Source organism: Elaeis guineensis, chromosome 6 (genome assembly GCF_000442705.2).
Source record: "Elaeis guineensis isolate ETL-2024a chromosome 6, EG11, whole genome shotgun sequence".
Lineage (NCBI taxonomy): Eukaryota > Viridiplantae > Streptophyta > Magnoliopsida > Arecales > Arecaceae > Elaeis > Elaeis guineensis.
In genome coordinates this window covers 6811350-6955528 of record NC_025998.2, presented here as the reverse complement: position 1 = coordinate 6955528, position 144179 = coordinate 6811350, and the positions used below count along the sequence as shown (strand labels likewise).

At 38.2% G+C, this 144179-nt stretch overlaps 8 protein-coding genes and 1 long non-coding RNA gene across 14 annotated transcripts; 2 read left to right on the top strand and 7 right to left on the bottom strand.

Annotated features, from left to right (window-relative positions):
• Positions 1-1018: 1018 nt before the first annotated feature.
• LOC105047464 (HVA22-like protein f) lies at positions 1019-2580 on the bottom strand. The gene is made up of 5 exons (XM_010926391.4): positions 2485-2580; positions 2022-2048; positions 1803-1925; positions 1455-1701; positions 1019-1290 (listed from the first exon to the last, which is right to left on the bottom strand). The coding sequence occupies exons 1-5, from the start codon at positions 2529-2531 to the stop codon at positions 1264-1266; spliced, it is 471 nt and encodes a 156-aa protein (XP_010924693.2). The 5' UTR covers positions 2532-2580; the 3' UTR covers positions 1019-1263.
• A 5330-nt stretch (positions 2581-7910) lies between these two features.
• LOC140858430 (uncharacterized) lies at positions 7911-12784 on the top strand. Its single transcript, XR_012142004.1, has 3 exons — positions 7911-8186; positions 8335-8369; positions 8458-12784. It is a non-coding gene; the product is annotated as an uncharacterized lncRNA (long non-coding RNA).
• LOC105047465 (uncharacterized) lies at positions 9470-19040 on the bottom strand. Its single transcript, XM_010926392.4, is given in 5 exon segments — positions 9470-9996; positions 9999-10916; positions 10919-12539; positions 18103-18688; positions 18770-19040. Coding segments are annotated over 5 exon segments (3684 nt in total). The 5' UTR covers positions 18802-19040.
• Positions 19041-29594: 10554 nt separating this feature from the next.
• On the bottom strand, positions 29595-44659 carry LOC105047466 (serine/threonine-protein kinase 12). 5 transcript variants are annotated; one of them, XM_019851492.3, is made up of 13 exons: positions 44512-44659; positions 43956-44344; positions 43017-43091; positions 42792-42887; positions 39148-39233; positions 38893-39013; positions 36644-36723; positions 36401-36463; positions 36140-36258; positions 35031-35116; positions 32093-32214; positions 31243-31354; positions 29595-30095 (listed from the first exon to the last, which is right to left on the bottom strand). In XM_019851492.3, the coding sequence occupies exons 2-13, from the start codon at positions 44289-44291 to the stop codon at positions 29988-29990; spliced, it is 1404 nt and encodes a 467-aa protein (XP_019707051.1). In that variant the 5' UTR covers positions 44292-44344; positions 44512-44659; the 3' UTR covers positions 29595-29987. The 5 variants fall into 5 exon arrangements, 4 of the variants coding, with proteins under 4 accessions (XP_019707051.1, XP_010924696.1, XP_073115134.1 ...); XM_010926394.3 differs by having other exon boundaries at positions 44483-44656; XR_003801179.2 differs by having other exon boundaries at positions 30068-30095; positions 32093-32177; positions 44483-44659.
• A 5248-nt stretch (positions 44660-49907) lies between these two features.
• Positions 49908-56491, top strand: LOC105047467 (probable NADH kinase). Its single transcript, XM_010926397.3, has 5 exons — positions 49908-50138; positions 54942-55187; positions 55394-55474; positions 55649-55800; positions 55882-56491. The coding sequence occupies exons 1-5, from the start codon at positions 50022-50024 to the stop codon at positions 56246-56248; spliced, it is 963 nt and encodes a 320-aa protein (XP_010924699.1). The 5' UTR covers positions 49908-50021; the 3' UTR covers positions 56249-56491.
• A 16854-nt stretch (positions 56492-73345) lies between these two features.
• LOC105047783 (protein NRT1/ PTR FAMILY 4.5-like) lies at positions 73346-79267 on the bottom strand. Its single transcript, XM_073260023.1, has 7 exons — positions 79259-79267; positions 78439-78498; positions 78269-78365; positions 77810-78027; positions 76986-77429; positions 76610-76737; positions 73346-74343 (listed from the first exon to the last, which is right to left on the bottom strand). The coding sequence occupies exons 1-7, from the start codon at positions 79265-79267 to the stop codon at positions 73476-73478; spliced, it is 1824 nt and encodes a 607-aa protein (XP_073116124.1). The 3' UTR covers positions 73346-73475.
• Positions 79268-84343: 5076 nt separating this feature from the next.
• LOC140858455 (uncharacterized) lies at positions 84344-85155 on the bottom strand. The gene is made up of 3 exons (XM_073259148.1): positions 84877-85155; positions 84492-84791; positions 84344-84407 (listed from the first exon to the last, which is right to left on the bottom strand). Exons 1-3 carry the CDS (start codon positions 84993-84995, stop codon positions 84344-84346), a joined length of 483 nt encoding a protein of 160 aa, XP_073115249.1. The 5' UTR covers positions 84996-85155.
• A 13427-nt stretch (positions 85156-98582) lies between these two features.
• Positions 98583-109610, bottom strand: LOC105047468 (MACPF domain-containing protein CAD1). Its single transcript, XM_010926398.4, is given in 8 exon segments — positions 98583-99415; positions 101260-101423; positions 101589-101772; positions 103362-103439; positions 103535-103674; positions 103677-103726; positions 104026-104264; positions 109097-109610. Coding segments are annotated over 8 exon segments (1788 nt in total). The 5' UTR covers positions 109418-109610; the 3' UTR covers positions 98583-98803.
• Positions 109611-110698: 1088 nt separating this feature from the next.
• Positions 110699-116775, bottom strand: LOC105047470 (transcription elongation factor 1 homolog). Of its 2 annotated transcripts, none has more exons than XM_010926399.2 (5): positions 116641-116775; positions 112868-113001; positions 111975-112045; positions 111029-111050; positions 110699-110929 (listed from the first exon to the last, which is right to left on the bottom strand). In XM_010926399.2, exons 2-5 carry the CDS (start codon positions 112978-112980, stop codon positions 110869-110871), a joined length of 267 nt encoding a protein of 88 aa, XP_010924701.1. In that variant the 5' UTR covers positions 112981-113001; positions 116641-116775; the 3' UTR covers positions 110699-110868. The 2 variants fall into 2 exon arrangements, with proteins under 2 accessions (XP_010924701.1, XP_010924702.1); XM_010926400.4 differs by having other exon boundaries at positions 112868-113013; positions 116641-116756.
• Positions 116776-144179: the final 27404 nt, after the last annotated feature.

Sequence of the window (144179 nt, the reverse complement as noted above, 5' to 3'; positions counted from 1 at the left end):
TTGGTTTGAAACCAGGGAGACAGCCTAAAGTATGTGGTGAAATTACTCTTTTTAAACAAATTAGTGCGTAATATATATTATCACTTTTTATTAAGAATATTATTATAAAATATGTATTATAGAGTGGTATTGATAAACTATATTTTTAATATTGTAATTATAAGTATTAACCTATATATGTATGCTATCTCCCCATATAAGCATGTGCTAAATGAGCTAATTATCAATATCATATTACTTTTTATTCTATCAATATTTAAATAATATTATCATCATATATAATGCAAATCAATCATGCTCTTGTTGAATAAAATAATATTACCTGAGAATTAATTAGTTTTAGCACCTAATTAATATATATAAATTAATATTTATCATAAAATTAAAGAAATAATGTATTCCTTAAAATATAATATTATTTTATTATTAATATCCATATTACTATTTAAATAATATTGGTTTTCAATATCTAAAATACGTCTAGTTATTTTCAATAATCAAATAAGGAACTTAAAAAAATAATTATTAAAATCATTGTTAATTATATTAAATGTTATTTAATTATTCATGTTGAAGTATATTATTTATTTGATAACAAAAATTATCACCCAGTATTCCTAATCATGAAACATAGTACAAAATTTGAACAGTATGCTATCTTCTTTGTGCAGCATGTGTTGATTGATTCATTAATAAACCTAAGTGCCAATTAATTTTCCCCTCGTATTTCCAAGGAAACTAGATTTACAGCCTTTCTGTGTCCCCTTGAAGCATAATGTTGCATTTTGCTCTCATTAGTTTTGTTTTCAAGAACAGCTTGCTCTTTCTCCCTCATTTTTCTCCAGAGGGGATCCAACAAACAAGGGAATAAATTCTGAGAGGGATTCCGCAGCTACCATTCCTGAAAGGAAGGTCGCCCGAGAAACCAACACCAGAATAAGCAATCATCAAGTGTGGCATCAGGAATTTTCAGAAAAACGAGCTTACAACTGCCAAGGAAGTTAATATATAAGTTTGAACATCTTTTTTAAATCTTTATTGATAAGAATATATCAGAAAAAACAACCTGACCAACATGTCCTAATGCACAATCACAACCTCAGACCTTACTTACAGATTCTTAAACTAGCCATTCATTACAACTGGTTGTTTTGACACCCTAGAGTTTCATCATACCATGGTAGCTTCACCATACATAACAGTATTCTCTTATGTTGACAACAGAAAGTTGAAGTGGGAGAACCTCCTTTCCAATCATCTTGTTCAGCGTTTCTTGGCCTCGTTTTCGGCCTGCAGCATTTGAAATTTAATAAGAAATCCTATAATTTATTAACGAACATGCGCTCTAGATAACCAAATCAAAATGAGAAAAATACAACCACAGCAACAAGAAAAAGCTTGTCGCTGATGCTTTCAGGTTGAAAAGCATTGCACGCTAGGGATCTCCTACTTACTGCTTTGACAACCCTTTGGAAAGCTTCTGGTCCATATTTATCGATGTATCGCTCCACTGGCTTTCTGGAATCGAGGCTCAACATCTGCAGCATTCTCCTCTGGTCTTCTGGGTACCTTGATCCCGCATAATTCCCAATCTTGACATAACTTCTCACAAAATTTTCATAGATGTAGGCAGCTCCATTGAAGATTGGTAGCACCAACCAGAGGCAGAACACAAGCTTCATGTAAGGCCAAAGTGGGAACCTGTAACATAATGGTTACGAAAACCAAATGATTTCATGTTTTTCTTCTTAAATTTGTGAAATAACTAACTGCAACATGAAGAATTGTTTATATCAAGTCACCATTGGAGAACATTCCAGCAAGTGAGTTCGAAAAGGGTGATTAGCGAATACAGCATCCAATATGTCAGCCATTGTTGGTCATCTAACGAAGAAGGGCTCTCAATTGCACGCATTGATGCATATCTGATCACCAAATCGTGTAAGACTTCATAAAAATTTGATTAGTGTTACATCTTTAGAAAGGATTTCTGACAGATGCTGGGGTCATGGAACACTTACAGAGGATACAGCAGCATCACCCCTGCGCTGATTTGAAACACACAAACGAACCATCAGCTTCAATATTAAATAAACATGTAGATTGTAGATTTTTGCATGTAAAAAAAAAAAAATCTCAAACAACATCAAAGAAACAGAAAGTAGCTTCAAAAAATGTAAAAAGCTAGCTGACCGCTGCATTAATTAATTATAAAAATATTTCAATAAAGAGAGAATCATTTAAGGTAGTAAGAGTATTAATTTTGAATTATGCTGATTTAATTGATCTAGATTTTCTGGAACTTTTGGAACCTTATATACTACTGATGGTATTTTGCCCATCTTCTCTCCAAAAAAGGGAACTTTTGTTATAAAGGCTCATACTTGATGTCAGCATTTAATTAGCTACTGTATGTTATTTGCATCAATGGTTCTGTCGGGTATTTGCTGTTTATGTTGCGAACTATGTGCTGAATTGTCTTACCCAATGAGTGTATCAAGATGCCAGATGATGGTTCCTAAAAGTCCCATGAAATTTGACCCTTGGGCACTCCACGAACAAGGTGAGCAGCAAATCTTGAAAGGCTGAGAACTAGGATCCCAGAGGGAGATTGGTGGCCTTTTTAAAGGAATGTGCAGGGAATGAAACAAGTAAAGCATTCTTACGAGTATTGCTCAAAGTCTTCTTTCCCCCCTTGTCAAGAAAGGAGGGATAAAGAAACTAGTTCGGAAGGAAGAGAAGGATAAAAAAAACCACGATGCTTTCTGCATCAACTTGGCATATGTGTTGATGGTGTACCGTGGAACATAACGGAATATTATGTTCCTGGTGGCAAGTCTAGATTCCACTCGTTGCAAAAGCACAGAACCCTGCCACTTTTTCTTATTGCGACAACATTACAATGCTCTCTCTCTCTCTCTCTCCGTGCAATGCACTCTGCAAACCTGAAATTATATATTTTCTGAAAGAGTTCTCTCAAGAACGGTGGCAGTTTTTTGTTTGACCCATGATAATGTCTTTTGAGTAAAGGGTTCTCTCAGAACCGGGTAGGAACAAAGTTTTGTTGTTTAGATTTTAATTCCGAACTGGGTTTGGGTAATATGTAGGTCAAATAGATGATACTAACTACAGGCTGTTATCCAACCTAAGATCAACCTAAACTAGTGTTTTGCCGCTCGTAATATTTATTCTTTTTTTTTTTTTTTTTTTGTTCTTTTTCAGCAAATGAGCATAATTTATGGTGTCACCTCAATCAATAATTTGGTTGAGGTGGGCGAGATCTAGGTTGACTAAATTCTATCCAGGTCAGTTTAAGACATTTGATGTTGTTCGATATTCGGAGTCTATCTAGAGTTGGACTTGAGAGACATATATAATTTCAAGTTATTTTCCTGAAGAACCCTAGGTCTGATATTTTGCCATCCCCAACATGAAAAAAGGTTTTTTTTTTTCCTCGCTTTCAGCCCGTCCCAGCACTGCTTTTTTTTTTTTTTCCGCCTTATTCCTCTTCTATATTATTTCTACTCTCGCCGTCAAATTTAGTGTTAGCATTTGTTTAGTGCATGCATTAACGGCAGTTGCAACGTATGGATTGGAAACGCGCAAGAATCATGAGAAATGACACCATCAAATCTTATTGATTTGATGGTTTAGAATTTAGACATTGTATCCCAAGTGAATTATAATCATTATAACAGCCATTTCAAAAGTAATTATTTTAATATAGAACAAAAGTTATTATAACGGCACAGCATAAGGTTTGACAGTTTGTGGGATAATAACAGCTATTGTTATAACAGTGACGACTTTAGGGCGGAATTGCCGTATGAAATTGAGCATAATTTTCAAAAAAATACCCACTTTTTTTCGACAAGAATCCATTGTAACAGCAAATCTTGCTCGGAGCTGCTTAAGTTGAATATTAATTCTCGTCAAATAACATGTATATCTATCTATACAATGCAGAATCCAAAAATTGGTTTCCATTTAGTTGCTCCCAGCAAGATAGAATTACTGCATTCCTGTTAGCTATGGTTGTGGGGAGGCTCGATAGGCTAGTAGCCTAGCCCAATTGGGGGCAAGCTTAGATAGATGGCTTCTCCCCGTTCTCTAGCCCACTAAAACCTACCGGCTTATTTGAAAAAAGAATAAAAATAAAAAAAGCAACTCTGTCATGATATATACAACATAATGGGCATTCACCAATAAAGCAAAAAAAAAAGGAAAAAAAAGGACCAAAATTCTCTCTCTCTCTCTCCTCTCTCTCTCTGTGGCTACTAATCGCTGTGGTATAATGTCTCCGTCAGTCTCTACTGCGGTTTATAACAGTGTATTACGGCAAAGGTAATGGTTTTTTTGAGTTCCCCCTCGTCAGGTCGCTTGAAATATTTTGTATTCAAATAACCATTAGAACATCAATAAATTATCAACATCGTTTCCCACCCAATCAGCCATTATGACTTTGTCTGCCGCTGTTGTGATGGTTATTTTGCTTATATGTGGTCAATGTCGCGTTTCCCCAGAACCACCATAGAAGCTCTTGTAAGCTTATGATGGCAATTGTCAAAAACCGTTCCTTCAACTGAAATCAATTACAGCTTGTTTGTTATATCATGGTATTGATTAAATTTGTGAATGTGCAAGTTGCAACAACGAAGATTTGTATGGAGGAGAATACTAAGCTTCTAACAGTCAGACAACTAAATTTAACACTTTCTATCAAAAACAAAAAACTAAATTTAACACTCATGACTGTCCTTCAAACTCAAAAGTGCCATATAATCAAAACATGTAATGCGATTCATTTCTCAAATTGTGTTCACCAATGCCACTGAGACGGTAGTCCAATGGAGTGGACCTTTTCTTCCATCCAAGTGATCCAAATTCAAAACGCGGAAGTACGGATTAAATGTCAAGGTGGAATGACCCGGAAGGACTTCTCCTGGGGCCTAGGCATAGGGGATGGAAGAGATATCTGATCCTCTGGCTCTCGATGATGTTGGGATGACATACTCACTTATTGGGTTGATCCGAATATCAACCCATTTGGTGGAAGATGGACTTCATTCTAACTTAGTCCCAAATCAAACATTCTCCAGCAGAATGGGGATCTTTATGGTCACGTCCATAGGAGGTACTACGCTGGACGCCTTCATCCTTTTTTCTACCAAGAAAAAAAGTGTTCACCAATAAATAAAAAATAATGACATAACTGCACACCTTGCATTGTACGTTAAATTAAGGCAAAATGGTAATTGATCTCAAGAGCAAGTTGTAGAACAGTATGATGCCTCTTTCTAATCTGCTATTTGTAGGTGTAAAAGCATACATCGGAGTCTCTACGGACTTATTTGGTTGACGGAAAGTGAACAAGGGAAGAGACAGCTCCTAAGACGTAGAGAGGGGATCTCTTATTTGATTAGAGTTTCAAGAGAAAAGAGAGTAAAAAAAAGTTCTTCTCACGAAAAGTCACTTCTCATATTTCATAAAAAATAGAAATCCATGGAGGGAGTTGATTTTGGTACTTCTTATGGATGAAAAGTGGTGGTACTTTTTTCTTTCCCAAAATATTTTTTCAAAATCTGCGGCTAAAATTTTGCAAAATATCAATGAATGATCAGAATGAAATATTAAATAGTAATATAATATATATTAATATTATTCTTATATTTATATGATATAATATTAATATTAATATTATAATATTTATTATATTTTAATATTATTTTAATATTTATACTAATATAATATTTTTATTAATATTAATATAATATAATATTAATATATTAATATTTATATTAATATAATATTATATGAAATATTATATTATATCTATATTAATAAATTTATTATATTAAAATATTAATATATATTAGTATTAATATAATAAATTATTATAGTCTAATATTATATTATAATATATTAATATTATATTTATAATATAAATATAATATTAATATTTATATAAAGTTTAGAAGCAAAAAAGTATAGTTTTATATCTACTAAGGATATAATAGGTATTTTATATAATTTTTTTAGGAAAATGGATACCCAACTAAATATAGACTACTGTGTAATAAATATTTTTTCATGATTAATCAAATATGTCAAAATCATATTCTCAAAAAATAATTTCGTGGGAAGTTACTATTCAAAAAGAAAAATTTTTCTTATGAACCAAACAAGTCATACTTATCATGTGTTATATATGGTCCCACGGCTTGAGCCTTCGTTGAGTCACCTACGGGTGTGCCAGAAATTACTGATTATAATTGTTCTAAAATGTGGATCATGTTGGTTTTAGAAAAAATTGAAAACTCAAAATTTCCTCCATCTATTTTCAACAAAACCTCTAGTTTTCATGAAGTTTAATCTATATTGAAAAAAATAAAAATAAAAAAAAAATTATTTTGAAGACCCTTCTCTTGGACCTATGAATATGCATGCGTGGTTCGGCCCACATGCTCGCGATCACGCGCGCCGGCATCTGTGGCGGGGCCTATATTTTATTTCTTCGATCTTTATTTTTTCTATTTTTCAAATATTATATTTTGTCCATTGAGATTGGTTAAGTTGTTTCCATCTGTTTTGCGATTGGTTAAGTTATTTCTGAATGTTTTACAATCGATTAAGTTGTTTCCATCTATTTTGTAATTTATTAAGTTTTTTCTGTCTGTTTAGACTGGATGATTATGAAATTATCGATAGACTAGCTAGTCTATAGGCCTAGGATTGTTCATAATTTAGTTTCAGATCGAAAACCGATCTGAATCGAACCGAAACCGAACTGAATATAGTTTGGTTCGTTTTTTAATTTTTATTTTCAAAAATTTTGATTTTCAATTCTGTTAAAAATCAAAAAATTTAAAAATCGAATCAAAAATCGAAATCATAATTTAAATTTATCTTGTTTACTATATTGAGAACTTGTTGGTTTCGTAGATGGATGATTGGATATTTAGATTTGATCTATGATTATAATTTGCTTGATACTTGATTACTTGTTTGTATTATAGATGATGTAGTTTTTGATATATTATATTTTATTTATTATTGATTGATTATTTATCAATTATCAATATATCGTTACTTATTAACTGTTGATTTTTAATGTAAGAAATTATCAATCAACAAATATAATAGATCTTGAATTTAATTAAATATAATATAACAAACTAACAATGAATGCACAATAATTATTTAAATATATTATATCAAAAATAGATAATTAAAAATAAAAAAAAATATAAAAAAATTGAATAACCAAACCGAACTGAACCGAAAATCTCGGTTCAGTTTCGGTTCGATTCCTCTTATATTCAAGTCGATTTTTGATTTTTATTTTTTTATTATTCAATTTTTGGGTTAGATCAATGAAAATCGAATGAACAGTCCTATATGGGCCTATAAAATGGTCCTGTGGTAAAGAGATTTACATGCAGAAAAAATACTCGCTCCTTTCTCTCTTCTAATCTCGTTTTTTCTTCCTTGCCAGTGTTTTCTTCTTTAAAATTTTTTTTGATCCTTTGAACGTTCATCTGCTGGGTCGAAGATCTGTAATCCTCTCTACGATCGTGTCCGCAGGAGAGGTTTCTGATTGTATCTTGAGATAAATTTTGCAAATCTAATACCGCATGAAGATCGAAAATCATCTTGGGACAGTACACTGCATATTTCCGATCGTAAGCTTTAAATTAATTTATATTAATTTTATATTTATTTTAAATTAATTTAATATTAATATTTATTTGCTAGTTTAATTAGGTTGCTGTCGATTATTACGGGAAACAAAGTTCCTAATGAATCATGAATCATTTAATAAAAAATTATTATATAATATAATAAAAAATTATTATTATTTGTAGATAATGTGATAGTTTCTCGTTACTGAATGATCCAAGCCAAAAAGGTCCCAACATCCGCGCGAGCAAAGACTTGCCTCCCCGAGCAAAGAAAACCGGGGCGTTTTTCCCCTATTTCGCGAACCGCGGCGCCCTTACCTCATCTCCTCGCATCCCCTGTTTTCCCTACGCCCTCCCTTCCTCTCTTTCACCGCCCCATTCCCTCATCCCACCGTTGGTCGCTCACTTGCTCACTCTTGTTCTTCTGTTTCTTGATCACCGGTAGTGGTCATATCAGTTTCTTTCTCTTCTATCTTCCTTCCGTGCTTGTGTGGATATTATTCGGTAAGAGGTCGTCTCTCATCTCTTCTTGTTTTCCTCTTCCTCTTCACCCCTATCTCTCTCTTTCCACTATGAATCGCTCCCTTGTTGGTCCCTATGGACAACCATCTTCTCTCATCCTTTATACGTATTCATCTCTTCCTCTCTACAGGTGGACATGGCGAACTCCGGATGCTCTGCTGTTAGGCGAGTTCTGCCCTTTGTGACATGTATTTTCTTCCCTTCTCACTCACCCTCCTCTTCCTTTTAATAATCTCTTCTCTTGCTGTTTCAGCTAATCCTCGAGGAGCCAATACTGTGCCATCACCTATCTCTCGCTTCAGAGAGAAAAACGAGGTAAGTTTAATAGTCGGACGTTAGTTAGTTTAGAAATTGTGATTCTCAAAATTTAGAAATTATTTTAAAATATCAGTGTGCTACTGATTCAATACATGTGTGTGATTTTGGATTATTAGATTTTAAAAAATTTCAGTGACATGATTAGATTTATCTAGGTACTGGCATTTGCGAGGTAAGAATGTAGCTGGTTTACAAAACTAACATTATTTATAGCAAAAACATGGTTATACATCAAACATGAAATAATTACTTAAAACCACCCATCAAATAATATAAGCAACAAAACAGATATATGAATAAGGCTATATACAATGTTTATCATGTGGATAACATGAATAAGCTCACGCTTGGTATTTGCGTGGAATGATTTCATGGTTAAACAGCATAACCACAATAAACATTAAAACATAAAAAAAAAAAGAAAATAATAATGCACTTGGAGTGACAGAGGAAGAAGAAAAATCATGACTTTGTAAGTTCCATACTTGAATAAATATAGCATGAGTAATTTATAAAACAAATTCAAAATAAGCTGGCATTGTACTCTCAGACAAAAAAAAAAAATCAAGACTTTAACAGGAAGATAACAAATGCCAAGACCATAGCATACTACTATATCAGATTCAAAACAAGGAGACTGTATTCTAGAAAGAAAATCTAAATAACCTGATCATAGCTTGAGGATCAAATTGTTACAGCAGTAGAAGCTTTGGAAAATCCAAAAATAAGCAGCCAAATAATGTAACATTATATACACCTGCTTGTATAGAGCTGCAACCATGTAATGCTTTCCTTCCAGACCAGAAACCAATTTCATCTTGTTAAGATCAAAGATGAACCATCACTGAAATTAGAAGTATTCACGTGATGTGAAGCCATTTAAGTGGAAGATAAGCAACAGAACAAATCATTTCTTAAACCTTCCGTAATAAGGTTGTGCATGCCCGCTAGAACCTGTAAATCATTGCTGATTTCTGAGAAACTGGAGCTTTACTGGAACTAGTCCCAACTGCAAGAGGTACGGTTGAATGAATTGGTCTAGAATTATCCTTTTCCATATTTTGACTTGGCTTTAGTATATGCTTTGCTCCTGAACTTAATTTGACAGGTCCTGATCTTGTCCCAACAGCATAGTTTAAAGAATTAGAGCCAGAAGAAATCATTAACACATTTTTTTGGTTGCTCATTACTGGAAGACCAACATCAATGATTTTATTAGCCAAAGCTGACATTTCTGCTGATATGGCATCATCTGATGAACAATCATTCAACTGTTCACTCCTTGGGCCTGCTGGAGCAGAGTTGTCTTGTATTGTTAAATGAGGCTTTTTCGCTGAACTCATGAATCCATCAGCTTTAGCTGCAGCCCTTTTGTTACTTCTGTTAGTCTGTTCTAGACTTTTGATATATGTAAGCTGGGATTTTTTTCCATCCTTATCTTCAATCTTGTTTCTAAAATTGACATTGCCTGACAAGTGGATTTGCTTGCTGGATAGGATGGGATAAATGAAGAATGTACCAATGAAGAAGAGCCACAGGTGTGAAAAGAACTGGTATTATAAACAGGAAAAGTTACAATTGATGTGGGATATGTAGAAGGAAGAAGAGGGAGCTTACTTCCAGATGTTGTGCAGGGGTGATGAATAGCAATAGGATCAGAACAAATGGGCAAGGAAGATTTATTGCTCTTCTTGTGCTGTTCTGCATTTAGCAGCCACCGTGGACAGCAAAGCGAAGATTGAGTGGATGATGATTCAACAAAATTCCCACAATTCTGACTTAAAAATGCTGGATGGGAAGTTGATGTAGCACTAAAAGAAAAGCTCTGTCTATGCTTGCAGTGTGTAGACATCAGCAGCATGTGCTGAATATTTTGAGGATGGGCTGCCATGAATGGTATTTGATGCCCCACTTCAATGTGCTCAGTTACAGAATCTACTGCAGGGTTGAGTGTCTTATTTAGCATTGTCTGAGAAGGATGTGGATAGCTAAAAGGATTCAGCTTGGTAGCAAAATTTCCGATGGTGAATGGAAGGCCATTTCTTGATATCCACTGCTCTGGGCAATCATAATGCATATGATCAAAGTTTGGTTCAAGTGCTGAACTGCAATAAATGCTTGATGAAGCTCCTATTGGTTGTATAAATCTTGATGCCTCAGATACCGGCTGTTCGAAGCACCCCTGTTGAAGCCTCTGCCTTGGAAGTGATGTTTCAGACAGTCTAAAAGAGGAGCTGTTTTCAGTTATGATTTCCTTGTCTATCCAAATCTTTGTGTCATCAAAACTGCATTCCTCAATTCTTCTGCCGACTGTAACATTTTTACCCATCAAACGCATTGTTGGTTGGTTAGCAGGCTGAACCCCATGGTCCAAATTCCCCTCTGCTTGAAAATTTCCCTGTTGTTCCAATTACAAGCTTGGTGACAAGATTCCCTGCACCCATAACAAGAAACTTTCGTTGAATTTGGGCCATGATGAAAATGTTGGTCTTTGTTCCTCACTGATACACGGTTTTGAACTTCCATCCTTTCAAAACCATGCGACTGCATAATCCCTAGCCCAGAAGTTACAGGCATGCTTGCAGGATTGTCTTTCTGTTCCGGGTACCATCTTAACCCATCTTTCATGTACAATAATGCAGCAGGAAACTTTCCCCTCATATTTATAGGATTCAAGTTACTTCTTGGCTCAACAAGATCAGAAATTGGGAAGCTATGGGAGGAACCAAGTATTGTGTTTTGCTCCTTAAATAAATTCCTAAGACCAAGCTTACCACTAGAATGCAGCTTAATGAGTTCTCCTTGGGAATTAAGAGGCAGGCCAATGAAATTCTCATCGCTATACTTGTCCCTGCAGGTGGACATCTGATCTGACATTTGCCTTGTTTCGCCTGATCTTTTTAATCCAACTGAAGTGCTCATGCTACTTCTTAAATCTTTACGAGTGAGATGGCACGTAGGTTGAATCTCTGAAACACATCTATCAACATCAATCCTAGGCCCTAGTGATAAATGTGGTTGTCTCTCCTTTGCTTCAACACTCATTACTGAACAGGTTGCCAGAGGCTGTGAAATTAGATTCCTGGTTACGGTCAGTGAACTCATTGCTTCAGATCTTGAAACACCACTTTCAACGGAAGTAGGCAGACTTCTTCTGGAATCAGATATCCTAAAAGTTCTGTCATCTGAACGAATTCCTTCACCAGAACTTGACCCTTCTTTACCATGAGAATTCAGAACTTGTTGACTGCTTGAACACAGGAGACTAGAAGAAAAAACTGAGGTACCAGAGTTTAAATAATTTGAATTACTGGAGCTCTGTATTGCACTATTTACATTTACAGCTTCATCCAAGGAGGATATATCGGGACAGGCCCTGTTATTGGGATTGATAAACTCATGGGGGGCAGCATGACTGTGTGCATTACTCAACTGTCGATTGTCACTCCCAGCTGTTACCTCTGCACCACTTGTCACAGCATCTTTCTCACAGTCATTCACCACGTGAGATCCCTTACTCAGAGATGAAAGTTTGTCACCTTTGCTTAAATCATCCCTAGATGATGCTTCAGCCAAGACATCTGAAAATATTTTACAAAGGCTTTGCAATTGAGGCAGCTCCATAGGCGAAAAGCTCTTGTCATGTCCAATTATGTCATCCTTGCCAGAAAATGTGACATGCTTTTCTGACACACGAGAAGGCTTAAAAGGATTTTCGCCATGTGCATCAACAATCAGACTTGACTTTTTGATGGAAGAGGCTTTCGAGCGATTCTTGAGGATGCCATGAACTGGCAATACCTTTGCTACCTCCTCCTGGTTTTTTAATAGCAACTTGGAATTTTGGATTAATTTGTGATTTTGCTTCTTCAGTAAACTTCTCACTGTTGATGGTTTCTTCTTTCTGACTTCAGCAGCATCCCTCAGAGCCTTTCTGAGCCTTTTCTTACTCACTGAATCATGAAGTAACTGAGAAATATCATGTGAATATGATGTTTTGGGCCTATAATTTTTCCCCTGGAACAAAAAGAGGCAGCCATACTCCCAAGTCAGGAAACAAAAGAAGCCAGTAATATTTCCTCTTTAAAGAGATGATGCAATCAAGCAACGTGAATCAAGTCAGTATTCCTCTCTCCCTAATGAGAATGTAATCAGCAACAATATTATTCAGTTATGTATCTTTTTGCTCAAAGCTTTTCCCCTGTTTCTTTTAACCTTATAGAATAGTAATGAATATACCATGATTCTTGGCATGTATGTCATGATTATCTTTTCACAAGATCTTGTCCCTTTCTATTTGGCATCATGTCAGCTCATTATGGTCTAGAAACTTTACTGCTTCTGGTCCAAACATATGTATACCTTTATTGTTAAACTACCAACTTTCAATTGCACCCTCCCCCACTGCAGGTCCGTGGCATATATTTGATTGAGTCATCTCACATGGGGGTGGGGTACACACATTTAGGATATTAAGAAAGGAAATAACACTTGATTTTATATCCCCCTACTATGAAGGTCTATTCCGGCACCATAGGCATCATTTCTTCATCACAAATTTTTGGCTCCATTTAATTCCCATCACACAGATAAGAAGTCAGAGTTGTTGGCGGATGTGGATTAATGTGTCAACTATCAAGGAAATTGTCCCTCCCATGAAGAGGATTAGTACCTTTATTTTATAAATATCTCTACGTGCAAAGGTCTTCCCTTAAAACTACAGTCTATACAAGAAAATATTAGTATATTTAGTTTTTGTGTTATTAAATCTGCTTCAGGTTTTATCCATACACCAATAATATGATGTCTTAACCGTTAGGTATGACTGTTCAAGGATCCACTCAGTTTGGCGACAACACAAGATTTTAATGCCTATTAGTGAACAAAAGCCCTCTCATACATTGAGAGACATTCCGCAAGTCACATGCATGGACTTGAAATATAATTGTGCAAACATAGAAACTATCATCACAAATGAGCCTATAAATGAATTTTTTTCAAAAAAAACATGATGAGGATGATATAAATGATAAGAGCAAACGAAGAAAAACAAACAAAGCATATGTACTGCTCTAGGACAACTCTAGGACGAGGGGTGGCAATGGGTGGGTTCAGTTTGGATTCACATTAGATGAAGAACGGGTCTGGACAAAAACACTTTTAACCCAAGCCCAACCCATCTATATTTGTGCGAAAACACAACCAGTATCCAGCCCGCCAACACAAGAACGATTTAATTTGTCAATTGTTTACCGAGAAACTCTTAGTGCACCACGGGCGGTGCACGGCCCGCGGTGATTGGCTCGGGCATGGAGCCGGGCGAAAAAAAAAAGAAATTTTCCATGCTGCTTCCCGACCTCATGCTCGAGTCAATCACCGCGGGTGGTGCGGCTCAGCCGAATTTCTCTTATTTACCTTGAAAATGAAGCAAAAATAGGGCCGAGAAGAGAGGGTCTAGTGGGTGACGTTCTACAGTGAGAGAGACTGAGAGAGAAATGAGGGGAAAAATCAACATGGAGATGCATGTAGAAGAACATGAATAAATCTTAAACATGATGTCACTTTCTCTTCAGTATACTGTAGTGTTATTTTTAACCATTAATTGCATGGCTTTCCTAAATACCCGAACTAAGCTTTGATTAGCTCACGGCCCACCACGCTATTACCTCCATCATATGGGACTAGGGATAGTTTAAATATTATCCATTCCAATGATTTCATCAGTACTCTAGCTAGGAGATTTTAGTGATCACGTTGAGAACATAGACAAGACATGGAAGTCGTCCATTGTCATCTTTCTTTGGTGCAACAAATGGTAAGTTACATATAAAGCTAATGATTAGCATGAAGCACGGCCTATTATGCATGGGGTGAAAATTTAAGTCAAAAATATCGAATTAGTTTGAAGATAAATATCATTGTTTGTATCACTATGAACCCATCCTGATCAAAAATATCGATTTAAGGCCGAGCAAAATCTGGTAGGAATAACCTAACTCTAACCCTATTTGGTGATCCAGACCAATTCAATGCAACCTTAGCATTTATACTTCTCATTAATGTGTTTTAAATGCACCTAGTATGCACGTAAGAATACATAATACCATAATCATATATACATAGTCTATATGCACACCTTATCTATTGTCAAATATAAGCAATCTATAATGCACATTGAGCACCAGATATATAATTATGGATGTATTAAAACTAAATTGTTTTGGTCCACTCTAGATTTGTTAAGTATGACATAAGTGGCCCATTTGTGTCTTTGTTAAGATAACAAGTTAAAGTGAAACCAAAATATTTAACCAAACTAGCCTATTCTTCTATTAGACATTTTTTGACTTGGTGAGCTATTACCCCATTTACACAATAAACAAGTTAATCTAAAAAGCCCTCAAATATATAATTTTTTATGGAAATAGAAAAATAGCTTCTCAATTACAATTTAATGGCTTAATCCAAACGAATAATGCCTTCCATTTAGCCCAGAATGATCTGCTTGATTCGGAGCCAAACAAGTTCAAATCAACGTCATGTCTGATCCTTTTAGTGTTTAACAGTCTATAGTGACATAAGCAATTCTGTGTCGTAATAAATATTCTCCATATATTTGTAAGCATGTAATATAAAGTGCTTATAGATCAGAATCAGGCATATAAACTAATATATTTATATGTAAATCTTAGGCCGTGCACACTAGACCAAAAAATAAAAAGTTTAAACTAACCCGACAATTTTTTTGGGTTAGATTGCTGTTAGATAAATGTAAGGCCTGAAAAATTTAAATTTTAGGAAATAAGTCAAATATATCAATTCTTTAAAAAGATACAATAGAAGAACTTGATATTGGCATTTTACAAAGAAATCCTAAAATATATGTGCTGGCTAGAGGATATGATAACAATTATTCATACAACCCAGACGATATTTGATCCAAACTGGACCAGATCAAATTCAATACGTACAGGAGCAGCCTAACTCGATGCAACCTTAAAACTAACATGACTAGTAAAAATAAAATTATATATGATAGTTGTTCGTGCATATAATAAGAATTAACGAGAATATGCCAACATGTAGCATAAAAATTTCAAATTAGCAGATTAGTTATTCAATCTATCTACTTGAGAATATATAATAAAAAACAGTTTTAGTTAAATGCAAAAAGATATGTATAGTTAGAATAAAATATATAAGCTTACAAATATGTTGCATAATAAATGCATTATGGTTTAAAAGATTAAATATATCTAGCCTTTAGATTACATATAGCATATACTCCATTTAGCTGAGAATAAGTATGCTTGTCTTTTAATAGTTGCATCCTCTTGACAGGAAGGTGTAAAAGAAAAATGTCAGGATTATAAAAGGCTTTTTTTTGTTTTTTTTTTTTTTTTAATTGCTTCCTGCCGGCCTTGCAGCACAAGCACAGATGCAACTTTAGAATTCAGATTCTTGGATCAGTTTATTATGAGAACTAGTTAATTATTTCCTTCAAGTTACGTAGTGTCCAAATTTATCAATAATTGCCCAAAGCATGTCAACTTCCTAAAAACTAATAATGAGGATTAGTTTTACTTTGTACAAAGATGGAACTTTTCTGATTTATTATCTATCAGTTTAACTTGATAATGAGGATTAGTTTTCATCAATTAGGTCTTTGATCAAGAAAACAGCACAGTAAATTATAGTAAATATATGGAAATGGTAAATAACTTTCCAAACAGCTTAACATGCGCTTTAAGCATCAAAATGTGATGATTAATCACTTCAATGAAATGACACATTCATGACATTCATCAATTGAGAATCTTACCCAACTCTTTTCTTTTTAAATATCTACTTTGTTAATATTATGGATGTGATTTGGATATTGTTGTTTTAGGTTTTTCAAGAGATCTCAAAATTCTCATATTCTTAAGTATGTAGAACTAGCTGTGATATGCGTATGTATGTAGGTCAGGAATATTACCATTATATATCTGAATGGTCGATATTGTTGGATTGAATGCTCATTTCAGTAACCGGACTACCATAAAATCTTATCTATAAATACATCTCTTCTCTTCCATTTCAAATATGTATCTCTCTATTTCTTTTCTTAAAAAGTCTTTTCCATTTCTCTCTTATCTTCTTTGCAAAAGAGTCTTCTATTTTTCTCTTTCATTTTTCTGCAACAAATCACCACATCTTCATTCTTAAGATAAAGGGCAGCCAGAAACAATTTAATCAAAACTTTGTAATTAGAAGCGGGTTCGTACAAAACTACTACTCTAGTTGAATTCTGAAGGATGGATATGTTGGGACCCTTCACACCAAGTCATTAATTCCGAAAAACTTGAAATCTACCTTAAAATACAGTGCCGTCCGCATGCCTCTATAGTTAATTTTTTTTACTCAATTATTTCTATTTATTTATTTTCATTTACTTATTTGTTTGTGATTATTTATATTTATTATAAGATTTTGCGTCCATTATCTTAAAATTCCAACATGTAATATTTCAAAGCTTGGCCACAACAAAAACGCATCGAGAGAAAAGCAATGATTAACTTCATGTCCTTCCCAAACAAAGGTTAGTAATATGAATGCATCTTACAAATGCCTCCATTCATCACCGGAAACATATAGTCCAAGTAATGGGCATTTCATAATTGTACAAACGACAAGTGATCATCACAAACTCACTAGAAAGCAAAGCTCAGGCAAATGATGCGAAGGAGAAAAAAATCAAAGTGCAAAGAAATTTGTAAATTATTATTTAAAAAGCATATATGTGAAAAGGACACCTCAGTGGCAGTCAAAAAGCCAAAGAGAAAAAAGCAAAAAAAAAAAAAAAAAAAAAAAAAAAAAAGGAAACCTAAGCGAGGAAAAAAAAAAAATCTTAGCGAATAATGGAACAATATAATTTCTGACTGAAATAGAGTTCAAAATCTTTTCATTCAACTCTTCTTCAGTGTATCATTAAAATCACAAAAAGGATGACGAATGACGGGTTAACATGCTCATCATCAAATATTGGATTCACAAGAAAGAAAGCAACAACGGCAAAATAAATTCTCACAAGTAGTGACTTCTTATCTAAAATCTAATCGCTCAACGAACAAAAGCCCCAACCGGAATTACATGGCAAAGCGTCCTTGTATAATCTCTTTTACCCATGAAATATAGGTAGATAGGGCCACTGAAGCACTGATTGATTGCTTATACCTACGATCTAAAGTTTTTTTTTTTTGGATGGAACCATCAATAAATAGTAAAAAAGTGGGACACTCCATCTAATGCTCTCCTGAATCTTCTCTAATTCACCATTCAGTTTCTCCTATTAGCTCCCAACAAACTTAAGAACATTCCATTCACAGTTACCCATCAATATTCTTCAGATAAAAGCATTCTGAATAAATTAATTTACCTAGTTAAGTCATGACTAACAGCAGAAGAAAAAAAAAAAAAGAAATAAACACATCTGGATTTTTTTTTCCTTTTGCTTGAAATAAAACAAATCTATCCATTGGTTTCTTTATAGAAAGAGAAAGAGAATAAATATACTTCTGAACAAGAATTGGGCGCATACCTTTTTTGCAGCACAAGTCTCGAAACATGATTTCTTCTTCTTCTTCTTACTCTTATATTTCATCCATGATTTTTTCCTCGTCTCCTCCATTTCCTTCACCCTCTCTTTTCTTTTCCTCGGCGAAGAAACAGTCACATCTATACCGCCGCCCCCATCTCCTGCTCCAGATCTCTCTTCTATTCCCCCCTCTTCGTTTCCGACTTCTTTTTCTCGTTCTCCATCTTGGACGGCTTCTCCTTTTCCTTCCTTTTCATCGCCGCCGTCAGTGTCGTCTTCAACGGCCTCGATCTGCGGAGACACCGCAAACAGCTCCACGATGGACCTCCTCTTGGGCGCCCTTTGCTTCACCTTCACCGGCATCCTCATCTGCCTCCCCTCCTCCACCGGCGCCAACTGGAGCTCCTCGGCGGCGCCATCGTGCTTCCCTTCAGCCGAACGCTCCGCCTCGAGCTCGTCGAACCACCATCGGAACCTCCGGAACGAGATCGGAGGCAGCGACCTCCCCATCTCTCCCTCTCTCGTCCCATCCCCAAGGAACGGCCAGCATTTCCCAAAGTCCACGCTCCTCATCTTCGCCGTATACTCTCTAAAACAAAAGAAGCGGAAACAAACGTAAGATCCTAGAACGAGAAAGCAAGAAAGAAGTCGAGAATTCAAAGACCATTACCGAATCGAGAAGCTTTCCAACGCTACCGCCATGGCTTCGGCCTCGAAGAGACGAGAGAGAATAGTAGAAAGAGAACAAGACGGGAATACTATTATTCTCGTCTCGAATTAAGAGTAGGGGATATGGTATATGGTGGAGAAGAAAGTGAGGAGGAGAGAATAATAGGAGGAAGAAAATTATAGAATAAACCCCGCAACCGCTTGCTTTTCCCTTCATCCCCGTTCCATTTTCCCGCTCTCCTCCTCGGTATTCCTGCCCTCCCAGGCCATCTTACGAATGATGGATATCGATATATGATTAAAAAATATCGTAAAAAATATAAATAATAAATAACCCATAAACTTCGATGGGTTATTTGTGCTGCTTACTCTCTCGATGATGGTCATGATCGAATGGCATGGCATCAAAAACATCGTCATGGGGGATGGCATGGGGCAGCCCCTGCTGGGTGGAAAGCGACAGCGCCACGCTTCCTATGGGCGCGGGGACGGTGGGGCCCGCGCTTCCTTGCGCCCGTCCCGGCGCTCGTGAAACGTAGATTGAGGGAGGGGAGGCGGGGAAATGCGGCCATCCTACGGACGAATTCCAATGTCGTTTTCCGTCCGCTCCATCGGACGGATGAGCAGGGCTTTGATTTGAAACACCGCCACATGCGGTGAGGTAAATAGGTTCTCCCGTTATGGGTCCCGCTTCTGCTCCCCGGCACGTGATTGGGCAGCAGATCTCGTACCATAAGTGGATTCGCTTTATATGAATATATTCTCAAGTACGTTTTTTTTACCCAAAAAAAAGTACATTTTTTTACCAAATAAAAAAAAAATGTACTTTTTTTTTCATGGTACCTCTATCGTGCTACCAATAAAACAATTATGTTAATACTATATAATTTTATTATAATAATTTTTTTTTTTCAATTCGCTGTAAATATTAAATTTTTAAAAGTATTAGCGTAATAATATTTATTAATATCATTAGCTAAAAATTTAATAAAAGGAGCAGCCAGGATTCAACTAAAAATAAGATGAGAAAAGGTTGAGGTGCAGTGCCTCCTGAGACATAATGTGTAGTGGTATCAGTACAGTGTGATTCATAAAACCTAACATAACTCTTATGAAATTATATATATATATATTTTTTTTTTTTTTTTGAAGTAGATGGTGGAGATTTCATACTAAATATATATTAATATTTATTTTAATGATTTAATTTATGAGATGAGAATAAGCTAGTGAAGGGACAAAGGGAAAGGCTGGTGGCTGGGACAACAGGCACTGCTATTATGAGATCAGAAAGTATCCATTTTCAGCCAAATATGTTGACTTTCAGCTCCATAACACCAAGGTAGTGTTTAAGTTTTCTTCCTCTCTTTTGCCGACAATAAAGAAAGGTGGGGTAATCTCAGCCTTACGTGGCTAGCGATTGGTTAAAGAAGTCTACATCGCTCTCGCAGGAGGCATTGAGACGAGAAGCTAAATTCCAAATTGATAAAGAAGTATGAGAGAAAATTATACCCTGCAACCCATGCATCACGCCAATCACCTCATCTCCCTCTTGTGAGCTTCATTCATCGAATACTTGTCTTGACCTCTAGAAGGAAGATAAGATGATTGAGATGATGCACAATTATGCTAGTAGACATGATATAGGATATAACTCTCAATTCTAATGGCCCGTAGATATATTTCTTGAGGATCCCTAGTTTGGGACATATAACGGAACTGGATTGTATAGGCCATTTAAAAAAATAGGAAGGTCATTTTTTTTGCTCCAATTAGAATTTTAGAGTTGGAATTGGACCAGATATGGGGTGAATATTAGTATATTCATATCCATATTTACTTCATTTGACAAATACAAATATAAATATAGATATTAATTAAATATAAAAATTCATATCCCTGTTTATTTTAAACCGATATAGATACAAATGAAATATTAGAAGCATGGATATAAATATGAATCTAAGTCGGATAATTAAATTTCATAGCTCTAGAATAAAAATATTACTAAATGGATAGTAAATCAAGTTAATAATATATGAATTTAGTCATATATTTTTGTCTAAAAATTTAAATCATATATAAAATTAAATAAAATTAAATATAGAATCAAATATTTAGATATGGATCAACCAATTATCTATCCATATCCATATCCTCTTTTTTTTTTTTTTTTGAAGATATATATACACACATATACATACATATACGTGTATATATATATATACAAGTATGAATATTACTCGGATGCTCAAAATTTTATCTATATTCAAATATATTCGAATGCAAAAAATAGATATTATCAAATATTATCTAATACACTTTCATCCCAAGATGGATTGATTAGATCGATCCAAAAAGCAAAATATGCCTCTTTGTCTGACCTTAAGTTTAAGTAGGAACAGATAAAACAGGAACTGCTAGTGCCAGCTTTCATTGATGATTATAACCAGATAAAATTAATTTAGTTCATAAAGGAAAGCTACATGTCCAACCTTGAATCTTGCAATACATTGCAATTGAACAATATTTCATTATGGCAGACGTTGATTCCGAAGTAAGAAAAATTGGAGTTGGAATGATCAGTCTTACGACAGTAGTTCATTCCATAATTTATTTTTGTTGGAATAGTTATATTTGACATTGGTGATTTTGATTAAAATAATATTTCTTAATTATACCTGTTTTTTAAAAGCTATTTGCTAGGCTTGTTTTATTTCCGTAATAGACACCATATAAGAGCATAGGCACTTCAAAATTTGCAATATTAAAAGACAACAAATCAGATAGGATCATCATGGAGGAGGACTTTAAAAACAGTGGACTCGTTGATAAGTGCGCAGGAATCTTCACAACATCCTATCTTGAGGAAAATCAAAAAGTTAAAACCTACCTCAGAGATTCTATTGTGTTCATCTTCTCAAATAGGCAAACCAAGTTACAGGTCATTTGGCAAATATGGCAAACTTTGGGCAAGAAGAGCAGCCATAGATAGAGGAGTTTCCTACTTAGCTTACTTGCTCACAGCAGATTCTAGAGGCACAAAATTCCTTCATCTGTAACGTCATTCACTTCTTGCAATCAAAAAAATTAGAAAAAAAAAAAAAAGAAAAGCGACAGAAGAATTCTGATGGTTGATGAATTTAGTGGAGGAAGAGTTTGTTGATGAATTCAATGCTAAAAGATCACCATGGGAGGTGCACCATGAGATCGGATGATTCTCAAGAATTACGTAACTTCCAAATATAATTCATGAGAACCGAAAACTATTCTAGTGAAATTAAGGACTCATCTGATTTGCAAAAAGATTTTTTTTTGTTAAAATATTTTTTTTAAAAAATTGATGCCTAATTATATAATATCTAAAAAAATAATTTTATTATAAAAAAATAAATTATTAGCGATCGCTATTAGCCGTCACTAATAGCAGAGTTGCTGTCACTAATACTATTAGCAGCGGCATTCCATCGCTAAAATATTGTCGGAAATAATGTCATCATTAATTATCATTATTAACAACAGTAAAAATTCATCGCTAATAATCATAATTAACGACGGCATTAGCAACAACAAAATTATCTTTAATAATTTAAATTTTTTATTAATTAAAATTTTAAAAAATTATTAGCGATGGTAATGTCGTCGCTAACACCGACGCTAATGCTTTTTAAAATTTTTTTAAAAAAAATTAAAAACTATTAACGATGGTATTTGAACTATTAGCGACGACATTTGCATCGCTAATGCCGTCGCTAATAATTTTTTTATTTTTTTAAAAATTTATAATTAAATATTTTAAAACATATTTTAATTATAATAATAAATAATAATATTTTTTAAAATTTATTATAAATAAAATAATAATTATTTACCACAATCATAAATATAAAATTAATTATGTTATATTAAAAATATAAATTATATAATTTTACAAATTTATACTACTTTACAAGTGTGAAAATTACATACATATCCTAAAAAAAATCATGTGAAATCCTCATCGTCGTCCTCCTTATCCTCCTCCTACTTTTGTACGTTATCTCTAGCAGCTAGTGAATGAGAACTGGATATTCTAATATCCTGTAATGAAAAAAATAAAATATTATTAATATATTTCGATATGAAAGTATATATGTCGATACAAAGCATATATTTCGATATACTAGTCCAATTTCGAACAGATTGTTTCTACACGTTCCATTCAATAATATAGAGCTATATACACCATCGGTTCATGAATTAAATAGTTAGATTGAATTTTTACCCCTTAGATCTTCTTCTCGGACTCAAGTCTAAACATGTGAAGATTCTAAATATAAAAATTTAAAACAAGTAAAAAAAATTATAGCTAGACTTACTTGCTGTGATGATTGTAACAATGAGTCCAGCTGATCACGCAGATGCAGATCCTAGAGAATCTCAATGACTGTATCACGGACGGCATCTCAGAAGCTCTAAGGTCGCTGGCTCCAAAGCCTTCGCACGACCTCCTCCACATATATGTCAACCCACATCTGGGTTATCGATCGAGGTCTGAGAGGAGGATGTCAAAAAATATCGAGCTACTGAAGGGTCGAAGCTATGGTCAAATCCTATGACCCAGCTCCTACTTACCTCTCCGGTGGCCTTGAGCCAACCCTCGAGATCAAAGAGGGGCTAAGAGGACGTGTCCTCACCGTGCCGCGATACAAGATACTCTATGTAATCTGCTTATATAGTTTAAAAATTTATTAGTGCATACATATCAGTATATATAAAAACTTAATAAATAATATTTTAAGTTTATTATCACGATATGTCAAGATCTAGGATCTAAGTAGTCACCAGTCCTCCTAGACTGGTGTGTGGCCTCTAATATCTGCAGCTGTCCTGGTGTACGATCTAGCTGCCGTATCTACAATAAATAAATAATAAAATTAAATTAATTAAAATATATATATGATTAATTCAATATGAAATTAATTTAAGTATAAATTTTTTTCAATCTACCGGCCATAACATTTGTGCCAATAGAGCCACCAGTGTGCTTGATCGGATGCTGCTGGACAGACTGATTCTGCCGTGCCCTCTGCCACCTACTAGAATACTTCTAGGTACTCTACTAGTCATAGAGAACCTTCCATTTATCCGTCCGTATCCCATGATCTGTGTAAGACTTTCAGTCCGATGGTGACTCAGAACTAGAGTACTCTATGACGAACTGTCGAAGGCTATACAGTCCACTCCGGAACCTCCGCATGGCCACCTCCTCAAAGGTCCGACGGTCAGCCTCCTCATCCTGAGGAGTCTCGAATCGATAGTATCCCTGCAAGTAGAAGCAACCGTATATTAATAAATAGAATACAAATCTATCACGAATTTAAAAATTAAGCATCTTTGACTTACCAGGAACATCTCCCAGACTGCAGCACAAGCCCTCAATAGCCAATTGGAGAACTCATTCACCAACCCAAGTATCAATCTTCAGATGATCTCGGTAACCACACGAGACATCCCAAGCTCTGTAAATGTGCTGCAAAATTTATTTTGAACAATAATTAATGTTAGTATCTAAAATGGTTAAATTTTAAAAATATTCAGTGAAGATATAGTACTTACGAGCGGCTCTGAATATGAATGAACTCTTTATCATTCGATCGAATCGGAGGTGCCGCGAACCAGGCGGGTCCTCTACTATGCTGCTGACTCTGAGAGCCAGATGCTGCTCAATGTGAGTGTGGGGTCACTGGTAATCTCACATCATTCGAATCTGAGAGTATCAAGATATCATAAAAAATATTATATTAGATAATAAATGATAAAATAATATAAAAGAGAATATATAAAGTATTAAAGTTTACCGTATGGCATGTCTGGCAGAACCATATGAGCTGGTTCCTTGATTGTGACGGCTCCAATCTCTAGAAGACATGATCTATAATCTCTGAAAATAAAAATAAATAGATTCATAAATTAATTATATAATTATGGGTGCTAATAACCCAATGATCTATAATTAAATTAATCGAAACTGAAAAATTATTGCAATTGATATGCCTCAAGCTTCAACCGGCACGGAAGGATATATTTTAATATATTGCTCTGATTCTCAAACGGATTGTTCCTATATGTTTCATTTAATGATATAGAGCTATAGATACCTCTAGTCCATCCATCAAATGATTAGATTGAATTTTGATCCTCTTGTACCCATCCCTTTCACCTCATATTTAAACCAGCACGAATGAGTATATTTTGATATACTCCTCCAATTCTCGAATGGATTGTTCCTATTCGTTCCATTCGATGATACAGATGTATCTACACCTCCATCCCATCCATTGAATAGGAAGATCGATTTTTGACCTCTAGATCCCCTTTCTTTAACTCAAATCTAATTATGTGAAGCTTTTAAATATAAAAATTTAAAGCTGAATGAGCGACAATGAGCTTAGCTGCTTGACTTACCTACTGTGATAGCTGTAACAATGAGCTCAGCTGAATGAGTGACAAGTAACTGAAATGTTGACTTTTACATGAGAACACTCTCAAGATAGGGAGCGTAATATCCTAAAAATTTAAAATTTTCTTATTTTTTGACTTGATTCTACTTTTCATGTATGTATCTCGAGTTCAAATATTACAGATTTTCTCATGATAAGTATGCAAAAGAGTTAGGAATCATGGTTAGAAATTAGCTTGCTGCAGCTGATACCCGGATCTTGCCATCTCCAAAGATATGTTATACTTATATTCATCATATTTACCTGAAAGTAGTTTACCTACAGTAATATGAAATCATATCTTTCAAATACTTCAACTAAAGTATCATGACTCTGGGAGGCCCAAGCCTGGCCCAAACCTATTAAATTTTTTTTAAAAGAATAAAATAAAAACTTAAAGATAGTACTTCAATCAGAGACCAGCAAAGTAAACAAAGGAAAGAGGAAAAGAAGAACGCTCAGACTGCCATTAGAAAATAAGGCATTGCAAGTTCTCTACACCTTTAACCATGAGGTGGCTGCAAGCGGTTGTCTGTGATGTAACAGACCATCCAAGCTGACCGTGCAACTACAATAAAAAGAACAGAAATGCAACACCTCCATCGATCTCTCTTTAGACTCTTTAGGCGTATTTCATATAGGCAGTTATCAGAGCCTCTCCGAGCCCCCAACCGTCTCCCCGAGCCCTCCATCCTTACTCAAGCCCAGCCTGAAAATTCTTTTTAAGCTTTGGGATGGGCTTAGGCTCGATAATTTTCAAAAAAATCATATCCGAACCATGCTCTGATCCAGGCTCGTTGGAGAGCTTTTCGAAGTGGTTCCACCTCTCGAGAATAATATTACTTTTAATAATAATAATAAAATTAACAATATTATTAATTTAATAATATTATTAATATTATTAATTTAAATTAATTAAATATTATTAATTTAAAACTAATTTAACTAAATTTAATTAAATATTATTAATTTAATTTAAATATTAAATCTAATTTAATAAAATTTTATAAATATTAATTAAAAATATTAAAAAAATAAAATAATGGTATTTGGAGATCGCTATGCTGTCGCCGTCACCATCGTAATACTCACCAAACCCACGAAGATGGCGCTGCGGCACGGAGGCGGTGCTGTGTGGCAGGAAATGGCGCTGTGCGGCAGGAGAAGGGGAAGGGGGAGGAAAGAGGAAGGTGGGGAGAAGAAGGGGGAGATAGGCTGGGGGCTTGGGGAGGCCGTCGGGAGTTCGAGGAGGCGGGTTTGGGACTCGGAGAGACGGGCCAGGGGCTCGAGGCTTGGGAAGGCAGCCGGCGGCTCGAGGAAGCCGGATCCGATGAGGGAAAAGAGGGAGACTGGAGGCAGTCGGAGGGAGGCAGCCGAGGGCTTGAGAGGTAGGAGAAGGCTGGGAGCTTCGGGAGGTGGGGGGTGGTCGGAGGTTTGGGGAGGCGGGATCCGACGGTCGAGGGCTCGAGGAGGTGGGATCTGGCGATGGGGACAAGAGGGGGACCAGAGGTGGAGTAAAGAGAGGGGTAGCAAGAGGACCGGAGGCGGGGGAAAGAAGGGGGGAAGAGGAAAAATGAAAAGGCGGAATTGGAAAAGGGGAGGCGTGAAATAGGAGAAGTATTAGCGACAGTAAAATTACCGTCGCTGTAGCTGTCGCTAATAAAATTTTTCGATCATTAGCGACGGCAAAACATCGTCACTAATAAAATTTTCCATCGCTACTAAGGTTATAGTCAAATTAAAAAAATTATTAGTTATTAGCGACGGCATGCACTCCGTCGCTAATAGCTTATTAGCGATGGCTTTTCCGTCGCTAATAACTAATTAAGCTGTCGCTAATAATTTATCGATTTTTAGCGATGGAAAGATTTTTTATAGTAATATTCTGTCGGTAAATAGCACTATTAGTAACGACTTTTTTGCCATCATTAATATATGAATTTTTTGTGGTATTTTTACATCTTTAGTTGATCATAAAAAACTAGTATATTTTAAAGTGGTTTATATTTGATCGCTCGTCTACTCTTCTAAAAAAATTGCATAAAATATCTGTTATGCATTTAATAAAAAGAAAGATCTCTTGCTACTCTATCAAAAAGTTAAAGGATATTTTTCAAAAAAATTTACCTCTATTTCTAATCCTGGGAAATAATTTTTCCATATTTCATATGAATTTTTTTTCTAACAAAATATAAAATTTTTATTCTCATCAATTTTTTTATCACTCTTATTTAAAAACTCTCATAAAAAATAAATTATTATTATTATTATTTGACTATATTTTTTCTTCTCCTCCCCCGAACCAAACATCTCACCTCGCATTTCTTTTGAACAGAATACGTGGCAGCAGTTTGGCTCTCTGCACCTTTAGAGCACCAGATGCGCGGTAGAAACCCCTATCTCAAAAATGATTCCTTTGGAGCTCATTGGAGCACCTCCCCGCAACTAAAATTTGCGTGGCGTTACGGTGGAGGCGAGCACTACCAATTATCACTCAACATGCATGCCTCAGGTAGCTAACCCTTCCAACCATCATTCAAGGTGCGTACCATCATGAGCTTACCCCACCCCACTCTTCAATTCACTATTGTCACTTTTGTGGTACCTTAATGTCCTTGTCAAAAGGTCATCATCACCGCAACCACCGTCACAAGAGAAACATCTTAATACGTGCGAGGTGGTCCATGAAAAGCGTCCGCAACCAAGGCGGAATAATGGTCCTAAGATGAGAGGGCAATAATAGTCATTTCCGAACTCGGATCATGGATGATGGCTTGGGGAAGTAAGCTATTCGTTTTGAGAAATTTTTTTTGTGCACCATAAATGATATAAAAAATTTGATGTGAATTATTTTATGTGATTGGCCTACATAATTATAATTTTTCAATACATATTTAATATCTACAGTTATATTTTTTTATTTAAAAATTTTAAATAATAAAAATATTTTCACTCTTTAAAAAAAAATTATACATCTTATATTCATATTATTATATCCTGCATGTAGAAAATCATAATTTTGATGCAAAATATCATAATATACCACATAATGTCATATTTTTTTTAAAAATAAAAATATTTTCATCATTTAAAATTTTTAAATAAAAAAATAAAATTACAGATATTAAATGGACATTGAAAAATAGTTAGATAAAAATATTCCTTCTATATTATGACATCCTGTATCATATTATAACATTTTACATGCAGAAAATCATAATTTAACACAGAATGTCATAATATGCTACAAAATATCATAATTTTTTAAACCATCCTATAATATTCCGTGTATAGAAAATCATAATATGCCATAGCATATCATAATTTTTTTCAAAAAATAAAAATATTTTATGAAAAAATAAAATTACAGATAATAAATATATATTAAAAAATAATGAATATGTGAATCAACCACATAAAACGATGTACTGCACATCGAATTTTCTGTACTGCCTGTAGTCCACAAACAATTTCTTATCACCTTCTTTTGTTGCCACTTGCCAACCAGTCGTCCTCTTTTTTCTTTTCTCCTTCTTTCCAGGAGGGGATTTGTGTTGAATCGCTTGATGCCCCTTGTCATGAGAAATAAAAGAGAGGCCTTCTGCTGATGGTATCTTCACCAGTCAAAGTAGATTGCTTGAGAGTTGAGTCCTCCAGAAGTTCTGATGAACGTAAATGATATTCATAAAATATGCTAATATTGATGCACATTGGTGATATCAAGGTCAGGTATATTTCAAGGTTAGTCAATCAAGCTGCTGATAAATATGATAACATGCGCGACTCCTCCATCGGTACTCAGCACTTACCGTTAGCCTTGGGCGCAGGATACTATAATTAAATTACTAGTTTTTTTTTTGCTTAAAAAAATGCAAATTTTGAAAAAAAATTAAAAAATAGCACTTAACGAACATCTACATTATCACTATATAAGCTGCTAAACTCAAAAGAACCAAAAAGTGGCACACTAATATAAGAATTGCATTATTTGAAATTTAACAGTTGAAGGATAAAAATGTCACAAGAAATATGTCTGAAACAAAGTCATAAATTTAAAACTGATCCTTCGGGGAGGAAGCCGATAAGATCAGGAGGGTGTGAGACCTAGGATATCAACATCAGCCCAAATTGTATCAGCCTATTAAATTTGGAGTCTGTAACTCCAGGTCATCATGGCCCTGCTACCACAGTAAACGCAGACAGAGCCCCTTTATACAGGAGACCAATTCAGTGCAATCACAATGCAACAAGGCACTCATCAATACTCTCATTCGACCAAGAAACATAATTGCAATACCAAAGTTCGATATCGATGCACAGAGTCAAATCTGATCAATTCCACCATTGAAATCCAGTAAAAACGACCAGCCATGGAGCCATTTTTGGCTGACACTACCATGACTATTTTCACATTTCAGAACCAGAAAACATCATGAGGTTCCTGTACACAAAGTAATGGGCCACAGGCTGTTCATTGTTCATTTTGTAACAAAATGGACGCTCATCTTATACTAAAGGAAACCAAATATAAAGGTACAGGACCAGCTGAGCCACTTTAATCAAATATAACCATCCACTTGGAATCAACACTCGAAACCTTGAGCAAGAGATACCATCATGGCACATGATTGGTTATTAAAATGGTAAGATTGTATGTTTCTCTGCCCTATATTGGATCACTTAGATCAAGCAAGCATATGGACTATCAACTTTCACATTGACCATACAACACTCCTGCTAGAAGAAATCAGAAGAACGAGATGAGCGAGAGGAGCGGCTGCTCGGGTTAGAGCGATCTTTCTTAAACACGGCCTCTAGGTTCTGGAAACATTTCAAGGGTCTCACCTGGTGAACAGAAATATATTTAAGTACAAAGCACCAGAGTTTTACGTTAAAATTTACTGCAATAAATTATGCGATGCCACAATTACAGTTCAAGAAATGTCATCACAAATATAAAGGCTGTGATTAGGGGCTCTCGCTGGTGGGCCAACAAAAATGTCTCATAAATACTCATAAGAGAGCTACATTAATGCAATGCTCTGCTAAATATTCTCCTATCAAAATCAAAAAAATTTGGCAATATCCTCCACAAAGATATAGAAAACAATGATATATGGTACTTGATATAGTATCCAAGTACAGTATCGTTTCAAGTTCATTGTATTTAACCTATTCAGTATGTCAATTCCAGACATGATATCAGGATATCTTAGGAGTTAGAATTAGATTTTGTTAACATGATGGTGTTGCTGCTTGTAAATCTAGTAATAAAACAAAAATGATTTCACTAATAACCAGATCCTTGTGTGTCTTTGGCTCAACATTTACAGACCAAAGAACAAGCTAGGAAGCCATAACTTATGCAATGCTTCAAAACAAAATCTGCATGTCTATCATCATCTACACAATCTAAATACTTAAACTGAAATAAAATGCATCCAGATGAACATTACCTCTCCATAACATGCTCCAAAAATGAACGATTTTCTGCTGCATGCAAATTGTCCAGTTCTAGTTCATGTTTATTTACTATTTAAGAGGTAAAGATAATGACACACAGTCCATGCGTGTTCGAAGTAGGGCAGTAACTTCATTACTTAAGGCCTGAAAAAATTGAACCTCTCCTGAGAAAAGTGCACAGGTAATAGCGCTTGGATAGGATTGGTGCATCGATGTAAAGAACTATCATACCTTTACTAATTAAGTAAACATCTGGAAAGAGAAGGATTCAATGTTTAACACAATTTATTTGTTGATTTGGCATTTTAACATAGAACTGGAAAATAATCATCAACTTTTAGTGCCTCCTTGCTTTACCTTTTTCCAGTTAGCATATTATCCATTGCAGAGTTTAATGCAATGCCTTCTAACCAGTAGTAGTTTGCTTAAGTTTGAAAAGAAAATATATACATTTAAAACCACTTGGAGGTGAGGTGGAAACTTCATTCTAAAATAAGTGTCAGGCAGAGCACAAGTTTAACAAACATACCTTCCAACGCCTCTTATGAGCAATGTGGGCCTGAACAATGGTTAAGCGATCGATTATCTCTCTGAATGTTGGTCTGTCAGCAGGGTTCTCACTCCAGGATTGCTCGATTAACCTATACAATATGGTCTCTAAGATTCAGAATTTCTAAATTTAAAAAAAAAAAAAAGAAAGTTGCAAAAGTTGGCATCCTTTTTTTAAAAGCATTCAATCTTTTTGTTATAACATGTGATGAACTCCAAAAAAAAAAAAAAGCTTCAAGAACTTTTTAGTGTGCAATCTATTTTAATGAATGAATGCAGAAGCAGGAACAGGAGACATTTGAGTATAAAAAATGAATCATGAAAAGAATGTGTCATAGTTTTACAACAACATGAGAAACCTCTATTAATTCTACTCCAATAATGCGGTATAACATTTGAAAAGATAGGACAAGCCTTGTTGCAATGGTAAGGTTGCTCCACTTTGACTTGGATGTCCTAGGTTTAAAACATTGAAACAGTCTCTCCTTGTCCAAGGGTAAGCCTACGTAAATCTGACACTCTCCAATCCCCACAATGGTGGGAGCCTCATGCATTTGGATGCCCTTACTTTTTATAAATGTTTAAAACATTTTAAAAGAAATGTCATACAAGTACATGAGAAACATCCTATCCACACTCCAATTACAGACAACAATTTTTCTCATATCCTTCATAAAATGGGAAAGATGTTCAGTTTTTTAAAAAAGATACATAAACTAGAGGATGCTGAATGATTTAAATACCCAACATGGCAAAGAGAGATGAGTCAGATGACCCAACATATTGGATCTGCTCATATGCAAGGACATTAACACCAGTGAAAGACTTACTCTTTTAGCCCATATGCATATAGTTTGGGTGAAGCTCTAAAAGATGGTCTTTCTTTAGAGGCATATGCCTTTGGAACTTCATTGTCTGGTACACAAGAAAATGGAGAGCACCCTTCAATCATCTGTTAATATCAATAAAAAGTGTTTGAAATATTAGAGAAAAGCTAATCCTGACATTCTTCTTCTCAGGCATGCAAAATATTCAGATAATGTATTGAGTTGACAACATATCAAGCGGCAGCTGCCACAAGCAATAAATTCATAAATGACATGCAAATGTAAAAGTACTTTTTAAGCAACTAGAATTTTTGGGCCAAGGTAGTTTTGGAATTGAGTTAGGCTGCCCTTGGCTTGATGAAGCCCTGATGGAGGCCCAAATCCTATTACAAAAGACACCAATATATATTTTTATATATTAATCATAAAATGAACCCTAACACACTAAGATTCTCCCTTCCCATTCCTTTCCTGCCCTTTTCTCCTCTCCTCTGATCCTTGCCTCTTGTTCTACTCTCCACCACACCCCACCACTGCCTTACTAGTTGGGAGACCAGCCCTCCCATATGGTGTGGTCTCAACCAGCCCCAAGCACTAGCCAAGAAGCATGCCTCTAGCAGCCCCAAAAGTCTCACCCTTTTGAAATAGTCAGGCTCAAATCAGCACAGTGTGGGGCCACGTCTGGCATGTCCTGGACAGGTGGGCACATACTCAGGCAAGAGGTCGTCTTAAAAGAACCAACCAGGTTTAAGCCCCCTTAAATGGAACATGAAATTATTTATAATTTAGCACTGATCATCATATAAATCAAATTCAAAACCAGTAATTTTGTTCAAATTAAACATTATATTCCAACTATATTCATTTACATCAACCACTAATTAAAATAGAAAGTGACAATTATCTAGCTACCTATATTGGTAAGTAGTGTGCAACATGGCAAGTACAATAGCAGAGCAACTTATATGAATCTGCATTCTGACATGCTGAACTATATAATTACTTGAAACACAAATTAGTCGAGTTTGGTTCATAATAACTTGCCCTTCTCATGTACATAATATCTAAATTAATTTGTTCAAAAATAGCAAATTCTGTCAAAAATCAACAAAGCATCTCCAGCGCTTGAAGATGATTTTGTATAGGATAAAATAAATAAAAGATCAAACAAACAAGACAAATGAGACAAGCTGAAAAGAATATGCAGCCACAAGAAGCAAACAAAATGACAATTTTTGCAACACCCAAAAGCACCCTCAACTTGACCATAATTGAGAAAAAAGGGTCAAAAACAATGCACTATGATGACGGGAGATGGGAAGGAGGCTTACAGGTGTGTCATAAAAAATGGATTCATGACAAATAACAGTACTCAAGTAGCTGTATAAGATTATAAGAACATTGATTTACCTTCAAGTCTGATACTGAGACCAGGATGCAACCAAGCAAGATCAGATATTCTTTACAATGAAGTTTAATTGATATTCTGATCGTAAACCCTGCTGGGCTTAATGGAAATTGCATTGATATCTAGCCAAGGTTTCACCTCGCATCTTTTACATTTTCAATTTGCCAAGACAAGGAAATGAAGGTTTCTATGAAGGATGGCTAACACCAGCAAGGGAAATAAGGCAGACTTTGACAAAAGGAAGGCTGTTTTGGTATGAATGCATAGTGAGTCCTACTGCATGGGTATGTATTTTGCACCCTAGGATTACTTTGAGAAGCAATCATATACGCTAATCAGGTCTAAGTTCAGTTATCAGCTCAGGTCGAATGAAAAACCCAGAGGCCTGCTATGTCACATTTCACAACAAGTCAGGTCCATTCCTGGACAGATTATGTGGACACAACAAGTCAGGTCCATTCCTGGACAGATTAAGTTCCACACAATCCACAGAATGGACCACAAAATTAAGTGGGTCTGGTGTTGGAGATACTTGACCCAGCACATTAATATTCCTGGTCCCAGCTAGGCCTATTACCATGTGGAGTTGACCCAACCTGTATGCACACACACATATAAGAGCAAAAATAAAGAAAAACAGAACTTAAACATTGTATGGCCTCAACATTTCAACACAAAAAAACTCGAATAGAAGCACAGAAACAAGCTTATAATAGAAAAGAGTGAATGATTGCTAAAAATTAGACCCTAGACGGTTTTAGTCCTTGCTCCACAACAACATAAAGAACTACGTCGTTCTGCACAAAAATATATATTGTTATTCTTCATAACAACTAGCATGTCAGAACTGCAACTGCAGAAAGTGAAAAAAAAAATAAAGGGACAATACCTACTCCAATTGGAGCACTAATTTCATGAAATTCATTCCATGGTTCACAAAGGTTTCAAAATGACAATGATTATGTAGTAGATTATATAAAAGATAAAGTTTCAACTGAACCAATTACAGATTAGTATAAAAAGCCAGGAAGTACAATCTAAACAAACCCCATATGATAACATAAACAAGAGAAAAGATGGCAAAGCAGCTTGCCATGTTAGCAAAATCAATATAGTTCAAACAAGCAATATATTAAATTGGAATCAGATTATCACGACTAATCACAATCAAGGTTTCAAAATCTGACCATACTGCAGTACATACTGCCCCATACCAAGGTGTCTACCATACATAATGCATGATGCACCATGAGTGGATATGGGGTTAGACTGCAGTACATACTGCTGTTATGGTGCGCGATCCATCCCTCCCCCCCCTACTGTGATACTTCAAACATTGATATCAATTCATACAACTTTCAACCCCCCACCTACTGTTCAAGCAGAAGAGATGAAATAGTTCATAGATAAGATAGTTTGCACAATCCACGAACTCGTTGAGCTGCTGCTAGTTAGCAGAAAATTTTTTGAAACATGTTTTTAAGAATAGCATGCTTACATGTATCTAGACTGCAAGTCCTTGAAAGGTTTTACCTCTTGTAGAATCAAAGAAAATGAAAAGACATCCACTTTCATATCGTATTCTTCATTCCGAAAGACCTCTGGAGCCACATACCTCCCTGTTCATTAAAAAAGAGCAATGATAAATAAAGCCTGCAGATTTAGAAAAATATTACAAATGGTGCAAGTAAACAGCATCCAACCGGCAAACCCAGTTATGCAGAGGTGTGACAAGAAATTCATGCAACTATTTATCTAGTAGAAAATTTAGAAAAGAAAATCAGAAACTTGCTCCAAAAATTTATGTAGGTATTCTTCAACAACATTCCTCGCAAATATCACCATCAAGAAAAAGCTAACTGTTCTGCCTAAATAATCTAATCTGCACACCACAGAATGAGTTTAAGTTAGCCAGTTCGACTGCCTGATTTAGCAAAATTTTCTGGAATCAAGATTCAAACAATCTGCTATCACAATCTCCCAGAGAATGTTCATCCTAGGGATTTACACTCCTAGATTCATTTATCTTTCATGTTTGTCTTCTTTTCCACATGAAGTTCTGCTCATCAACTAAATATATAGTGACACATACTCACGGATTATGAATATTAGTCTACAGATGGCACTAACGTCTTCTAGGTACATGTACAAATAATTACCCTTTCAGTTCACAGATTTTTCTCTCTTCCATGCTTCTGTTTCATTTTACATAATACAAATAAAAACTGGTAAGGCTGATTAATTTATGAATAGGGATTCAGGTCCCAGCGGAATGTCCCGTGGGACATCGGGACGGGATACCATTTCATGTGTTGGGACAGGCCATCCCGCTAATATTTCAACATCCCGATCGGGATGCCTTGGGACATCCTCTATCCCAAGTGTCGGGATGGCGACGCATCTCGTTCCATGAAAAAACCGCAACAGTTTCGTCCCACGGGATTTAAAATCTTGTTTATGAATGTTGCAAAATATCCAAGCTTATCTCTGAAATTGGAGAAGGATTAGTAAAATGCAAAACTCTGTCCATCTACTGTAAGCTCCAAACATAAATAGTGCAAATTAATGACAATGCAACAAAGAACAAATTTGAAGTAGAAAGGAATAAAAATAAAGCTAGAACAGGTATCAGCTACGCTTACACGCAGTGTCTTGCCATGTCAATGGTCTGTCCTCTCTAACAGTTTTTGCCACTTTTAGCAACTTGCTGACACCAAAGTCCGCAACTTTCAAATGCCCAGAATCATCCCGCAAGACATTTCTGTTATCTTGTAACAGGCAAATCATGTTCAAACAGATTCAGACTATTCAGATAGATCATGAAAGAAGCATATAAAGAAAAATTCAGCTCTTATAGGAAAAAAGGCATGAAAATAAAAAACATGATAAACGTAATCACTTACGAAGGCTCAAGATCACGATGAATGATGGCTTCTGGTTTATGCTCATGCAAGTAATTCATTCCTCTAGCATATTTTTAAAACACAAATTAGTACAAGCTTGAAACACTAGAGAGTAAATGAAATTTGAAGAGTAAAAAGAAAATTTAATATGAGGTATGGAATTAAAAAGCACTTTCTGGAACATATTTCTCTACATATCTAATTGAGAAAAACAAAACACAAAAGCAAATAAACTCAACAAACCTTGCAATATCGAGTGCAAATCGAACTGCCAATGCTGGCTTCAAAGCTCCCTTTCGTTTCAAAAAATCACGAAGATCACCCTGCTTTGCAGAAAGCATTAACTAGAGTAAAAAAAGTAATCCAAACTAGTTAATGGATGTGATATCGAATTACAGTTATACACACGCATTAGAAATTTTAAGCATACAAACACATTGATGAAATTCCATTCCCTTCTTGTGCAGGCCCTACTTATCCTTTTCCATAAATTTGTCACACATTTACATGCTATTTACATGAATGATGAGAGTTAAAATTTCTCTGTGGAGAAAACAGCCCCTAACCTTTCTATCTATCAGTAATGATTAATGCCGCAAACACTAAATCACTATGGTCATTTCTGCACAGTTCCTTCCAACCTCTCCTATCTTTCAGTTGCCTTTGATGGCCAACCAGTGATAGAATACACAGAATTGGGACAACAAGGTCACATGCACACACGTGCGTGCGCGCACAATAAAAAAGGGAAAAAGTGGGAAATATAGATAACAAAAAGCATTACTCATTCTACCAAGATGACAACATCACAAGGTAATGTGCATAAAAAATAGATAACAAAAAAAATCCTCCTTCCCAAACATTATAACCATTTCAGGAAACAAGTGATTGGGATAATGTACCATATATGGCAAAAACCATTACTTCTACAATAGAAAAATAAAGGAGTTGCATTTGTTTGAAAAGAAATGAAGCATTTGGTAAAGAATTCCAGAGAGACCTAAACATCAAAATATGTTACCCATTTTATAGAGATTAGGTCTTTACAACATCATAAATGTGTATAACAAAAATATAGATAACCATATAATTAATATGAAAAGCAAGAAAGATAAGAAAATCATTAATGAAATTTCCCATCATTAATGCAAATTTTGTAGATGCCATCAACTGTTAAATTGTTCTTCAAAATTGAAGAGCAAATGTTGGAGTAGATGCAGCATCTCATTAGTGCCTGCAGCCACTCATATATACTTAAAGGAAAATGTGCAATAAGCATGTCACCTCACAAAAAGGTTAGGATACAATATCTAAGTACACATGACATGTATAAAATAAATTATATAATTAAAAAAAGCATATACGACACATGTATAGATGAAAAGAATATCCAATACCTCCCTGCCGATTCTAGGTAGATATCCATACCTAGGGTTTGCTACCAGAATCAATCACAACTCAGTGTAGATCCCTTAAAAGGAAAAAGGAAGGTCAAGGATGTCATATAGCTGCCAAGATCTAAGTGGTTAAAGTCGATTTACATGCTAAGTTGTAATTTGCACCAGCTGGATGTTCGATGATACAAAGCCATCAGGAGGGGTTATGACCCTAATAATACATGAAGCAATCGAAGTTTGGAGATGATATATAGACAACATATATCAAACTGTCATGAGAAGTACCATGAGCAAATTAAGATGGACACTAAAAGAAGCAAAATGACACCTCAGAAGTATGGAAATGATGCACGATGCTGATGAATTATAACTCCACAGCAGTCGCCCCGGTCACAAATTGGAACAGTCTTTTTTAGTCTGCCCATGTATCTAGATAACAGGTCCAAGAAAATGTAAGTGAACTCTGATGTACCACTTGGAATCCATTTTAACAAGGTAACATTTGTAATCCCCCTGATAACGCATTCCATGTAGTCTTTTTAGCTAGAGTAATTTATAGACCCCTCCAATGCAGTCCTCTCAACTCATAAATCATTGCTAGAACAACATCATAGATCTAATTGCCACAACAATGCTTCTAGCAGAAAAATTTATACATGCTCAACTTATGTACATAAATATAAGCACTGACAATATCTCTAAGATGAAGAATTCAATGTCCTGTCAAATAGATGAGTACCTTAATATTTGTTTCCAGTATGAACAAAAGAACATCCCCTCTAACAACCCCAACTAAGGAATATATACAAGGGATACAATGCTGATTGCCTGACATGGAACGAAGTTATAATTCATACCCTTCACACTGAAAGAAAAGGATAGTATAGCTATAACATCTAATCAGACTAAAAATTGGTACTTTTAATAAAATTTAAAAAGCCATAGGTAAGACTGCTAAATAAGCAGATACTGATAATTACACAGAAAAAAGCTTCACAAAGCAGGAAATAATATTTTTAGCTACTTGAGTTTAACAAGGACAAAGATGAGTATTATTCATTATCCAAGCAGAAGGACGCTCAGATTAGCAACCACCTTGTGCAAATATTCTGTGACTATCATCATAGGACTACTTTGAGTGACAGCACCCAGAAACTGGACTACATTTGGATGCCGTATTTGCTGAAGCAACGCAAGCTCATCCCTAAATGCCCTTCTGCAAAACTCATGGCAAGGTTAATGACGACAGATGAAAAATGGTAGAGGAAGAAAAGGTAAAATCAATGGGCAAGTACATATATTGATAAGAAGCAAGCATCAAAATGTGTAGACAGTATAGGACCAACCCACACTTTATCCTCATCAGTAATTACATCTTCACCAAGCTTTTTAACTGCGACTTGAATTCCACGCCATGTTGCTACACGAAATGTTCCCTGAAAAAAAAAAGAGTTCTGAGAATGAAGGCACAACCAAACTCATATGATAAAGAAACATCCAACATCAGCATTTCAACAATTGTTATTGCAAATAGTTCAGTTACTAGGATACAGGGCCTCAGATATTGACAGCATCATCATTATTTTTTGTTGTGAAAAAAAAATCACTTTGTATGGTAAATTAGGAAATCCCTGCGCACAGGGTTAAGAAAGTAAAATTATACAAATATCACATCCTTTTAAACCAACAAAACAAAAGAGAATATATAATGCAATAACGAGAGTTTTAATCTAAAATTGAAGGAAACATAAGCTCAATAAACAAATTTTGCAATTCAGTATTGCCAGCATAACACAGAAATCTCACAGAAGAAGTCACATAACTGAAGTGTAACCCCCCAATTGTCCTGTTTTCAACTGAAAAAATACTGGCAGACAGATCAAGTAGCGATAGGAGATCTCAACATCAGCCATTAAAAATTTTTATAACGAGATTCTTTAGGTCATCACAAGATCATGCCCTTAAAGCATTTCTCTAAATTGCACAAACAACAGATCTCAGGAAACTAATAAGGCGATTTCAAGTTATTAGTTATTAGATATCAAGTTATTAGAGGCTATACAATGTTCAATTCACCAACTACTTATTAGAGCAACCCATTTTGGATACAACTGAGATCACAATTTGGATCTATATATCCAGGAGCCAGATCGGGTACCAGAGTTTTATGTAGAGGAGAATTCACCTGCCAAATCCTTAAAACAATTTGAAAGCTCTGTCCTAGCTCCAAAAAATTAGATTCAGCCAAATCCTATGCATGAACTGATTTAAAAAATTGCAGTCATGGTTTTCATGTCAGCCAAGATCTTAGTTAGTATTGGTACCGTATGCCCTGATACAATATCTAAGAAATCACAGCCTGAACCACCTCGGCCAATATAAATTGATAAATTTCAAGATCTCGACTGATATTAACATAAACATATCATTCAATATCTTTCAGTCACCCTTTTACCTCTCTAAACATGTTTTTCTTTCACAAATTAATTTCAAACAAATTAATGCTTCAACATAGTTGCTATTGATTTCAAAATCAATGCTTCAATATAGTTGCTGATGTTGGATTTGCTATACCAGCCAAGATTTTGATAACTCAGTCCTAAAATGTTATCAAAGAAATCAGAAAATCTTGTCTCTATCAAAAGTTTCCCAATTTCCATATCAGTCGAGACCAAAGTTTTAAATCCCATAGAACGGGGCTATAACAAATTTCCCATGGGAGGGGATGTACTGCAACCTCACCCCATCCCAGCACTTGGGCAAGGGAATGTCCTAAGACATGTCAATTGGGATGCTGGGACAATGGCAGGACGGTTCTATCCCAACACTCAAGACAGTACCCCATCCCGATGTCCGCGGGACTTGAGTCCATGCTCTAGATAAACCAAGATCTCCATTCATCTCGATCTCAGTCACTAACCCAAGGCAATTTTGGTTTTTCAAAACCAAGATTTCATTCTAGGTAATGTCAAATATAGGCTTGACCTAATCCATTACCCCTAAATAAGAACATTCGAAGGAGGGTGACCGGATGGAGTAGGGATGGTTGATTTGGAAAAGTGAGAAGAGTTGAGACTTGAGAGTATTGAATAACTAATAACTATCCTGACCTACATAATAACATGACCCAGCCCACCCTTTTTTGGCTTTGTATCAGTCAATACAAAATTCAAATGCCATTGTGCATACACTAGATTGGATGTAATCTGGGCCATTTCATGCAACTCATGAGGTTGTGGTGTTTTTTGGAGCCAAAATGTGCATTTTGCTATTGGCAATTCACTAAAAACCTGGATTGAGCTCATTCCCAGTATGTTATTGGGTACGCATAACATGCAGCTTCTCATTTTCTAAATTCAAACCTAATCTTTGATAATTTTTCTCCATATAGCCTCAAAGGATAGGCTACTCATGTCTCCTCAATTTATTGGCATAATCCAATTATAGTCCCGGCAATCTAGGTCCAAAGGGTCGACAGGGACAGACCTAAACTTTGGCAATTTTTGCATAAAGCAACTACCCTAGGACTTGAATCCACACAATTGCACTTGTCAACCTAAGCCTTTTACCAATGCACCAAGCAATAGGCCCTCATATCTCAATTTATTAATGTACATTTTTTTCGGCATATCAACAAAATCAAGTATCTTCTATCACACATCTAACTTCTCTACAACATTAAAGGTTTCAATTGAAGTAGTCTATTACAAGGAAAACAAAATTTGATGACAAAATTGGTTCAAATAACTAAAGATTACTAGTCCCTCGAGGCAAATACAAAAAACAATAGACATGATGTGCCATGTACAGATACCTACTTATGTTGAATAGTAAAATATTTTTTTTGATTCTAGAAAGGTAAGATAAAGTTGTGTTATAATTGAACTCATAACTATAAAACATACCTTATATGCAAGCTCAGATATTTTCTAAATATTCAATTTCTCAATGTCCTCTACATTCTGCTCAAGTTATTACTTTAATGATGGTACCTAATATATGTGGGGGAGAAAAGGCTACTTTCTACCACTACCTTGATTTTCACCGACCAAGACCGAGATGATGCTGAGATCTTGGTTTACATCGGCCGAGATGCAAAGTGGAGAAATTTGGAAAGATCCAAGATTTTTTTTTCTCCCAAGATCTTAGCCAATATTTTAGGACTGTGAAACCAAAACCTTGGTGGAAATGATAAATATGTAGCAATTATTTTAAGGCATTGATTTTGGGCTTTATTAATTAAAATGTCCATTTAAGGAAGTAAAAGTTGATAGGAAAATGTTAGTCAATTTATTGATATCATATCAACTAATATCTCAGGGCTTCTCAGCTTACATCTTCTAAGATAATAGAGGCCAATTTTTTAATATATTCATATCAAGGGAGATCTAACACCAATATAAACTATGATCTCAACCAAAATGATACCATTGATTTTCACTAGAATTTTGGAAAAGTAGATTTTGATACAAATGATATCTTTCTAACAGCCTTATTAACGAAATAATATAACACTGCTATCCCATATTCTTTTCCTTTTTTTTTCCCCACTTATATTGTTTATTTTAGAAGACTAGTTAATTGACTTATGCATATATATGTGCCTATCTTAGTAGTCCATATCAGGATCTTGAACCAATGTGGAAAATTTAAAATTGCTTGGGTCAAATACCTCAGAAGATATGCACTTAATATACAAACATATACACGAGTGATTGCGCAATGAGAAAGAACATGCTAGAAGGCAAAATTGAATTCCAATGTAAAGTTGCAAAAAAGAACACAAGCTAAGAGTCAAAAAAAAAAAAACTGTTAATTTTATACAATAGCAATGTCTACTTCATTCCACCAAAAAAAAAGTTTACTGCTAATCTAGTTCAACCATCGATTGAAACATTACCAGAAAAGCAAAGACAAAATACTTTAAAAAAAAAAATAAAACAAAACAAGATCAGGACAAAACGGTAGTCATGGAAAAAGCAAGGAAAGTTTACCTTAGTTATATCAACACTGTTTGTGAAATCAAGTTCACTGGGGTCTATCTCATATTCTGGAACTTCACGGGAATTCTTAACATGCATTGGAGCAATCTATACAAGTTTAAAACAAAACAAAAAGTAATAATAATATAATAGTATTCATCATGAAAAACGAGCAATATCTAATTGCCCAACCCCCTCATCCAAGCCAAACAAATTGACAAAGCTGGAAATACACACCAGAAGCTTAGCACCATGCTTCTCCAATAGCTTGATTACTTCATGATTGTTGTAGTGTATTGCATCTGCAAGCGGCTGTTGATGAAACAATAGTTAAAAAAATCTGCCTAACGGAGTATAATTGATCCCTGTGTGTTGCGCTTATCAGAAGAAAACAGTTTGTGTCAGTTTAGATGAAATCGGTTAGTTTGAATGCCTGAAAAAAGACTGTACAAGAGGTCATCTACAAGAAAAAAGAAAAGGTAGACTCAATGTCATAGAAATAAAATACATCGGAATCAGCACCGTCTTATTCGTTTGCAACAATAGGACTCAAAAGAATCAATGTGCTGCAAGGAGAAAGGAAAGGAGAGGAAAAAACACCTACAATCCGGCACTCTCACAACTCATCAAGCAATTTATATAAAACTAGGCAGAGGGAGCAAAAACTAAAATCTACCTTTACAAGAACCAGAAGAATCGATTACGATTTCGTTCCAAAACACATGAAGCAAATCACAATTGTATCATACCCATTTCACATCCCGTTTCAGATAGACAAACTGAACATCCAAGATGACTATCATCAAATATATTTTTTCAGATAGATCTCTAAACCATGATTAGGACCGCTCTGATGACGACTGAAAAATCATTTTTCGGCACTCCAAAGAAACATGTTTTTTATAATAATCTTATCTCAAATCAAGACCCAGAAACAGAGTTCAAAACCATCAATATCATTCTTTCTTAAATGCACTTCTTGAAAGAAAGCGATTTTTCCGTACCTCTAAAACGAATGGGATTTAAAGGCCACAAAGAAAACAATCTAAAACCCAGCTCTCCAACAACTCATTGGGGGAAAGTGGAAACAAAACCGAAACCTTAGCCCGAAAGATTTAACTTTTCCAATGACAAAAGAAACCGCAATAATTAAAGAATGAAGTGAAGCACGAATACCGTACTGCCCCACTGATCTTCCGGATCCACCTCAGCGCCGCTCTCGAGCAGCAATTGGACAACATCGGGGAGCCCCTGACACGCGGCGACGTGGAGCGCCGTCCGCCTATCGATGTCCCTAAAGTTCACGTCGACTCCGGACGCCAGGAGTTCCCGGATCCCGGCCACGTCACCCTCGTTGGCGAGGTACATGAGGCGGATGCCGGATTCCATCTCCTCCGGGACATCCAGCCCGTCGATGCCCCCCGGCCGGCGGACCTCCGGCTCCCCGTCGCGTTCCGGCGCGAGGGAGGACTGCCTCCCCAAGGTGAAGCGCCCGGTGGACTTAGACTCCATGCCCAAAGCTTCTCCACCCGAATCCCAAGCGCTGGGGATTGGAGCCTAAAACCCTACAAGGGGAAGAGGGTTGATAAGGGTTCTTTTCTTCTATGCCGGGCGAGTTCGGACTTGAAGAAAAGTTTTGAGACGCGAACTGAATAATAAGCTAACAATAAAGCGACAGAGGAATAAATGAAATGGAGCTTCACCGGTGACAGTTGGATCGTGAAAGCGATACCGTATCGTTCAAGAGATGGCACGGGGAAGGAAGGTTGATACTTTGATGGAAACGTGGCCCAGAAGTTAGGTAGGCAGGCCCTGTACGACCGGCCAGCGAGATCCGCCGGAGCAAGGATGGCTTTAGGAGCCGTTCTTCCGAGGATAAAAGATTTATCCGGAAGTCGATATATTTTTTGAATAAATATCTTTGACATAATATATAGATAAAAAAATAATTTATTCACATAATTTTATATATTAAAAATATTTTAAAATATATAATTCAGATACTTTTACATTATTAGATTAGTTGCTGAGATTTATCTATAATGTTTCATAATATTATTTATTATATAAATATTATTTTATATAATAATATAGTATAATATACTTTTTATATATAATATAATATAATAAATTATATTATATATAATAAAATAAAATATATATCATAATATATTATATAATCTCAATAAATGTTAAAATAATACATTATTACATTATATTATATTTTATTATAATAATATAAGATATTGATATTATACTACAATAATAAAATAAGATATTATATATTATAATAATAATAAAATAATAAAATATTATTATCTAATAATTATATTATATAATATATAATTATATATTGTTATAGGAGCGGTGATTAGGAATGTATTAGGAATGAAATATAAAATTATTTTTTGGATGATAAAAAATAATTTATTTATTTTTTAGATGAATAAATTTTTTTATTTTATAAATAAATATGATTAAAAAATAATTATACATAAAAAAAAAAAAAAAGAAAACATGGATAAGCCCATGACCATCTTTAGCTGCCCGAATATATTTTCCGGATCGCGACGTGGCATGCAAGGGTTGCAGGACGGCTTCCAATCATGTTATGACACGTTTTATCATCGGATTGCCGGGAGCCCGAAGCATGGACGCAACTTACAGGCTGATTCATGATGTGCATGATCATGTTAGCGCGCACAACATCGGATATAATTTGCCGCTTGAGAGTGCGCTTTTGTGGTTTTCTACTGCACCAGCCATATCCATATGGTAGGCTATTATAGTCTCCGTGGACCGTGTGCCACTGAATGAATGAATGTCCCATCCTAGGCATCGATGGAGGACCTCTATAGATGAATTGTCATATCCATGTGGTAGGCTATTATAGTCTCCGTGTGCCACTGAATTGATCCACCGAATGTCCCATCCTAGGCATCGATGGAGGATCTCTATAGATGAATTGCCATATCCATATGGTAGGCTATTGTAGTCTCCGTGTGCCATTGAATTGATACACTGAATGTCCCAGGCATCGATGGAGGATCTCTATAGGTGCATTGTATACAATGCGATGCCAAAGATGGTGCAAAATTAGAGTTTTCAGACCGAGTGAAGAAAATAAAACCTTTCGTGTTGGGCCTGTAGCACGATGTGAAATGGTTGTGGCATTTTATGGAGCATGTCTACTGCACGTGGTTTCCCCTTCCAAATTGTCGTGCAGTTTCGAGTCAGATGCGTTGTGGCTTTATTAGCGTCATGACTGATGAAAACAAAAATGGCAAGTTTTTGTGCCGACCCAGCCCAGGAAGCAGGTGTTGACGATGACCGTATTGGTCCATCCAATAAGGATGTAGCGTCACCGATAGAAATGGTGGTGGAATTTGTGATTCAAGGAACTGACTCCAGATTGGTGGCGGTAGAAATTGTCATCTTTTTGAGTCTATGATTTTTGGGGCAGAACTGCATGTAGCTTAAACATTAATAGTATATGCTCCGCACATCTTGAGAAAAGACTTGTTGCGGTCAATCCTCTCGTCGTCTGATCGTCGGGAACGAGCACCTGCAAAAGAAGTCCGCACTGACCAGAGGTGACTCCGACAGAGACCCTCCGATGGTCAAGTCAGAGAGAATACTAGGCAATAGTAGAAAAGAATCAAGGAGCTCAGCGAAAGAGAGAGAGAGGGGAGTTCTGGGGTTTTGAGAGAACCTCCTCGAATACTGTTGCCTTCTCCGTTTTATAGTAGAGCGCGGTATGGCGCCGTCATTAATGGTGCAGACAATGGGAGAGTTGTCAAATCGCTAGAGACTGTCAAATCGCCGTGGGTTGTCAGAACGAACCCATGTCTTCGGCAGGACAATATCCTAGGACGACTGCACAGCATGTCCTTGACAAGACAACAGTCCATAGCGATCGTACGGCTCTTGGGCGGGCTGACCGACCATACGTCGGTATTCGGCTGTCGGGATGTCGGATGATGATCCGGAGACACCGTCGGCCGGTTTAATGCCTCGCTGAGGTCGGACGTCAGCTGCCGCCTCCGACAGTGAGTCGGTGATTTGGGCTCCACCGCTCGGCTGGTTGGGAACAGAATGGGTCTGCCCCGCTGACACTCTTTCAGTCGGATAATGTCGGCAGCTACTATCGGCAATCATCGATCAGTGCGGTCGGTAGAGTCGGACGTCGGTCGGAGTCATCCGTCGGTCGTCGGTTAGACCGGTCTGAGGGTAAGTCGGCGTATGGGGGTCAGTCGGTATATCCCAACAAGACTATATAGTTATTGAGGAATATTCGGCAGATTTTGGAGGGAGGGAGGTTTAGGTTTTTTAGAGATACTTTATTTTTTGATGTTTTTGAATATATTCATGTTAGATATATATAAATAATTTATTTTGATCAAAAAAAAAAAAAAGCGTGGCACATGATGTGCATCCTTACAACCGCTTCGCATACGAATATTATTGTAGATTAATTTCCTAAATAGTGTTATAGGGCTTCTATTGTCTACGCATCAAAAAATTTTTTGCTATGTAGCAAGAGGGATTGATGCAACTTCTGTGTTTTTTTTTTTTTTGCAAAAAAAAAGAGAGTTGGAAGGGGATGATTCAATGCATCTACCTCTTTTGGATTACATCATTGAAAATAAAGACCCGTTCTGCTGAGATACCACTTTAATAACATGTAATTTCTATATTTATTATTAAAAATAGAGTTTTATTTATTATAAAACTATCAAATCATGTTCAAATGTACATCTCAAAAAAATCTTTTAGATTCATTGTATGTGCAACTATTATAAGTTCAACTAAGTTTCACTGCAGGAAAAAAATGTGCTCAACATACATATAGGTGCAACAAATTTATTTATGGATGCATTCCTTTAGGGATCACTTGATTGTAAAGTCAACAAATCAACAGCCATCCGTTCCATAAACTCATTGGTCACTTGTTCTTTTAATGTAATTATTGGCCTAGGAGACTTTTTGGAGAAAAATATTAGAGAAAAAGACTAGTAGAATAGAGACATTATATCTCGAGTATGAATTTAGTGAGCATAAAAATATGATACCAATTAAAATTAATGACCAAAAGGTATCACAGGGCGATCATTTTTGTTACTCAATTTCTATTTTACAAAATAATAAAGACATGGATGAAGATCTATATAACAAAATTAAAGCTAGCTGAACGAAGTAAAGAGGCACATCTAGAATATTACCTGATGGGCAAATATCCAAAAAATTTTTTTTAAAAAAAATAAAATAATAACAAGATCTATCGTATTGTATGGCTCGGAGTTTTGGGCAATAAAGAAATATACTAGTATTAATATCAAAATAAAAATAGGTCCAGTATAGCATAAATGAACATATCAAAATGAGTATACAGTAAAGTATAAAGAATAAAAACAAGAAAAAAAAATACTAATGGAACTATAAGAGTTGCAGAAATTAAAAACAAAGTAATGAAAAATTGATTAAAATGTTACAGATATGCACAACAAAAATTTGATGAGGCTGTGAAACAGAGAGGTACTTTGATTTGTCTTGATGGTGAGAAACTGAGAGGAAGACATAAGATGAAATAGATAGAGGTTGTGAAAAAGAATACGGAGAGACTTAGAATAATATCAAAGATGACTCTAAGTGGGAATACCTGATTAATAAAGATCCATAAAATCAATCTTAAATAGCTAAAAATATTATGATTATGTATCCTATAAAATAAAGTTTCTCCTATAAGGGTCCTTACCTGTTTACTTGGATGTTTTGATTGCAGGGATTTCTTTCTTCGCACCTGTATTTTATTTTTGACATGGTCAATGCTAGCCTTATGGGCTAGAAACACGATGATTCATTGATTTGTAATATAAGCCTTGCCAATAGTATCCTTAATACTATTCCAAATTATTGCTTGACTTGTTTTTCGGTGCTTTATTCTATCTTAGGAATTCTCTTCAGGACAATGATACCTTTAAGGAGTTGCATTATGTTAACTGGGAGGTTCTGACTCTTGCAATAGAAGTGTGTAGAGATCTTAGCCTGTTCTTAATGTAAGCATGTTCTTACTGTTCTTAACCATGCAGATAAGCTCTGGGTTCAAGTGCTTCATTATAACTTTGGTCAATCATACTTGTACAGCCACTCATACTTGTACTCTTTCTATTTTACTAATATATAGCCACTGGTAACACTGTTTACCAAAAAAAAAAAAACTTTGGTCAATTAAATCTTTTGGTCACTTTTCAGTTAAAGGGGTGTTCCATTGAGGTGGCATCTTCTCCTTTCTACCACCCATCAAATTAAAGATGGCTTGGACCTGGGCAACAGGGAGAACACCGTCCTCAGCTTTATTGCTTGGGTAACCGACGTCCCCCTTGCCTACAAACTCAAATTCTCCATGTTAATTTAGATTGGACTTAAATTTATGTTCATGTTTTTTATACATGGAAGAGGATAAGCGACGACACAATGGTAAAGTTATTTTATTATGACTTGGATATTATATATTTATATTTTTAATATATGGAAGAGGATAAGCGGCAGCACAATGATAAAATTATTTTATTATGACTCAGATATTATGAGTTCGGAAAATAAAAATACTCTTTATAAGCAGGAACAATACTGCACATCAACTATACATGAATCTTACGAGTTGCAGTGTTGAATAATTCTCCTCAAATCTTGCAAGGTGCAACAGTAAAAGCTCACGTGGTAAGTTTTTTTTATTATAAATAAAAATTAGATTAAGAATATTTTATTAAAAAAATTAAATTTAAAATTGAAATGAAAATGAATAACTTCCATTTCAATTATTTAATTGGAAGGGTTTTATTTCGATTTCGATTGGAAAACGAATGAAATGGTTCGAAACTCAATTCTATTTTTTTAAAAAAAATTAATTTTTTATTTTAATTTTAATTATAAATTAAAAATTTTAAAAAATTTATTATTTTAATTTTAATTTTAATTAATTTTAATATTTATTTTAATCGATTTCGATTGCGATCAAACGCTTACCGGATAGTTGGAACCTACGTTACAGCCGCTAGCTGGTTAATCAATATTTGCCTCACTTCAAAGTAGTTTGAGCCCAATTATTCCGTTCTGGGTCCAATCGAGCCCTTGGATGGGTCCGTTGCCCTTCTTCACGCCGAAACTCCCCTCGCTGGGCGAGAAATTCCCAGGCACGGAAGTTCTCCAGAAAGCGGGAAAGCGGAACCGTGCCCCTACCCAATGTCGAGGCGGCGGGTCCTCCTGCTGTTGAAGCCCTTCGACGTTTACCCCTCGAGAGCCAGCCCCAAGGCCAACGGCCCCCTCCCCTCCCCTCTCCCACGCGTTGTCAACCCCAAGGTAAGGCCTCAAACGAGTTCGCTTCCTTCTATCCATGGATCCATAGGTTTCGGTGAGGGGTAAAAGATCACTTCTTTTTATTCTTTTTCACTTTCCACCATTAATCAGCACAATAATACCCTCTGACGTTTTCTTATTTCTTCTATTTACGGTCAAGTTGAATGGAATTTGTTACTGCAAAAAAGGTGCAGCGCTGTTGTTCAAAGAATGGTGGATTTGTAAGGTGGATGCCTAACTATGAGTATTTGTGAATATACGTGCAATTGGAGATGTTTTCGAAGCTATGCCTGACAATTTTTAAAAATGTTTCCGTCGTGGATGATCACTAGGTGCGGGTGTGAATGCGACAACTATAAAATAACAATGAAATTGGTGCAGTGGGTGAGAAAGTAGAGTTTGCGACATCATGGAAGGTTACGAGCACAATAAGCTTTGTGCATGCCATTTTTTCCCGAACAGCTGGGAGAAATATCTGGTTTGCGGCTCATTCCGGATATGTTCTGGGGAACAGGAAGTATTATTCTTGTTGAAGAACACATGCTCAAAGTTTAGTGTTTGCCCTATGTATGAACTATTTCACAATGTTATCTCTCCAAACCTTGATATGCTCTCCGGAAATTCTTAGTTTCTCCTACTCTATTTTATATATGAAAATATATGTTTGATTTTTTTTTAAATCACATTTTCCATATTTTCATTCATTTGTAATTTAGTGCTTTAAAACATGAATGGAAATTAGAATTACCTCCATGAGCCTTGTCCCTATTTAATTAGTAGGCATGAGAACTTTTATCTGTGTCTTGGTTATAGCTGGTAACATTTAGCTACTTATTTTCTACCAAAATGCTAGTTTTATACAAATCATAGAATTTCTGTTGGTTCCTAAAAGCAGTTATTTATGTAATTGTTGGTTAAGTGCAATTTTTCAACAAATTGAAAATAGAATGGGGCAATAAAAAAGATAGTTGAAAATGGTGGTGCCGACATTTTGAACTCTCATAGATGGAAAGGGGATGGAGGATAGAATATTCTGCTCGAGGATTATACATAGGAATCTAAGTTTGAGGTTGTTTACAGGTTGTGTGGATAGTCGATGTCTTCCAATGTCTTAGGCTTTGTATTTGGCAGTGAAAGCATGCTGGGTGAAAGAAGTTTGATGGTGAAAAACATGCTGATGGGTTATATATATGAAGTTTGATGGTGAAAAACATGCTGATGGTTATATATATATATATATATATAGAAATGTTGAGAGAAATAATCAATGAAGATGTGTTGATGGGATGGATCATGGATGATGATGCCAGGCAAAGGCACATCCCACAGAGACACAGAGAGAGAGAGAGAGATGTAAATGGGGTATTTGTGGTGAACTTCATTTCAGGATCAATATCCAAAAGGCATACCAAGCATTGTGAAAACTCTTGATGAAGTTCTGAAAGCACTTGCTGTTGTTTTTTATTTTAGGGGACTATAGTAATCTTTGAAAAATCTTACCATGCAATTTTCATGCTTCCTCTGTATCCTGGAGCAGCAAAATCTCTCTTTGTACTGTTTGCATGCTGGATGCAGATGTAGCCCAAAATGGTGAGGTATATATTTTATTCTTCACCAATGAGCGGTTGTTCTGTCCCTTTATTATGATTTAAGCAACCTCATCGTTTGTGGTGCTAGTTGTTTGGTTTCTTAGAATGATCATTCTATGCTGACTCATAAAGTCATGCAAAATAGTTTGAAATGAAAGATCTTTTTGTGTTTGAAATGGAAAAGTGTATCATATTAATAAAGCTTGAAAATTGAGGTGATTCCAATGGACAAAAAAATTATTTAGAGTTGGTCTTACATGAGATCACAATCAAGAAAACTGGAGATGTAATTCCTTTGTGCATATTTTGGCTCTCTTTGTGGTTACTGAGTTCACACCTGTTACAAATAAGGGGGAAAAAAGGGAAAAGGAAAAGAAAAAAAGGTTAAAGGCTGTGTCACAAAAGAGCAATGAACTGTCCCATCTATGCCTAATACCAGGTTGGACATCTCATGTATGTCAGTGACTAGCTTGCATGAAGTCAGCCTATGTAAGGTGCAACAGGTTTTTGAATCTGTGAAATTGTCTGTTAGTAAAATATCCAAGATTATTTAGGGATGTTAAATTCTTAGATTTGTTTTTAGACTGTACTGCTCAGTGCTCACTTCCTTTAGTTGTTCAGGATGAAATAGTGTTTCGTGTAATGAATTGATTCAGGGTCCGTGCACCTAATGCAACTTATATGGATGACATCTATCTTCTACTAGCCCTGCGCTGCATTTAATATCTGCTGATTTTTTGATATTTTTCAGTGTTGTATGATCTTGTATTATATTTTTTTGGTGGTTTTATGTACATTGCACATACATTTAGGCCAAGCAAGGCACAGATTGGCCTGGTGGAAAACCCAATCTGTACATTAAGCTGTTGATGGGACTGTCAGCAATGTAACTGATGTCTAAAATGATCAAGTTGTCTTCTCTAGGACAAACTAAGGCATTGGTTATTCAACGGAGGAGAAGGTTTTGTCCTGAAATGTCCAAGTTGCTTGTTTTTGGCAAGTTTAAATTTTGGTCTTGTCCAAGTTGCTTGTTTTTGGCAAGTTTTAAATTTTTGTCTTGTTAATTGTTGGTACAATTACCACTCTGCTTAAGGCCTTCTCTTCTTGGTAGTGAAAAGGTTTGCAGGCCTTCTGGGTTTAACTTATGAAGAAACAGTCCCATTCAGCAAAAATTGCATCATTTAAGGCTGTTGTTTATACTGTAGAAAAGCAACCAGTAATCCTTGGACAAATAAGTTACTTTTTTCTGCATTATATATATATATATATATGTAATCTTGATCTTGCTTTATGGCTTGTGTTTTTGTCCTAGCTTTCCTAGCGCTCAAAATTACCAGGATGAGCTATATCATCCTTTGTTAAATCTTTCCATGTGATGCTAGATTGAGATTTAGTTGCAATGTCTTCCTGTTTGTGGCAACACCATCACATTGCATCTTTTGGCGAGGTAAAATCTCTGTGCAAACATCATCTCGAAGCTTGACAGATTCAATCTATTGCTTGGTTTTTTCCCTTTACTTTGAAACACTTGGAAGACAGTTTTGCTGAAAAGCCTACGTTCTAGGGTGAATTTTGATTTTTGTATATTTTCTCCAAGGAAGATTATTCTGTCTCTTCAAACTGCTGGACTATGCTCCTCGTATGTTACTTACCCTGGTTATCTTCTGCTCGTGTCTTTAAAGCTTGGGCTGTCTTATGCTGACATGGACTTTATCCTCCAAAATTCTGCTTTAGTGCATTGCATAGTGGGGAGCTTGCTTCATGATGACTTCTTAATGGCATTGTTCACACCTTTTGTTATTTCACACTATCTCTTCAGACTCACTGTTGGCCAACCCCGTGCAAGGGATGGTCTGAGTCTTCCTTTATTGAACCCGCATATTTTTCAAATATGCTGACCTTCGATCTCTATTTGGCGCCCTTAACAAGACCTTCCTCTAATACCAATAATCATTCAATTAGCTATGTTGTAACATTAAGTTTGCAAGACTCCTCATGCCCTTCAAATTTCCCAGCACCTTATCCATAGGGACCACAACCGTTGTTGTCATGGTGACCCTGCTAGATGCTTGTGTAAGAAATAATAGGTATTTATTAAAACTTTGAAAACGTGTTTTAAAACACATTAATATCTATTAATCAAGTCTTTATTGTCAATAATAATGTGCATCGTATATGTACTATTAATTATTAGGAGTGGAAGGTGAAAAGGATTGATCAGATGGATATCAGGTTGATCGGACAGACGGGATACTGCTTATGTGTTATGGTTATTATATGCTTAACTGTAGCTATTAATTTTGTATTATTTGAAAATATTTGCATCTTAATACTTGATTTTGAGTATCTAGTATGAAATTGATGGATAATTTTTTTTTCCATTTTCCTTTCTTTTTTCTTTCACTTCCATCTGTTCTTCCTCTCTTTATCTATTTTATTCTTTCTCCTACATTCTTTTCTTTTTCTGATCCCTTTATCCTTTTCCTCCCTCACCTCCTTTTTCCCTTAATTTTCCCTTGCCTAGGATTCTCGGAGACTGTTTAGTCCGCCTCTTCACCACCTGTCTTAGGATGTTAATTATTCCCATCATTTGTGATTGCCTGGCCACCTTGACAATATCAAGCAAAACGTCTTGAGCTAGAGTTAAGATTCAGAAACTTCTGAGAGAAAGCAGAAGGATGAACTTGAGTTGGAAGGGAAGGGAAATTGATACAGCTCTTAGATCAAACTCACACAATCTTTTCTAGATATGTTCCAGGTGTGACTCCTCTCTCTATATTGACGTGGACTGAGCCATGTGGCTTACATCCAATAGCTATTGGAGTTATGCTTCCATACACTTTACTTTTCTGCATGAAAGAATTCTACGGGTGTGTACAGCATGGTTCAGATTCTAAAATGCTCTTGTATCTACAATAGCATATGTAAGATGCATGTTATGTTATTATGCTACTTCAGAGAATAAGGATTAAATGTTTTAGGTTGGACGATATCACAGAGCATCCCCTGAAAATGTAGCATATTATAGTATCATTTCAGATGGCCTTTGACTAGAGAAACATTATGATCATGTATATGGGGCGCACTGCACTTGTCTTGTAATTCATATTTGATGCAGTTATGCATTTTAGCTTACTAAAGATGTTTTCTAGCATTGCCATTGTATTTAAATTCATTGTAACTCCTGTTGCTTCTCCATTGTCTTGTCCTTGCGCAGATCTTAAGCTATTTGGATGACAGATGTAGGGTTCATAAGGACACAATCAACTTTTGTCAGGATGTTTTGCGGCGAAAGTGTCTTGATTGGGAGCCTGTGATGCGCAACAAGTTGTCCCATCCAATTCATCATGCAGATCTTGTGGTCACCGTCGGTGGGGATGGCACTTTGTTACAGGCCAGTCACTTTCTGGATGACTCAATTCCAGTTCTAGGAGTCAACTCAGACCCTACACAAGTTGAAGAGGTTTGTGTACTAACAGGATGGAATATGTAAAATTTTAATGGGTTCAATGGTAATATAGGATAAATCATGATAGTTTCTGCCAATTCTGTTGGTCTTCTATCAGTTTGTTTTGAATTAGTCCACATCTTGTTCTGTAATGGAGAAGTCTGTTTATGGTGATAGTGTTTGCTTATATTTTTAGGGTTGGCTTCTTTCTGTCTATGCAGGTTGACAAGTTCAGCGATGAGTTTGATGCAAGAAGAAGCACAGGCTATCTCTGTGCTGCAACTGCAAAAAGCTTTGAGCAGGTAAACGCCATGTGGTTGGAAAGGGTCTATTCAGGGTGTTGTTTGATACATTATTTTCCTATTATCACTTGAAACCAATAACCAAAAAAGATTCATCTATAATACTTAGAGTACTCTGTTATTTTATTGTTTCCTACAATTTTCTCCTCTTTTTGACCTGTAGAGCTTTTCCAGGTGTTGGATGAAATTCTGGAAGGTCATAAACATCCTTCTGAACTCACAAGGATATCAGTGAACTTAAATGGTAATCTGATGCCAACATCTGCTCTGAATGATATTCTTGTTGCGCATCCTTGTCCAGCAACAGTATCTCGGTTCTCATTTCGGTATGACGTCTTTTTAACACCAGCAAACCTTTATCTAGAGATTATGTTGTAATCATAAGATCTTTCTCATTCTTAATTCAGAGTTAGGAGCCACAGCATAAAGGACTCAAATTTGGTCAACTGCCGATCAAGTGGTCTCCGCATCTCCACTGCTGCAGGATCCACAGCCGCCATGCTTTCAGCTGGAGGTTTTCCCATGCCTATTAATACTCAAGACCTTCAGTATATGGTCAGAGAGCCCATTTCATCTAGAGCTGCAGACCCCCCATTGATGCATGGCTTAATTAGGCCTGATGAGTTGATGCATGTTGTCTGGTACTGTCAGGAAGGTGTTATATATGTTGATGGTTCACATGTGTTTTATTCAATTCAGCATGGAGATACAATCGAAATATCAAGAGAGGCTCCAGTTTTGAAAGTTTATTTGCCTGAAAGTCTGCCAAGATAGTATGTCCTCATACTGGAGTATCATATATTTGATGAACTGCCCTGCTTCAATTTCGAACTCAACTCCTTTTGGACCACATCAGAATCAAACATCATCAGTTTAGTATGTTTCATGTAACTTGTTGCAAACTCAAAATACTGTCTCATGGTGTGGCCTAATGTTCTCCAGAACATCATATTGGTTCTACATCCCTTCTGATATCATTGATATCTGCAGAGGATGTTAGTAGTTTTATTTCATGAATTAACATGGCTTTCATGATGCTAAAATAACCTTGACTGCTAGTGATCGTGAGAACCTTCTTCTTTGCTATCTAACAGGTTTCGTTTAGTTACCATTGGCTGGGTTCTCATGGGGCCACATCAGAGTTGTGCTATAACCGTCCCAACATGATTACCCATGGCATCGATAACATCTTAACATGATTGCCATTCTGCAGAAGAACCATAAAAGTCAGTGCTGTGGAGAAACATTTTATCCTCTGGGAGGCTTTTCTTTCTCTAATTACTAAAATTGATTTTATGAGACTTAAATTTTCAATACCTTATTGTATCTAAATTATAGTTTGGTATTGAATTTCGATAGAAGACTCGCCAATATATTATATTGGCAATGAGGTTCCACCATATCATATGCTAGTCAACTAAAGAAGAATTCGTAGAGATTATTCGCAGGGAGAGATGAAGACCAAGTCTTTCAGAAAACAAGAAAACATATTATGATACCAGATGCCAGTGGATGGGATGGCTTTAAAATAGTAACGATGTGATAGTCTTACTCCATTATGGGCAGCATTTTTGGCTGAATCTTTACCCCGGCTAATCAGAAATCCAGAGCACCATTTCACGACACGGTATCCAACCGTTAGGGGATTCCAAACCCTTCCCAACCTTCCACTGACTTGGGGCCGCCACAGCAAACAAAATCTTGATCACTCTAGCAGCTGCCATCCGCAAATAAACATAGAGATGTTCCACAGATCATGCCAAAATAGCTTTCAAATGGAGCTAATATGACCATAGATCATTGCCCAAAGAAACTAGATAAATACCACAACCTATGCCCTTATGATATATCAAGGACACTATTTATCAAATTATGCAAATGCCATAAGGTTCCCTAGCATCAACTACATAACACAAACAACCTACAACTTCATCTGCAAAACAGTTATCACCATAACCCACCACATCACACTCCAAAACAAAGCCGAAAGACAACCAGACCAGACCCAACCCAAGACCCTTCATGGAAAATAAGCCTGGAGCTTCATGTCCATCTCGGCCACATCCAGTGCAAACCCCTTCCCATGCTGCTTCCAGTAGTCGGCAGCCTTGACTCCTTGAGCTCCTCGGTTTATATCTTGTACTAGTCATCCTGGCTCGAGATGAGGGCTGGCCTCATCGAACCCAGGTTCAACCCTTGGGGGGACATCATGAGGGCGGGCGCGCCCATGGGCAGGCGGGTCGCCACTGCTGACCCGCCAGGTGCACAAGGAATAGGACTATAGGAGCATCCATGGGCAGCCAATCAGTAGCCATTTTTAAAAGTGCGGTAAGGCCTGAGATCTTACAAGAAGCTATACTTGTGATGAAACATCTTTCCAGCACTGGATCTGATACTTGCAATTGTTCATTCATCAAATGTTTCTTACAAGGATATGGAAGGTGAAGTTAACAGAACTAGGATTAGGAACAAACCAAAGTTGATCCAAGCAAAGTTTATAGACCAGAAGCAATACTTGAGTGCATAAACCACTGCATATTCCAGATTCCACCAGGTGAAAACTCAAAACCAGATTTCTACAGGCCGGCAGCAATGTACACCGGTTAACTTGATCATGGAACAACAAAGCAAGTTCGAACATAAACTTCAAGGAGGATCTGAGCATGACATAATTCCAAATATGCTCCCATTCTTTTAATAAATAGACACTGTAATAGAAGAAGTGGAAAACAAGAGCTATTTTTGTCATGAGAACTGGTTAAGGAGCAATCAGAGATCATGAGAGAACCAGATAAAGCTCCTTGGTCAGTGTGGTAGAGAAACAGTGTGTACTTTAATTAATCTTGTTTTGCCCTCCTTGTATGCTGGACCACTTACAGGAATATACAAAACAGAAACCAGATCAGGTTACAAATAGTGAACAGACCTTGATAAGCTCAAGTAACGCAATATCTCACAAAATTTTGGAGCGCCTGATAAGCAATAGATTTTAATGGCCGCTTAAATATCAGATTCTGAAAAAGTCTGATGAAAAATCAAGCACAATGACAGTAGATGTGAAAGAGATAAACATGTCCTGGGCTTTGTTTACCATAATCTTTGTTTTATTGATACTTTATCTATAAGGTTTTATAATATTGTTTTAGATCACCCAAAAATAAAAGGAAAAAAAAAATCAAAGTGATTTATTTCCATTCGTGAGGTTGTATAATGCTGCACAAAGAAATTGACGCAGAAGCAGAGGAGGGGTCTCGAGAAATTAACAAAGATAAAGGTCAAATAACTCTTAGTAGAAAAAATAATATGGTGAAAACAGAGCTGCCATCAGGAGGGATGGCCATGACATTATCTCATTGCATCACACAATACCATGCGATGTTCAAAGCCCTTGCGCAATATCCCAGCATCATTTGGCAACTCTTGAAATTCTATAAAAAGTAATCAATGTTAAATGAAAATATCAAATGCGCAAGCATAAATGCAGGAAAAGCATACAATTCCACGAGGTTAAAGCATGTCTCTCAACAAATACAGAACTGCCATCAGAAGGGATGATCATTATTGTTTTCATTGCATCTCAGAACACCATGCATGCTCAAAGCCCTTGCGCAATGTCCCAAAACATCATTTAGTAAATCGTTCCAACCATGAACTTAAAAGACAAGAACAAAAGTCCTCACATCCTTGCACAGAATTTGAAGGGATTAAGACTGGGGAAAAAAAAGCACACAAGGAGAAAGCATTTCTGGTACGTCTTCCATATGTTTTTTCTTCAGCTTGTAGTTAGAACATTTTGCTATTTTGTAATTTATAAGCTGCTGCGAGCCATCATAAATAAAGCAAGAACAAAATTGGAGCAAGAAGAGGTGAAAGAGTTCACGTAAACGTTTGGGGGGCAAAAAAAAAAAAAAGAAGCCGTTATGAAGCTTGGATACTTACCTTGAACCATTACCTTGACCACGAAATCTACGGCAGTTGTAACAGAATAGTTCATGTAACCCAAACCCCACACTAGTCTCAAAGCAAAATTGGGAGCCAGAATCCGATATCTGTTACCCAAAATGAGAATAGGAGCACAAGGAAATCCCAAGCCCATCCAAGTAGCTTAAATTTAAGGTGGGGATGGAAGAGAGTATGATTCAAAAATCGATGGTTAAGAGCTCTCGATCGTTGGCTGATAGAACGTGATGAAAGGCGTAACAACGAGGAGAGGAGAGCAACGAGAAGACGGGACGGGAAGAGAGAGAGGAGAAGGTGTGACGACGATTCGGGAGCCGTGTCCAAGAGGCGACGGCGGGGACACAGGCCGACGGGCGACGGGTGACTTCCTCTTTGGTTCAGCCTAGGGTTGAGTCTCGTGCGTCAACGCCGAACTGCCGTCCATAGCGTTTTAAGATTCACGAAATGAATGATCTGGTGAGTTATGGTTTAGGCGTGGATTATAAATAGAGGTGGCAAAATATGATCCAATCTATCAATTCGATCTATATTCTATTCATTATAATTAAGTTTGAATTTAAATTAAATATAATTGAATCGTAAATAAATCGATCGTTTAATCTATTTATTATTTGGATTGGATTCAGATTTTAGACATTTAACCCGCTTAACCCGTTTAACCCATATAATTTTTAGATTGGACCAAATTAGCTAGTATATCATTAGCTAAGCCATTTAAATAGATTGAATAATGGACAAATAGGCTCCTTCTATTTAGCGTGTTTCTTTCTCAATTCCTCGGATCCCATGATCTTAGCCATCACAGCAACCTGCCTCCGCTTTGTATTGCATGAGGTGCAATTGGACCGCATCAAATCCCATAATGGATGACACGCCATGCTACCCCTTGTATTTCACCAATTCTCGATTGCGCCACACTACCCCTTGTATTTCACTAATACCCCAGGTCTTCATCATGGTTAGGGTTTTGTTTTCCCCTTCCTTTTCTTCTTCTTTGCACTGCCGCTTTTCGGAAGACAATGCTAAGGCTGAGTTTGACCACAAAGGCTTGTCGAAGGTGAAAGAACCAGAGGTCTGGAGGCGAAGGAGATGGTGAGGCATCAATCGGAGGTGCTCTCCAACGCCACCACCTATGCCACCGTCAAGTTCCTCTTCTAGGTTCGCTCTCTCCGCACCTTTCTCGACGGCAACGGCCTTCCCTCTCCACCCACTCCATCATCATGCATGCCAACTCCACCATTCACAGCCACTTCCTCTGCTCCTGCTCTAATGGCACCAGCTATCGTGGATTGAGGTGGGGCAGAAGCTGTGGATCCCGCTACCTTGCAGCTATGATCTGATAGATGGTGCCATCGTGGTCCACTATGCCCAAATGGTGGTGGTCGGGAGCTACTACAATAAAAAAGAATATTTACGACACAAAAAAAATATCACAAATACTAAATTTATGTCGTAAATAATTATTTACGATGATAATTTCGTCGCTAATAATTAGTCGCGAAAAATGGGATCGCAGATAATATTTTATGATGGAATAAAATTTTTTATCCCTAATAATATTTTTTTATGATGAAAAATTTTCATCAATTTTTTTTTTTTTTTTAAATTATTTGTAACGAAAAAATTTTATCGCAAATAAATGATTTTACTATGAAAATACATTTCCATCGTAAATAAAATTATTTACGAAGAAAATTTTCATCATCAATAATTTAATAAATAAATTTAATATTTTTTTAAAAAAATAAATTATATTTTATGGAAATTTTCATCCCAAATAGCCATATTTAAGGCAAATTTTATTTTCATCGTACAAAAAAATATTTACGAAGAAAATATTCGATCGTAAATAATTTTAAAAAAAATTAAATTTAAAACATAAATTATTTGTGATGAAAATCTTCCATCGTAAATAAGGTTATTTGCAATGGATATTCCATCACCAATAATTCCATCGCTAATTAAAATATAATTTTTTAAAAAATAATTTATAAATATATATTTTTTAATTTATATTTTTTACTATTTTATATTTATAATCTATAAAATAAAAATAAAAAATTTACATAATAAATCCATAAATAAATTTGATCATTTCATTATATTAAAATATAATTATAAAAAATTTAATTTAATAATTACAACAGATCCAAAATAAAAATAAAAATAATAATAATAAGCCACTGGCCGTCAAACATCAGTATTTAGAGAATGAGAATGGGTAGAGTACGACGGACCGATCTGCTGCTATCTCATTAGCTCCATCATCTGCTCCATTTGTGCCATTCACTTCATCTGTATTTGAAATAATTAGTACTAGTCGACTCCTTAGGGATAGGTTGGGATCTAATCTCTATCATACGATCCTGAAAATTAAAGTTATAACTATTCTAAGTTTGTACTGAAAATCAAAATACCTATGAAAAAAATAGTTAAAAAAATTTACATAAAGCTCCTGGCTTCCCACCATCCACTCTCCTGATCGTCGCTAGTGGATCCGCTGGTAGATCTCGATCCTATCAGAAAACTCGCCACTCTCTATATCTTTCCGTAATTTGAGAATAATTAATATTTTTTTTAAATAGTTAAAGAGTTAAAATATGCTAAATAGAAATTACTTATCATCTGCTCTATATGGCGAGCGAAGAGTGTCATAGGGGATAGCTACGGCATATGATGCCCAACTCAGTCTGTCATGACTCGCACCATCCTCTAATGGGCGTGGTGAAGTCGGATGGAATCTCGATACGAAAATACTGTCCCTTGTGCTCGTGCCTCCAACACTCCAAGATAAGGTTCTTCGACGGACCTCGTCCTCGCCTCACCACTTGCAAAGAATGGCTTGAAATAATAATGAATAAATCATTAGTATGATAGCTATCTATAAATCTAACAGATACAATTAAAATCAAATTTTATTATATAAAAAATATTAAAATATCACTCGGATCCATCTCTGTAGCACCCTCTGACAGCTCCGATGGTGCAACAGTGGAAATGAGGAAGGCTCATCCTCAGGAATAGACTGAAAACTTGAACATGATCGTCTTCTTCCTGGCGCCATACCTATAATGCTTAAACCATGCATATAAATGGTCTCCTTTCACCTCCCGTGGCTCTCATTTGGCCCTAAAAATGGGCCAGGCCCATGGGTTAGCCCATTTGGCCCATAGGTGGGCCAGTCTAGCCCATTCAGCCTGTGGGCCGGCCCCTCCTGTTAGTGCCCTCCTCACATTTTTCAAAATTATTTTTTTAAAAATAATATTTTATCATTATTTTAAAAATCTAATTATTTTCATTACAAAAAATAATTTATTTTTAAATATTTTTAAATATTTTATTTATTTTATTTATCATTATTATTTTTTAATACTTATTATTATTATTAATAAATTATTAATTTTTTAAAAATAATTTTTTTATTTTTTTTTTCTTCCCTCGTATGACGCAACCTCCCAACCCCCAACCGTCCGCCCCTGGCCCATCAGCCATCACATCTCTGGCACCATCTCCGACCCTCTAGTCATCCACATCACCCCCTGCACCGACCTGTGGTCCCCGACCCGTCTTCGTGCCACTAGCCCCTCCTCCCCTCTCCCCCGGGCCTCGGTGACCGTCCTCGGGAACACAAACCCCCATCCTCCGCCCCCGGTCACCCGCTCGCACCCCCCACCCCTCATGGTGCCCCTCCGCCCCACCCTATGGGTCCGCGCCTGTCACTACCGCCCCTTAACCCCACCAAACACCCCCCCTCCCTCTCCTTCCTCCCTGCTCGGGCACCCACCCTCCTACTCTTCCCTTTCCCGCAAAGCCAAAAAAAAAAGGTTTACCTTTGAAAGTCGACGGCGACGGCGGCGGCGGCGGCAGTAGACAGTGAGAGAGGGAGCAAGAGAGCCGAGGAAGAGGGAGGGAGAGAGGAAAGTGGGGAGAAGGGCGGGAGTGGGTTCGGCAGGGAGATGGGTTCGATGGGAAAATAGGAGGGCGGGGGCGGGAGACGAAAACGTGCGGAGGAGGGAAGTAGGGAGAAGGATTTGGGATATTTTTTTTTATTTAGAAATATTTGCCGACATAAGGTGATTTTCATCGCTAATAATTTTGGTCAAATTTTTTTCTCTAAAATTTTTTTTTCTAAAAAAATCTAATCAAAAAAATTATAAAAAAATTAATTTGTGATGGAAAATAAATTTTCGTCTCTAATAAGCCTTATTAACGATGAAAAATATTTTTTGTTGCTAATAATTTTCATCAAAAAAAATTTTTTTTTCTAAAAATTTTTTCATCTAAAAAAATTTAACAAAAAAAATTCATAAAAAATTAATTTGCAATGAAATAAAAATTTTTATGTTAATAATAATTATTAGCTACGAAAATATGTTTCTGTTGCTAATAATTTTTGTTAAAAAATTTTTTCCCCCTAAAAATTTTTTTCTCTAAAAAAAATTTAACCAAACAATTAGCGACGAAAAATATTTTTACATTGCAAATATTTTTTGCTAAAAAAATTATCTAAAAATTATTTTTTTTAAAATAAATATTATTCAAAAATAAATTTTTTATCGTAAATAAATTTTTGTTCGATGCACGGAGTGCATGCATGCTGTTTAATGCACCGTACGCATGAGGGCTCGCATGGCACATGTTGGACAGGCACAGATATATGCCACCTATATTATGATTGCGAATGGAGATGATGAGAACTCTGATGTGATGTAGAGAGTAGAGAATTTCGATAATTTTTAGACCGTTTGATGTGAAACAACATGCATGTCGTTCGATGCAATACGGGATGTATGCTATTTGATGTTCACGATCTTCAAAGTGCAAATGAGTCAGCTTGACCCATGACCCAATTTGAATCAATCTGATTAGATTGATCTAAAATTTTTCATCACAAATAATTGGGCATTAGCAATGAAAATATAGCGATTCATCCCCCTCGGCTTTTACCATGCTCGAATCGATATTTTTTTTTGAGTAAGCCTGACGGTTCAAAAATCTTTAAAATTTAAGAGCTAGTACAAAAAAAAAAAGAGTAGAAGATGAACAGAATGAGTGAAAGTAGAAGTTTAGAGAGTTACAAGTCCGGACTTTACGGCTAGTTGAAGAGAATATTAGTATAATAGAGGGACAAAAGTTGATAGAGAAAAGAAGCAGGACAAAAGTCGTAAAAAAAAATTTCATCGCAAATAATCTATCATTTATATTTTTTAAATTTTTGATTTTTTATCGATTATTTGTAATAAAAAGTTTTCATCGTAAATAAATTATTATTTATGATGAAATAAATTTTACATCGTAAATATATAATTATTTATGATGAAAAATTATCTTCACAAATAATCCATCATTTATTTTTTAATTTTTTTTAATTTTTTATCAATTATTTATGATGAAAATTTTTCATCAAAAATAATTTTATATTTATGATAAAAAATATATTTTCATCGTAAGTATGAATTTATTTATGATGAAAAATTTTCATCGTAAATAATCTATCATTTATTTTTTTTAATTTCTTATTTTTATCAATTATTGAGGATAAAAATATTTAGTTGTAAATAAGTTCATACTTATTCCGAAAATATATTTTTATCGTAAATACTCTATTATTTGTGATAAAAATATTGTTCATCATAAGTAATATATTATTCATAATAAAAATATTTTTTTTGATATAAATATAGGTATTTATGTTAAAAATATTTTTGTAATAAATAATTCCATCACAAAAATTCTGTTTTCTTGTAGTGAGCTTAGTGGAGGAGATCATGATAGAGTTTGAGATGGATGGGGACAAGGGTGGTCAAGGGTGGAGCCAGAGGCAGCCAAAAGCTTTGATCAAGCAAAGTCGGAGGCAGTGAGAGCACGGTGAGGATGGAGAGGTGGTCGGATAGAGATACAGCAAGGGCGGAGAGGCAGTTGGGTGGAGAAGATTTTTATGTTTTTTATTTTTTAAATGGTTTATAAACGAGTCAGGTTCTTTTTTTTAACTGGGTTATAAATGAGTTGTAAATAGATCGAAATGGATAATCGATTTATTAAATTAGTCAGATTTGGATTTTAAAATTTGATCTATTTAATAAACATTCGGATCCAGATTCAAAATTTTTTTGACTCGATCCATATCTGACCTGACTTATTTATAATTACATCCGACCCAACCTGATTGCCACCCCTAATTAGGGAGGGGTTTGTTGGCTGTGGCCATTTTTTTCTCCCTCCGCAATTTATGATCCAATCGATCAATCTAACCCATGAACTATTTTAATCAAATTTAGATTCAACGTAAACAGATTTAGATCATAAACACAATTACTCAGCCATGCTTCATGATTAAAAAAATGGGTGCCATGGAAGTATATGCCACTCAGCCAGAAAAGATAATGGAGAGTTGACCAAAATATGCATCTTTGATGCAGTCATCGATTCTCCTGATAGGCCATAATTATCACTAATATTTGTACTTGCTCTACTGTAAAAAACTTGCTAATGTTGATATCTGACATCTCGAGATTCAGTTTATAGTGAGCCCACAGTGAGATCCAGAACGATGAATGGAGTCTAACGAGTCCAAGAACAGTCCAAACAAATCCAGACGACGAAAATACGTGCGAAAAAAGATCGGAGAAGGTGGCACAGTGCACAAGACGGCAGTGCGGCGGGCTCGGTGGAGATGCGTGTGTACAGGCTGGCCCAACACGCGTGGGCACCCAAGCCCAGCGCCCCTACGCCGTCCACTGTGGACCGTGGGGTGCTTGGCGGTCCATGGGGCTGCGTGGATCAAACACGCGGTCCATGCCGGTCCAGGGGAGTTTTTCCACGATCCGACAGTCCAGATCACAGTCGGTCACGATCGAACGACTGAGAATGATTTTGGATTTGATCAGATAATCGATGGCCCTGATGTGCATGATTGGACAGCTCTAGTGCAAGTCGGTCACGATCGGATGGCCACGGATTGTTCTAGGGTTGATTGGGACTGTATTCCTATTGAAACGGTGTTTTTGAGATTTTGGAGCCTATATAGTTTTGATTGATGAGCCATTTATTGCGTTGAAGAGCTGGTGACGTCCTGGAGGTGTAGAAAGGCTTAAAAAGAGGTTTCAGAGAGCTTTTGTGAAGGTTTTGAGGCTTTTCAGTGAGAGATTTTTATACAAGGGTTGAGTGGTGAGTTCCTCATATATTGATTTGTTTTATTCTCTCATAGTGAAGCTTGCACACCCCGTGAAGGTAGGCTTGAGGCCGATCCACATATTTGTATTGTGTTTCTTGTTTTATTTCTTCTTACTGCACCGTGTGATACTAGATCCCGCACAATAATTGGTATTAGAGTGAGGTGGTACCAGAGCATAGATTGTGGCAATGGTGATCGAGATAGAAGATGGAGAAGACAAGCACAATCAAAGTAGAGATCAATCAGTTTGATGGGGATTTCTTGTGGCAGGCAAGGGTGAAGGATGTGCTCATCTAGGAAGGATTGATAGATGCTCTCTTGTGCGAGGAGAAGCCGACTTGTTGGATGGATGTCTGGTCAGGACACCACCTCTCAAGATCTTTTCAGTACCATGCGATGCAGCATGAAGAAAGAAGAAACAAAATAAAAGGAAAACAATCAAAATACGTGGATCAGCCACAAAAGGGTCGCCTCCACGGGGCATGCAAACTTCACTATGAAAAAAAAAATTACAAGAGGAGACCTCACCCTCAATCCTTGTACACCCAATTCTCTCTCACCTGAAGTTTCCCTCACAAAAGCTCTCTCTCTCTTGAAGACCCCTGAACCCCTGAAGTGCTTGGCGACCGTTGTCCAGGAGCCTCCTGCTCCTCTCTAAGCGCTTTCGCCTCTCTCTTTCTCGAGTTCCGTACGGTGTGAAAAATCGATCCACACCCCTCTCTGTTGTCAGAGGACTTTTTAAAGGCTTAAGCAAGTTTAAAACCTAATTAGATTAGGTTTAAGAGTCCTAAACAAGCCAAATCAACCTCCTGAACCGTCGGATCGTCACCGGAAACTCCCTGGGCCGTCCGATCACAACCGATCCACGGAATAGTACGTGGACTACGTGAAACGCGTGGAAAATGCCCACGCGGTCCACAGGCCCAGTCGTGGACCTCCCGTCCACGGTGGATGGAGAACAGGGCCAGCAGGCCGCCTGGGCCGGCTCGGTCCCGCGGCGGGCCTGCCGCGCGCCTGGGCCGCCCGCCCGCGTCGGTCGCGCATCCCACGCGAGCCTGGGTCGCGCGTCCCGCGCGCAGCCCCCGCCGCGATCACCGGCGGTCCACCACCTCGAATCTCGTGCCAACTTCAAAAGCTCGTATCTCCTCCATCCGAGCTCCGTTTCGGGTGATCTTGGTCTCATTGGACTCCATTTTTCATCGCAAACCTCGCTGTGGGCTCAATGTGGACTGAATCTTGAGGCATCAAATCCTAATAATCTTCACCTCGACTCGATATTCGATCTCCTCCAAACTCCGAGAGCTTCTGGATCTCCTCACCCCCATGCCCTGGGACAATCGCCTGCTGATCATGGATGGGCAAACATGGGAGTCGAGCCAGGCTGCTCGATTCCATCTCCATCGTATGCTGTGCTCCTCCTGACCTGAGATCTGCTCGGGGCATCATCCTGCGGCAATAGGAATCTCACCTTGCGACGTCGCCTCTCATCCTCCCGAGTTTCCTGTCTCGTGCCGATCCACCTCTTAGAGCTCCACCTCGCTCTGGGCTCCACCTGGCTCCCGAAGCTCCACCTCGTACTGGGCTCCTGCCAGGTAATAATGTCCTCTGCTCCCCTTCTTTCCCTCCAGCACAATCCTATTGTCGCGTAGCACCCTCAGGATTCCTCCACCAGCTACCGTCCTGTAGCCTCTTGAATCCAGTCTGCTAAGTGAGATAAGATTTCGTCTGAAATTGGGTATGTATCGGACCTCCCCCAATCTCCTCACTGCACCGTCATGTGTCCTCCAGCTGACCGTCCCAATGCCTCTGATCGCACAGCTCGATCCATCCGGCAAATATACAGTGCCCTCACTATTCTCCAGGGAGTCAACCTGCTACTCTCTGCAACATACATGATAGGGGCATGCAGAATCTAATATCCACTGCTGGAAAGAAGTAGATACCTCGTCAGATATCTCCAGGACATCTCCATCTAAATCGTTGCCGGCCGTCGCTACAGCAGCCACCGTCTGATTTTTAAGTTGAGGACAATCTCTGGCTAGATACCCTAACTCCTCACACCGGTAACACCTAATTTTGCTCAAGTCCCTCCTGGACTTAGACCGCCCGCGTTGCGATCTCCTGTCGCTCCGTCTACCACCTCCTGCTCTTTCAGAAGCCACCAAAGCTGAGCTACCGCCACCTGAGCTCGAAGCTGGGTTCTCCCTCCTGAGAACCTCGTTTTGGAGTATCACTGTGGTGACCTCGTCCATCTTGATAGTGCTCTTTCCCACTAGAAGAGCAGTCACCAAGGACTCGTACGAAGGGAGAAGCGACGCCAGCAAAACCAGCGCCCTGGTCTTCTCCTCAACATTCTCGCCAACGCTGAGGAGGTCGGTGAGGATCTTCTGGAAGTGGCTCAAATGCTCCTGCACGCTCTGTCCCTCAGTCATCCGCAGTTGGTAGAACTGCCTCCAAGGAAAAGAGTGTTGGTGAGAGACTTCGCCATGTACAACTCCTCGAGCTTCGACCACAGCACCGTCGGAGAAATCTCGTTCAGCACATGGATCACCACCTCATCCCCAGGTACATGCGATGGTATCTCTGTCTGCATCTGTAGCCGTTTCCAATCCCGCACCTCTATGGTGGTCGGCTTCTCATCGCACAAGAGAGCATCGATCAACCCCTGTTGGATGAGCACGTCCTTCACCCTTACCTGCCACAATAGAAATTGCTCTTACCATCGAACTTGTTGATCTCCATCTTGATTGTTCCTGTCTTCTCCATCTTTAGTCTTGCTCACCACCACTACAATCTGCGTCCTTATACCATCTTGCTCTGATACCACTTGTTGGTGGATGTCTGGCCAGGACACCACCTCCCAAGATCTTTTCAGTATCACGCGATGCAGCAGGAAAAAGAAGAAACAAAACAAAAGGAAAACAATCAAAATACGTGGATCAGCCACAAAAGGGCTCGCCTCCACGGGGCATGCAAACTTCACTATGAAAAAAAAATTTTACAAGAGGAGACCTCACCCTCAACCCTGTACACCCAATTCTCTCTCACCTGAAGTTTCCCTCACAAAAGCTCTCTCTCTTTTGAAGATCCCCTAAACCCCTGAAATGCCTGGCGACCGCTGTTCAAGAGCCTCCTGCTCCTTGTCTCTCAGTGCTTCCGCCTCTCTCTTCTCTCAGGTTCTGTATGGCTCGTAAAAATCGATCCACACCCCTCTCTGTTGTCATAGGCCTTTTTAAAGGCTTAAGCAGCTTTAAAACATAATTAGATTAGGTTTAAGAGTCCTAAACAAGCCAAATCAACCTCCTGAATCGTCGGATTGTCATCGAAAACTCCTTGGGCCGTCCGATCGCGATCGGTCTACAGAATAGTACCATGGACCACGTGAAATGCATGGGAAATGCCCACGCAGTCCACAGGCCCAACCGTGGACCGCCCGCTCCACGGTGGACCGGAGAACAGGGCCAGTAGGCCGCCTGGGCCGGCCCGCTCCCGCACGCGGGCCTGCGCGCGCCTGGGCCGCCGCCCGCCTGGGCTGCGCGCCGCCTGGGCCGCCGCCGCATGGGTCGCGCGTCCTGCGTGGGCCTGGTCGCACGTCCGCGCGCCGCTGCCGCCCGCCACCGGTCGCCGGCGGTCCTCCATCGCCTCGAATCTCGTGCTGACTTCAAAAGCTCTTATCTCCTCCATCCGAGCTCCGTTTCGGGTGATCTTGATCTCGTTGGACTCTGTTTTTCACCGCGAACTCGTTGTGGGCTCAATGTGGGCTGAATCTTGAGGCATCAAATCCTAACACGACTACCATAGAGGTGCAGGATTGCGGGTGGCTTCAGATGCAGACGGTGAGTACGATCCGTTTGTACCGAATGGATGAGGTGGTGATCCATGTACTTGGCAAAACTTCTCTGTCGATACTATGGTCGAAGCTCGAGGAGTTGTACATAGTGAAGTCTCTCACCAACACCCTCTTTCTCTAGAGGCAGTTTTACCAGCTGCGGATAACTGAGAAATAGAGCATGCAGTTCTCAGAACCCAGCTTCGAGCTCAGACGACAGCTCAGCTTTGGTGGTTTCTGGAGGAGTAGAAGGCAGTAGATAGAGCGATAGGAGATCGCGATGAGGGCGGTCCAAATCTAGGATGAGAGACTTGAGCAAGATCAGATGTTATCGGTGTGATGAGTTGGGGTATCTAGCTAGAGATTGCCTTCAACTCAGGGATCGGATGAGGACTACTGCAGCGACGGTCAGTAGCGAGTTAGAGGATGATGTCTTAGAGATATCTGATGAGATATCTATTTTTTTGAGTAGTAAATTTTAGATTCTGTATGCACCTATCATATATGTTGCAGAGAGGAGCAGTTTGACTCCATGGAGAGCAGTGAAGCACTGTTTATTTGTCGGATGGATCAAGCTGTGCGATCAGAGGCATCGAGACGGTCAGCTGGAGGACACATGATGGTGCAATGAAGAGATTGGGAGAGATCCGATACATATCTGATTTCAGACAGAATCTTATCTTACTGAGCAAATTGGATTCGAGAGGCTACAAGATGATAGCTGGTGGAGAAATCTTAAAGGTGTTGTGTGACGATAAGATTATTCTGAAGGAAAAAAAAGGATGAGAGGATATTACTACCTGATGGAGAGTCCAGTGTGAGGTGGAGCTTCAGGAGCCAGGAAGAGCCGGTCAGTGCGAGGTGGAGCTCCAGGTGGAGGTAGATCGGGCACTAGACGGGAGACTCGGGAGGACGAGAGGCGACGTCGCAGAGTGAGATTCCTATTGCGCGGGATGATACCCCAAGCAAGTCTTTGATCAGAGTGGATACAGCCCATGATGGAGGTGGGATCGAGCGGTCTGGCTCGACTCCCATATTTGCCCATCCATGAGATAGCAGGCATGCCCCAGGGTATGGGGGTGAGACAGATCACAGGCTCTCAAAGATAGATAAGGTCAAATATCGAATCGAGATGGAGATTATTGAGATTTGATATCTTAAGATTCGATCCATATTGAGCCCACGGTGAGGTTCAGGATGACGAACGGAGTCCAACGAGCCCAAAAATAGCCCAAACGAAGTCTAGATAGCAAAAATACGTGCGAAAGAAGATCAAAAAAGGTGGCACGATGCACGACGACAGCAGACCCAGTGTGCATGGGCACCCAGGCCCATCACCCCTGCATGGTCTATCGCGGACTGTGGGGTGCTGGGCAGTCGATGGGGCCGCATGGACCAAACACACGGTCCATGCACGGTCCAGGAGAGTTTTTGCACGATCTGACGGTCCAGATCGCAGCCAATCACAATCAGACGGCTGAAGATGATTTCAAATTTGATCAAATGATTGGTGGCCCTGATGTGCACAATCGAACGGCTCTGGTGTGAGCCGATCACGATCGGACGGCCACAGATGGTCTAGGATTGATTGGGACTCTATATTCCTACTGAAACAGTATTTTTTAGATTCTGGAGCTTATATAGCTATGATTGATGAGCCGTTTATTGCGTTGGAGAGCTGGTGACGTTCTGAAGGTGCAGAAAGACTTCAAGAGAGATTTCAAAGAGCTTTTATGAGTATTTTGAGATTTTTCAATGAGAGACTCTTGTACAAGGGTGGAGTGGTGAGTTCCTCGTGTATTGATTTTGTTTTATTCTCTCATAGTGAAGCTTGCACACCTCGTGGAGATAGGCTTGAGGCCGATCCACGTATTTATATTATTTTCTTGTTTTATTTTTTCTTTCTTCCTACTGCATAATGTGGTACCGAATCTTGCACAACAGTCAAGAATTCATTGATTTCTGCCACTTCTGTTATTGTACTAGATTGGCCATAGGACTTGCTTCTATTGGCCTTGGAGTTGGTTAAGGATTCAAGATATTGCTTAAACCTATTTATTAAATGGGTTAGCTTCAAATTTAAATCTTTCACACGTTTAATCCATTTTGACTCATTTAATAGTTAGGTTGGATCATTAACTCGACTCATTTAGTCCAGTTAACTTGTTTAAAATTTACTTAATATGTTTCTGACTTATTTAATATGATATGTTTAGTCTTTTTAATCTATTTAATTTAATTTGACTTATTTGATTAATGGATCATGTAGACTATGAGAATAAAAGAAAAAAAGGTTGCATTTTTATTTTTGGTTGAAATAGTTAACAATTATATATATATATATATATATATTATATATATATATATATATATATATATATATATATATATATATATATATTACAAGAGTTAAAGGAGAAAAGATTGCATTTTTATTTTTGGTTGAAATAGTTAACAATGACAGGTCTATCATTTCATTTCACAACAGTAACAAAACCTAAATCATAATTAAAAAAGACCATAATAATGAGCAAATTAATCTTTCTCAAGAAAAAAAAAGGAACAACTAAGAACTATATATATATAACCTAAATCATAATTAAAAAAGACCATAATAATGAGCAAATTAATCTTCTCAAGCAAAAAAAAAGGAACAACTAAGAACTATATATATATATATATATATATTACAAGAGTTAAAGGAGAAAAGATTGCATTTTTATTTTTGGTTGAAATAGTTAACAATGACAGGCCTATCATTTCATTTCACAACAGTAACAAAACCAAAATCATAATTAAAAAAGACCATAATAATGAGCAAATTAATCTTTCTCAAGCAAAAAAAGAAACAACTAAGAACAGAGAAATCTCAAACAAAAGAAGCTTTTTGACACCCGTCCCCTGTTGATGTCCGTCCAGCCACAGATGGAAACATAAATGTATCTTTTGTTCCACCGAAACACCACACTACACTTCCCGGACACCCAGCTCCAACTTGGACCCGCCCATGAATAGACCAAGACGAGCACCACCAACGCCTATACCTCCCCATTCTCCACCTCGTCATGGACAGCTTGTGGCTTGTACTTGTACCAGCTGGCCCAAAACAAGTAGTTCAAGAAGTTGATGAAGCTAAGGATGCAGAGCAACCAATAGAAGAGGTTCACATGATTCCTGTTGAGATTATTTCCAGCCAGCCACCCTCCACTCTTTGTGTGATTCTTGGTGGCAGCATTCACTATCTGAACCAATATGGTGCTGAGGAAGTAGCCAAGCGACATGGAACACCAAAGGAAGGAGGTCGAGATCGACTTCAAAGCGTTCGGTGCCTCAGAGTAGAAGAACTCAAGCAGTCCAACGTAAGTAAACATGTCCGCAATGCCGAATATAAAGTACTGGAAGGAGAGCCAGAAGACAGTAATCGGCAATGGCTGCAGCACAGGGAGGGCGTCGAGCATCCCATGGCTCCTGGCGACGTTCTTGCGCTTCACCTCGACGACCGCGGCGGTGGCCATGGATATGCATGAAAGCACGAGACCGACGCCGATGCGTTGGAAGTGGGTGATGCCAGTGAAGTGGCCGGTGATCCTGCGGGCAAAGGGGACGAAGAGGCGGTCGTAGAGTGGGATGAGGATGATCATGAAGGAGATGGGGATGATGGGGAGGCTGGCCGGAGGGATGTGGAATTTGTGGGTGATGCGGGTGTCCATGGTGGTGCCCTGCTGGATGGAGAAGGTCTGGAGCTGGGCAAGGCATGTGCTCATGATGATGGTGCTGCAGAAGATGGGGATCATGCCGAGGATGGTCTTGGCCTTCTCCACCTGGGTGACTCGGCATAGCTTCCAGGGGCTGGGTGAAGTGGTGTGAGTAGTGCTGGAAGTTTGGATTGCGGCTTTATCCAATAACCTGAATGGAATTTGCAAGCAAGTAGTTTAATTTATGTCATGTTGTTGGAGAGCTCTCGAAGGACCAGGAAAGTCTTGGAGAACACCAAAATTTACAATGGTCCTCTGAAAGAAGAATTCTGTTTATGATTTGCTAGGATATTTTCTTGATGTTTTTCCATCAGAAAGGAATTGTAGCTGTAGTTATCTAATTGGCCAAATCATAAAGAAATATGAGCTGCTGCAAACTGAACCACTTGCAGCATCATGCTATATAATTTAATATGAAAGTAGATGTAAAGGTTTATTTGGTTAAGTTCTAAACATGCCCCATCTCTTTCTTCTTCTAACACTTAATCAAAAAGTTCGTTACAAAAAAAGTGACTTTTTTTTAGAATCATTTTTTCTCACTAAAAATCAAATCCCATCATAAAAAAATATTTCTGACGGTATATTACTATCACAGGTTATCATAAATACATCTCTCGTAAAAAATTTTATTAGTGACAGACGACCGATGATGGTATATTTTTAAATATTTATGGTCAGTAGAAATAACATTAACCATCATCATTAATATAGTAGCAGACGAGGAAAATGAATAAAGATTTTTTTTTGTGACAAAATGACAAAAAGATATCTGTCACAAGTAAGATTTAAAAGTTTTTGTAAATAACTAGATTCGATCAGAGATCTTATAAAGATAAGATATATATATATAACCACTAGGACAACAATAACATCTAACATAAAATTATAATTTATTATACTTATTTAAGGCTTTTCATATTATAAAATATTTTTATTTCAAATATATTATGATATATTTTATTTTTTACTATTATTTTTTATAATAATTTTATCATCTTCTTTTTCTAATGTCCTTTGAAAGTAGATAATTTATGACTTCTTTTATTTATGCTATAATTAATAAGTAATAATATTTAATATAGAATATTTATTATACTTATTTAAGAAGTAATAGTAAATTATGAAGTCATAATTTATTATACTTATTTAAGACTTTTTATATTATAAAATACTTTCGTTTCAAATATATTATGAGATATTTTATTTTTTACTATTATTTTTATAACAATTTAATCATCTTCTTTTTCTAATATCCTTTAAAAATAGATAATTTATGACTTTTTTATTTATGTGTAATTAATAAGTAATAGTATTTAATATAGAATATTTTTAATATTTTATATTATATATTTTATTTAAGTTAGATTGGTGATCTAAATCCTTAGTTAAATCGATCTCCATGAAATCTTTTAGTAATTATATTTTAAATTAATAATTAACAATGATGACTAACTTTGGTCCTCATAAATACGATACTTTTAGAATAAATTTTATATTTTTAATGACATCCGGTTATAAATAATATTTTTTTATAAGGGCATAGATTTATTCGTCACTAATATATTGGTATAAAATTTACGTCAATGCTTTTCTCTAAAAAAATAATATTTATAATGGCAAAATCTAATATTTGTGACGGTATTTTAAGGTAATCACTAATATATTAAGATCTTGACAATTAATAATGACGTCCGAGTTTTGCCATCATAAATAAAGCTTTATGTGAGGGTGTTAGTGTGCCCTCACTATATTTTAGTCATAAATAAATATGTTATTTGTGAGAAAATCTTAATGTAGTCGATAATGTATTGAGATTTTAGCGATTAACAATGATGACTAATTTTGATCCTCGTAACTAGGATACTTTCAAAATAAATTTTATATTTTTAGTAACATCTAGTTATAAATAATATATTTTTTATGAGGGTGTGGATTCATTCGTCACTAGTATATTGGTATGAAATTGGTGCCAATGCGTACCTCCAAAAAAAATAATATTTGTGATGAAAAAGTTCAGTATTTATGACGGCATTTCAAGATAGTCACCAATATATTAAGATCGATCTTGATAACTAATAATGACGACTGAGTTTTGCCGTCTTAAATAAAGCTTCTGGAGGGTGTTAATGCTCCCTCACTATACTTTGGTCACGAATGAATATGTTTTTTTATAGTAATTTTATCTTGATGAATCCAAACCATTTTACCAACAAACTTCTGCAAATCAAAATAAATTCTGATATATGATAATGTAAATTAATAAAAATGAATCTTCTTATCCCTATCCAGATGAGTTCGATTCATAAAGAAAGACAGTGGTGCGTGCAAATTATGAACCTCAACTTTAAATTGGATAACTGTATGTTGTACTTCATAAAAAAGAGATTATGGATAGAATTGTTTTTTCAGAAAAGGACCTGAATTTATCTCTGTGAGGCAAAAATTCTACTTCTTCAAGCGATTCTTTCATTCTATCGATTTCATAAAGCTCTGTAGGATCTTCAGGAAGGTCTAGATTCCAGTTCCTGAATGCTGCCACGCAAACCTGAAAAACATATATAGACTTGGTCATGCTTGGTCTAAATGAAGAGGAATGGCCAAAGTAGGATACTTGAAGCCCATTTCAGATAGATAACATCGGCACTGGATATACATTGTTGACTTATTCCCTAACATAACATGGTAATAGAGGCAAGTTTGCTAGACATCATTCTCTAATTCGATTATTTATTTAACTATCTTATAACCTATAGCAGAGTAAATTGAAGAGGGTGATTTGGAGAAGTTGCACACCTGAATAATTTCGAGAAGTGCATTAGTGCCTTGAATGATAGCCATCCGATACTTTGGCACACCAGCAAGGAACACTACTAGTGCTATCAACATGGCACCTGTGGAAATCCCAAATCCCCGGTCCCAGCCTTTCTCGTTCTGAACCCAGACCACAAAGGTCAAGCTGATGGCCCCTCCGAGACAGACACTCAGCAAGAGCCAGTTGAAGAAGCTCGACATTTGACGGGCCTCTTGAGGATCCTTCTCATCGAACTGATCGGCGCTGTGAACCGGCAGACTGGCCTTGATCCCAGCTGACCCAATGGCTACGAGGTATAGAGAGATGTAGAGGAACACAGCATTACCACCATCAACCTTCAGACAATGGGCGGTAGTGTCGAAGATGTTGCAGGGAGGTGGCTTGAGTTTTGGAAAGTGAGCTTGCAGAGTTAACAACAGAAGTCCCTGAAAAAATGAAGAGATTGGAAGATAAGTGATCATTAATTAATAATGGGTGGCAGATAGAGTCCACGCTAGTAAAGCATGGTAACAAATTAATTGGTTTTTGAGGACAATTCAAAACTTCCAAATGCATGGAATATAGCAGGCATGAATGTTAATTAAGGCAAGACAAATTAGCAAGTGTAAAGTTTTATATATGGTCGATTTATAGGGCAAATGATTCACGGATTGTTCTTGAATTATGAAATATTTGTCAGTATATAGTACTGATGATTTATTTCCTAAATCATTTGGCTAGCTAATGAATTGTCTATTCCCTTGTAAGATGATTTGTTCATTGTATAGTAAAAAGAAAAAAGTTGTCTGAGTTGTAGGTGAAGTACCATGAACTCAATACAGGCTGATATAATAACAGACTTGTATCTCCCAATGAAGATATCTGCAAAGACTGCTATAGCAACTGAGACCATGTAGTTGGTGCCCATGTAGTTGGTTAGAGCATTGGAAGCATCGGCTACGTCCATATGCATGACTTCGGTGAAGTAGGTAACCAGATTGACTGCTAGTGCGAGAGAGGCCATATTCTCAAACATGAAAGCAGCTGCGAACAAATGGAGCATTGGAGACCAATTAATGCACGCCATAAATGCAACAAAATATGTTGTGTGCCAAAAAAAAAAAAAAAAGGAAGAGGCTATGTCCTCGTAGAGTATGCTTGTGAAGTTAGCGTTATGTTGCATGGCATGCGACCTTTATCGTGGTAGCATGTACTGATGGTAATATTGATCTCAATTGGATCCTACTTGTGTATATAGGGTGTTAAAAGTAGGAGTTTTAAATACCCAATACAAGCAAGGATGAGCTGACTCCCCCATGTTCTCCTTTCCTGACTGGCCTTCCCCTCCAATCTACCTTCCCTTCCACCACTTTTCCCTTCTCCTATATATCCACAAAGAATTAACCACAGGTTCGACAAGAGAAACGAATCAAATCCAAACAGGAGAGGGAGTACCATAGACATAGTTTTGAGAGTGGAGTTGAAGGACGTCTCATTCTTGACTTCCAAACTTTCCTGCAAGAGAACCAAGGAACTAATGAGTGCCATAGAGAGAACACAGTAAACATTGCTCACACGCGCGCGCTCTCATACACACACACACACAGAGGAAGCGGGAGAGGGAGAGAGAGAGAGAGAGAGTACCATGGTGCTTTGGAGAAGAAGCTGAAAGGTTGTTAAGGTGGGTGTTGAAGGATCTCACATATATATAAAGATTTTCAATTTCCAAAAATACTTTTTTTTAATATATATATATATATATATAAAGGCTAAGTCATGTACAGAGAAGAGCAGACAACACGAAAGCTTACGATTGGAGTGTTCTTATGTGCATTGGAGGACCTTTCGAATACGTTCTTATATTTATATTTTCGCATACCATACAACTATTCCCTGGTCTGCACCTATATACTGAACCATTCTTCTCTCTTTTTCGAAAAAAAGGACGGCAACCGTTGGATCCGCGAAAGGCTTGATCATCCCATGGAAACGGAGGGTCAAAATTCGCAAGCGCCACTAGTACACCCGGGGCACCTTCGAACTTAGCGGCCTGTCGAACAAGGCTGGTGGATTTTTAATCCATGCAACAATATGCAGGGAGCGATGAGGCCAAGATTTCTATGGCTCTCTATTCCCACGACGTCGTCCAGAACGATGCGCTGGGTAGAAGCAGCCAAATCCATTCCCTCTCCATTATTGTACCTTCCATTCTATGACTCCGTATGTGCATATATCTTAATTTATATAATTTATTTTCATGGGGAATGTATCTTACTTCCTCCATCTTATCTTTTATTTTTTTTAAAAAAAAGAAAAAAAACATTGGATCTGCAATTCAAGCTGTGGTAACGTTACACAAGTCCGCCACAAAGAAAGTTATACGGAAACTGATACGTAGTTCTGTCTTGCTGGTGGATCGATTACAGAAGACAATAATTCGATAACACCAAGAGGAAGAGGACAAGAAATGGTGAAGAGGAATCTTCTTTAACTGGTGTCGTTTAGATTCTTTTGGCTGTTGGCCTTCAAACTATGTGGTAAATATTCTAGGATCCGAGCAAATAGAAAATGCTGGATCCAAACAGGAAAGTATCTGAAAGGTATTGAACAACAAAGTTCTATCAGATCAAGATCTTAACAGTGAGGACAAAAAAATTCAGAAAACTGTTAGTTTTGATTTGTTTTCTCTTGTGAAGGTCTCCTCTTCTAAGTCTACATTCATATGTGATTCTTCTCAGTCCTTCCCTTTTAAGAGCAAGTCTTTGATTGACTACTTCTGATCCAGTTGATATTATACTGATGAAAATGCATGGTACGCCACATCAACTATTTACTGGAATGTATCCCATTAACTGATCCAACAAATGTTCTGTCTGGAAATTTCTATCGCTAGTCTGATGGTACACAAATGAAGCCTCCAACAGCCAACAAGTGTAGCAACTATTAACTACCTGGTCTATTGAACTGAAGAATATATTAGTCAGATTGAGATCGAGTTCATGTTAAATACTCTTGTTTCCTTAAATAAAATATAGTTGCAATACGTTTCAGCATGTTAAATTCTCTGCTATTCGTCTCAAAAAACGAAACATTGTATAATGGTGGCTGTCAGCTTAGTGTCAAATGGTCCTGACAAAGACCTGGCATTGTTGCAGGCTGCGAAGAGTAAAACATTCGAATTAAAGAACCCCTGAACACTAAATGTTGTATGAATGCAAAGAAGGGAATGATTCCAACTTGGCTCAAATGCATGGAACTACATAAGATTAATTCAAATAAGATGTGTGATCCTAGAAAATACGCAATCCATTCTTGTTGGAATGGACCAACCCTGGAAAGCAATCATCAAACAAGAAATTGGTGACAAATGTGGAAGTCTCTCCACATGATCTCTACTATATATTCCAACTCCATGAAGCTCCCTTCAGTTGATAGCAACCAGATATACCCATCATGGAAGACACTGAATAGAAATTTGCCTGTCTTTTTATGTACATTGTCCACCTTGAACTGATATGCAAATCCTACCTTCTAATACACGCTCACTTTATTTTCATGTATTTATTTGCAATGTAAAAGGTGTATATATTCGAGCTATTGTTTCGCATGGAGGGAAAGGAAGTGATGCCTGTCTCAAATTGTCATCTAAGTGGTGCATACCAGTGCTTGGCAGTAGGATGATTTGTCGTATTAACATTTCTCTTTTGCCCATAAACTTTACCTTTATTTTAGACAAAGATGAGTCGTGTGCCTATATAGAATTCTGTAATCTCTGTTGACTTTAGTATTTACAAATGGGTCTAATCTTGTCAGCCTTGATCTTTTATGTGATATATCTCTCTTTCTAGTTTTATTTGTAAATGGATGCCAGGATTTTTAATCACGGGGATCTCGGCTCCTCAGAAGGTCTCCGATGTTGAGATGAACCAAGATATTAATTTATGTTGGATGAGAAAGAAATACAGGATCCGAGATTTGAAAATTTAGCCAATACTATAGACGTCAAGATTTACAAAATCTCAATTATTATAATAAACACATATTAACTATCATACTTACACTATATTGAAATTGGTAAAAGGCGACGCTATAACAGGTATTTTACGACGCTAATAAGCGTCGCATTTAAGTTTTACGACGCTTCAAAAAACATCGCGAAAGCGTCGTCTACGTAAGTGTGGAGACGAAAAGTGCCGATGCTTTTTAAAAGCATCGCAATATTTTCTAACAATGCTTTAAAGCATTGTAAAATTAACTTTTAGCGGCGCTTTTTAGCGTTGTTAATGACAACGCATCCTCCACTCTACCAAGACGCTTTTCGAAGCATCGGCAGTTAAGTCATTAGCGACGCTTATAAGCATCGTTAAAAAATCTATTAACGATGCTTATAAACATCATTAAATTTTTTAACAGAAAAAAAAATATACAGATTTTATATACAAAAAAAAAGAATACATACATTCCTGTATAAAATTATATCAATTATTCAAACATAAACCTGTACAATCACCACCATTCACACCAAAAGCAAACTTCAATAGCAAATTTAACCAAACCAAAAGATATTATTTTATATAAATAAAAATAAAGTACTAATCGTCCATTACAATCAAGAGTAATATAAATAAATATAAGACTACAATAAAAATAAAATGATATCAATCTGCAGGCGGATGGTCGTCGCTGTCTCCACGTGACGTGCCGCCGTCTCGACGGATGCCTGATGTGCCAGGAGCCTACAAGAAACATATGAAAAACTTGATTTACATATCTATAAATAAAAATATATAGATCATTAAATTAATATAAAAATATATATTTAATAATATGTATTTACCTGAGATGGGCCATACATCTCTAATAAAGATGTAAGCCAATCAATCTGTCCCTGATGGCCTGCATCTCGGCATGGCTCTATCGCATCTCCTCCATCTCAATGGCACGACTCTGTCTAATCTCCTATATCTTCATCTTGAGTCTGCGGACGCGTAAATCCTGAGCATCTACTGCAGCATGCTGCGTATATCTACTAACCTCAGATAACTGAGTAGGGGTGACTCCTACTCCATAACCCCTCACTCGGCCGTAGCACTCTGGTCCCATCAACTCTGTGAACATCTTGGCCTCGATACGGCTCTGCTGCGTAGATGTTGCAGACTCGTCGTCACGCTCCGCAATGAGAGATGTAGCCCTCTTCTGTATTTATTTTGAAAACAAGAGTTATACATTAATAGCTAACAAAATTAAATTAAAATCATTGCAAAAAATAGAATATTAATAATACCGTACATATAAATCTCTCGATTCATCTCGAACAAAAGTACCATCCTGATGAGTATGAGTCATCCGGTAAAACTCCACTTTATCGGGTTCCCTCCCATGCTCATCCACCTACACAAATAATTTAATTTTAAGCAAACAGTTATAATAATTTAAAAAAATATATGAGTATCATGATACTGACATGATCCATGATACATAATGATATTAGTTATATAAATATTTCAACATAAAAATTAGAAGTTAATTATGAAAGTTTAAGAAACATACAAACTCCTGTCGGAGTCGTGCATAACTCTTCGACCTCGATGTATGAGGAATAGACTATAAAATAAAGTAAAGAACTTGTTATATGTATAATATATAATATACAATATAAATCAATATTTTTATAAAATATTTAAAAAAAAAGATAATGAGCAGATAATATACCTGTGCCCTCTCGGAGAACCAATAATGAACCAAATCCATCCACTGATGAGGGGGTGCATCAGAAGGATAATTTCTAGCAACCTCCTCCTCTATCATATCCTGTCTCATATAGTCCCTCTTCAATTGTACTCTATATTCTTTCCATTTGCGGTTGAGAGACTTCATTACAAAATCATGAATGGATGGAGAGAGAACAAACTTGCTTTATAAAAAAAAAGTTAAATGAAATAAATTATATAAGTGATTAATAATTAATATACAGTATGAACATCAATTCATTACCTCTATAACTCGGAGGAGCTCAACTTTGTACATTGGAAGCATGTCATTCCATTTTGCATAGCCCAACGGACATAGCTGAGGCCTTCGAGCAACAGTCCCTAAAAATGAAGTCAATAAGCAGGCAGCTTTCTTAATTGGCTGACCTAGCTGATTGCACTCCACAATAATTCTCTCGCCCTCACGCATCTGCCACACATCTCGTACTACTGTGGGTCCACGTCTGGGGCGTACTCTCCCGGATCCGTCTGCAAAAAATACATAAAAGTAATGATATCATAAATATACATAAAATAAAATAAAAATAAAATTACATGAAAGATAATATATATCCTGCACGTGTATCTCATCATCTGGCTGATGAACAGAAGGATCGTGCTGTGCTGATGATGAAGAAGGACAGGGTTCGAAATGCTGTGCAGCTGAACTGGCCTCAGGCTGCTGTGCTGAAGAAGACGTACCGATCTCTGTCTGTGAAAACTGGAACTGCACACTAGCATATCGTCCCCTGCGACGCATGATGTCACCTAGCATTTATATAAATAAAAGGTAGAATCAGTTAATATATGGATAAAATAACACAATAATTAATACAAATTATATACATCATAAATAATTATTACCAGTAACAATCAAGCAGTAGTGTTTCCTTCAAATTCTGTCCTAACCAACGTCGTCGTAGCATTTAAATCATCAACTGGTACAAAATTGTAGGGCATACATTATGTATAAGTGTCATCGTCATCATCCTCCACTTGATTTCTCATATCATATAAGTCTCTAGGTTTTGTTTTAATGACAGTAAACCAATCTTTATCTTTTGCGTCTTGTACATAAAATACTTGACGAGCTTGAGATGAAAAAATGAATGGATCATCCTTCAATAACACACCAGTGTGTATCAACCTTGAAAAATTTACAAGTGTAAATCCATTTGCACCTTGTTTCAAATCTCTTGGTGAGTTTATGTCTACCCAATCACATCTAAACAATACTACTTTAAATTTTCCATAATAATCCAACTCATATATATCTTTAAGTACACCATAATAGGATTTTCCATCCGCTTCCACCATAACACCGCTATTCTGTGTTTTTCTAAATTTCTCACGTTCTCTAGTATGAAATTTAAAGCCATTAATTATGAAACTGTTATATTTATTCATAATCTTGTTAGGTCCTCGAGCAAGAGCTATTAGTTCATCTGAATTATTTCTCTCCATCATCTTTGATACCTAAAAAAAAATGATATGAAGTGCTGTTGAGTTATCTGATATTAAATATGTATCAAAAATTAATGTATCCCATAATTAAATATAAATCACACCTGATTCGAAAGCCACATAGAGAATAACTCGACCAACCATTGCTATTCAATCCTTGCATTAGGATGAATGTTATGATTAGCTCGTCTCTGATAAATTAAAAATTCACTGCATAAAATATAAATATATCATTTAGAATATTATATCTAATATAAAATTTAAACATTGATGTCATGCCTTAAATATACTAACCTGCGATGGTCAGATATTATGTTACTATGAAGTAACACATAACGATGTGCTTGTGCTAAGGATTTTTGATCAAGTACAATACTTTCAGCTCTTCCCAAGAATTTTTCAGCAGTTGAGAACTTATACGGTTTTGCATTCTCCACAAAGTCATTATGCCGTTGAGGTCGACTAAAAATAGTCTCTACACTTTGAAGATATCTTGAACAAAATATCAAACATTCATCCACAATATATCCTTCAGCAATCGAGCCCTCGGGATAGGCTCTATTTCGTACATAATCTTTAAGATGCACAAGATACCTTGAAAAATTAAATATTTATTAAAATATTAGTATGCTGTTGTTTCTAATAAAATTATCAAAAGATTTAAGATTTGCAATAATACCTCTCAATAGGATACATCCATCTATAATGTACTGGTCCACCAACTTTAACTTCTGAAGCTAGGTGAATGAGCAGATGTACCATAATAGTGAAAAATTCAGGAGGAAAAATCTTTTCCATCTGGCAAAGTGTAATTGCAATATCGGATTCTAACTGATCAAGTTTCCGAGGATCAATAACTTTTGAACATAATGCCTTAAAGAATGACGATAATCGAAGTACAATTATAACAACTTGTTTCGGCAATGACGATCTTAAAGCTATTGGAAAGATATCTTGCATCAATATGTGACCATCATGACTTTTAAGATTTGAAAGTTTTCGATTCTTTAGATGCAACATCGTGAAATATTTGATGCATATCCATCAGGTACCTTGATACTTTTCAAAACTCTCAAAAAATTATCTTTTTCTCGAGCAGACATTGTGTAACAAGCAGGAGGCACATAAATTCTATCATTAGCAAGTATTTTAGGATGAAGCTCCTGTTGGATACCCATTTCTTTTAAATCAAGATGCGCCTTCATGTTATCTTTGCTCTTTCCATCAAGGTTGAAAAATGTTCCAAGTAAATTATCACAAACATTCTTCTCTATATGCATGACATCAAGATTGTGCCGAATAAGATTATGTTTTCAATACGGTAAGTCAAAAAAGATACTTCATTTTTTTCATAAATATTTACTGGGCTGTTGTGTAGATGCTATCTGTGTGTCTTCCTCATTTTCATCCTCGAAATAATTATCTGGATCTTGAAACACCTCTGCATCTATAATACTGATACTGACTTCCTCTGGTAACCCTTCGTGCATTGAGCTTTAAAAATCATTCCTTCCTCTTTTTTTAGAGGACTTTGAGTGCTTATCATAGCTGTAATTGATGCCATCTATTTGTCTATGAACATCAGTTCCAAAAGGTGGAATAGGGGCACATCCCAATTCTATAGTACCATCAAATAAATCTTTCTAAAATTGAAATGGATGATTTGCTTCCAACCATCGACGATGTCCCATGTAACAAAATTTACCTCTATGTTTTAACCAAATTGAATGTGTTGAATCTTTACAACAAGGACATGCGACCCGTCCCTTTGTACTCCAGCCAGATAAATTGGCATATGCTGAAAAATCATTAATAGTCCATAACAAAGCTGCCCGTAGTTTAAATGTTTGGCCGTTGGAAGCACCAAATGCATCAATACCCTCCCACAACTGTTTCAATTCCTCTATTAAAGGCTGTAGGAAAATATCAATATCATTGCCTGGACCCTTATCTCCTGGAATAACCATTGACAAGATAAGTGATGATTGTTTCATGCACATCCACGGTGGCAAATTGTAAGATATCAAAACGACTGGCCAAGTGCTGTAGGTAGAACTTAGGGTCCGAAATGGATTGAAGCCATCAGAAGCTAAGCCAAACCTAACACTGCGAACATCAGAGGCAAAATCAGGATGCCTATCATCAAATACTTTCCATTGAAGACTATCTGCTGGATGTCTCAACATTCCATCCTTTGTACGTCCTTCGTCATGCCATCTCATTGATGAAGCTATTTTTGATGATGCATAAATCCTTTTCAATCTAGGTATAAGAGGAAAGTAACGCAATACCTTCGCCGATTTTTTTTTACTCTGCGTTGCATCCAATTCATTCAGTACATTGTCTCGATCTTCTTTTTTTATTATCCATCTTGAAGATCCACATACATTGTATGACTCTTGATTAGCATTTTCACCCTGATATAACATACAATCTTTTGGACAACTATAAATCTTTTCGTATCCAAGATCCAATTCCTTTACTACCTTCTTGGCTTTATAATACGATGGTGGTAAATAAGTACTTTCTGAAAATGCATCCTTTAATAACTTAAGCAGCATGGTAAAACTCTTCCTAGACCATCCATTCAAATATTTTAAATGGAATAAATGTACCAGAAAAAAAATCTTAGAAAATTTCGTACAATCCGGATATAATTCTTCATCTGTATCTTTCATTAAGGTGTGATAACGAGCTGTCCCATCATTAGATATATGTATAGGTTTCTCAACATGCATACGTTCCATATGCGTACATCCATCAACATCCCAACTATTTCTTGTATACTACTGGATTCTCCTAAATTTTGAACACCAAATCCAAAAGCATATGTAATCAAACTCCTTATATCATCATCTCTTGCAGAATTGTCTTGTAAGCTAGTGGATCCAAAATGAGTTAGGGGTTGGTTACATGATGGCAACATAGATTCTCCATGAAAAATTCAGTCGGTATAACCTCTTAAAAAATCATTCCATACCAAATGTTCTTCAATAATTTGTGGATCTAAAGAAAAACTATTTACACATTTCCAACATGGACATAAAATCTTTCCATTCAAACTACTTTTCTCCATACCAAATTTAATGAAGTCATGAACTCCATCTAAATATTCTTTACTATTCCTTGATTTATTTATCCAACTTTTATCCATTGTAGGATAAAAATGACCGAACTTGCAACTTATCTAAAAATAAAAAAAATTATACAATCTATATTAATGCAATGAGTAAAAAATATCAGTCATTTCATAAAATTCAAAAAAATAACAGCTATTGTAGTTCATTATATAACTTGAAGACTCAAAAATACATCTAGATATGATATGATTTACATAGTAAATGCTTGCTATCATCAACTAATAGGTAAAGAAGGTCCTATCCCATTCAGAAAATAAATAAATTCTATAGGTCAATTATAGTAATCAAATGATATGCAACAAGAGCCGAAAAAAATTTCGACAGTATTTTTTTTAGTTCTCCCGTATAGGGAGAATAAAAAAAAAATACCGTCCGAAATTTTTTTCAATCCCTCAGCATACCATTTGATTATTGTAATGACCTATAGAATTACTCACATTTTCCAAACTATCCATACTGGACAATCAATTGACTAATGTACATAATTTTTTTATCCATACAAAAATAAATAAATATACGGATACAATAGACTATGTGCATTAATCAAAAGATGGGTCTATGATTCTATGCAATGCAATAGAATATGTATATTATTTTTCGATATTTTTTAAAAATATCACTATAATAATGTCACGAATTATATAATGAAGATGAGCTACAAACTAATACATGAAAATTTAACATGAATGTGGGGCACAGTGATATTTCTTAATATTTTTAAAATATTATTAAAATAATATCAAGGATCATATGATAAAGGTGAGATGCATAAAAAAAATAGTTAGTGTTTCTCATTATTTTTCTTTTCTCATTTTTTTTGATTTTATTAAGCACTGTCGATACGATAGCTTATTGCCTTAATCAACAATGAACATTGAAATACGGTCGGATTTTCAACCGCATCTCTCCTATCTAAAAAATCATTCTCCTGCAAAATTAAGTTCAATCATATATATATATATATATATATATATATGGTACAAAATACAGTATTTGGTGTCGCACTTTGATAGTGGCTAGAATCTATCTTTAGTTCGAGCAAACTAGTGAGAGAATGCTTTGCGAAGACCAAGAGGTAGGTAGTTGCATCATGGTAGGAAATCTATTCTTGTATATCTCGTTGTATATGGTCAGATATGTAGAACATTTTTTGAATGAAAATATCTTAGAAATTAGAATATATTTCCTTTATAATGATATAGTTCAACATTCATGTGGATATTCGTTAAGTTTTGATACAGGCCTAATTGTCACAGCTGGAACTAACAGGTTTTTTGGACCATTACAACTATGATTGTTGTAATTTCACTTGCATCTATTACAGTGCGTCTCCGATAACACGGGCCGAATGATCCCCTAGGGAAAACTCACTATAACCTATTTCAAGAACTTCCCCCCAGCAGTATAAAATAATCTAATTTCTCTATAAGAATCTCGTAAAGCATAAAGGGTCACACTTATGTAGACCGGCATGTATTCATAATAGAACGAGTTAACTGCATACACAACAATATGATCAATATAGTGACATAATAATGTTGTGAGAAGTATAATCCAATATATTTCATTAATTAACCATATGCTAATCAAAAATCCAAAAATAAGTGCAAGATAAGAAACTGATATATATGTTAAGTTTCCTGTCCAAATTGCAGTTTTTATTTTTTATTTTCCTTGCAGCAAAGCTCTACTAAAACAAAATATTTAAATGACATTCTTAGTGTAAATATTATTAAAGTACATAGTTTCTCAAATTATTTTTTTCCTCAAAATTTATATACTTCTTTCAAAGTATATCAATTGAAGTGGGGAAGGGAAAAAACACCTCTCTCTGGCACGACATCTGGTTAGGTGATCCACCATTGAAGGAAGTTCACCCAACTCTCTCCCAAATGCTGGGAATATCTCATGTATAAGTCGCAAACTTCATCAACAATCTCCCCACGTTAGAGGTAAACTTAAGCAGTAGAGGTAGAGAAGAGCTTGACAATCTTATGGCAAGACCGAACAACCTCACACACAAGGAAGAGTAAGAAACGGCTATCTATTTTTCATCAATGGTGGTGTAACATCACCACTCAGCAACTTATGGAAACTGCCTCTGCCAACAAAAAAAACTCCCGTGAAATCCCTCGGTTCCCCTTTCGTCGGGTTCTTCGAGGGAGAGAGAAAGGGAGAGGGCGAGAAGAAACCGGCAAATGCGCCGCGGAGACAAAATGGGAATTCCAAATTGATCTCCCTCCATCCCAGGATATCCCGACTTTTAATTATTTAATTAAGGAGGATACGATGGTATTTATGCTTGTTTGCTTTACAACATCAGGCCATCAAACAGAGCTATCATGGATGGCCAAAATCTATATGAATCAAATATTTGGTTTATCCTGATCAACATGGAATATTGCAAGAGTCGAAAAGAATAAAACCTAGATATTTCAGGACAAGATATCAAAGTCTGCGATGATATGGTATTTCCAAAGTTAGCAACTATGTATGGAGACATTGATTTAAAATTTTTAATCAAGATTCTATTAAAAATAAAAAGATAATTAAAAAAATCAACTGATATTATGCTATATCATATTGCTTAATATTTTGATACTTTTTTAATTTTCTTTTACTTAACTATGGAGGACCAAGATCCATCATGTCTCATATTTGGATTCGTAATCCTGCAAATCGATACAAAGAAAGCTATCGACCATACAAGTGATAATATAGGAACTTGATTACCAGATAAATGCTTGAACAATCAAACTCCTCTGGCCAGTTAGCAATCAAAAATAAGCTAAAAATTATCGAAAATTTGAGAAAAAAGAACTGGAAATCATCTGCTGCATGTATACTGTGCGGAAACAGAGAGCAATCAGCAAATCATATCTTATTTTTGGGCCTACGAATACAGCCGCCGGGAGGGAGGAGGGCCGGTGGGGTGGTTTCGAGGAGAGCAGACAGCGTACGACGTGGACGGCACGAGTGCGGCGTGGACGGACGCTGCAGCAGAGGGGAGCGGCGGACGGCGATGCGGCGTGGATGGCGGGTGCGGCACCGACGGCGGAGAATCGACGAAGATGGGGCTCGACGGAGATGGAGGAATGGGTGGGAGGGGACGGCGACAGATAGATTAGGACACAAAAGAATGGGGGTATTAATCGAACTTAACGACGCTTTTTAGCATCGTTAAATAATGACGCAAAAAAGTGTCGGTATTTTCTTTATTTAACGATATTTTTGCTGAAAGCGTCGGCGTTGAAAATAATGAAATTTTACGACGCTTTTAAGCGTCGTTGAAATACGATGCTTTTTAAAAGCGTCAGCAGGTCAGCGCAACCTGCCGACGCTTCTAAAAAGCGTCGGCAAAAAATAGTCGGTAACTACGTTTTTTACTGTAATGTTATTAATTAATTTAAATAATAAATAATTAAAATATTATTTCAAAAATTTTAAAGATGGATTATGAAATATTTTGATATCATACAAGTTAATATCAAGCTATATCTGTTTATATTAGCCGATTCAAATATAAATGAGACATATATTACACATTGGATATTGATGCAAACCAATATCTTGGTCGAGCTATCAGCCACAATAAAAACTGTGACGGATATATTTAGGTGAAGAATGCATGAGCTATTGCTTTGCTTAATAATTTTTGACATGACTAAATTAGGTTTTCAAGTCAATTGCTGATGCTGGTTGAGTCTCCTCGAAACAACACCAGGCTTAGGCCACTCCTCCCTTACCTCAAATGCATTACTTCATTCAGAAATAAATTGCTAACTAATTAATCAAAGTTTCAAACTCAGCATATCTGCAATTAATAGGTTGATCAAACTTTTCTTTGCTTTTTTTAACAAAAATTAGGAGAAAATGATATGTAGCAGAGAATTACATCATATAGCTTGAATCACTTTTTAGGGCAATCAGCAAATCAACTCAGAGCGTCAACTTTACCCGAGAGCTCAAATGATTTCCTGATGCTAGATCAATCCATATTAGATTATCAATCCCATGCGGCATCTTTTAATGTATCCAATTTGCAGCAGCAGAGAGCCTGCAATTTGTAACATGAACAACCTTTATGGTTCTAGCAAGAACAAGATGGTCAAAGCCTGAGCTTTAGGCCATTATCCTACTACGCCCATACTTCCCAACTGGTGTCTTGGTGCCGAATACAATCTATCAAGTAAATAAATACATAAAAGCCTATCATGTTAATATCTCTACTCTTCAGTAGAGGTGGGTGCAAGGTAAGATGTTTGTGCCAGGTCAGTTGAAGAATTAGACCATGGTTGCAACACATGAACATCACGGAACTATATACATACTCTGCATCACCTACTATGATAGTTGCTTAAGACCACATATTCGATCATGTGACATGCATTCACCTTCAAAGTTCAAAAGCAAAACATGGGATTAGAAAGGTCAAAAAAAGATTGCTCTCTTTGATCAAGCAGTGAAAGCAAAATAGAAATATGCAATAATATGATGGGATTGATCCGTGAGATATCTAACATTTCATCTGAGCAGCAAGGCAGTGGGTAAGCCTCCTTTAAGCCTCTTGGTTTGACTGCAACTCAATCCCTAACCATGTCCCATTTATCCTTCATTCTGAGGCATCATTATACACACTTGTGACATATATCGTACATATTTATCCCTATTTTATGCACAATGTATGTATTTTTTATATACTTCCTTTTGTTTTACGTACACTTAGAACATGCTTTGTATATAATCCTCATCGAACAAAAAATCGAGAAAAACAAATAGAAGACAGCCAAAAAGGGTCAAAAAAAGTGACTTTCCCATGACAGTTCTTGTTGGCCCAGTTGGTGTTAGTTGCTTGAAAAGAGAAATCCTTTGTGCACTTGGGCGCCGTAGAAAATCCGATGCGGAGTGCACCATTTTATTCCATTGATTTGCATAATCATCACTTTTCAATATATATTTAATATTTAAAATTTTATTTTTTCATTTAAAATTTTGAATGACGAAAATGCCTCTGCTTTTTGAAAAAAATTATGATGTTTATGTCCATTATGACATTCTGTGTGCAAAAAATTATAATTTGATATGTAGGATGTCATAATTTGTCGCAAAATATAGGATATCATAATTTGACATATAGGATGTCATAATTTTTTTCTAAAGAGCAGAGATTTTTTTTATTTAAAATTTTTAAATGAAAAAATAGAATTGCAGGGATTAAATGCTCGTTGAAATGTAGTTGGATAAAAATACCCCACTATTTTATGATATTTTAGATCATATTATGACATCCTGTGTACAGAAAGTCATAATTTAACGCAAATGTCATAATATACTATAGAATGTTATAATTTTTTTCAAAAAAAAAATATTTTTGTCATTCAAAATTTTAAATAAAAGAATAGAACTATAGACATTAATACGCATTAGAAAGTGGTGGCTACGTGGAGCAATCAGACAAAGTGGTGCACTCAATGTTAGATTTTCTACACCGCCAACGGTACACAAAGAAAAAATAACGCCATTTTTCTTGACCATGTTTTACCGTAGCCAATACCAGATCTAGATTAGGCCCAAGCTTATCACCGTAATCATCCATATTTAGCCTTAACATTCTTGACCATAGCAGGTATATCTTGCACCATTTATTCAAGTTGACCATCTGCTTGTCCAACAGTGTGCTTTTCGTAATGTCCATATAAGTGTGCCAGTCTACAGTAAAATAAGAATTTGGATAAATTATGTTCTTAGTTTCTAAACTAAATCGATTTTTTTTAATGATCTCTAAACTATAAAATCATAATTTTTGATCCTTAATCTTTTCAAATCATCTTAATATTATCCTTCGATCAATTTTCGATGACTTTCTCTAATCAATTTAGTTGTTTCTCGCTGAACCGATGCTTATGTGACCATTTTTTAAAGAAATGGTACTGATGTGATAAATTACAAATCGCAAAGCTATCAAGAAAAAAAAAAAAGAACAAAGAAGACTCAGGAGTTTTCTCCTTCCTTCCGACCACCTCTCTAGCCACACCCTCGCCCGCCCGATGCAACCCAACAACCAACACCCCCCCCCCCCCGCCCGCTCTGCCACACCCCCGCTTGTCCCAGTACCGCTGCGCCAGTGGGTTGTGTGTTGATGCCCTGCCCCGCCTCCATGTGCCCCACACTTCCACCCCCCCCCCCAACATCACCGCCAACTCAACAGGATGGAAAGCTTGGAGCGACGGAACAGGGAAGCTTAGACGACCCCACCACCCTGGAACCTCCTCCGCTTACGAGCACATCCTTGAAACCTTCATCGAGAAGCACGTCCTCCCACCTCCTTCCCATCCTCCTCCTCTCCCCTCTGTCGTCTTGCCTAATCCTCCCCTCTTCGCCGCCGCCGCCTCCTCCTCCTCCTATTCCTCATCGTCCCCACCCCTGCCGTCGCCTCCCTCCGTCAGCCTCTCGCTCTCCTGGTCGAAGGGGTGGCTACTGCTACTGCCGGCTGTGGTGCAGCTATGTGCGGAGGTGGAGAGACACCGAAGCTGGGTGCAGCATCGAAAAGAGATGGTGTGGCGGCTGAGCAGACTGGAGCAGCAGATGGAGACGGAGAAGGCAGGAAAAAACCAAGAGAAAGTGGAGGAGGTGGAGGCTAAGATCTGTTGCCGCCACCCCACCGTCTCCCAAGGCATTCTCTACCTCTACCATGGATGACTCCAATGCCGCTACCCCCACGACCCTCCGCACCCACCTGTGCATCATCAGTAGTGGCCCCACCTTCCACCCAACGGCGATCTACGCCGTGCGAGCCGGGCTCAAACCCATCATGTTCGAGGGCTAGATAGCCAACGACATCGCCGTCGATGGCCAGCTCACCACCACCACCGATGTCGAGAACTTTCTTGGATTTCTGAAGGGCATCCTCGGCTTCGAGCTCATGTACCGCTGCCGCATCCAGTCGCTCCGTTTCGACACCCACATCCTCTTCGAGACCATCACCACTGTTGACCTCATCGTCCATCCCTACCGTGTCCTCCCCTCCTCTATCACCATCGTAGAGGAGGGGGGCGGGGGTGCGAGCGCACAACCCATCGGCGTCGGAGTGGGCAGGGGTGCGATGGGGCCGGGGGGCACCAGGGCGAGCGAGGGTGCGGCCAGAGAGGGCGGTCGGGAGGAAGGAGAAGAAGAAAAATGAAAAATAATAATAATCATAATAAAATATTATTTTTTATGTGCTTTATTATGTGGCCGGATTTATAAAAAATAAAAAAAATAAAATATTATTTTTTTATTTTAGATCAACATCGTTGGCTATCGGTGACTGCCACGTAGGATTTTCGATGCGAGAAAAGCATCGAAAATAAGTGAAAGACAATATTAAAATGATTCAAAAAATTTAAAAATTTAAATTTAAATTTTTATAATTTAAAAATTATTTAAAAAAATTTGATATAGTTTAAAAATTATCGGTATAATTTATCCTAAGAATTTTAGGCATCTTTGTTTACCTGGGAAAAGTAGTGGGAACTTACCAGAGATTGAAACCAGTCTTTGTTCACTGTTTCATCTCTCCTCTCCTTTGTTAACACTTGTCTTCTCCTTTCCTTGAGGTCTCGTCAAGAATCATTTAATGGGACGACTTAGCGTAAGTGGGGTGCAAGAAGGTCAAAATCGAGGATATTGTCGAAGAGTTCTGGGTGAGCTCCACTTTTCACAACCCTTGCCATGGAGAACATTTGGCTTTTCCACGTCGACAGGATTGGTACACAGGGATCACGTCTAAGGTCCTAGGTGTGAGTACAGAAAGTAACAACTCTACTCGTTTGGATCCGAGTCGACCATTGTTAGCAAAAGTGGTCTATAAAGCTCAAAACATACAAAAGCTGACGAAGCATTACTTGTCTTTTTTTTTTAATCATCAAAGTATGAATTGGACTTACGTACAACAAAAGTCTATGAAGACCCCTATTCAGTAGATCAAAATAGGTATATGGATCAATAAAAAAAACATAGATATATGGAGGTAAGCTGGATCAGCTTAAGAGAATATTGGTGTAGAAAAGTTTGATCAGGCTTGAATTAATCCTGAAGAGTGGTAATAGGTTGAGAGTTGTGGTGATGATGTGAACCTGACTGATATTCAGGGATACAAGGCCTCCATTTTCCTTTAAAAAAAAAAAATAATAATAAAATAATTTATATGAAACATATTTTAAACAAAAGAGAAGTTTGTGCTAGAAGGGTGGTAGACGGCCATTTACGTGTAAGTTGATGTCCTCGTAAAGAAAAATATTTGTCACGTCTCAAATCTGGGACATAACACGACCATGCTACCAAGGGATGGAGCCCACGATAACACAAAGCCAATCCATCATAACATCTAAAATTCATCAAATAAAAAGATTCAATTTCATTATTCATCAAATAATTGAACAAATAATTGAACCAATATTGATTCAGAGCATCTAAATCTAAAAGCAAATACCAATCCGAATCTTAATATTTATAAATAACTACAAATCTGTGATTATAAAATAATTAAACTTCTTAAGCTTGCTATGCAGATCTTCAAGCCTGGATTTCTTTTGTCGATCCTAACATTATTCCTCTGTTCAAACAAAAAGAAAATAAAAAGAATATGAGCTACACTAGCCCAGTAAATAGAACTTGCGCTTCCTTATCGGATCAAGCATAAGTTTTTTATGATAATGCAATATTTAAAAAATAACATGCAATACAAAATAAAGCATTTCATAGAGCATATAACAAAATAAGTTATAAATTCATCATGCATGTATAAATCATGTATATTTCACAATCATGAATCGTAAATCATTTTCATCATGCATTCATGTCATATTTCAAAACATTGCTCACAGATATTCGTGCTAAGGTCACTATTATATCCGTGACTGGGCCATGTTTCTTAATCGACAGAGTTCTTAATTCATGTGCCAACTTTATACCCGCTGGCAGGGCCATATTTCGTATGGATGCTAGTTTCGGATGTCGACCTTCCCGAAGGAATTCATTCATAGCCATCTGAGAGCCTTTGAAATCATTATATCTTTTTCTTAAAGCATACATATACATAGACGGAAAAACAATAAAATTCATGCTCCATAATCATGCTATTTTCATAAGACATATTCATGAAATCAATGCTCATAATAAAATATGCTTTTTCATATCACATATGCTGATCCTTAATTTTATGAAAAATATGATTTCATCAATAACAATTTTTTGCATGAAAATATGATCATTTAAAAATAAATAAGGAGCATAAGATCTACTTACCTCATTCATCTTAGATCTTCAGACTTCGTTAGAAGAATCAGCTAATCCTATTTAAAATATTAAATTATTATCAAATTCTATTTCATAACTATAACAAGATTAAATCATAAAGAAAGAAGACTGTTGACCGGATGTGTTGGACCATTTAGATACCAGGGCAATTCAGGATCTCTGATCTGAGGGTCAGATTCAAGTGACTTGATCAAGAAATTATGAAGCATAGATTAGATCAAGATCAATCAATAGAGTTCATTAATAATAAATTTGAAAGATACTTGATATAATCAATGAGATTGACATACAGCACGGATATCAAAGCAACTTTGGATCATCTTGTTAGAGTCAACATGAGTTTCTAAAAGATGAAAGCATGACTTGATACAGGATTCATAGACCTTCTTAGAGAGAGAAAGTCAATCATGAGAGAGAAAGTTGAGAGAGAAAATGGAGAGAGAATCTTCGTATCCTTCAAAAGTGGTAATCATGATTGAGATCATCAGAGGTTATATCAGAGCGACTTAATATGGATTAACCATGATCAATGTTATCAATTTCGAATAAGGATCGGATCGGGATCCGATCTACTGCACTAATTTCAGAGCAGTCTCGGATTATCATATTTTCATCTCAAGTTTATCCTAAGATCTGTGATACAATCAGAGAGAGAGAATGACCCTAGAGAGATAAAATCCATAAAAAGAGATAAAAAGATCTAGAGAGAGAAAATAGAAAAAAATCTAGAGAGAGAAAATAGAGAGAGAAGGTAGAGAGAGGAGAGAGGAAAGAGAGAGAAAATTCTTTTTTTTTTCTTTTCCTTCTTCTTTTCTTTTTCTTTTTCCTTCTTCTTCTTTTTCTTTTCTTCTTCCCACGGTTGTCTTGGGCCGAAACAGGGGAAGACCGTGAGGTCCCCTTTGGTGGCCCAGGCTTCGACGAGATGGTGGCTTGGCCGGAGGTCCGGCAACGGCGGCCAACCATGCGAAGCCGGCTCGCGATGGGGTTCGGCCGGCAAGCTTTCTTTCTTTTTTTTTTCTCGAAAAACAGGGATTCGTCCCTTTTCTTCATGATTTCCGACCATTGGTAAGTCGCCGGTGGCCAAGCGCTCAAGGGAAGAGAGAGAGAGAGATGAGGGTCCGGTCTCAGGGATAAGACGCCGCAACCAGCGACGTCGGTGGCCGGAAAAGAGAGGAAAAATGTTTCGGCTAAACAGGGGTTTCACGTTTCATGGGGTTTTCGACGATCCCGACGGCCGGCGAGAAGTCTAAAATCATGGAAAGAAAGAAAAGAGGGAGAGGAAGAAAGATTAAACCCTTACCTGAACTCCGATGGCCTCTTCGACCTTCGATTTTCGACGAGCACAAGAAGAGGTGCCGCGGCTTCCAAGGGAAAATCAGAGAAGAACTCCGACGATCGTCGGTGACTGTTGTATCCTCTCTTAGAGGAGAGGAGGGGGTTCTTATAGGACTCGTCCTAGGATCTTTTAATGACCCTAGGATTTTGATTCCAATCGAGAGTCTTCTTCCTCTCTCTTTTTTTTTTTTTTTTCCTAAGTGGGGTTAGTGGGCTTTTGGCCCATTGGGCCGGGTTATCACAATGTTTGCTTTAGAAAAACTGTTCCCCACGAATAAGAATTGAGGCCTTTTGAGACATGAGCTTTCGTATTGGTCGGTGGCGTATTAGGGCCTGGTTTCATACATGTTCAGGCTAGGGAGAAAGCATGCGCAAGCGTAAAATTTGACAGAGCAGAAACGGGTGCAGAAAAACATACACTTGCGCAGAATTGCAACTTCACAATATAATATAGATTTTTTGATACATTTAGGTACCTGGTTCTAAAACATCAGAAGCTCACTGTAGCACAATTTCCTGCCAAAATTTTGATGGTTTATAGCTACATGAATTGTCAAATCCCAGCCTGTGTCATCATGTTAAAAGATTTTCTTCATTCAAGTCTGCGTGAATATAACTTTAAGCATCAAAATATGTTATTCAAAGATAACAGTGTACATCAACTGAAAACTTTTAATCTATAACAGAAACAAAAAAATTAACAAAACCAAGAGGAAAAGCCCTCCGATAAATAACATCGACATCCAAGAATCTACAGTAAGAACAAAAGAACGATAGCTAGTTTGGAAAGAATGTGTCCTAGGATGGTGAACATGGAAACAAACAGCACCAGATTCAGTAGTTTAACAAGGAATACTTTACACGTACAACAATCTTCCCCTTCTCGATCCCCAACTTTGCTCCTGTAACTAACCAGTGGCCCGGCGTATCTTCTGGTCCCTTTGACATCTCTGTCATGTCAACTATCTTTGCAAGTTTACTGAGCTGACTAGACTTGTCACTCGAAGATGATGTATCATCTGGACATGGTGCGAGAGTCTTGGACGGACTGTGATCCCACACTGATCTCCTTACGGTACACCCAGGAACTCTGGAGAATAATAGTTTGAGGTATAAGACACTCTTGGCACCAAAATCCCACACCCCCAACTGAGCCCCTGTCACAATGTAGACACCAGAAAGGTCCCCAATGTTAGTTTCAGTGTTCTCTATTGGTGCAGTGCTGACATGGGCAAAGTTCTTCCATTTGATTGGTTCAAACCAGCGGCTGTCCTGTTCTTCAGGGCCTTGCCATTTCGGTGGCCCAATTGCCACATGAGAGTCCCAGTGGGGTAGGAGAATCTTTGGAAGGGAAGCAAGGTGCTGTAAATGGATGGCCAGCCGGTTCTGCTTGCTTCCTTCCAGACACAGCCTGAGCCCAGTGACTGGTTTCCGACCAACAGATATCTGCATCCAATTTCCAACTTAAGTTAGCTGCTACTTAAGTTAGTTACTAGGCATGTAATTCCAACTTAAATGGGCTTCACGTTCACAAGACCTTCAAAAAAAAGTAAGATGTCAAGGGAAAAAATCCTTAAGAGATCATCAACCTCATGCAGAGAACATTATAAACTGTTAAAGTTCCATCAAATCAAGCTTTCCATGATTTCCAATCCACTTGTACACCACATGCCAAGCATAGTGATGGTATAGTTGAATTTGGGGAGTCCTGTATCATTGGATATTTATATTTTCCTATCTGAACAGTAACAATGAAAAATTTTTGGACATCAAATTCTTAAGCATATTGCAATATTACCAAGAAGCTGGTTCTGTTTGAGACAGCAGCTCAGCAGTCTACTTCAAGAAAAATATATCTGTGAGCTGAGATGTCAGCCCTCCACTAGTAAATAGTCTGATCCACAAGCCACATCATACAGGACCATGTCTCTTCCACTCCAATTTATTACACCCATCTGACATGGCTTGAGGACACTGACTGACAGGCTAATGGGACCTGAGCATATTTGCTCATAAAGATGTAGCTTGATTGAAACAGAAAGCTGAGATGCTCCCTCCAGGTTATTCTTTACAGATGCCAACGGTATCCTTCTAAATAACTACACCCTCAATATTCATGAAGTTGATCCCAAATAGTTAGGAGGTGGTACAGAGATTAATAGGGGGTTTTTGGAAAAGGGGTCTCTTTGCAAGTGACCATGGAGACTGGAGAACCTAACAGATATTGGAAAAGATTTGTTAAAGAAATACAGGTGAAGGAAGTAAGACAATAGAAAAACAATTAATCTTACCTCTATTTTCTCTTTAGAGAGTTTGCCATACCAACAAAAGTTTGTTTTATGGTTATAGAGTCATGGTTGTTAAAGGCAAAAATATTTTCCTTCTAGCTTGACTGTTCGACTGGTCAGTAAACATTGAAAGACCAATTTCCAACTTGTGAATAGAAGCAACATTTGAAACAATTATTGTTAATGAAAATGTTGTGAGAACTTCCTCAAAAAAAAAAAGAAAATGGTGAGGAAGTGATGAAAAACTGAATTCAGAAGGGAACCATTAGATCAAGAAATTAAGAGAGATGTAGACCTTTTACATCTGTGTCTCTTACCTCTTCAGAAAAAAGTGGATTTGGACATTCTGTGGTTTGGAAGAATATCGGTTGAGAGCTTCCTTCAATTGAAGCTCATGAATACAAGTCTACTAAGTACCAAGAGGCTGGCTAACCGATAAGAAAATTCAGCTTTGCCCCTTCAGCCTTCCACAAAAATATATAATGAAGCAACTGCATCACACACCTAGAAGAATGGGCATTTTTGGAACTAGCTATTCATCATAAATTGGAACTGCCATGAAGAACATCACAAACTGGGGATGTGGATGTTGGATGTGCTGGAAAATATTTCATTTTAAAGGTCTTGTCCTACAAGCAAATAGGAAGTCTCTTAATCCATATCTGGTTTAGTGCTAATGATTTACAGTTATTTGTTATGTTTTATATATCATGAATTTGAATTTCTTCTTATTCAGTGTGAAAGAAGTTAATATTTGGTACCCATACCTACTATAAATCTTTTCTTTGGGGAAAAAGCTACTGTGTGAAAATAGTTGTTTTTCATAAGCTGAATTGTGAATATATATAAGCACAGATTTAGGAAGGATGATGAAGGACAATCCTGAGCTACAAGAAGACTGTTGTTGAAATTAGCTAGGGTAATGGTAACCATCTGCAATTGATACAGATGAATTACACAGAACCTATTATTAAGAAATTTCACAGTAAGAATACTTTGTACCTGCTCTGAGCTGATATACAGCTTGGGGCCCATCAAACTAAACTGAAGCGAAGGGCATACAGGTTCCTTTCTCTGGTGACCAGGAATACTAGATGGTGCTGGAGCCCAAACTCGCTGCATTTGAAACTCCAGGAAATACTGCAGCTCCTCTATAGGAGGCTTATCTGAAAAAAATGATAACACAAGTATAAAGGCGTCATGCCACCTAATGCTCCAGCTAATGATGCAAAAATGGGCTTGCACAGGTTAAAATCATAAACATATAGATAATCCAGCAGTGCATGAAAAAGAACATGTCAATGAGGAACCAGAAATATAAGAATTCTTACACTCCAAATATAGATCAATTGCACGAGCCAAATACTGGATTCCGGGAAGTCCATTTAAAAGAGAAACAATGGGTATAAAGGTCATGTTAATAACATCTGGTGCTGAAGGAACAGTGTTCTTCCACTCATCATGATTTTGAACAAGATCATCACCACCTCTTCTTCTAAAGATTACTGTAACATCCTGCAGAAGAAGTAAAAGCACTTAAGCAAAGCAAAGCAGCAAAAAAAAAAAAACAGAAGAATTTTCAAAAATCAATACCATTGTTTGTAAAACTTCTTCTCAAATAGCTAGAGAAGATCACCACACACCTGTTTGGACAGTACATGAGCAAACAAAGCATATGCCCAAACATGTGCAGCTAGGCCCGTAAACTAGTCAAGTTTCGGTCAGATCACAGTCAATCCAGCAATCCATTGGTTCAGCAAAAAGGCATCTTAAGCCTGACTGGCCAGGAACAAGATATCTGTCGCACTGCAAACAAGCCAAGCCAAGCTTTAGGTTGCTCAGGCCTAGCTTGGCTTGTTGTATGAGAGACGTGTTTGAACTCAAACCAAGGTCAAGCAAAGCTTAACCACAAATATTCAAGATTGGTTCATTTCCTATTTGAACAAGCTTGAATGAGCCCCTTATTGAGCTGAGCTGGAGCTTATCCTCATTTTTGCAACTCTGGACTCTTCAGGCTTGGCTCATCGACAAACTGAGTTAAATTAAGTTTGAGTTTGCATGTTTTCTAATTGAACTAGATCAAATAAACCTATTATAGAGTGGAGCGCTAGCTGTTCATGCAGTCTAATTTATTTACAGCCTTAGATGTGCAAACGCCAAATGTCACCAACTGGACACACCAAAGATACTAAAAGATTGCTCACTGATGAAACAATTAGCTTGCCCACCACTAGATTAGAGATAATGATGAAACCAGGATTATCATGGAAAGGACAAACGAAAGAGTGGCACAAAAGGCAATCATATCAATTGTTAAGCGGAAAATAGAAGTGAATTGGCTGTGGTGCAGCAACAAGCTAACTAATCATATGCAGCATAAACAATATTAGTCTATGAAACAGTTATCAAAAAGAAAAAAAACTGCCAAAGCTGATGATGAAACTGAAATTCAAGTCCATAACAGTAAGCTGGAAATCTTGTTATGAGGCAGAGGCTCAACAATAATTGGGCACAGAAGTAGTATGAGATAATATAAATTAGATAGTACAAATTAAATCAACAGAGTAATTTAAATCAAATAGGAAGACCTAAAAAGTAACGGCAAGGTTTAAGGTCTTTTGTATCCGGAAGTGTGCAATCAAATGAAGTTACATAAGATCAAAAGAATCAGCTACTCTCATGTGTCACATGTAAAATAAGAGTATGTAACTATCACAAATGAAAATACACACACACACAAAAACAAAAACAAAAACAAAAACAAAAAAAAAACTTTTGGCCAATATATGGCTGAAGATAATTAGATTAATTCTTAAATTTCTGAATCATCAACAAAACAAAGTTTGCCATGTCGGTATCAAACCCCATACTGGTGCAATTCTACTATAGTGTCCGTATGCGGTATAGTGTGGTATGCCCATATCGGCATAGGGCTGTTTGGCATACCGGTATGGTACGGTATGGGGCATACCGCCCGATATGGGGTGGTATGGCGAACCATAAGTCTTTACCTAATTCCCTGCAATATATTACCTACCGCACAACTCTTGTGACAAAGTAACATGGAGGGGATAAATTGGAATACTAGAAATCTATATAGTTACCTCCTTTCCGCTTAGATGTGGAACACTTGATGGATATGACTGCATGTCACGGTTGTTAAGAAGAGATGGATCTGCAATCTGTGCATTTGAGTGGATATTAGCATTGTATGACAAACAAATTTCTCATGCAATACGTTATGATTTATGCATCTGAAATAGCAAAAGACACTGACCTTGTCCTCGTAATTAAAGACAGCATTCGACTGGTTTTCCAAGTTTAAAAATCTTTGGTCCCCAATGTCTTTCACATACTTTTCAATGTCAGATGCTGACAATTGAGATGAATGGTGCTGCTTAATATATATTTCATCTTTCCTCCAATAGTCACAGATGTAACAATGTGGGTACCGAAATTCTCGATAAAGCTGAACAAAGAACAGGCAAGAGTAACTTGATGACTGAGGGGAGAGAGGGGGGAGAGATAAAGAGAGAGAGAGAGAGAGAGAGAGAGAGAGAGAGAGAGAACTAATTAAGAAAAAACTCAACAGGTAGATTTGATGCCTTCTCTTAAGATATTATTAGAGATTTTCCATGACTACAAGGTGACAAGTAGCATGGAACACTAAAAGATCCAGAAATATTCCCATTATGGAGATTCTATTTCCAAGACTAAACTATGGTGACAATAAATAAACACAGTGCGTCAAGTTTATTACCTACTAACCTAGCCAAAGATGATGGATCCCAGCTCCGTGGAACAGCACGCCTGACATCTTCTCGCAACACCAATTCAGCATTCATAAGTATAACTTTATATAGAGGCATAAAATAACCATTCATTGCAAGGGCTTTTGTTGCTGCAGCATCAATTTTCCAAGAGCCAGTAAAACTGAACATGGAATTGAAACTGCCAAGAGGTACATTCTCGGATAACCCTGACTTGTTATTAAAATATTCAGCCATCTGAGGACAGATAGAAACAATGGCAATTAGTATTTGAATATAGAGGAGTATGTCACACGCAAAATAGATACATAAGATGCAGTGATTGATCACACATGATAACTGTATTCGATATAATGAAAAATATATTATTAAATAGATAATGATATTATGATATCGTATGTTACTATGCTGTGTAAATACTAAAGGAAACCTGGGTAGTATATGAAACAAATATTAGTTTGTCATGTGACTGAACTGCAAAGAACAACAGGCAAAAGTTAACATTATAAACACTCATATTTATGGTGTTTATAGTTAAATGCAAATTAAATTGTAGACGCATGTTACCATTCTCACCTATACTGGTTTCTTTGAAAAATAACATACTTTTCAGTTTAATCCAGCTTAAGGTCACATTATTCAGGATATGTTCCATTATCTTTGAGGACTTATATTTGAAGGCCTACAGGGATTAAAATTCTAAAATGCCTACATTCAATAGTTATCAACAAATTCTGCTGGAATCTTGGCCAAAAAAAGGCACCATCAATTAAGTAGTCCTCGCAGTTCCTATCAAGGGCAGATCCAGAGCGAGCCCAGGCAGATGCTATGCCTTGCCACCCCAGTAAAATATTTTCCATATATAACCAGTGCATGCACACCCCCCCCCCCCCCACCCCCCAAATGCACGATAAAGTTGTGAAAGACCAGCCCAGACAGATAACTTCTCAACTTCACTCCTATAATTTGTGCATGTGAGAGTATTCTTCTTTTTCCTCAAAATTTGTGGCACCAACAAGGATTTTCAATTTTAAACTGGTCTGAATTCCTATTTGGTAAACCGGGCGAGCATGGTATTCTTCTTGTGAAAAACCTTCTTTGATCTGGTTATCCAATGTGCTCCTCAGCAAAACAAAACATCCTCAGCCTCTTTATGGTTAGAAACAGAATGCCCTCAGCCTCTGTACAGTTAGAAACTGAATGTCCTCAGCCTTTTTACGGTTAGAAACTGAATGTCCTCTTTATGGTTAGAGACACAAGGTCTTTTCCTTTCCTATGTTAAGAAACTCTACAAGTACCTTACATCACACCATTTTTGGGGAGGAGTGAGAGGTCGAGAGGGAAGAGTAACAATCCCTCTCCTAAAGGAACATGCCCAGGAAAAAAGGCTAAATTACTGTTGCTCTAATCTCAAACTGTTATGTGGGAGCTTGCCAATGTTATATGAGGCTAAACTCAAGTTTGGGTCAGTATAGACCCTATACCTCCCTGCACCAAGGTGTCTCGCTATGTACGAAGGCATACCGAGGTGTGTAACAACTCGTATCAAGGCATACCCAGATAAAAGGTGAGAAAAATGATTAGATAGCTATTTTGGTATAGGGTAAATATCATACCATACTGACCATACCATACTAAACTAGTAAGATACCGGTACGATACCTGGTATCAAGATTGCGGACCTTGCTCAATGGGTTATCAAAAAATGCGACTCATGTGATGAGTTCCCCCATTTTGTTGCTATTTTGAAATAATACTAAATTAAGTATATTAACATTAATTGAAGAACAGACTGGTTTATTAGGACTGGCCAAGTAGAGTTCAGAAGAAAGTAATCTGAAATGATCATAGAACAGGTGGTTATTGGTTGAATATTTTCAGGTAACGGTTTAACTACCTATTATAATTGTTCTTGATAAGGTTCCAAAAAACTCTTTAATTTGTTCATATGCTATCAATTGATTGTATACAACCTTTGCCCATATTCAATCTTGATTGGACATATTTAAGTTCAAACTTATTTATTACATCCTATAAAAAATTCATATCATCCTATACGGAGTCCTTGTTTTGCTTTGGTCTTCCTATAACTCTTGTACAAAAATGCATAATATGATTAATCTACATACATATGAATTAATTGGTTACATTGCATGATTTATATCATTAATCATGTAGTATATTTTGGACACACAGACATACAACTTGGATTCAATATGGATCTCAAATACCACTTGGATTCTATATACATATGAATGTGATACTTAGAACTAACTTAAATTTGGAATCTAAAATGAACCCAAATCTCAATCCATTTGTCTATAAATAAAAGTTTTAGGGAAACAATGTCCAGTGCAACTTTGATAATTTTAAGGCACCTTTTTATCTATATTATATTCTTTGTTTAATGTTATAGTGCATGTTGTTGGTCCGGAGAGGAAAAACCCTAGAACCGCCATTGGTACCTATTTCTCTGGATGTCTAAATAAGCTCTCTATTATGCTAAAATTTGGTCCAGCTCCTCGGTATCTTTTTAAAAAACTTGAAGTGCTGATTAGGTAGTAACATTGTTATGCTAAAGTCTGGTTCAATAGGTGTCTTGTTAGAACCTCAACTTTATGTTGGCTAAACAAATATTGTTGATCTTGAATAAATCAAAACACCCAATTGGAGTCATTCTACAAATCAAAAATTCTTCTAAACTTTAATTTTCAAATTAATTTGGTATTTTAGAACCAGTAACACATTCTAATGGTTTCCGAATATCAGATTAATCTTGAGGCATTTATATCTTCCAGCATTACAAAGATGCAGATTGACAAAAGCTATGATCAACCACATGAACTACAACATTTTGCCCAAACAGACCAGATCAACTCACAAAAGTAGACCAACCAATGGAAATAGATCAAGTATCACTAGTGCTAATGGTTTTGGCTCGGGTTTGTAGCCATTGGAATGGGAATCTGATGCAAATCATTCGACCTGTTCCCACTTCTGCCCTGGACAACTTTAAAAAAGACCCTTCAGCCTGAAGATATAAGGAATCCGAATTGGATCGAACAACTAATAAAAAATTAAGGATGTTAAAGATATTTAATAATAATTGCCAAAACATGATATAAAAGCATAAGAATTATAGATTCATAATCTCTTTGATTTTCATGCCATGGTTTATTTACATATGTTGAATGAAATAATCCCCCATATTTCCCCAAATTATCTAGCAAATATTTCAAACCATGAATTACTTGAAGTAAACAACCAGCATCTTATAAGTTGTAACATTGAAGATTTTCCAGAAACAATAGCACAGAGTTTTCAGTGCCTCACTCTGCAGTTCAAGTCATCCAATCTGGTATCCTTTAGAACTAGTTATATAAAGGCGTGCAAGGGTCCACATCCACAGAACAGCACTGAATAATTCAAATTATTATTCAGTCTATCACTGCAAAGCAAGGGAGCACCTTTACTGCTTCAATGTTCCTATTTAAAATTAAAGTAAGCAGATCCCATAGCAGCTTGTGTAGCACGCTGCGTGTATCTAAGTATCATACATCTCGCATTGGTTAGGATCCATGATACCTACTAATCTTAACCAAAATCCAGCCTACTAAGTAGGAAACACATCAAAACTAAAGTAGCACAAGGCTCAAGTGACCTTGTTATGATTACTCTCGTTTATGTTTTTCTCCTTCTTCATGATCATATCTGAAACATGCCTCTTATGTTAATGTGGCCATATAATCACTCCCACTTGAACCACCACCTTTACAACTGCACACTGAAACAACAATATTTATCAAGCACTTGATAAACTCTCACCAACTGATGAAGCAGAAATTGTAACGACTAATGCAGAACCAAGTGATTCCAACATTGCTTTGAGTGGTGATAAAAATGTTATAAATTTAACCTCTGAAGAGCAACAGATCATTCTACAAGGTGAAAAATCCTATTGCTCAAATCATATACAAATTACCCTTCCAAAAGAGATTGTCAGAGACTGGACCATTAGTTCACTCAAACAATGTGTCATCGATATTTGTCAATGACCACTGGAGACTTTGATTATCTTTCAGTAGTAAGTTTTGAACCTGTGAGACAGCATCTTCAGCAAAAGCTTAATTGTTGTTCACTAACATTTCCTTGATGTGATGAGCCTGACATTCTAAAACATGTTTTTAACTTCTATCATGTACTGTGACAAGCAGGCTTTCTATGTATTGGTAAAGCATCAATCTGGAACTCTAGACCTTCTAAAGACAAGTTCATCCTTTGTCCAGTTCGACACAGTCCATTGAGGGTAATTTGCATGTCTGTAGCACTACAATTTTGCTGGTCGATAGCATGAAGCATATTGCAACTCACGCATTCATCTTGTGACCTCTCTTCAGAAGCTCAACATTTCATGATGACCCGGATTTCTGTAGGAAATTATCCTGAGACCCTGTAAAGGTTAAGGGTTTTAAAGCACAATCTCATCTTTACAGCCAGACGGATATAATTTTGACCATCTTCTAGTTGTGATGCAAAACTTATATTTCTCCAAAAGAATTCTCATACTTTGTCACTATATTCATAACAGTGCCACCACTAAACATATGCTCCTTCCAATTCTAAGACATCACCCACGTATCAAGCCTTCTTCATTCACCCTATATGGAGATCAAACTCATGCCAGGATCACGATTACAGGACATGCTGTAATTTACGATAATAAAGCCAATGCATAACCAGCTAAAATCTATGTCTGTGGGGCGATGGGAGAAGGGAAGGAAAGAAATAACAGTTTAACAACTGTGCCAACATAAACAAGAAGGCTCAGATATCCCAAGATTACTATGATAATTTAAAGAAAATAAAGAAGAAAAAGATTAAAATTCGAGACTAGCTCGGTCTAATCAGAACAAAATACCGCCGAAAGTTAATTGAAAACAGACCAGAAGCAACCTAGCAAAGCAACCAAAACCCATCAACATCTATCCAAGAAAGAACACAACTTCGAGTCCAGACAGACCCAGATCGGGAAAAAGAAGAAACCGAGAGATCGAATTAATTTGACTTACTTGCTGAAAGCTATACGCCGGCGTGGTCTCCGCCTGGCCCTGCTCCCTAAAGATATCGATATCCCAGGAGACATCGGGGAGGACGACGTCGCCGTCGTCGGAGATCACGAAGTCCCTGGTGCGTCCTTCGTCGACAAGCACGAGCCGGGAGCCGGGGGCGCCCTTGCAGTAGAGGAGGCGGGTGTCGGAGGTAACATCGAAGCCCCGGCCGAGGGCCTGGACGGCGTTAGAGAGCGTCGCGATCAGCGCGTTGGAGCTCGCCGGCGGCAGCTGCGAACTCTCCATGGCAACCGGTGGGGGACAGGAAGGGCTTGCTCTCATCTCTCCGGTGGAAGTGGGAACCTCCGCATCTCTCGTTATTAATACAAGTAACAATTATTATTATCGTTGAGATCGAAGAACGGAGGGCGGGGGAACAGGGGGGGGCCGGGGGGGTTTTGTGTTTTGTTCTTGCCTTCTTCCCTCGAGTCGACCGGGCTTCCAAGGCAGACAGGACAGAGAAAGAAAGGCGAATGGACGGATCTCCGGTGCGGGCTTTTTGACCGATTGGATTGATTGATTGTAATAAAAAAGACGCGTTTTCTAGAGGGGGATTAGGAGTTGACCGGTCCATCGATCAAACTAAGCTCGTGATACTTTATCTTTCTTTGCAACCTGTCTGTCTGTAGCGTCCATCTGCCGTCTGCTAGCACGCAAACTCGATGTTCCACCATCAACCTAAGTCAAAAGGAGATATTAATATATCATAAAAAAAGTGTATACTGCCCGGGGAGTGGTAGTCAAATTGGATCGACAATTTCAACCGGTTCAACCTAACTTGTGAATTCCTCCTCGACCCTTTGCTTTCTGACGTTGATCTCCACGTCTGACAGAGTAATTTTACAGGGAAAGGATATGGACCACGGGAGCATTTTTCGTTTGGGAAATTATGGACCGTGGGAGCGTTTTGTGTTTCGGACATTGCGAGAACCTTCCCCCGTAGCCGCTGATCCTGACCACGATAGATCGAGAAGAAGAACATACATTGCCGTCCCCGAATAAACCACAGAATCACGTCTCTTAAGGCGAGAGGTGATTAAATTGGAAGAACCAAAACGGTAGGGAAGCTCCAGTGCAATGACACTGTCAAATTTGATATTCATTATTAAAGACCAGTCGATGGAAAATACGATTAATACGGTTACACAATATGATTCACAGGTACGAGCATCCAAAAGTTCCCGACGCAAGTACTCGGGTTGCTGGCCATTATGTTTTGCGCTTTATCTGTTAGAATTTTCTTCTTCTCGGTTAGAGAGTGAGAAAAATATGTAATCTTTTTTTGCCCTTTCATTATGGGACGTTCCTTCGCTTGCTGCGAAGACAAATCTAAGTTCCTATTTCACCAAACACCACCAACACAACAGATCTTCGGCTCTGGTGCTCTGAGATTTTTTTGTTATGAAGACTGCAACTCCAGAAATTGGCCGGTCACAAGTGATTTGGGAGAATCACTCAAATGTAAACACAGTATCGTTAGTGCCTCTTCATGCTGTGTTTTATCACACGAATAACGCCAAGAACTTCGAGAGGATCCATCCAATCCAGTAACCTCTGCAACTCTTTACAAAATAAGCATATACATCACCCATAGCCCAATTTGGTTTCAAATACAGATGTCCGATGAACATGCACAATCCACGAGATACTGTTATGGTCTATCATTAGGTTTCATGGTTACATTTACATATTTCTTCAGACCGCTCAACTGGACCCACCAATAAACTAGATGCTTAGGTAGCATCATCTTCAAGGTTGTTGACCCGTTCGCATTCATCTATCCATTCGCTGTATCTGTAACACATGAACTTGTATCAGAACTTGTACTGGCATATTTATAAGTAGGATTAAATAAGAATCTGCATATAATATGTGCATGGTAATCCGACTTACATGTCTATAGGCTCCGTCAGCGCTGCAAATGAAGAAAAATAAAAAACAGAGGTTAGTCAGAATATTCCTGCGAATCAACAGAGAGTTGTAGTAGAAAAATTGACAAAATCAAGGTTAGATGTGAACCATGCGAATCTCATAATCTATGATAATAATGTTTTCTGTCCCGTTATATTATTTTTTTTAGTCACCTCTAACAACTAGATATGGAGTCTGGACTGTAGGTAGGGCATAAAGAAGGCCAGACCTATATCAATCAGAGTCCAAAGTCGACATCAGAATGGACCTGGACTAGTACCAGTTAGAGCATTTCCTTTCCTGCTCCAACTGCATATGGGTCATCATATACATTTTAGAGAAGATTGACAATTTTGATAGAAAGTAAGATGATCCACCAAAAATCAAGACTATCAAATGATGTCAGTCCGTCGGTAGATCAACCTGCCCCTAATATGCTTGGCCAGAACCAGTTTCAATTGGGCGATCTGAACCGCCCCATAACCCTATGGTCAAGGTGGACAAAGGATTCCCCAGCTAAAGTCCAATTCAAAACTCAAATGGAATTTGGCCAGATGTGCCGGGATATCTTAGAAGACGGTCTCTGTATAGGATATTTACAACCTAAAATGGACAAAGACAAACTACAAAGTATTCACATCTGATAGCTGAGACAGCATGAGCCCTAGCACATACGAGAGGCCAGATATGGTTAGTATTAGAACTTACACTTGAAAATGCACTAAATTTTCATGTTTAACAAAAAAGAAGATACAACATCTAACAAAAATTATAAGCCGGTTACTCACAACAACTACGAGCACACATAGCTTCTGCTGATCCTTAGAAATAGTCGCACCATGAAAATGTTTGGTGGTGCAAACTCAAAACCCTGAACCTTATTAACCTCTGTTTATAACAAGCTCCCAGCCACTAGTTATGAACGTACCTGTGATAGTGGTGCTGAAGCTTTCTTGGCAAATCCTGCATGTGGCTTCACCAATCAAATTCTTCATATCACTGAAAAATAAATTGGTTTCTAAGTGTGATTGAAATTAAAATATAAATAAGATCGATAAGCAACTGACAGCACATCATCAAAATATACCATGTAAAGAACTAATAACAATCATGCATCCTGACTATTTTGAGATAATGTGAAAATTAAAAAGTACTACAAGAACAGAAATCAATAAAGAAGGTGAAAGAGTGACTATTGTTGATTATAGAAGAAATCCTATGCTTCTTCAACTGTTGGATACTTGGATACGTCTAGACATGAGAGCCAATAAACAATTCTGCTTCTTGAATCTGGTGCTAACCCCTAGTCAATCATACCTGCCAGGGAAAAGCTTACCAACAAACAAAAGGAGTCCATCATAGGGAAAAATCAGTTCACCCAACTAGGGATGGCAATGGATTGGGTATGGATCTGGTAGGCCATTAACCATACCCATCCTGTACTTACCTCGAGGTGAGGTTGGGTAAAGCTCCAAAAATCCTTTTTTTTTGGGCATACAAATCTTTTTTTATTCCTTTTGCTTTGAGGAAGGCATTTGTGAAGAGTTTTATATATCCAGATCAGGTTCGGGATGGGTTTTACCATTGCCAGCACCTACCCCGAATCAGCAGCGAATCAGTAAAACCAGCCCCATTAGGGTCAGATCGGGTTAGGTACCCGATGGGCAGAGTAACTTGCCACCCCTACACCTAACTAGACTAAGTGACTGTCAGATATGTTTTACAGATAAATAACAGTAGATGAACAGCAAACAAGGAAGACATTCCAAATTTTCAAGTGTACTCTAGCCCATCAAATGGATCAAAGATGATTATGCATACATGCGACATTCAACGCTGCTTCCATGGTTGCAGAAAGGGCAACAAAATACAGTATCAAGCTTATCCATTCGCTTCCTTGGAGGTGGCTTCGCCCTTGACTTCCTCTTCCCCATGATTCAGCTTCAACTCTTTGACTGAATCAGTAACTAAAGCTCAATTAGTAAGTAATCAGTTATCTTCTCCATGAATCAGTAATTAAAGATCAACTAGTTAATTCCAGTAAGTATAATGCTTGGCAATGACAAATAAGATAACTTCTTATTATGCATTCAAGCAAGATTTCAAAATTAATAAATAAATAAAAGGAAAGAAGAAACACAGCAAAAATTTAAAGAATTGCTGAGATACACATCCATAAATATTATAATAATGCATGATCTCTTAATTGAATATTCCATGCATATCAGCATGTGAGACAGAACCTAACATAGCAGAGATACTTTCATGAACCAAGGATTCGTGAATCCATCAATGCATACTACTTTTTAAACTTTTACAAATTATTACTTGTTTATCACTCCTTAGCTAATAGAAGTACATAAATAATGTCATAATCAATACAAACACATTTATCAGGCAGTGCCACATCAAAATAAATGTGTGCATGCACCATAAAACAATTTTATCTTAAGAAAATAGCATTTATGAAGACTGCCATGATTTTAACAATAAGGTATATCTCCTTAGAACCCAAGGTTGCAAAAATGTGATGATGGGTGTAAAACATTGTGTAAAAAGTTCCTTCCTAATTGGCCATCTAACTGTCAAGTAATGCTGCGGCTCTAGCATGAGAGAACGGCACGTCTCCAAAGCCTTGACATGCACTGAAGAAGGCTAACCTGTTGGAAATTTCAAGATGTGTTGTATTCTTGTGCATTAAGAAGACAAAATAAGAGCAAGTTTTAACATTTGCAGCATCTCTTAATCATTTGCTAACCAATCAGATCTTGGTTCTGCCTGCAAAAACTTTGTCTTGAATCCACTCAAAATATATTGAACACACAAGAATTCAGAAAATGGATCCACAGAGAAGCTAGTTACCATCTAACTACCTCAGACAGGTTATTTTTAAAATTTAATGAAGTATGAGTACAGGATGAACAAGTCCCAGGAAAATCTTCATTCTTTGAGATTAGGTCAAATTGAAGCTCGTGTAAGCAAAATGGAGTTACCGGTCAGACATTTATCCAACCAGAACCAGGCTTTTCATTCGTTCAACACAGCATTAACTTGGAAATTAGCTGAAAGCTGCTTATATCAACAAATTTTACAGTAGGTAACTGTTTGATATAAGAATTCACTAAAATCATGCTATTTATCGACATAAGGACCATTTGGCAACTATTCCCCAGGCACAGAGCTTCTTTATTACATCAAAGAATGCCTTCACTTCGTTTACTTCAATGGTAGAAAATATAATTTCTTTAATGCAAATGGTTACTTCCCAGACCAAGCAACTGCCCTATTAAAAAATATTTCATTTGATAATGAGCCACAGAATGGAGTTACCAGTAGGACATTTTTGCAACCAGGACCAGGCTTTTCATTCAGCGGGGGTGGGGGGGGGGGGGGGTTGGTGGGGTGGGGTACATGCAAACAATAACATTATATACATATAATGACAAGACAGAGGAGCTGGTGTAGGCATGTAGGAAAGCCCAACATCTCATATATAAAGATTCAGCAGTGTATGTACTAATTAGTTGTAGAAAATCTTTATCTATTACCTTCTTTTCCTGCTAATATAGCAAGAATTATTATGACATCTTATATAGTGCATAGGAATCAAATAGCATAATGACCACATCAGATACAGGAGATGGTTACAATTTTGAAGAAGTTTATAAATATTGTAGTGAAATGATTTGATAAAAACAAAATCAGGCATGTTTAGTTTATAATCATGTTATGTGTGATTTATTTTGAATCTGAGCATGGATCAAAACATAAAGGAAATGTGCACTTCAATAGACCAGGCATACAGTCATGCCCATGAAATGGGCCAACCAGCTGAGAGTTCCCACCCCCTTCTCTTAGAAGACTGGCAGTATCCTAAATTGGATTCCTCAGTCGCTGAGTAGCAAAAAATTGATGCCACTCTCAGGTGAATTTTGGCCACTTCATGCTGCTAAGGAATTTAGTTGAAAATTACAGGTCTACATGGTAAAGAAGAACACAAAATATATTCATATTTTACTTGAATGGAAAGATGTCAAGTCACTTTTATGGTTTTTTAATGGAGCTATATTTAAAATAATAACAACCTTGCAGCAGCTTGATTAAGGAATTGTAGGTAGATTTTTGTCTCTCTGGTTACAATTCAAAGATTTGCCTACTGGAGAATGAGTCCAATTCCTTTCCCATTGACACCTCAACTCAACAATGCTAATTTACAATGTTTTTCTTTTTCAATGTTTGCGCTCCAACTTAAGATTCAAACATCCTGACTAAAACCCCATATCAAGTTTAATATGCTGCTTGCTAAGCTCTGAAACTTAGTCTCCAGCATCTTCTACCTAGGAGAATGCACCCGCTTCAGAATCTTCCGGCACCTCAAACCTGCATATGCTTCCTAAGTACTTCCTTACTAGAAATTTTCCTAAAACATCCACCTCTCTGCATCTGCACCCACATTTGCTCCGATACTAACACCCGATTCTGGCAACTAAGGTCTCAAATTCCATGATATGGATTCCCAGATAAAAACATTAGACGGGCAAAATCAATTGTATCAAGATTTTTCTAGAACAAATAAACGAATGTTATCTCAGCTAAATAAAAGGAAAGGAAAACCATCAGAGAGCTACAAGATAAGACTGAAGCTAAAATGGGATCACATGTTTCCCAAAAAAAAAAAAGAATCATGAAAATTATATTTGTAACAAGGTGGAACAAAAACTCCCAATCCTATTTCCAGTCGTCATAAAATGTTTCACAGGAAGATATATCAGAAAATATTAAGATAGGTGCAATCTCTTTTACCAAACTCTGACAACGAGAGGATCTAAGACATTATGTTCCATAGCCAACGATCTCAGTTCGTTAGGATGACAAAATATCAACCAACGATCATAGCAATTTAGTTTGAGCAATTGGCGGATTGGTATCTGTACTTTCAGTAAGCCACTTGATAACCAGAAATTTCAACAAAAAGCTGCAACTACCAATCCAACTCTAGAAACAAAGGCGGATGTTTAAAAGATCAGCTAATACGGAATAAGAAGGCAATATTAAAATGAATTCCTTGCATTACATCGTACACAATAAGCTCCCCTCCTCATACTGTTCCCCAAAACATCGGTATCTCTCTTTTCCAGAAACTTTTTCGTTTCCCTTATGAGCGAAGCTCAAACTTGTACAAAAAAATATCACCAAATATTTTTATTATCAACCAGTGTAGAATGTCATGATTGTATCCAAACCTACCAAGCGGCAGCTCAAAACAAATCAAGACAGCAAAGGAAATCATTGGCACCAATTCATAGTGTGGAGCTAGAAAAGGATTAACTAATGAAGGTTGGAAAGAATCTTAAAAATCTCCTTTGAAAACCCTAAATTAGATTATAGTAGGGAATTATCAACAGAAATTACAAGGAAAAAAAAACTCAAGACTCCGCAAACCTTTTAATTTTTTTAAAAAAGATAACCCTAGGTTAGCCGATGGTCAAGAATCCATCCGGCTCACAGAAACCCTAGAAAGGAGACATGAGATTGGGCAAGAATACGATGAAAGAACGCTAGAAAAGAGAGGAGGAAACAACTCAAAGCCTTACCCGAGTGATATTGGCCGACGATAAGGACGACAAGAGAAGGGTTTATGCACCAGCGGCGAAACGAGAGACCCTCCCTCGAGCTCCAGGTGATATATATAAGGGAGGCGATCGCAAGATTCCACCGGTCCCCGTTTGGGTTAAACATGATCAGACCGGATGATCTAGACCGTCCTCAATATGGCCGGAACACATCCGGTCCAAGTGTTCTTTTCGGACCGGACCTCACCGCACGGCTTCGCCTATGATGACGTGCTATTGCCAAGTTGTGGGATTTGTCTTTTTACCACGCTATAGCAGTTCGCAGTGGCAACTGGCCGGATCGGATGTAAATGGGTCGATACGGAAAACTTCAAAATTAAATTAATTTATTTATTAAATTAATTAAATTTTAAAATTTGAACCTATCATATTTAATAAATAAACTATTCAATTCAATCAAATTAATTTATTTATTAAATAAATAAATAACTTATCTAATCAAATTCATTTTAATTTAAAAATAATAATAAAAAAAATTATCAGAAAAAAATTATTGATAAAATTTTTATAATCAAACCGATCGTGAAAAAAATTATGAATCGAACATGCTTTGAAAAAATTAATGATCGTATAAATTAAAATATTAAAAAAATAATAATATTGGTGCAAAAATTACTTGCGTCGGAGAAGTTGGAGTCGAGGGAGTCGCGGTAGCCGCCGGGACCTGCAAAAAAATCTAAACGGAGGTGGGGTTGCTCCGGCAAACCCTCCGACGCTCAAGTCAGTTCTCTGCCTCAACAAGAATGGAGTGTTCGAACGAAAATTTTAGCAAAGTTTTTAGATGAAAATGAAAGCTTATGGAATAACATATCTGGGGTTCCCCTTTTATAGACAGAGGGGGCAACAAATTGATGGCGACGTCTGAAACCGTCTGGTCGTGGGCCGCCAGAGTCAGGAGGAATTTATTGCGGAGGGTGGAGGAGCGGGATCGTGGCTATCGCCATGGCTCGCACGTGGAATCAGTTAAGGGGAGTGGAGCGGCATCCGCTGTCGTGACTTGTCAGGGAGTGGTGGACTCGCACAGAATCTGCCGTAGGGAGTGGAGCAGAGTCGTGGCCGTTAACACGGCCTGTCAGGGAGTAATGGAGCTACGCAGGGTCCGCCGCAGGGAGTGGAGCAGAGTCGTGGCCGTTAATACGGCCTGTCAGGAGATCCAGACTTGTTGGCCGAAGTTCGGTTGGAGTCGGTAGCGAGGTCCGGTACCCGTAGGAATTTGGACGAGGTCTTCCCGCAGCAGAAGTTATGGACGGAGCCCGACTCCTACGAAGTCTTCCTTGCCACAGAAGTTGTGGACGGAGTCCGGCTCCCGTAGGAGCCCGGGCGGAGTCTTCCTTGCCGTAGAAATTATGGACGGAGCCCGGCTCCCGTAGGAGTCCGGGCGGGGTCTTCCTTGCTGCAGAAATTGTGGACGGAGCCCGCTCCCGTAGGAGCCCGGCGGAGTCTTCCTTGCTGCAGAAATTATGGACGGAGTCCGGCTCCCGTAGGAGCCCGGGCAGAGTCTTCCTTGCCGCAGAAATTGTGGACGGAGCCCGGCTCCCGTAGGAGCCCGGGCGGAGTCTTCCTTGCTACAGAAATTGTGGACGGAGCCCGGCTCCCGTAGGAGCCCGGGCGGAGTCTTCCTTGCTGCAGAAATTGTGGACGGAGCCCGGCTCCCGTAGGAGTCCGGGCGGGATCTTCCTTGCCGCAGAAATTGTGGACGGAGCCCGGCTCCCGTAGGAGCCCGGGCGGAGTCTTCCTTGCTGCAGAAATTATGGACGGAGCCCGGCTCCCGTAGGAGTCCGGGCGGGGTCTTCCTTACCGCAGAAATTGTGGACGGAGCCCGGCTCCCGTAGGAGCCCGGGCGAGTCTTCCTTGCTGCAGAAATTGTGGACGGAGCCCGGCTCCCGTAGGAGCCCGGGCGGAGTCTTCCTTGCTGCAGAAATTGTGGACGGAGCCCGGCTCCCATAGGAGTCCGGGCGGGGTCTTCCTTGCCGCAGAAATTATGGACGGAGCCCGGCTCCCGTAGGAGCCCGGGCGGAGTCTTCCTTGCTGCAAAATTGTGGACGGAGCCCGGCTCCCGTAGGAGTCCGGGCGGGGTCTTCCTTGCCGCAGAAATTGTGGACGGAGCCCGGCTCCCGTAGGAGTTCGGGCGGAGTCCTCCCTGTGATTGGAGTTGCAGATGGAGCCCGGCTCCCGTAGGAGTCCGGGCGGAGTCTTCCTGTAATTAAAGTAAGGTGCGAAGTCCGGCTCCCGTAGGAGTCCGGACGGGGTTTATCAGCAGTCGAAGTTGGCGACGGAGCCGGCTCCCGTAGGAGTCCGGGCGGAGCTTACCATCGGTTGAAGTTGTGACGGAGCCCGGCTCCCGTAGAGTCCGGACGGAGTCCTCCCTGTGATTGGAGTTGCGGACGGAGCCCGGCTCCCGTAGGAGTCCGGGCCTTCGACTTTGCTCAAGCTAGGCGAGGTTCTCCTCCTGTCCTTAGCAGGGCTGTGGGGGCACATATGGGCTTGCAGGGCCTCTCCCCCCATCCGGTCTAAATGGAACCGGGCCTTCGACTTTGCTCAAGTTAGGGCGAGGTTTTTCTCCTGTCCCTAACAGGGCTGTGGGGGGCATATGGGCGTTGCAGGGCCTCTCCCCCATCCGGTCTAAATGGAACCGGGCCTTCGACTTTGCTCAAGTTAGGGCGAGTTTTCCTCCTGTCCCTAACAGGGCTGTGGGGGCGCATATGGGCGTTGCAGGGCCTCTCCCCCCATCCGGTCTAAAGGGAACCGGCCTTCGATTTTGCTCAAGTTAGGGCGAGGTTTTCCTCCTGTCCCTAACAGGGCTGTGGGGGCGCATATGGGTGTTGCAGGACCTCTCCCCCCATCCGGTCTAAAGGGAACCGGGCCTTCGATTTTGTCGGAACGAGGTTTCCCTTTAGACTGGATGGGGGGAGAGGCCCTGTAATGCCCATATGCGCCCCCACAGCCCTGTTAGGGACAGGAGGAAAACCTCGCCCTAACTTGAGCAAAATCGAAGGCCGGTTCCCTTTAGACCGGATGGGGGGAGAGGCCCTGCAACGCCCATATGCGCCCCCACAGCCCTGTTAGGGACAGGAAGAAAACCTCGCCCTAACTTGAGCAAAGTCGAAGCCCGGTTCCATTTAGATCGGATGGGGGAGAGGCCCTGCAACGCCCATATGCGCCCCACAGCCCTGTTAGGGACAGAGAAAAACCTCGCCCTAACTTGAGCAAAGTCGAAGGCCGGTTCCATTTAGACCGAATGGGGGGAGAGGTCCTGCAACGCCCATATGTGCCCCACAGCCCTGCTAAGGACAGGAGGAGAACCTCGTCCTAGCTTGAGCAAAGTCGAAGGCCCGGACTCCTACGGGAGCCGGGCTTCATCCGCAACTCCAATCATAGGGAGGACTCCGCCCGGACTCCTACGGGAGCCGGGCTCCGTCACCAATTTCAACCAATGGTAAGCTCTGCCCGGACTCCTACGGGAGCCGGGCTCCGTCGCCAACTTCGACTGCTGATAAACCCCATCCGGACTCCTACGGGAGCTGGACTTCACACCTTACTTTAATTACAGGAAGACTCCGCCCGGACTCCTACGGGAGCCGGGCTCCATCCGCAACTCCAATCACAGGGAGGACTCCGTCCGAACTCCTACGGGAGCCGGGCTCCGTCCACAATTTCTGCGGCAAAGAAGACCCCGCCCGGACTCCTACGGGAGCCGAGCTCCGTCATAATTTCTGCAGCAAGGAAGACTCCGCTCGGGCTCCTACGGGAGCCGGGCTCCGTCCATAATTTCAGCGGCAAGGAAGACCCCGCCCGGACTCATACGGGAGCCGGGCCCCGTCCACAATTTCTGCAGCAAGGAAGACTCCGCCCGGGCTCCTACGGGAGCCGGGCTCCGTCCACAATTTCTGCAGCAAGGAAGACTCTGCCCGGACTCCTACAGGAGCCGGGCTCCGTCCATAATTTCTGCGGCAAGGAAGACCCCGCCCGGACTCCTACGGGAGCCGGGCTCTGTCCACAATTTCTGCAGCAAGGAAGACTCCGCCCGGGCTCCTACGGGAGCCGGACTCCGTCCACAATTTTTGCAGCAAGGAAGACTCCGCCCGGGCTCCGCCCATAATTTCTACGGCAAGGAAGACTCCGCCCGGGCTCCTACGAGAGCCGGACTCTGTCCATAATTTCTACAGCAAGGAAGACTCTGCCCGGGCTCCTACGGTAGTCGGGCTCCGTCCACAATTTCTGCAGCAAGGAAGACCCCGCCCGGACTCCTACGGGAGTCGGGCTCCGTCCATAATTTCTGCGGCAAGGAAGACTCCGCCCGGGCTCCTACGGGAGCCGGACTCCGTCCACAACTTCTGTGGCAAGGAAGACTTCGCCCGGACTCCTACGGGAGCCGGGCTCCGTCCACAACTTCTGCTGCGGGAAGACCTCGTCCAAACTCTACGGGTATTGGACCTCGCTACCGACTCCAACCGAACTTCGGCCAACAAGTCTGGATCTCCTGACAGGCCGTATTAACGGCCATGACTCTGCTCCACTCCCTGTGGCGGATCCTGCGTAGCTCCATTACTCCTGACAGGCCTGTTAACGGCCACGACTCTGCTCCACTCCCTGCGGGGATTCTGTGCGAGTCCACCACTCCCTGACAAGTCACGACAGCGGATGCCGCTCCACTCCCGTAACTGATTCCACGTGGCAAGCCACGGCGATAGCCACGATCCCGCTCCTCCACCCTCCGCAATAAATTTCTCTTGACTCTGGGCGGCCCACGACCAGACGGTTTCAGACGTCGCCATCAATTTGTTGCCCCCTCCATCTATAAAAGGGAACCCCAGATACATTATTCCATAAGCTTTCATTTTCACCTAAAAACTCTGCTAAAATTTCATTCGAGCACTCTATTTTGTTGAGGCAGAGAACTGACTTGAGCGTCGGAGGGTCTTGCCGGAGCAACCCCACCTCCGATTTAGACTTCTTTTGCAGGTCCCGACGGCGACCGCGACTCCCTCGACTCCAGCTTCTCCGACGCAAGCGGATTTTTGCACCAACATGATTGGCGCTAGAGGAAGGAGCTGAACCTTCGCAGCATCCTTATTCTTAAAGGAGCGCTTAACGGGACCGCCTCCGGTCATCTTCTCCGGCACCCACTCCTCCCTTCCCCCACTGGATCCTCACCTGATGCCTTCTCGCGAAGCATCCGCACAGCTACCCATGACCTCCGCAGCCATATCTCGGACCCCGGTCTCGCCTCTGGTTTCCCAGGCCCCGCATCCTCCGGCTATGGTCGCCGGCATGGAGTGGCCGGGCGATCGCCTTCGACGGATTCGCCAACACCGTCGCGGGGGGATCCCAACAGGAAACAACCAACTTATCGGCTGTATCCCCCAAGCGGTAAAAGACTGAAGAGCCCATAACCTTTACCGAAGAAGACACTCAGGGAGTCCAATTCCTCATAACGACGCGATCGTAGTTTCCTTGAATATAGCAAATTACGACGTCCGTCGCATTCTTGTCGACAATGGAAGTTCGGCCGACATTTGTTCTACGACGCCTTTTCAAGAATGTCCATCCTTGACAGCCATCTGAGACTGATTAGCTCCCCTTTGGTAGGGTTTACCGGCGACGCCGTTCTGACGGAAGGAATAATAACTTTGATGTGGCCGCAGGTTAATATCCAAGGCAATCCAGGGCCCTGGTGAATTTTTTGGTAGTGAAGGCGCCATCAGCCTACAATGCAATCCTCGGCCGACCTGCCTCAATGCTCTCTGAGCCGTCGTATCGACCTACCATTTGAAGTTGAAGTTCCCCACCGACCAGGGGATCGGAGAGGTCGGGGAGACCAAGCCCTGGAGACACTGCTACAATATAGCCTTGCAAAGAAGCGATCAATCTGACCCCTGTCCCGTCGATGGACTGGATGCTCGCGATGACTCATCGAAGAGAGGGGCCCCCAATCGATGATCTGATACCAATCCCTTTGAATGACGGGAACGCGGAGCATGTACGATGATCGGCTCCAACCTAGGGGAGGAGGTGCGGACGCGTCTCATTGATTTTCTACGAAGAATGCGGACGTTTTCGCTTGGGTTCCAGCAGACATGCCGGGGATTGACACGGAAGTCATGGAGCATCATCTGCCGTCGATCCAAAGCATCGACCGATGAAAGAAAAAATCCGAAGTCATGCTCCAGAGAGGCAGAAGGCGATAGCCGAGGAAGTGGATAAGCTCCTCAAGGCCGGATTCATTAAGGAAGTCAATTATCCTGATTGGATTTCCAACGTTGTCCTGGTCAAAAAAGCAAACGGCAAGTGGAGGATGTGTATAGACTTCAAAAAGCTGAATAAGGCCTGTCCAAAGGACAGCTACCCCCTTCCCAGAATCAATCAACTGGTGGATGCGACCTCGGGCCATGAGCTCCTCACCTTCATGGACGCGTTCTCCGGCTATAATCAAATTAGAATGGCACCGGAAGACGAAGAAAAGACAGCTTTCATCACTAATCGTGGCCTTTACTGTTACAGGGTCATGCCTTTCGGCCTCAAGAATGCGGGCGCAACCTACCAACGATTGGTGAACAAAATCTTCAAGGAGCAGATCGGTCATAACATGGAGGTCTACGTGGACGATATGCTCGTAAAAAGTAAATCTTCCAGAGATCATGTCGCCGACCTCGAGAGACCTTCGACGCTCTCCAAAATATAGAATGAAGCTGAACCCAACTAAATGCGCTTTCGGAGTAACCTCAGGAAAGTTCCTGGGCTTCATGGTATCAGGGCACGGGATCGAGGCCAATCCAGAGAAAATTGCGCCATCCAGGAGATGGCCACCCCAAAATCGATAAAAGAGGTTCAGCGCCTCATGGGGAGGATAGCGGCCCTTAATGCTTCATCGCAAGGTAGCCGAACGGTGCTTGTCCTTCTTTCAAACCCTCAAGCAGCCGAAGAACTTCTGTTGGACCTCTGAATGCCAACAAGCGTTCGAAGAATTAAGGAGCTACCTTGGCTCACCCCCGCTGTTAGCAAAGTCTGAGCCCGGGGATGAGCTATTTTTATACCTGGCGGTCTCTCCATGGCCCTCGCGGCCGTCCTTGTCAAAGAAGAAGCGAAAGTCCAGTGGCCAATCTACTACGTTAGCCGCACGTTGAGGGATGCCGAGACCAGGTAAACCAAATTAGAAAAATTGACTTACGCCTTGTTGATTGCAGTCCGGAGGCTCCGACCCTACTTTCAAGGGCACACCGTGACGCTACTCACCAATCAACCGATCAAGGGGTTTTGCACTGGGCGACACCTCGGGAGGATGGCAAAATGGCGATCGAGCTCACGAATTCGACATCAACTATCGACCAGGCCAGCAGTGAAGGCCCAAATACTGGAGATTTCATAGTAGAGTGTACCATCCCAGAGGAGGCTGAACCTGAACAAAGTAAATTGACGACCTGAAGTCCCAACCGAACTCCCCGAAGAAGAGGCCGATCCCTCTGATCGCTTTTGGGACCTCTATGTGGATGGATCTTCCAACACGTGGGCGCAGATGCAGACCTGATCTTGGTCAGTCCGGAGGGAGTCATCGCGGAATACGCTCTGCATTTCGAGTTCCTGCAACAAACAATGGAGCGGAATACGAACTCTGATCGCAGGATTAAGGATCGCCAAAGAGCTGGAAATAGGTTAGCTCCGGGTGCACAGTGACTCTCAACTAGTGGTGGGACAAGTCAGCGGAGTTACGAAGCCGGGAGGACAGTATGTCCAAATACCTTGAGAAGGTAAAGGAGCTCACCCCCGCCTTTAGCAGCTTCAACATTAGACAGATTCCAAGGTTGGAAAATACCAGGGCTGACCTTCTCTCCAAGCTGGCGAGTTGGCTCCGGCCGAATTGCCCAAAGGCGTTCTCTTTGAAGTTTAAAGCACCGAGTACAGAAGAATCCGGCCCGTGATGGAGATTGACCACGAGCCCAGCTGGGTCGACCCACTGATAATCTATCTCAGAGATGGAGTTCTCCCCCAGATGCGAAAGAAGCTCGGAAGCTCGAAATCAAGCCTCCGATACATCTTTATGAGGGCAAATTGTACAAGAGATCATACTCCTTGCCCCTCTTAAAATATCTCCGGCCTTCGGAAGCTGACTACGCCTTGTGGAAGTACATGAAGGAATTTACGAAAACATTTGGGGGTAGGTCTTTATCCTACAAGTTGCTCCACCAAGGATATTACTGGCCAACAATGCATCATGATTCGATTGAATATGTCAAAAAGTTGATCGATGCCAGAGATATGCCAACGTCCAGAGACAGCCCGCCACCGAGCTCACACCCTTGAGTGCCCCATGGCCTTTTGCACAATGGGGGATGGACATCCTTGGCCCCTTTCCATGGCGTCTGGGCAAAGAAAGTTCCTCCTTGTAGCGATCGACTACTTCACCAAATGGGTTGAAGCCGAACCACTAGCGAAAATCACAGAGGCAAAAGTGCAAGATTTCGTCTGGAAGTCGATCGTGTGTAGGTTCGGTCTGCCTAGAACCCTAATCACTAATAATGGACGGCAATTCGCGGAGCAAAATTCGTCGAATTCTGTGAAGATCTAAACATCTCCCACAACTTCATATCAGTAGCCCATCCCCAGGGAATGGCGAAGCTGAGGTGACTAATCGAACCCTTTTGCAGGGAATTAAGACAAGGCTCGAAAAAGCGAAGGAAACTTGGGCGGACGAACTTTATCATGTGTTGTGGACGTATCGAACTACCCAGAGGCTACCTACGGGGAGACCCCCTTTGCTTTAGCCTTCGGTACGGAAGCCGTCATCCCAATCGAGCTTAAACTCCGTCGGCACGAGTCGTGGCATTCGACGAACATCAAAATTCGCAAAGTCTTAGAGCCAACCTCGACCTGCTAGAAGAAAGACGGAAGATAGCTCAGGTTCGAATGACAGCCTACAGACAGAAAGTCGCTCGATATTACAATGCCCGGGTCAAGAATAAAGCCTTTAGAGCAGGAGATCTAGTGCTTCGATGAGCCGCTGTTCGCAACCTCAGGATCGGGGGAAACTCGCCCCAAACTGGGAAGGACCGTATGAAGTCAAAGAAGTAGTCCGGCCCGGAACTTATTATCTTAAGAAACTCGGAGGGCCGACCTCCCCGACCGTGGAGCTCGGAAAACTTACGGATGTACTATCAATAACTTCATTTTAATTGAAAGTTGCATACCCGTATGTCTTTGACAATTCAAACAAACTGTATCAGAAACGAAAGGGAAACCTCGTCCCGACAAAATCGAAGGCCCGGTTCCTTTAGACGGATGGGGGGAGAGGCCCTGCAACACCCATATGCGCCCCCACACCCTGTTAGGGACAGGAGGAAAACCTCGCCTAACTTGAGCAAAATCGAAGGCCGGTTCCCTTAGACCGGAAGGGGGGAGAGGCCTGCAATGCCCATATGCGCCCCCACAGCCCTGTTAGGGACAGGAGAAAACTCGCCTAACTTGAGCAAAGTCGAAGGCCGGTTCCTTTAGATCGGATGGGGGGAGAGGCCCTGCAATGCCCATATGCGCCCCCACAGCCCTGTTAGGGACAGGAGAAAAATCTCGCCCTAACTTGAGCAAAATCGAAGGCCCGTTCCCTTTAGACCGGATGGGGGGAGAGGCCCTGCAACGCCCATATGCGCCCCCACAGCCTGTTAGGGACAGGAGGAAAACCTCGCCCTAACTTGAGCAAAGTCGAAGGCCGATTCCATTTAGACCAGATGGGGGGAGAGGCCCTGCAACGCCCATATGCGCCCCCACAGCCCTGTTAGGGACAGGAGAAAACTCGCCTAACTTGAGCAAAGTCGAAGGCCGGTTCCATTTAGACCGGATGGGGGGAGAGGCCCTGCAATGCCCATATGTGCCCCCACAGCCTGCTAAGGAAGGAGGAGAACTCGCCCTAGCTTGAGCAAAGTCAAAGGCCGGACTCCTACGGGAGCCGGGCTCCGTCCGCAACTCCAATCATAGGGAGGACTCCGCCCGGACTCCTATGGGAGCCGGGCTCCATCACCAACTTCAACCGATGGTAAGCTCCGCCCGGACTCCTACGGAGCGGGCTCCGTCGCCAACTTCGACTGCTGATAAACCCGTCCGGACTCCTATGGGAGCCGGACTTCGCACCTTACTTTAATTACAGGAAGACTCCGCCCGGACTCCTACGGGAGCCGGGCTCCATCCGCAACTCAATCACAGGGAGGACTCTGCCCGAACTCCTACGGGAGTCGGCTCCGTCCAAATTTCTGCGGCAAGGAAGACCCCGCCCGGACTCCTACGGGAGCCGGCTCCGTCCACAATTTCTGCAGCAAGGAAGACTCCGCCCGGGCTCCTACGGGAGCCGGGCTCCGTCCACAATTTCTGCGGCAAGGAAGACCCCGTCCGGACTCCTACGGGAGCCGGGCTTCGTCCATAATTTCTGCAGCAAGGAAGACTCCGCCCGGGCTCCTACGGGAGCCGGCTCCGTCCACAATTTCTGTAGGAAGGAAGACTCCGCCCGGGTCTACGGGAGCCGGGCTCCATCCATAATTTCTACGATAAGGAAGACCCCGCCCGGACTCCTACGGGAGCCGGGCTCCGTCCACAATTTCTGCAGCAAGGAAGACTTCGCCCGACTCCTACGGGAGCCGGGCTCCGTCCACAATTTCTGCGGCAAGGAAGACCCCGCCCGAACTCCTACGGGAGCCGGGCTCCGTCCACAATTTCTGCAGCAAGGAAGACTCCGCCCGGGCTCCTACGGGAGCAGGCTCCGTCCATAATTTCTGCAGCAAGGAAGACTCCGTTCGGCTCCTACGGGAGCCGGGCTCCGTCCACAATTTCTGCGCAAGGAAGACTCCGCCCGGCTCCTACGGGAGCCGGCTCCGTCCATAATTTCTGCAGCAAGGAAGACTCCGCCCGGCTCCTACGGGAGCCGGGCTCCGTCCATAATTTCTGCAGCAAGGAAGACCCCGCCGGACTCCTACGGGAGCCGGGCTCTGTCCATAATTTCTGCGGCAAGGAAGACTCCGCCGGGCTCCTACGGGAGCCGGACTCCGTCCACAACTTCTGTGGCAAGGAAGACTTCGCCCGGACTCCTACGGGAGCCGGGCTCCATCCACAACTTCTGCTGTGGGAAGATCTCGTCCAAATCCTACGGGTACCGGACCTCGCTACCGACTCCAACCGAACTTCGGCCAACAAGTCTGGATCTCCTGACAGGCCGTATTAACGGCCACGACTCTGCTCCACTCCCTGCGGCGGACCCTGCGTAGCTCCATTACTCCCTGACAGGCCGTGTTAACGGCCATGACTCTACTCCACTCCCTGCGGGGATTCTGTGCGAGTCCACCACTCCCTGACAAGTCACAACAGCGGATGCCGCTCCACTCCCATAACTGATTCATATGGCGAGCCACGGCGATAGCCACGATCCCGCTCCTCCACCCTCCGCAATAAATTCTCCTGACTCTGGGCGGCCCACGACCAGACGGTTTCAGACGTCGCCATCAATTTTTGCCCCCTCCATCTATAAAAGGGGAACCCCAGATACGTTATTCCATAAGCTTTCATTTTCACCTAAAAACTCTGCTAAAATTTCGTTCGAGCACTCCATTCTTGTTGAGACAGAGAACTGACTTGAGCGTCGGAAGGTCTTGCCGGAGCAACCCCACCTCTGGTTTAGACTTCTTTTGCAGGTCCCGGCGGCGACCGCGACTCCCTCGACTCCAGCTTCTCCGACGCAAGCGAATTTTTGCACCAACAAATAATAAATTATAAAAATATTTGAATAGTTTAAATAAATATTATATAATTATTTTTTTATAAATATCTTAATATATATACATGGTAGATGATGGTCTGATTATTTTTTTTTTTGATCGATTTGATTATAATTTTTTTTTTAATTTCATGAAAAACAAAGTGCCCGTCGCTTTGGGATGGCTCTCGCAACTACCCAGCCTGCTTTCATATCTATCCTCCTTCTGCCTGGTCACCGTCAACCCAGAGATCTTTGTCTACAGCGGTGTCCCAGAGACTCTTTCAGCCTCTCTACCATCAAGGTCTTCATCCCCGCCCTTCGTAGCCGTGGCTGCCTCGCCATCGATATTATATACAACGTATAAAAGAAAGAAGAAGCAAAGAGAGATGTTGTATATATATTTAGGAAGACATCGCCACCACTAAAAGCAACTTTCAGGATTCTTTAAAACTAATTATAGACCACAAAAAAATTGTTAGGATTTGACACCTCGAGATTCAGTCATATTGAGTACACAGCAAGGTTTGCAGTGAAAAATGGAGTCCAACGAGACCAAAATCATCCCAAACGGAGCTCGGATGGAGGAAATACGAGCTTTTGAAGTCTGTACGAGATCCGAGATGGCGGAGGACCGCCGGCGCGGCGCGCGGCCCAGGCGGGGCCAACGCACGGGCGGCCCAGCCGGGTGCGCAGCCTAGGCGGGCGCGCAGCCCCGCCCATGCACGGGCCTGCGTGCGGGCATGGCATAGGCCCGCACGCGCGGGCCGGCCCAGCCCAGGCGCCTTGCCTGGGCCTGTACCTCGGTCCACCGTGGATCGGGCAATCTATGGCGGACCGCGTGGGCATTTCCCACGCATTTCTTGCGGTCCACGATACTATTTCGTGGACCGGAGCGCGATTGGAGGGTGTGGGTGACTCCTGGTCTTGATCCTACGGCCTGAGACTTGATTTGGATTGATTAAGGAGTCCTAAACCTAATCAAAGTCATGTTTAACCCTTTAAAAGGGCTATAAGGCACAGAAAGTGACTGAGTGATCTGGTTTTTGCCGTACAGAGCCATACGGACCCGTGAAGGAGAGAGAGAAAATCGTATGCTGTGAGAGAAGGAACAGGAGACTCCTGGACAGCGGACGCCGGTCACTTCAAGGGTTCAAGGGGTCTTCCAAGAGAGAGAGAGCTTTTGAGAGGGAAACTTCTAGAGAGAGAGAATTGGATGTACAAGAGTTGAGGGTGAAGTCTCCTCTTGTAAATTTTTTTTTCATAGTGAAGTTTGCATGCTTCGTGGAGACGAGTCTTTTTGTGGCTGATCCACGTATTTTAATTATGTTGTTTTATTTCTTCTTTCTTCCTGCTGTATCGTGTGGTACTGAAAAAATCTTGAGAATGGTGTCCTGACTAGACATTCATCCAACAAAAAAAAAAAATTAAATAAAAAAAGAGAGAGAACCCTCCCCCACCGCCTATCTCTTTACGATTGCATCTTCTCCGACAAGTACTGCTTGCTGACGAGAAGCCTCGTCTTATCGGTCGGGACTCCATTGCTCTCCCCATCTCTCTTCTTGTTCCTCCTCCTCATGGACGTATTCACCGATTGAGCCGTCTCCGGCATCGACTATATCAACATAAGGAACTAAATCTTGTCTTTCTTGAGCACGGCATTGGATGGCAACATCACTGCCTTGGGACGACGCCATCCTCCGACACAGCCGAAGGCGGCTTCTAAAGCACGTAATTGGGGTACAATCCAGGAGAGGGCAACCCATTGCACACTTCATTAATGTCTATGGCCTCTTATATCATAAAACTAATTGAAAAAAATATTACACAATAGCTAAACAAAAACGCAAGCGAGCAAAATAAAATCCAATATCTCCTATAAATCATTGCCAGGCCCTGCATCATGATGCGAGTGAAACCAATCTCTCTTACGTGGTGGATTAGCAGTGGCGGCAATAGATTCTCCAGTATGAACAGACTAATGAAAAGAATCAAAAAAGTTGATTTTTAGATAATTGCTAGAATTAGAAAATAGTGTATCGCCAAAAAATTTCTCCATTGCTGCAAATATCAAGGCCTAAAAATTTATAATATTATAGGTGCTATTATTCAAGCATCGTCCTTGTCCAAACTGGGCCATTAGTTTTGTCTGAAAACTTATCTGGGCCATCAGCTAGCCCACTTGCAATCTGCTACACGCCTACAATGGCACTTCACTAGGGGGATGGACTAGAACCATGAGACGAATAAATGGTTCGGTGAAGCTTGTTCTCAGACAAATACAAAAGGTGGAAGAATCCAGCAAGAGGATTTAAGATCCAGACAAACCTATCTCTGTTCCATTTTCGGAGCACAATCCAGGAGACTGAGGATTTAAGATCCAAGTCCTTGGAGAAAATCTGTTTTATCCAACGAGACCCAATCAAGAGCATTGTGATTCGATGGACCGAGGGGTGATACCTCAGTGTCTGTCCAAAGTGGCAACGAAGAACAAACTCAGCATTCCCCAACATGCAAGCTTCATTTGGATTGCGGAGAGTAGATTGCAGTCGAGCAGTTGGGGAAAAAGAACAACTACCTCCATCACCTAATATAAATGTTCTCATACGAATTACAAGGAGCCCACCTCAATATAAATGCCTAAATGTAGAGATAATATGACCCTCTTTTGTTTATCTGGTTTGTTTGTCCGGAGAATTGATCAATATAAACGCCTAAATGTAGAGATGATATAACTCATGCGAAGAATCAAGTATAGTTGGTATATAATAAATACTGTAGGCCAAGCCAATGAAAAAGTGTTAGTATTTTGAGGAGATTAAATAGGGAGAAATTATTAAGGTGATTATTTTCCACAACAGTACTGTTGAGATGGTTGCAGCTGCCGTGGTATTTATTATAGATTAAGTCTATCTAATAATTTTTTTTTTATAAGATGTGTTGATAAATTGCTGAAAATATCTAATTGCCACTCAAAGTGGTTGAAGACAAATATAGATTCTAAATTGTATTATAGTTAGAAAAAACGAAGGCAAAAAAGTTTTCTCTATTTTGTATTCACGGGATTGGGGTAGTATATGTACAATAGGTGAACGTAGGAGCCCCTTGATCGTGTGATCGACTACATGTGTCATTCAAAAATTGAAAGTTATTTACAAGTCAAGAATACCTAACATACAGGACCTCCAGAATCTAAATATTGTACAATTTCAAATTCAGAATTTCAAATTCCAATTTTGAGTATACATTTGTCTTCACAAGAAAAGATCTTGGTGACACCATCAAAATGGTTGATTCCTTACATAGGCGAAGTCCCACGCATTCTTCTTCGCCGTTGAGAACGAAAAAGGCGCAAATCAAAGCTCAATTAATCGTCTTCAGCTGCCAGTCAACGGGTACCGGTTGGATTATTTTACTATATCTTCTTCATCCACTTGATCGAATTATATATCTTTTATCCAGAAAACGCAACTAGAATACTTTCTCTGGCGCATTGCCGGATGAATGATTAAATTTTTGACGAAGATGAACGTGTTTTTTTTTTTTTTTTTTTTTCAATTTTTTTTGACAAAAGGACCAAAAAATAAATAAATAAATAACACTTTTTATGAGTAAAGCAATTGTCAATGGGCTTTGACTTGTACGGCCGTTGAGAAAATGGTGGATAAACCTGCAAGAAGATGCAGCGCATAATTTAAAAATCACTTCTCACAAAAAAAAAAAAAAATTAAAATTTACCTGATTAATAAAGTCTGAATGCGGCCAATAACGGTCACTGATTTCTTGTGATCATTTAATCTAGTTTGGGCATATTCAACGTACTAATTTGGGATGCATCATGCATACATCCTATGTATCCCATCTCTAATAGCCTTCGAGATTGCATGCATTTAAATTTTATTTATCAGCAAGTGCTACTTGCAATGGCGCTCACTGCTAGTCATGAGTTAGAAATTTTTTTCTTGATTGTGGGCACTTATTATCAAATAGGTGTTTGCCTTATATATCAAATTGCTCTCTGAAAATGGACTATTTATAAATAATATGGCTAATCTGGGTAACATTTTGTCCATCAACCATTGTTGCATGATTAAATTAGAATGATTGTTAACCATGCTTATATCTTGGTTAGGTTTATTTCATTTTGATGGTATTATGCTTTCTTTCTTTGTTTTTTTTTTTTTTTTTTTTTTTTTTTTGCCTCTCCGTGGAGAGGGGTTGGTATGCTAGATTTGTCTAACTCTATATCTATAAAAAAAACTTGATAACACAAGAACAAATACACAATAAAGCTCAATTTTGTGATTTATTTTGCTAAGCTTCTAGCATAAAATTTTAGTTTCAATTACGCGGCAATCTAACTCCAGATTAAAATATTTTCCCGTATCATTGCCAAATCTATGTTGTGATCTTAGCTATAATCTTGAATGTATAAATTTTGAAAATAATTTTTTAAAAAATATTTCTCATTAATTCAAACGAATCTCAATTTAATATGTTTTCCAAACTAGTCTAGATATATTATGCCCCACTTTTTTTTTTTTGAAAAAATCTCCTATGGCTCTCTCACGCTGTCAAAATCCTGTGTAATAAATTTTATCAAAAAAATTTTTATCAAAATATAAAATATCTTTCAGATCTCAAAACAGATATCATTTTGATGTGAGATCCAGACTTCGATATGCCGGATAATAAAGATCAATCTATAATATTATTAATCTTCCGATAAGTATATAAAATAGTCATCTCATTGGAATGAAGAAAAACTGCAGATGCTGCAAAAAAAAAAAAAAAAAAAAAAGAATGAGCGTCCAGCTCTTTTTTTCCGAGGATATGCTATGGACTCTCCCATGCCGTCAAAATCCCACCTACAGAATTCCAATCCTACGGGCTATCGCAAGCCAGCTAGCATTTATGCGCACCCACCATCGATCCAACGAAGCTGCTTTTCAGATGACATTGGAGTCAAAGCCAGCTAAACGTTGTCAGGAATAATCTATGGCGATCGTTGATGGTGTCACAATTGATTACACGGTTTGGCTTTTCGTGGCCCAACCTTTGCCTTCAACGTGTTCCATGCCCAAAGATTAGGATAGATGCTGGTTTGTTTAGAATTTAATAATATTAAAAAATAAATTTTACTTGAGATCATTCAAAATTTATGATATATCATTATATTTTATATAATTATTATTTAAGATATAATTGATATAAAATTTTTGAATATTACTAAAATTTTAAGTGAAATTAAAATTATTTTTAGTTAGCCAAATTTTTATTCAATTTATTATGAATTTCACTATAATGTATGATATTGTGTCTGAACAGAATCGGTCCTGGGGCAGGTCGAATTGGACGACCGCCCCAGGCCCCAGACCCTACATTGATGTTTCAATGGGATGCAAGATATTTTTTATAATATTATAATAAAAATAATTAAATATGTTAATGATGGGTTTTACACATTGCTTAATGATGGATATATCTATAGAAAATTATTGCATGTATATTAATTTTTTAATAATAATTAATATTTAAAATATATTAATTTTTAATAAAAAAATTATTTTTTTAATTTAGTTTTAAATCTAAAAAATATTAAGACCGATTTTATGTCTGAAATATTTTACATATTTATGCAAAAAAAAATTATAAATATACGATGGTTGTTATAATTTTTAGACTCATTATCATCTCGGCATATGATTTATAGTATGTACGATGGAAAAGAATTCTTTTTGTTTGAAAGTGCAGCATATTTTTCATGCACGGGGTCCATCGCAATAAAAACTATTGGGGCGAGGCTATGGTATCTAGTATAAACTAGATTGCTAGCTTTTTGTTAATAAAAAATTAACATATTAGATTGCTAGCTATTTTAGACACTACGGCGATCAGAAATTTCAAGCGTGGTGGAATGCCAACCAATTGGGATTGAACTACTTGTTCTAACTCAGTAATTCGAGACAACAAACACATTTTTGTCATATCCACTTTTAAAAAATAATAACTTCTCTTGCATCATGCCCGCTGAGGCTGGAACCGCCGGTAGATCTACAATTAATTTATTTGCTAGAAATGATGAGTCAGATGCTAAGTCACGGGAGCAGGAGTTCCCAAAAAAAAAAAAAAAAAAAAAGCCAGCAATATCTTTAAACAGTTCCCAACTTGCAATCTTAAAGCCTGTGATACATTGTATGCACTCTTCCCCCTGCAGTGCAAGCAGCTGGCTGGTGGTTACTACCTCTGTCTCTCAAACTAGGCTGCCACGGAAGTCACATTAAAGTTGATAATAGTGGACCACTGCTCATACCACTAAGGCCTACAAATGGGACAGATTGGATCAGATCCTAAATGATCTCGATTCGATTCGATTTCTTGATCGAATCTTGATATTAGATTAATATTCATCTCGATAAAAAATTGGATCAATCGGGTCAGATCCATAATCGAATTTATTGACCTATTGGATCATTCGAGTCAGGTCGAATCCATATATAATCCGATCCCAATTCATGAAATGCGGATCCGATTCGGATCCGGTTCAAATCGAATCAGATTATGGGTTTAATTTATTTGAAACCTACCATCAGTGAATACTAATGCTAGATGACAACTAAGAAAAGTCTCTTTTCTCATATTGCTGAAGAGACGGATTATATATTGATGGAACGGAAAAAGGGAATCCACCAAAAAAAAAAAAAAAAAGCAAAGAAGGAAAGAAGAAATTTCAAACGTCATAGTTAATGGGATTTGGGAGTTTGAATATTCTATTGGCACTGGGATGGTCTACAAAATTGCACCATTGATCTCCATAATCTCCTACAAGTGATAGCCTTGCTCTATCAACTTTCTCCTTTTCTCGGTCTTATAATTCGCGACCGCATCGTAGCAATCTTCTGTGCATCTAAATCATATAAATGACAGTCATTAGTTGCAGACTGGAGGAGCTTAAATATTTGTATTTAATATTCAAAAATCGTATGGAAAAAAAATTTGATGAGAATAGGAGGTAATATATTGTTGCCCCCTGATTATTATTGATCATAAAAATATCCATGATCTACAAATGGATAGGCTTGATGGGAGCCTTTTCCAATATGACATGAATGTATTATCATTCTAACTTCTTGTGATTAATATTTTTCTTGATTTCAGTTCTTTAGCACTAAACTTATCAAATCACTCAAAAATTAGAATTTATTATTATTATTATTGTTGCCTTCTAGCATTTTAGTGCTAAAAAAAACCATGACTCATAACCAAATAAAGGAGAAATCAAAACATACGGCATCAAAATATAGAGATTGTAGGAGATAGGAATGACAAACCTTAAGATCAAATCGATCCAACCAATGTATCTAACCTTGACAAGGTTGTCGATAGTGACGTCCCTCAGATGCTCCCGTCTGGAAGAAATGAAGAAGACCTTCAAACCTCGTGCTCTGATCTCATGATATAAATCGAGCATATGCTCTGAAAGACGAAGGGTTTGAAAAATTTTAGCTCAAGCCCAAAACCCTATTTGGGTGAGTTACTCTAACTGGATTCGGATCCTATATTTGGATCCGGATCGGGTCGGATCGAGTCATGTATTTTAAGATCCAAATTAACCCAAAAATCTTCACGGATTAAATCGGGTCGGATTGGATCCAAATTTAAAAAATCCAGACCCAATCCGAAAAAGGGAACGGGTCCAATTTTTGAACCCAATCCGGCTCTATGGGTCTTTTAAATGGATTCGAGTTGGATCTAATCATATCGGGTCAGGATGGATCATAGATCAATCTGACCCATTTGTAGTCTTACTCATATGTCCTGTATTAGCTTGCCAATTGGTTGGTTCAGTTTGTTTTTTTAAAGCTTATTTGGGTATTTCTATAGTATTAGACTAGAAATTCTATAAAAATTAAATCCGACTCTTCCTGTATGTATCCTCTAAATTATGTGCATAGATTGTCTGATATTAAAGAAGATAAGACCTGGTTCAGCCCATACCAACGGGCTGTCCTTTAGAATTTATTCTTGTAGGATAGAAAAAGAAAAAAAACTCGTGTGTTGGGGCCTATCCACTCCAAAAAATTTTCCATGAATACAGTGAATATAGGTCTTGCCAAGCCTACATTCTTACAATTCCTGTTAAATTGTGCAGAATTATCCAAATAGACATTTAGATGGATGAAAACTCCTAAATATCTACATTCATGTTCTCATAAAATAAGTTGGAATTCATGTTTGCAGATGTATAAAATATCCCTAAATTAATTATTAGAAATAAACTAGATCAATCTCATGCGAGCACTCTAAACTTTTAAATATAAATGGTCAAAGCCGTGAGCTTCATGAAGTAAAATAATATATATTTAAAATATTAATTAAAAAAATTATATAAATATTTTTAATTTTATTTATATTTCTATATTTTAAAAAGTATCAAACTAACTCTTCTAGTTACCGATACGTTCTAATATGACCCAGCTGTTAATTTTACTAACAAACAGTATTAGCTTTTCCTTTCAATGGATGAAAAAGTCCCTCGCTTAAGGATAAATTTGGAGGATAAAAGGATGAGAAAGAGAAATAGATAAGGAGAAAGAAAAGGGAAGAAGCGTCGAATGGGTTGGAGGAGGAGAATAAGGACAAGAAGGAAAAGAGAATAGAGAGGAAGGGGAGAGGAAAGATGGATTGCCGGCAAAAAAGGACGGAGATGGAGGAGCCATTATAAAGGGAGTGGTTTATGGGCGGTTTAGAGAAGGAGAAGGATGATGAGGAGAAAGAGAAGGAGGTTAAAAGGTGGATAGAGGTAGAGAGAGGCACCATGAAGGAGGAGATATGGGTGAGAAAAAAAAGAGAGGAACGATGGGTTGTTAGTGAAAAGGATCGGATGTGGAGGGGGTTGTCGTAGAGGGATGAGGTTATGGGTAAGCTTAAAGGAAGAAGAGGATAATGAGAATAAAGAAGACGAGGAACAGAAGTGGATAAAGAGGAAAGAGAAAGGAGAAGAGTTGTTGGTCGCAAAGAATATGTCACGCCTCCGACCCGAGATTTTGAATCGAGGGTCATGGCAACCGCCGCATACTCATAGAAAACTCTTCCCATAAGCATGCAAGGCATCTTATCATACTATCCTAAAACAACAGCGGAATAATTAGTCAACAATTTAAATCTAAAATATAACGATCTAAATTTTTTCTTTAATATCTCAATAAATTCAACAACGATTCAAAGGCTTTGCATCAAATTCAATAAGCCTTTCAACCTAAAAGAAAATATGAAGATTCTGCTTCTAATCACTCTTCCATTCATATCTTGTATCATCTTAATTCTTCAACATTTGTAAAAACAGTAAAATAGGAGGTAATGAGCTAGACAGCCCAGTAAGCAATGATCACTTTTCAACAGATTTCATCAGGCATTTAAGTAAATCATCATTTATAAAAAATAAGCATATAGAGTTCATCAATTCGAAATCAATTTCAATTATGCAACATAATTCATGCCAAATTCATTTCTTTTTCGAAAATACAAATTTCTTTCGAGATTTCAATTTCTTTTGTTCTTCAATTTCTTTTCGTCAACCATGAGCTATGACCACATTTTCCCTGTGGCAAGGTCATAACACCGCGTATCTGCTTGCGGTGAGCTGCGAATCATCTGGCAGCCATGTCCTTTGGAACCGCTGGTCTCGCTGGCGACATAAATCCTCAGGACAATCAATTGCCAACGTACATGCCTCCATTGGCAGGGTCCTTTACATAGTCAGGTTGTCAATTCTTATTGTTTCTTATATCATAATTCTTCATAAATCATGTTTCATATTCTAATTTCGATAATAAAATATATAATCATGTAGTATCGAAATCAATCAATATAATGCATCATAAAATCAATATGTTCAATCATGCTATATCATAACATTTCAAATAAGATATTTTCATAACAAAATACCATTCATCCAATTCATGCATCGTTTCACAAATCATGTCAGAAGAATACATTATAATTTCCGATAAATCTAGAAAAAGTGAAACATTACTTACCTCGAACGCATTCCAATAAATCCACATAATTCTATAAATTTTTTTCCAAAAATTCTATTCGTAGATCATATCGCGATATCCCATGATCAAACATCCACAATCCTATACAGAATCAATTTCAATAATTAGAAAGAATACGATTACCATATTTCAATGGTTTAGATTGGGTCCGATCATCTAATTTCATCTAATCAAAATCTAATTAGACCTAAATGATCTAAAGTTTGACTATCAGATCAAATCGGATTCGAAGTGATAGGACCGAGATTTCTTCATCGATTTCATAAAATCAAGTGGAGAGAGAAAATCAGAGGAGAGAGAATTCATGAGGTACAATTCAAATTGATCAGGTGACACAATCCAACATTACGATTGGTCCAATATCTCAATTGGTGAAACCAACATGATCAAATCAAATCATGACTAGATCGAAATCATGGATAATCAAATCTAAAGATTCATGGTCTGATTAAGATGGGTGCCAGTACGCTGTCTGACAATCATAGATCATGGTTCTCCATTAAAATCAGATCAGACTTATTAAAAAATTTTCTTCATTTACTAACCTTTTTTTAGAGAGAGAATCAATCAAGAGAAAGAATATTTTAGAGAGAGAAAATTCTAGAGAGAGAAAATTCTAGAGAGAGAAAACTCATCTTGAATTCTTCAGACAATATGATTCAACAAATTCTGATCGATCAGATCAAATCATGCTAAAATTATCATGTAGATAATTCAATAAGATCATGAGAAATAAAATCTAAAAATACCTGATCTGATCAAAGTGGATGTCGGTGTATCGTCCGACGATCACAGATCAAAAATCCATTACGAGAATCATTTAAATTCATCATCATTCTTCTCAAAATTCTAAAAATCTTAGGAGAGAGAAATAATCTAGAGAGAGGATTCTAGAGAGAGAAAGTAGAGAGAGAAAGTCCAATTCTAGAGAGAGAAAATACTAGTTCAGGTTGAAGAGAGATAGGGAAGAGAGAGAAACTCTCTTTCTCATATTTTATTATTTATATCATTATTTATTAATTAATTTAATGAATTTTTTTTTCTTTTCTTTTCTCTCTCTCTCTTTTTTTTTTCTTCACGAAAGAGAGAGGAGAAAATCCTATTTATTATTATTATATTATTATCATTTTATTTTTCTTCTTTTTTCTTTTTTTTTTCTTTTCCTTTTTCTTTTCTTTTTCTTCTTTTTCTTTTCTTTTTCTTTTCTTTTCCTTCTTCTTCTTTTCTTTTTCTTTTTCTTTTCCTCCTTCTTCTTCTTCTTTTTCTTTTCTTCTTCCATGGACTTGTTTTGGGCTGAAACAGGGGACCTTGAGGTCCCCTCGTTGGGTGGTCGGTCGGTGGCATGGTCGGCGTGAGACGGCCGTCGGCAGGAGGAGAGGCGATCCGCGGTAAGAGGAGGCCAAACTGGTGGTCGGCGGTGACCACCGGCGACGGAAAAACGACAAAAAAGAAGATTCTTCCGCAACAAAATCCGACGACTTCGATCGCCGGCGAGCGTGCACATTGGTACGAAAAGGAAGAGGGAGGAGAGAGGAAGGGGAGGAAGCTTACCTCCGACGCCGGCGAGGCTTTTTCGATGAGAAATTGGATAGCACAAGGACGGGTCTCCGTGAGGAATTTCCGACGATTGCCGCCATTTTGCCCCGGGATTCTTTGGTAGGAAGAAGGGAGAAGGGTCTCCCCTTTAAATAGAACCAAAGGAGAGGAGTTTGACTCCTCTCCGGTGAGGTTTCCGACTCCGATTAGAAGCCGGTCGGGAGAAGAAGACTCCCTGCGGGAGTCTTCATCATTTTTTTTTTTGGTTTGTTTGGACTGGCTGGGCTATCACATTCTTTCCCTCTAAAAGAAATTTCGTCCTCGAAATTTTTCTTGCCTGAGTCTTCATAGTTTCTTACTTGAATCTCATCCACAAATATTTTAATATTCTAATTCTTGATATAAATTCATTCTTAAATCATTCCATAAGAAAAAGTAAATACATCAAATATTGATCTGAACGGAACCATCCATTTTCTTATTTATCAAGATCACCATCTCAAAGATTTTCAATGTTTCAAGATTTCGAAATTATGATCTTATTTCCTATAAAAATTAATATTCAATATCTCATGACTCAAATTAAAATCAAATCTATCTGTTGTGAATAGAAAAAGATCAATGTCTCTATTCTTGCATAAGAACTTCATTCATCATCATTTATTTATTTATTTTTAAAATATTAACCACTCTTAATTTCAACCCAACATAAGATAGAAAAAACATACTTCTTATGAATCATATGATGACATCCTAATCAATCAAAATTCAAAAATATTTTCTCTTATTCGTACTTTCAAAGGTTGAAAATTTATCATTTCAATCTCATTCTCGAGCTTTTGATATTTTAATTCTCGATACAACTTCATCATTAAGTTATTTCATAAAGATCAATATCACCATTGTTGATTGAATCAATATCACTATTTCTAGTCATCGAAATTTTTTTACTCAAACCCTCAAACTTTTAAATATTCTAATTCTTGAAGCAAATTTTTTATCATTAAGTCATTCCATAATAAAAATCAATAACTCAAAAATTAATCTAAATCAAAACTATATTTTTTCTTATAATCAAAATCAATGTCTCTATTCCAAGTAAGTATATCAATTTTCTTTATCAAAATTAACAACTCTTAATTAATCATTCATTATCAAATTAAATTATAAATAACTCCAATTCATCTTTTGTACAACAATCGTCAATATCAATAGATAATCTCAATCTTTTTCATTTAGTCAGAGAAATAATAATGATCAAAAGAGTCCAAACTTCAAATTTTATTATACCCTGAAAATAAATATTTGAGTATAATAATCTAAGATCGAAATCATCATTCGATAAACAATCTCAAATTCTTCCTAATAAATAGAGAATTATAAAATTTAATTCTAGGATAGAAAAAATTTATCTCTAAATATTCTAAATCTAAAATCAAAGGTCCACTCATCCTAGGATTAGGATGCTAATTATTTTTTGTAGCATAGTAGGTGGAAGTTCTACTTTTGAAAATCACATTAGGGATATCCAAATTTTTTTTTTTAATATTATTCTTTCTAACATCAATGAATTTCTTGTATCAAATCATATTATCTATCATAATTCTTTAACTCAAAGAGTCAACATTCCTGACTTACTCAAAGTAAATCAGATTACCATGCTTCCACTACGCACTCTGATCTAACAATCAAAATTTCTTAGGTTCACCAAAAAAAAGTTTGATCAAATTATTTCTTTACCTTATCAATAGAAAAGATCTAAAATTTCAAATTTCAATTGAAGTCAAAGATTAACTTTCGATTCTCATTCATACTTTTACTGGTGTACAATAATCTTGATTAACCCTTGAGTCCAATATCATATTTAAACCATCATATAGATTTACTATAATCAATATGAATCAAATCTCAATTCTCATATCAATTCAATTCGATAATTTTCAAACCAAAAATCCTTATAAGTCAAATTAATGAAGAAAAAAAATACTTCGATGCTCCACCAAATTTGGACATAATCTTAATATATAAGAACTTCAAATCATTATTTTTTTCTAAAATTTCTATCATCAGGATCTTCAATATCTATCAAATATCCTTTCATAATAATCATACAAGCTTCAAAAAAATCAAATCTCCATTTAATAGTAGATTCAATTAGGGATCTCATTAACAAAAACAAAGGAACTCCATATCAATTCTTAAATCCAAAATTTTTAAATTATAAATTCACATGGATCTCTTAATCTGAGATAAATATAAATCAGATCTTTTATCTTAATCTAAAGATATAAATTTTTTATTAACAACCTCAACAATAATATCAGAAAATCTCTTGATCAACTTAGATACGAAATCTTTAAATTAAAATTTCATACACATCATGTACTCTCCAAGAGACATAATAAAATCTATTATCTAGATCTAAGGATGATGATTAAGGATTCCAGTACGATGAATATTCTACAACCTCATAATCGATTTCATCAATAAGAAATAGGTTTCTTTGCAATATCTTCAAATATGCATTCATCCTAATATGCCACTTTATATATAATCCACATACCAAATTCACTTTCGATAAATATTCCAATCAAGCATCATAAAAAAAAACTTTCTTAGCCCATTCTGGAACAACATTTTATTATCAAATCTTTATCTTGTCAATAATAATCAACTTCTCAACTAAAATAATATCATAGTATTATTCTCACATCGAATTTGAACTTACGATTCACTTGAATAACCTATGATCAAATTAATAACCATAATACACAATAAAACTTTATGTCAATCCTTTTGTGATTACTTTCGATCAAGATCTAACTAATCATATCATGATCTATAGATCATCTATCATATTTCAAATTCTATATGTTATAATCTCTTGCGATCCTTTTTACATAATCTCAATATTTAATCAAAATTTATAAATATTTCTTCCACTACAATTATCAAAGATCTACACTATAATGTCCTTAGTGTCTATCCACTTACACTCCTTCTATATCTGATTCTTATGTTTCATAATTTATCCACTTATGCTCTGATACCACTATAATTGTCACGCCCCTGACCCGAGATTTTGAATCGAGGGTCATGGCAACCGCCGCATACTCATAGAAAACTCTTCCCATAAGCATGCAAGGCATCTTATCATACTATCCTAAAACAACAGCGAATAATTAGTCAACAATTTAAATCTAAAATATAACGACCTAAATTTTTTTTTTAATATCTCAATAAATTCAACAACGATTCAAAGGCTTTGCATCAAATTCAATAAGCCTTTCAACCTAAAATAAAAGTATGAAGATTCTGCTTCTGATCACTCTTCCATTCATATCTTGTATCATCTTAATTCTTCAACATCTGTAAAAACAGTAAAATAGGAGGTAATGAGCTAGACAGCCCAGTAAGCAATGATCACTTTTCAATAGATTTCATCAGGCATTTAAGTAAATCATCATTTATAAAAAATAAGCATATAGAGTTCATCAATTCGAAATCAATTTCAATTATGCAACATAATTCATGCCAAATTCATTTCTTTTTCGAAAATTCAAGTTTTTTTCGAGATTTCAATTTCTTTTGTTCTTCAATTTCTTTTCGTCAACCATGAGCTATGACCACATTTTCCCTGTGGCAGGGTCATAACACCGCGTATCTGCTTGTGGTGAGCTGCGAATCATCTGGCAGCCATGTCCTTTGGAACCGCTGGTCTCGCTGGCGGTTTTCGCTGGTCTCTCTGGCGACATATCATTGGTCTCGCTGGCGACATAAACCCTCAGGACAATCAATTGCCAACGTACATGCCCCCATTGGCAGGGTCCTTTACATAGTCAGGTTGTCAATTCTTATTGTTTCTTATATCATAATTCTTCATAAATCATGTTTCATATTCTAATTTCGATAATAAAATATATAATCATGTAGTATCGAAATCAATCAATATAATGCATCATAAAATCAATATGTTCAATCATGCTACATCATAACATTTCAAATAAGATATTTTCATAACAAAATACCATTCATCCAATTCATGCATCGTTTCACAAATCATGTCAGAAGAATACATTATAATTTGCGATAAATCTAGAAAAAGTGAAACATTATTTACCTCGAACGTATTCCAATAAATCCACATAATTCTATAAATTTTCTTTCAAAAATTCTAT

Coding starts and splice junctions, on each gene's coding strand:
- LOC140858455 (XM_073259148.1), bottom strand. CDS start 84,995: ATGGAAAAGATTTTTCCTCCTGAATTTTTCACTATTATGGTACATCTG. Junction 84,792..84,876: donor TGGATGTATCCTATTGAGAG/GTATTATTGCAA, acceptor TAATTTTTCAAG/GTATCTTGTGCATCTTAAAG. Junction 84,408..84,491: donor ATAATATCTGACCATCGCAG/GTTAGTATATTT, acceptor TATTTTATGCAG/TGAATTTTTAATTTATCAGA.
- LOC105047470 (XM_010926399.2), bottom strand. CDS start 112,980: ATGGGGAAGAGGAAGTCAAGGGCGAAGCCACCTCCAAGGAAGCGAATG. Junction 112,046..112,867: donor AGCAGCGTTGAATGTCGCAT/GTATGCATAATC, acceptor TTTATTTTTCAG/TGATATGAAGAATTTGATTG. Junction 110,930..111,028: donor CTGACGGAGCCTATAGACAT/GTAAGTCGGATT, acceptor CATGTGTTACAG/ATACAGCGAATGGATAGATG.
- LOC105047467 (XM_010926397.3), top strand. CDS start 50,022: ATGTCGAGGCGGCGGGTCCTCCTGCTGTTGAAGCCCTTCGACGTTTAC. Junction 50,139..54,941: donor CACGCGTTGTCAACCCCAAG/GTAAGGCCTCAA, acceptor GTCCTTGCGCAG/ATCTTAAGCTATTTGGATGA. Junction 55,475..55,648: donor CTGCAAAAAGCTTTGAGCAG/GTAAACGCCATG, acceptor GAGCTTTTCCAG/GTGTTGGATGAAATTCTGGA.
- LOC105047464 (XM_010926391.4), bottom strand. CDS start 2,531: ATGGGACTTTTAGGAACCATCATCTGGCATCTTGATACACTCATTGG. Junction 2,049..2,484: donor CATCTTGATACACTCATTGG/GTAAGACAATTC, acceptor GTTTCAAATCAG/CGCAGGGGTGATGCTGCTGT. Junction 1,702..1,802: donor TGCTGGAATGTTCTCCAATG/GTGACTTGATAT, acceptor ATTATGTTACAG/GTTCCCACTTTGGCCTTACA.
- LOC105047466 (XM_019851492.3), bottom strand. CDS start 44,291: ATGGAGTCTAAGTCCACCGGGCGCTTCACCTTGGGGAGGCAGTCCTCC. Junction 36,724..38,892: donor TCACAGAATATTTGCACAAG/GTGGTTGCTAAT, acceptor TCTGCAAAGCAG/GGTGATCTTCGTGATTTTTT. Junction 35,117..36,139: donor GACATGGCAAGACACTGCGT/GTAAGCGTAGCT, acceptor TTTAATGAACAG/GGAGGTATGTGGCTCCAGAG.
- LOC105047783 (XM_073260023.1), bottom strand. Junction 78,366..78,438: donor CTCTCAAAACTATGTCTATG/GTACTCCCTCTC, acceptor GTGGATATATAG/GAGAAGGGAAAAGTGGTGGA. Junction 74,344..76,609: donor CCTCACAGAGATAAATTCAG/GTCCTTTTCTGA, acceptor AATTCCATTCAG/GTTATTGGATAAAGCCGCAA.